A 119,880-nucleotide genomic window follows, 5' to 3' on the forward strand; every position below is an offset into this window, starting at 1 on the left:
CAAGCGCCAGGACCGTATCTTAAAACGGTTTCAGCTGCTGGATCTTACTACCAGCAGTGCCGAGCTTGCTCAGCAATGGCAGCAGGCTGGTGTGAGTGCTTCTGCACGCACTGTGAGGCGGAGACTCTTTGAGCAAGGGCTGGTTTCAAGGAGGGCAGCAAAGAAGCCACTTCTCTCCAGAAAAAAACATCAGGGACCGACTGATATTCTGCAAAAGGTACAGGGAGTGGACTGCTGAGGACTGGGGCAAAGTCATTTTCTCTGATGAATCCCCTTTTCGATTGTTTGGGACATCTGGAAAACAGCTTATTCGGAGAAGAAGAGGTGAGCGCTACCACCAGTCTTGTCTCATGCCAACTGTAAAGCATCCTGAAACCATTCATGTGTGGGGTTGCTTCTCAGCCAAGGGAATCGGCTCACTCACAGTCTTGCCTAAAAACACAGCCATGAATAAAGAATGGTACCAGAATGTCCTCCAAGAGCAACTTCTCCCAACCGTCCAAGAGCAGTTTGGCGCCCAACAATGCCTTTTCCAGCATGATGGAGCACCTTGCCATAAAGCAAAGGTGATAACTAAATGGCTCATGGAACAAAACATAGAGATTTTGGGTCCATGGCCTGGAAACTCCCCACATCTTAATCCCATTGAGAACTTGTGGTCAATCATCAAGAGACGGGTGGACAAACAAAAACCAACAAATTCTGGCAAAATGCAAGCATTGAGTATGCAAGAATGGACTGCTATCAGTCAGGATTTGGTCCAAAAGTTGATTGAGAGCATGCCAGGGAGAATTACAGAGGTCTTGAAGAAGAAGGGGCAACACTGCAAATATTGACTAGCTGCATTAACTCATTCTAACTGTCAATATAACCTATTGGTACTCATAATATGATTGCAATTATATTTCTGTATGTGATATAAACATCAGACAAATACTAATAAAAACCAGAGGCCAGCAGATCATGTGAAAATATAATTTTGGTGTCATTCTCAAAACTTTTGGCCATGACTGTAGTGGGCAACCTCTTTAAGGCTATGTGCCCACGTTGCAGAAATGAAGCAGAAAATTTCTGCTTCATTTCTGCAAGTCCTCTCCCGGAAAAACGCATGCGGAATTCCGCACGCGTTTATCGCGCGTTTTCCACATGCGGAATTGCCTTGCGTTTTTTATGCATTGGACAAAGGCAATTCCGCTTGCGGAAACGCAAAATTAATTGACATGCTGCAGATTTTTGAGCGCAGCATAAACGCTGCGGAAAAATCCGCAGCATGGGTATAGAACTTGCGGAATCCCATTGGGGACCATGGGGTGCGGATTACCAAGCGTTTTACGCTGCGGAAATTCCGCATCAAAAACGCTTGTAATCCGCAACGTGGGCACCCAGCCTTACTAAAACAAAATAAACGCAAGTTTGGTGATGACGTAATTGTCCCGGCCAGAACAATCAGATTTCCAGGTCATTTTTACTGCAGATTGGACGCGGAGAAAACAAAATCCACAAAATCCACATTCTCCTGTACACCATGTGATAAAATGAACGGTCTCATTCAAAGGTACACCTAAGTCCCTCAGAAACCCAAGCCCTCCCATGGCTGTCAGCCAGAAAATAAAAAAAATGATGGCTCTTGGAAAAAGGGAGGGGATAAGGATGGAAATGCAAAAACTGCAAAACTGCTTGCTACTTAAGGGGTTAAGCAAATTTTTTTAAAAAACTTTTCCTGAAGTTTGTGAATATGGGGCACTTGCACACAGAGTCACGGAGCGGACACGCAGCACGCTCATTCATCCGTATAGTAATCTACAGCCTGAGGTCACCGGATATAAATATCCTTTCGCGCCTTGTTATCTGCGTGCAAATAATCCCACGTCCGGAGCGTGCGCGGCGCCGCACTCAGCAGCTGTCACTTCACGTAAACCTGCGCCCGCTTCCAGCCCGCACTTTCCACACAGCAGACAGGTCTCCGCCTCGTCAAAATAAAATAAGTGAAACAGGAAAAAATAGCTGATTATTTTCTATCCCAACCGGTATTGTGACGACCACCGCCATGTACGCGAAGAGGGCTCGTGTCTATGCCACCATCCGAGTGGAATATGCGGCTGTAGGCGGGATGACCAAGATGGCGTGTGTGCTGGAGCCTCCGCTCCGGATGAGCGTGCTGTCTGTGAGTATGTCAGCGGGGTCAGGCCGCACCCAGCCGGGCAGCGCCTCTGTGCGGGGGATGGCACCCACCGGGGAGGGTGGGCTTGTGGCATGTGGGCGGAAGGCCTCTGTGCCCCGGGCTCCTACAAGTGCACAGGCTGCCATCAGTAGTGGGCAGGGACTGAGCTGTGACAGGAGGGCGTCAGTGTATTGGCCCTACATAGAGCACTACAACTCCCAGGGAGGATGCACCATGGCCTCTACTGTTGGGGCACCTTCTCCTTCTGTGTCAGGCCACCATACTGCAGGGTGGGCCATGGGAAAGTTCCTGTGAGTGTTGGGGCGCACTGCCCACATTGCTAGGTGACAGACCTGCACCACATTGCTCCTGTGATCATATAAAGTTGGTGATGTAGAGAGCAAGGTGTCGTGCGGGGTCTTTCTGTGTATAGATGTATATTGTAGTGCCAGGGGCCTGTGTATATACTGCACATGTAGTGACGGGGGTCATTGCGTATGCGTGACGTACGTGCAGTGATGGGGGTCTTTGCATGCATGCGCGCTGATTTGTTAAAGGGGTTGTCCACTACTAGGACAACCCCTTTTCAATCTGAATGTTTTTTCCCCTTAAAAAAAAAAAACAAAAAAACACCTATACTCACCTCCTGTGCTGGCATTGTTCCAACAGCATCAGCACTCGTGTTCTTGGGGCTCACGTGCAATTGTTTCATCACTTGAACCCTGTGCCCAATGAGCGCTGGCGTCACTTGCCCCGCTTTTGGACATATAAGTAACCAAGAGAAAGTAAGACCTGCTGCTGCTCCTTCCTTCCTCTTGATTACGTATATGTAAAACCCCCAAAAAACGTGGAATTGAACTTTTTTTTGCAATTTCACCCCACTTGGATTATTTTCCCATTTTCCAGTACATTCTATGGTAAAATCAATGGTGTTGTTCAAAAGTACAACTCCCAAAGTTGTGTGCAAAAAATCAAGCCCTCACACGGCTATATTGACAGAAATATAAAAAAGTTATGGTTCTGGGAAGGAGGGGAGCAAAAAAAGGAAAACAAACTGAAAAACCCAAGGCGGTGAAGGGGTTAGTGCATCAGGTGCATTTCACAAGTGTTGTGCACCTCACCAAAAGTAAGCTCTCTGGTGTAAGGTACATCACGAATTAGCCACTCCTTCATCCTGCCCATTCTTCACCCACTTTGTCAGGGACTGGCATGAAAACGCCAAAAATAACAAATTTGCGCATCTTTGCGTTGCACAAAAGTTTTGCGTCTTTTCAAAGTATGTTACATTCGTTTTCTGCCATAAACACTTTTGATGAATTGGGGCCATTGTGCATTAGTTATAACATGGTGCATTGTTCGTTGCCTTATTGCACAGTTTTGGTTTTTAAATACATATTTATTTTTAGAACATCAATGAAAATGGCAACTTTTTTTTTCCACAACTTGTATAAAAAAGAACTTATACATTTTTGGTATCTATGAACTGACAGTGACCTGGAGAATCAAAGTTGCTGGTCAGTTTTAGCATTTAGTGAACATGGTAGAAAAAAACCATTGTGGAATTGCACTTTTTTTGCAATTTCACCGCACTTGGAATTTTTTTCCCATTTTCAAGTACACAATATGGTAAAACCAATGGTGTCGTTCAAAAATACAACTTGTCCAGCAAATAAGCTCTTACATGGTCACATTGACCGAAAAATAAAAAAGTTATGGCTCTGGGAAGTAGAGGAGCAAAAAATGGAAAATGGCCCGGGTGTGAAGGGGTTAGCCTAAAATTACTACTAGCATAAAGCACATTGTGTCACGAAAAATCATTTGGATATGTAAAGGCATTTCAAAGTTATTACCACGTAAAGTGACGCATGTCAGATTTGAAGAAATGGGGCTGCGTCATTAAGGGGATAAATCTCCAAAACCAGTGGAACCAGTTTGGTTAGCGTAAAATTTATTGCAATTGTAGGAATTTCTAAATTGTTTCTGTTCCATCTTGCAGTTCATTTTTATGCTAGTAACAGTAGTCTGTCAGAGGGACTAAAGAAATTTCACTCTGTGCGTGTATGTACAGTGAAGGAAATAATTATTTGATCCCTTGCTGTTTTTGTAGGTTTGCCCACTGACAAAGACCTGAACAGTCTATAATTTTAAGGGTAGATTAATTTTAACATTGAAAAGCTAGAATATCGGGGAAAAAAAAATCAAGAAAATCACATTGTATAAATTGATAATTTTTTTTGCATTTTGCTGTGAAAAATAAGTATTTGATCCCTTCCAAACCATTATGAGTTCTGGCTCCTACAGACTAGTTAGGTGCTCCTAATCAACTCGTTACCTGCATTAAGGACAGCTGTCTTACATAGTCGCCTTTATAAAAGACGCCTGTCCATAGACTCAATTAATCAGACAGACTCTAACCTCTACAACATGGGCAAGACCAAAGAGCTTTCTAAGGATGTCAGGGACAAGATCATAGACCTGCACAAAGCTGGAATGGGCTACAAACCATAAGTAAGACGCTGGGTGAGAAGGAGACAACGCAATGAAAAAAGAAAAAAAGGTAGCACTCACCGGTCTTCTTGTTAAAAAGCCATAAATGTATTATTCCATTAAAAATGGTACAGGGGGAGAATGGAAGGAAACCTCCGGACGACGGTCGTTTCGTACCTTAGGACCCGTTGAAGCACAAGAAGGAGCGAAACGGCCGTCGTCCGGAGGTTTCCTTCCATTCTCCCCCTGTACCATTTTTAATGGAATACCTTTATGGCTTTTTAACAAGAAGACCGGTGAGTGCTACCTTTTTTTTCTTTTTTCATTGCTTTGGACATTTACTCTTCTATTGGTAAGCTCCTGGTCTTGTTGGAAGTTGTGGACTCTTTGTCTCTCATTTGGATTGCGGTCCAGGGTATTTGCTCACCAGTTGCACAGGTGCGGACTTTCTCTCTTTGTACAGAGAAGGAGACAACTGTTGGTGCAATAGTAAGAAAATGGTAGAAATATAAAATGACTTTCAATCGACATCAATCTGGGGCACCATGCAAAATTTCACCTCGTGGGGTATCCTTGATCATGAGGAAGGTGAGAGATCAGCCTAAAACTACACGGGGGGGAACTTGTTAATAATATGACGGCTGCTGGGACCACAGTCACCAAGAAAACCATTGGTAACACATTACGCCTTTTAAAGGTTTAAAATCTTGCAGTGCCCGCAAGGTCCCCCTGCTCAAGAAGGCACATGTGCAGGCCCATCTGAAGTGTGTCAGTGAACACCTGGATGGTTCTGTGAGTTATTGGGAGAAGGTGCTGTGGTCAGATGAGACAAAAATTGAGCTCTTTGGCATTAACTCAACTTGCCGTGTTTGGAGGAAGAAGGATGAGTACAACCCTAAGAACATCGTCCCAACCGTGAAGCATCGTGGGTGAAACATTATACTTTGGGGGTACTTTTCTGCAAAGGGGACCTGACGCCTGCACCGTACTGAAGGGAAGATGGCTGGGGTCATGTATCGTGAGATTTTGGCCAACAACCTCCTTCCCTCAGTAAGAGCTTTGAAGATGGGCCGTCGCTGGGTCTTCCAGCAAGACAATGACCCAAAACATACAGCCAAGGCAACAAAGGAGTGGCTCAAAAAGAAGCACATCAAGGTCATGGAGTGACCTAGCCAGTCTCCAGACCTTAATCCCATAGAAAACCTATGGACGGAATTGAAGCTCCGAGTTGCCAAGCGGCAGCCTCAAAATCTTATTGATTTAGAGATGATCTGCAAAGAGGAGTGGACCAAAATTCCTCCTGACATGGGCGCAACCCTCATCAATTACAAAACAATGTCTGACTGCTGTGCTTTCCACCAAGTATTAAGTGTTGTTTGCCGGAGGGATCAAATACTTATTTCTCACTGCAAAATGCAAATACATTTTTCTAATTTATACAATGTGATTTTCTTGAATTTTTTTGGGATATTCTAACTCTCAATGTTAAAATTAACCTACCCTTAAAATTATGGACTGTTCATGTCTTTCAGTGGGCAAACTTACAAAAACAGCAAGGGATCAAATAATTATTTCCTTCACTGTGTGTGCAAGTACTGTGCTAAAGATGTAGGCAGGTGTAGAAGTAAAATAGAAAAATTTGGATATATAGATCCATAAATTATATGCAAGGAGTTTCCCAAGTAAGTCAAGAATGTCTATTAAATCTCCCTTCGTTATGTCTATAGAAATCACATGGAGTAGTCATATAGATTAATTTAGATGCTTTTTATAAAATATCATCTCTGCCCATAAAAACACCAATAGAAAATTCCCTGGCAGTGCGGTTTAGATATATCCTTAAGGCATATGGGTAGTAGTGGATGCCAATGCAAAAGTAACAAATATACTAGTATATCCCTTTTAAAAGTATAGAGAGTGAATACAATTTTCTCCAATCAGATATCAAAAGATATTTTTGCATGATTAGTACCCCAATTATAACATTATGTGCAAGATGGATAGCAACATATTGTTTCAAATATGAGAGATAGATACAGATCTCTCAGTATAGAGTATTTCACATTATATACATAATTAATTATCTTTCAAAGAGAGGTTTGTATAAAAGATTAATGTAGGTTACACTTAATCAGCATTAGGATATTCTAAATATTCCAAGGTAAATAGCAACAAATTCTCACAGGAGTACAAAAAATAGGTATACATCTCTTAAATCAAATATTAGTAAAGCATTATACTGATGTATACCACAATCAAGTATCCACCATTAGTCCTGTCTATAGAAAGGGATTACTGTAATCAAATATCCAAATACAGACCATTGGCCATTATAGAAGGTTCCACACTGCCCAGCACCCCAAAGTAGAAGTAATGCTGAAGTGTTACCAGTTTCTTTTTTATCAATTAGCAAAATGAATGATCAAAAGAGAAATAAATTGAATCAATATTCTGGTGTGACCTTTGCCTTCAAAGCAGCATCAATTTTTCTACATACACTTGCACACAATTTTTGAAGGACATCAGCAGGGAGATTGTTCCAAACATCGCGGAGAACTAACCACAGATCTATGGATGCAGACTTGCGCAAATCCATCTGTCAATTCATGGACAGCACGGTGGCTCAGTGGTTAGCAGTGCACTGCTGTGGTCCTGGGTTCAAAACCCACCAAAGACAACTTCTGTAAGGAGTTTGTATGTTCTCCCCGTGTTTGTGTGAGTTTCCTCTCGCACTCCAAAGACATACTGATAGGGAGTCTAGATTGTGAGCTCTGATTTGGAGCCAATGGGACGCCTTCCTGGTGGTATTGCATGCTAGATGTCTGCCTGTGTTGCTTAACATTGAGGACACCAGAAATGGCAACATTGAAGACCGCAGATGCATTGGTTGGCCAAGGGAATTGAAAGTGCATTTATACTGCAAGAGTATCATGAATGAGCCTGCCCTGGAACACTCATGCACAATAATCCTACAGTATAAACAGTCTGCCGAGCACCCGATGAACGAGCAAAAAGTGGTCACAGCAAATATTGATTTCAATTTCTCTCTTCATTCACTTTGCATTTTGGTAATTGATAGAAATAAATTATTACTTCCATTTTTTTAAAACATTTCCACTTGTCTTTCCTTTTTGTCTGTCTTAGAGTTGCAAGAGTATTTAAACCTCTTCCACCCTCCCATTGAAAATTAAGTTTATTAGGTACATGTTCTCAACCCAAAATGCCGCTTTAAATGACTACTGCAGAATTATTCAACCCCTTCATGATAATATTTAGTACATAGCAGCAGGTCATAATTGCCAAAGCTACTCTAACGTGATTCATCTCCAGGCAGCAGTTCTGCTAGTGTTTCTAAAGAATCTGACCCACCTCTCGTGAGCTGTGGCCTCCGGTTCTCGAATAATTTTGGGTTATCAGGAGCGTGGTCTAAAAAAAGTTAAAAGGGTTTGTCCCTTTTCAGAAAACTCCTGGCTGCAGTTAATTATGAAAAAAACAAACCTGGCTATAGTTGCTGTCCTCAGGTCCAGCACTAAATCTCCACCGCTTCTCACAGCGTCTGTTATTGGCAGCAGTGCTGACATCATGTCGACAGCATGGCAGTCCATCACTGAGCTCAGGGGCTGTGTAGATGGCATGCCCCCCTGCTTTCACTGATTGGCTGCTGCGCTATTGATGTGACGTCAACTCTGTGGCCAATATCAGATACCAAGAGCAGCAGTGGACCCCGGAGGGTCAGTAAAGCATTTTGTCATGTCCATGTATGTATGTATGCATGCATGCATGGGGGGTGGGTATTCTTTGTAAGGGGACAACCCCTTTAAGAGATCATTGTACTTTCTATAAACTTTTCCTTGGCAACACCAAGGCATTGACTGTTCCTCGAGATATAATTGGAAGCATAGTTTTCAAAGTTAAAGGAACACTGTCTACAATACCTGGAGGTGGCAGGAATAAGGCTGCGTGCCCACGATGCGGATTTAAGGCGTTTCCGCGGCTGCATTTCCGCTGCGAAAACGCATTAAAACCGCTTGTTAAGTTGTCTGCCCTGTTTCCCAATGATGATCTGCATGTGCTATTTCCACAGCACTACCATTAATTTTGTGGAATTGCGGCAAAATCGCCGCCATTGACTTGCATTGAACCGCATGCATATAAGTATGCATGCGGATTTTATGCGATTCAATGCGCGGATGGTACCCGGGTTTGGAGAAGAGGAGTCTCTGCTCCATGCCCGGGTACCATAGTACATGTAGTTAAGAATAAAATAAAAAAACAAAAACATATACTTACCTTCTGATGGCCCCCTGTCTGCTCTCTGCGGCGCTGCTGGCTCTTCGGCTGCTCGCGGTGGTGTCAAAGGACCTTCCATGACGTGCCATCAGAAGGTGAGTATAATGAGTTTTTTTTTTTTTTTTTTTTAACCCCCAACATTTTTATTCTTTTTTTTTTTACTATTTGCAGCATCGTAATTTGGTCACACAACATAAATCACTGCCGGTTGCATGGATTTATATAGTGTGAACAAGTTGTCAAACACTTTTCCAAGTGATGCTAAAATTGCTTTGAAAACTGCTTGACAACCCGCTTGCGAGATCGCATGTTCAAAATGTTTCACAAACGCTTCTGCCTGTCAGAAAATCCGCACGCGTTTTTATCTGCCAGGTAGATGCCGAAATGCTCTGCAGTATTTCTGCATCGTGGGCACTTAGCCTAAGAAACTATCACCAGTTGCAACCAGACTTGAGAGGAGGCAAATAGTCAAAAAATCTGGAGTGACTGCAAAGGACCTGTTTCAAGATTTGGAGGCAGTAGACACTGAGATTTCAGTGTGCACAGTAAGTAGCCTACTAAACGCTGACAGACTGTGCCTGAACTACAAGATGTCACCTCTACTGACCCAAAAGCACCAGAAAACTATACTCTCACAGCCAGGGTTGTGGAGTCTTGAGTCTGTGTCCATTTTAGTGGAGCCAGTATAAAATGGACCGACTGACTACTAAAATATATAATACATTGGATATAGTAGTACAATGCAGGAGGTGCTGTAAATTTTTTCAGAAGAATTTGGGAAAGTTCTGAAATGTCCTATAAATGTCTGTTCTGTTCCTGATCTAAGGATCTCAGCTTTTAGTTGAGATGAATCTGTGCTGCACTTTATGTACATGCTCAGTAGTGAGGCTGGGCTGTTGAGTTGGGAGTTGGCGGTTTGGCTTACCAACTCCACAGCCCTGCTCAAAACCATATAATTATGCCACAGAAGTTTGGGAATTTTGTTCTTTTGCGGGATAGAATACCAGGCCTACAGTGAAGCATGGTTCGGGGCTCAGTGATGCTTACCGTGAAGCACAATGATTCCAAGCATATAAGCATATTGCAACGTCCACCAATACTTTGTTTTAGGCTATGTCCCCACTATCAGTATTTAGTCAGTATTTTTTTCTCAGCAGTGGGAGCCAAAACCAGGTGAGGAACAATCAGAGAAAAGGTATAATAGAAACAAGTCACCAATTCTGCATTTATCACCCACTCCTGGTTTTGACTCCCACTCCTGAGAAAATATACTGACCGAATACGGATAGTGGGGCCGTGGCCTTAGAAGAAGTCCTGGAAGATTCTTAAGTGGCTGTCACAGCCACCTGATTTGACCCCAATAGATAACATTTTGGATTAGTCATAACAGCCAAATGTGCTCTGCTAGGTACTAAAGACACTTATCAATAAGGGTTATGCACACATGTTGTGTTTTTGCTGCGTATTTGCTGCAGATTTTTATGTAAATTTTTCAGCTGTGTCTTGCAGTACCAGCAAAGTCTGAGAAACCAGAATTCACTGTTCCCACATGTTGCTTTTTGCTTGCTGCGTATTTTCAGTGATTAGAAAAATGCTGAAAGCGACGTCACTTCTTTCAGCGTTTTTTCATCCATAGGAAGTAATGGAGGGGATGAAATACGCAGCAAAAACGCACCAAAAAATGCACCTTTTGCTGCTTATTTGCAGTGTTTTTGGGTCAAAAATGACAAAACATTTTTTTTTCTCTGTAGTCACTAAACTTTATTACCATGAACATGAGAGAGAATTCAACAAAAAAACAAAAACGCAGCTAATCACCTGCCAGAGAAAATATATCAGCAGATTTTGGGGCAGAAAAAACCTAACGTGTGTGCACTTACCCTAAGGGGTTGAATTACTCTGTAACTGCAGTAGTCAGTAAAAGTGGTATTTTGTGTTGAATTTGGAGAAGCTTTTTTATAGTAGCTATGTTTAGATATTAAAGGGATTGGCCATTTTGTCTTAGTGCAGCGTCCCCCATACACCTCTGTCCATATAATGTCTACGCATGGAGGGTCATCTGACCAGTCCACCAGTCTCCGGCAGTAGAAAAGCAGCTTTCCCATGTGAGGGTCACATAACAGAAGGAGGCTGATGGTCTGGTCACAAGCTCCTCCACTAGCTGCCATTGTATGGACAGAAGTGCTGGTCAGTATGGTATGTATGTATGTATGGTCAGTGTATGATGAAAGCTGCAATAACCAGAGAAAGTGGCCGACGCCTTTAAATTATTTGGTTTATTCCAAATAGCAGAAAGTTTGTAAATTTTCCTAATAAGCCTAATTTGTAATGGAGGATTGAATGATTGTGAGTGTGAATGTATGTGCTGCGTATAGCCGATATCGAAGTGGTCGTTGCAGTAGTGTCCTTGGCATGTGCCATTGGCAACCAAAGTTCTACTGTCAGTTCCCCTCTTGTAATGAAAGTTGCAGGGATTGGTCTGATATTACATATCAGTTGGGATTAATAAATTACAGCTACAATATATTCTGTATGACGAGATGATAGTTTTCTAACTCGGGGTGGATGATTTAAACTTTGGGAAGCTGATAGAAGATGTCAGTAGTCAGTCACATACGTATTAGTAAGATCTGATCTGAAGGGCAGGTTCACACGAGAGTATAAAACGTCATTCAGAGTTTCATCCAGAAAAGTGGGAGGATTTTTTTTTTTCTCTTACCTGTCTTCTGTGTACAATCCTTTTTTTTTTTTACAGCAGCTGTTAATAACTTAGCAAACTGTAAATGGTCTTGTATGTCATAGAATTGCAATGCAACTGTAAAAATCCGATGCTATACTGTGGCTCCGTAAGGCTTTGTTTTTTTATTTGCTCTCGTAGACTTGAATGGCAGTCTCATCTAATTTACGGAAGAAACTAGTGCATGCTGCAAATTTTTTTTTATTTCTCCACGCAGATTCAGTGGAAAAAAAGTGCATTGAATAACATTTGTCCATGGGCTGTCGTGTATGTATGTATGATTATAAAACATATATAATTATGAAATAAATATATATATATATATATATATATATATATATATATATATATATATATATATATATATATATATATATATATATATATATATATATATATATATATATATATATATATATAATATATATAATTTTTTTTAGGGAAAGTACTGAAAATAAAAGGGTTTTCCATCTGGAACATTAAAGCACCACCACTCCAGTGGTTTTTGTTTTTACGTCGGTTCTGGAGTGGTACCAATAATGTAATGTCCTTGCCCGTAGTATTATACTCACCAGCTGCTGTCTTCAGCTCTCCCCAGCGCTGCCATCTTGTGACCACAACTTCTGACTGACCAGAAGTCAGCAGTTACAGTCACAAGCTCTCAATGCAAGTCTGAGACCCTCTTTCTGTCTCTTATAGACTTACATTGAGTTGTGACTTCCGTCTAGTCCAGCAAACACTGGAGCCATCTGGCAGGTCACAACCTGCAGAAGACGATTGGAGTGGCGCCGAAAACAGATGAAGACGGCGGCTGGTATTTATGATTCTAGGGGACGAGAACTTGAATAGAAACACCACCAAAAAAAATGCTGCAGCGGTGCTTAGATCGATGGCTGCAGTTCTTTCTGTAGATTCCAATAGGAGCCCCAAATATTGCTGAGGAAGTGGTGGAACCGGCATCGATCACACATTTATAGCATAAGCTGGCGTTGAGAAACCCCGTTAAATTTTGTAGCACTGATCTTAAATTTTTTTTCTTTTAAAATGGAGGGGATAAGCCACTTTCAGAGATCTTTAGCAGCTTGATCTTTTTCTGGGGTTGTCAGCTAGTGTCTACAAACTTTTCTGATGTCAGTCCTTTTAATGGCCTTACATCTCCAATGTGGCTGATCACCTCGCTGAAGCATTCACCTTGCTCTGCAGTCACGTAAATTTCCATAGCAGATCGCTCTGTTCTTGGCTGTTAGAGATGGGTGCTGGCACTGTGAATGCTGTTCCTGGCATAAAATGGGCTGATCACAATGCTCAAAGGGAGTGCGTGCTGCAACATCATTCCTGCCTTCAGTAATGTGAGCGCTCAGTGATGTCAGACTGCAAGCAGCATGCGGGGAAGACCTCATCTGTCTCCACCCAGCAATCCTCTGAGCAAATGATTGCCAGTACTGATCTAGCGGACAGTAGATCACCGCTATCTGTGTGCTGCATATAGAGGCTTTCTGGGATTACAAAGATTCTGTTATCTTGGCACGCAAAAAAAAAAAAAATGACAGATAAAAAAAATATTAGAAAAATACCATTTTCTAATACTTTCCCATTCCACCTGGATAGTCAGTGACTGTCTTTTGTGACATGGGTGCATTTTATATGGATGCATATAATCATTTCTTAATATCACAAAATGTGTTCTGGCAAATATACCAAATTATTACTTAACTCTTATTTTTGCCCCACATTCCCTGTCCCTATCAATTCTTAGACTATGTTCACATTCAGCGTTTTTTTTTTCTTTAATGTAAATGAGAATATGCTTTTTCTAGTACCAGCAAAAGCTAGAGATTTCAGAAATCTCATTTCCACGCTTGTTTTTTTTTTTTTTTTCCTGACTGAATTTCACTTTTGGCTCCATTCTATTTATTTTTTTTACAGCGTTTACTGTAGGGGTTAAATGGTGTTTTATATCTCAGGTCATTTCAGATGCTGGGCTACGAAGTGTGTGTAATTTTATTTGTTTCTGGATTTAAAAAACAGTGCTTTTATTCGTGGAAGATTTTTCCGTTCTTGATTTTGTCATAAAAAAAAAAACAAACAAATATATATATATATATATATATATATATATATATATATATATATATATATATATATATATATATATATATATATATATATATATATAATAAAATATATATATAATATATTTTTTTTCTTCTTACTTGGTCAATGTATGGGACTTGAACACTGAATAATCTGATCGCTGGTCTTTCACCTTGCACCCTGTGATCTTGTGTGAGAGGAGCGCATGTGATGAGAGGGAGCCCGATACCGCTCACAACCTTTAAAATGTCACTGTAGACTGTAACATCTGGGGGTTAACCTGCCAGGGACTGTGCCTTTTTACCTTAAATGAGAGGCCTGTTGATCGAACACCTATCTGTTTTGTTTTGTGGGTAAATACAACAGACACTACTGGTGCCACTTTCTTCAAGGGGAGTGAAGGAGCGGTCCTGTTTAATCCAGCATGCCCAGTCATTCAATATGTGAAAACATGTGCAAGCCAACTTACCCTAGATGAGACTTCAGTGATCCTCAGTACCAAAGAGACCACTACTGATCTGAAGTGAAAAACTTTCCAGCTTTATTCCTAAAAAATGACAGTCCCAGGTACATCCAAAAATATATGAACCTCCCTACGCATTTCAAACTATAATGAAGTCCTTATTCATGGATTATTATTAGTGATGAGTGCAAGTGCTCGTTACTCTAATTTGCGTCCGGTGCTTGAGTGAGCTGTTCATGTCATCGCCCCGCATGTTTTCTTCTGTTAGATAGCCACATAATATGCAGGGATTGCCCGTGTTTGTCAGGCTATCCCCCTCATGTTTTGAGGCTGTCTTAACAGAAGTGAAATGTGCGGGACAGGGACGCGAATGTCACTCAAGCACCCGCAATACTCTGTCCATACCCGAGCACCCTAGGCAAATTCGAGTAATGAGCACTTGCGCTCATCACTTATAATAATCCATGAAGTTTCATATATTTTTGGATGTACCTGGAGAAGTTATTTTTAATTCTGCTGGAATAAAGCTTTGAGAATTTTTTATATTTTGGAATTTGACTGTAATGTTTAAGACCAGTCGTTCATTGCCTTGTGATTAGACATTGTGCTGCTCTCATTGATCTCTGCTGATGCTGAGAATTATCACCCTATTGACTGTAATGGGATATGGTGGCGATGCACGGAGACATGCTTACAGGTGGATTTTCACTTTTTTATGCAGTCAGCTTACAAAGACCCATATGTTCCCCTAGAAATGCAGCGTCAGTAGTAATCTAGTGGGCAATAGATGGCTAGAAATCTCCTGTGTTTTTGTCCTTCATCTGCTTACATCACTACTTTTCTATTACAGCTCTCTTTCATTATTCAGATAGAGGTTTAGTCACTAGAATAAAGAATACTCTTAGTGTTCTAGAACGCAGCGCACTGGATTCCCCACTACCGAATACTAAAGCATGTGACGGTACATACAAGCTTATCTTGCACTACTCGTCAGGATTTGCTCACCCTTGCAATTTTTTGTTTGTGGCTATAGATTATTTTTTATTTTTTTTCCTTTTTACACCTGATTCCAGTTAAAACTATCCCCCCTCCAAAAAAAAATAAATCAAAATTCACGAAAAAAACTGCATGGTAGTATTGGATCATTTGCAATGACAAACAGCAGCAGTGCCCTATGGACCTCATTGACTATAACCGGGTCTGTCCTAGCCTTTCTTGGGCAATCTAGAGCAGCATGGACTGAAATTTTGGCAGGATCTGCTTCAGTCGGCGCTTCCATTGCTGATGTGAAGACAATCCACACCTGACCGTTACTTATTTCTTTCAGATATTAGTCAGTGATGAGCAGATTCCTGGAGACTGGCGGCCACATTGCCCTCTGGTGACTAAATATTTGCCAAACTTTGTATTTAAAGATGTTCTGTTATTCCATAAATCACAATTATTAGAAAGTTTATCAATTATTTATTTGTGCGGTTACTGTGTTTTCTGGCATATAAGATGACTTTTTAACCCCTGAAAATCTTCTCAAAAGTCAGGAGTCGTCTTATACGCCGGGTGTCATCTTATAGGGCGTATATTTATGGTAATTTATAAGCCATCCCTGTCTCCAAGACTATCAGAGCGGTAGCACATCCCTCTGGCCCGCCCTTGTATCCTATTACCGGTACCTCCTTCTCTGCCTCTCTGATCTCGCTCCTGAGGACTGCAGTGAAGCGGCGCAGGCGCGCATGAGGCAGAGGAGGTGGTAATATAAGGGTGGGCCAGACGAGTGAAAGAGGCGTGTTTTTCTGGGCACAGCACCGCTCTTTCTCTTTTTTCCATACCCCGGGCGTCCCGGACGCCTGCAGCTCACTTCACTTACACCTTCCCGATGAGGCGCCCCCTCACCTCGTCACTGCAGTCCTCAGGAGCGAGATCAGAGAGGCAGAGAAGGAGGTACCGGTAATAGGATACAAGGGCGGGCCAGAGGGATGTGCTACCGCTCTGATAGTCTTGGAGACAGGGAGAGCTGGGCAGGCTGGGAGAGCTGACCAATCCAAGCAGGATTTGTATACAACAACCAGCTAATCGCCGGTAAGGTTCATCACTTTAAAATTACCATATTGAAATCAAATAGTTTTTTTTTTTTGTTTGTTTTATAATTTTTATCGTATGTGCGTTACAAGAGGGGTAGTCTTATACGGCGAGTATATCCCAAACTCTCTATATTTTAACTGGAAAAGTTGGGAGGTCGTCTTATACTCCGGAAAATATTGTATTTTTTTATTCATTTATTCCAATGGCTATAAGGTATTTTCTAAAGCCCAATTCTACATAAGAATTGATTTCACTGCAGTTGGCACAATTACTCCACATGTCCAGGGTCCAGGAAGCTATAGTATTGGGCAGGGGTGGGCAATTTTCCCGAGGGGCCACATGAGACTGTGACTGTTTATGGAGGGTTGCACCAATAAGCTCAAATTAATTCTGCTCAATATTAATATTCACACAATTTAATATATCACTTAATATTGAGCAGAATTAAGTATGCTGACATCCCCCTATTTGCAGTGAGTCCCCTACGTAGCCCCCTATATGCAGCGTGAGTCCCCCATGTTGCCTCTTATATACATACAAATATCCCATACACATGGAAAAAAAACACATACTCTCCTCACTCCCATTCCCCTGGCGCTCGGCCTCTTCTCTAACCGATGCACTGACTCTCCGCAGTGCACAGCTGACAATGATGTCATCACGTCTGCTGTCTCACACGCTGAGTGGTGGACGATGGAGCGGGTGGACCCTCCTCTACCAATGTAATCACAGCTGTATGCATCCCGAGGATGCCGGTAAGAGCATGATGCAGCTCGTGGGACACTGGAACAGCCAGAGGGCTGTCTAAAAAATATTTTTTGTTATTCTGCATTTTCCAAGGACCATCACTCTTTTATTTCTCCGTTGATGGAGCTTTGTGGAAGCTTGGTTTTGTTTTTGAGAGCTGGAATTGTCTCCCTGATGGGATCATGCTACTTGAATACTGCTGTTGGTCGACGCCTGCTCTGTATGGAGTGGACTCTGCTCCTTATGTTGCTCCCTCCCTAGGATGTATATTACGTGTTGGTGAGGCAAGGGGTTAAAAAACATTACATTATAGAACAGAAGTAGAATCTCATCACCACAACTGATTATGTGCTCTGATGGTAATGGCTAAGCTCTGTTCACACTTGTGTTCGGAATCTTTTGTGTTACTTTTTCGGAACAGGCTAATTAATTAAATTTTTGTCCAAAACGGATCTGTTGCATAACTGATGCAAGCAAAAGCAAAGGGGCAGATTGATTACTGTGGGATCTGTCTGGGTCTGTTATATGTCCAAGTTTAGAATGGAAAAAAAGTATTGCATGGGTTTTTTTTTCCAGCTGGAAACTCTAAAAGCTGATCCCGTTGTGTTCAAAAGTTTACATACCCCGGCAGAATTTTTCTTTTCTTGGCCTTGTTTCAGAGAATATGAATGATAACAAAAAAACTTTCTTCATTCATGGTTATTGGTTGGGTGAAGCCATTTATTGTCAAACTACTGTGTTTTCTCTTTTTAAATCTTAATGACAGCCAAAAACATCCAGCTGACCCTGATCAAAAGTTCACATACCCCGGTGATTTTAGCCTGATAACATTCACAGAATTTGACACAAATGGGTTTGAATGGCTACTAAAGGTAACATCCTCACCTGTGACCTGTTTGCTTGTAATCAGTGTGTGTGCATAAAAGCTGAGTGGGTTTCTGGGATCCAGAGAGCCTCTTGCATCTTTCATCCAGCCCCTCACGTTTCTGGATTGTGAGTCATGGGGAAAGCAAAAGAATTGTCAACGGATCTACGGCAAAAGGTAGTTGATCTGTGTAACACAGGAAAGGGATACAAAAAAATATCCAAGGAATTGATAATGCCAGTCAGCAGCATTCAAACTGTGATTAACAACTGGCAAATCAGGGGCTCCGTAAAAACCAAACCATGGACAGGAAGACCAACAGAAGTTTCAGCCACAACTGCCAGGAAAATTTGTTCGGGATGCAAAGAAAAACACACAAATAACATCAGCTTAAATTCGGGACTCTCTGAAAACTAGTGGTGTGGTTGTTTCAAGATGCACAATAAGGAGGCAGTTGAAGAAAATGGGCTGCATAGTCTAGTTTCCAGAAGAAAGCCATTACTGCGCAAATGCCACAAAGTATCTCGCCTACAATATGCCAAACAGCACAGAGACAAGCCTCAAAACCTCTGGAACAAGGTAATTTGGAGCGATGAGACCAAAATGTAACTTTTTGGCCACAACCATAAACGTTACATTTGGAGAGAGGTCACCAAGGCCTATAATGAAAGGAACACCATTCCTACGGTAAAGTACGGAGGTGGATCGCTGATGTTCTGGGGATCTGTGAGCTACAAAGGCACAGGAAACTTGGTAAAAGATGAATGCAGCACGTTATCAGCAAATACTGGAGGAAAATTTGCACTCATCAGCCTGGAAGCTGCGCATGGGATGAACTTGGACGCTTCAACATGACAACGATTCAAAACACAAGGTCAAGTCGACCTGTCATTGGCTACAGCAGAACAAAGCAAAGCTACTGGAGTGGCCATCTCAGTCTCCTGACCTCAATATCATTGAGCCACTCTGAGGAGATCTCAAGCGCGCAGTTCATGCTAGACAGCCCAGGAATTTACAGGAACTGGAGGCTTTTTGCCAAGAAGAATGGGCAGCTTTATCATCTGAGAAAATAAAGAACCTCATCCACAACTACCACAAAAGACTTCAAGCTGTCATTGATGTTAGAGGGGGCAATACACGGTATTAAGAACTGGGGTATGTGAACTTTTGATCAGGGTCATTTGGATGTTTTTGGTTGTCATTAAGATTTAAAAAGAGAAAACAGAGTAGTTTGACAATAAATGGCTTCACCCAACTAATAACCATAAGTGGAGAAAAAAAAATTTTTTGTTATCATTCATATTCTCTGAAACAAGGCCAAGAAAGCAAAAATTCTGCCGGGGTATGTAAACTTTTGAGCACAACTGTAAATAACCAAACCTATAGTGCAAAATTCCACAATACTCTCTTAAACATGCAATTAAAAGTTTTATGCTGACTTACCAATATGCATATGGAAGGGATGGCCAATGTTTTGTTAATCACGGCCAATGTTGTATGAATCTGCTATGAACCACAGGACAGGCCGTGATCAAGGTCTGGGACAGACTGAAACATTGGCCATCTTTGTTTCCATATGCTGATTTATCAATAAAACTTTTACTTGCATATTTGAGTGCCATGTTTTTTTTCACTATTGTTTGGAGGGACGCTCTCTACTATAGAGCACTGCTGTCTTCTAGCTACAAGTGCTGACCAGACATTTGATTCATCATAAAATGGAATCCAGATGGATCCCACTGATTATTATGGAGTCCATCGGCTTCAGTTGTGCAACGGATCCAGTACAGACAAACTGAATTCCCGAAGGCAGGACTTGGCCGATGGTCTCCCAACCTAAGCGTGACAGTCTCCTAAAAATATATAAAGCTTTCATGCTCCGGCCAGGAGACCCATGTGATCGAACAATCATTACACAGATGTTTGTGTATACCCTATTAACATGGTATAAAAGATGGGACCCTAAAGTTTGCTTTTTATATTACTTGTGTAGAAAGAACACAGAGTTTTATAAATGGAGAAATTAGTTTTGTATTTCTTCTGGTAATTTCCGAAGGGGCAAAGTAAAGTTTCAAGAAAGTCAGTTTAGGACATTGTAGTATTTCACAGCCTAATATGATTACACTCTATCCATTGCATGGAAAGGAAATTATCTGCATTCATCCATCAGTAAATTCTTGAATATAATTTGTTCGTTGTCTTGGTAGATTTTTATTTGCAAAAAAAACAGGTCTGCACTCAACATTATTAATTCAAGGTTCTCCTGTTTCCCAGCCGCTATGTGTGGTTTCTTCTGTTGGTTCCCTTTCCATATTTGATTCCATATTTTGTAACCACAGGACTGCAGAGCTTCCTATACATACAGCTTCAACAGGAAGATCTGCGCCTCTCTGCTTACGGACAAGTAGTAAAATGATTGATGGGGGCAGATGCCGTAAATTACTGATCTACATCCTGTGGCTTTTTTCTGTTGAGAGACCCCCAACTCCCAGCCTGCCCATATCGCTGCTCGAGTGCCATTAGAGAGCACTGCTGAACACTTTAGGGGCCAGTTATATCATAAGCAGGAGCATTGTTGACTTTTAGACTGGTCATTCAGTGGGAACTGCAGTGGAAATTAATAGAAAATAACCTGATAGCGTAAAATCATTACCTACCTGGCTCCTGGGGATAGCCTTGGTTTGATGGACTGGAGAGGATAACCCTAAACTCTAGTTTTCATGTGAGAAAATATTATGAATGGAGCTAATAAAACATACAAGAGCCTTTTGTTATCCGTAAGTTTCAGTCACTATCTGAAGGTTAAAGGAAAATGTTAAAGAACTAAAGCTGCCCATCCACTAACATCTGAAGCTTGCTGCTCTCTTTGCCTAAGGCAGGGGTCCCCAACCTGTAGCTCAGGAGCCACATGTGGCTCTCGCGGTCCCATGAATTGTGGCTCGCGGATGTCTGCCAGCTTGGTGCATTAGCTCCAGATCTAGCAAACAGGTGTGAAGAGCACATCTGAAAATGTTGAATTTTGTGAGTAGGCCTGCACAGAAGAGCAGATCTGGATGCACATATACTGGTCTAAGGGGTTTGGAGATAATTTAAGTCTGGTAAACTGGAGACAAGATTATACGATCTGTCAAAGGAGGTACTTGAAGCTGGATGCGACTGTGTGGTTGGGGTGATTGATGGGAGAGTACTGAATGGGGGTATTGTGGGGAAACCCTGCTTCTTGGATACCATGTTTTGAGGTGATTTCTGTGGAAAAGCTCTGGTTATCATTATTCCCATAATGGGGGCTTTGGTTGCCTCTATTGTGAGGGAGTCGGGAGCTGGATGTGGCTCGCGACCCTCTCTGAGCTGAATGTTGCTCCCAAGGTCAGAAATATGGTGAACCACTGGCCTACGGGCTCGTGCACATGACCGATTTTCTCGGACAAGTGCTAGCTGTGGTTTCATGGGTAGCACTCTTATGATATTCTATGGGGCTGTGCACATGTCCGATCTTTTACTTGGACTGAGTGGTCTGCAGAAAAAAAATCAGCGACATGTCCAATTTAGATCTGAGCGTTGGATCGCACTAGGCCATGCAAGTCTATGGATCTAAAAAAAACAATGGACCGCAATCAGATGACATCAGAGTGCGGTCCAATTTTCAGACCTGACCAAATGGAGATGGTGGAGAAAGTGTTTTTTTGTTTGTTTTTTTTTCTCTCATGTCAGAAAAAAACTGAACTGGTCCCACCCATCCTCGAAACCGTCCGTCTACATCACACATGTCATACTCTCTGGCCCGTGGGCCAAATCTGGCCTGCAGTGTGGTCTTATTTGGCCTGCGACACCAGAACCACCACCCCATATGTGGGGCCATTATGTAAGGAGTACTATGTGGAGCCAATTATACTGTATACTGGTTGGCCCGCGACTTTGTACAAGTTTTTCATTTTGTCCCTCTGTGTGTTTGTGTTTGACATCCCTGGCCTACATAGGATTTGGCAGTTGTTACTGATAGAATTTTATCTCGGTAATGGGAAACTGTCTTCACTGAATACTCATTTGAGACTGATCAGTACTGGAAGAGAGAAACGGGTTTATATAAGATACAGTTGTTCTCAAAAGTTTACATACCCCGGCAAAATTTTTCCTTTCTTGGCCTTATTTCAGAGAATATGAATGATACCAAAAAAACTTTTTCTTCATTCATGGTTATTGGCTGGGTGAAGCCATTTATTGTCAAACTACTGTGTTTTCTCTTTTTAAATCTTAATGACAACCAAAAACATCCAAATGACCCTGATCAAAAGTTCACATACCCTGGTGATTTTAGCCTGATAACATGCACAGAATTTGACACAAATGGGTTTGAATTGCTACTAAAGGTAACAACCTCACCTGTGACCTGTTTGCTTGTAATCAGTGTGTGTGCATAAAAGCTGAGTGAGTTTCTGGGATCCAGACAGATGCAAGAGTCTTTCATCCAGCCACTGACGTTTCTGGATTGTGAGTCATGGGGAAAGCAAAAGAATTGTCAACGGATCTACAGGAAAAGGTAGTTGATCTGTATAACACAGGAAAGGGATACAAAAAAATATCCAAGGAATTGATAATGCCGGTCAGCAGCATTCAAACTGTGATTAACAACTGGAAAATCGGGGGCTCTGTAAAAACCAAACCACGGTCAGGTAGACCAACAAGGATTTTGGCCACAACTGCCAGGAAAATTGTTCGGGATGCAAAGAAAAACCCACAAATAACATTTAGCTGAAATTCAGGACTCTCTGAAAACTAGCGGTGTGGCTGTTTCAAGATGCACAATAAGGAGTCACTTGAAGAAAAATGGGCTGCATGGTCGAGTCGCCAGAAGAAAGCCATTACTGTGCAAATGCCACAAAGTATCTCTCCTAATATAAGCCAAACAGCACAGAGACCAGCATCAAAACTTCTGGAACAAGGTAATTTGGAGTGATAAGCCCAAAATTTAACTTTTTGGCCACAACCATAAACATTACATTTGGAGAGAAATCAAAAAGGCCTATGGTGAAGGAACACCATTCCTACAGTAATGCACTGAGGTGCATCGCTGATGTTTTGGGGATGTTTGAGCTACAAAGGCACAGGAAACTTGGTAAAAGTTGAAGGAAAGATGAATGCAGCACGTTATCAGCAAATACTGGAGGAAAATTTGCACTCATCAGCCCGGAAGCTGCTCATGGGAAGTACTTGGACGTTCCAACATGACAACGATCCAAAACACAAGGACAAGTCGACCTGTCATTGGCTACAGCAGTACAAAGTGAAGGTTCTGGAGTGGCCATCTCAGTCTCCTGACCTCAATGTCATTGAGCCACTCTGGGGAGATCTCAAGTGCGCAGTTCATGCTAGACAACCCAGGAATTTACAGGAACTGGAGGCTTTTTGCCAAGAAGAATGGGCAGCTTTACCATCTGAGAAAATAAAGAACCTCATCCACAACTACCACAAAAGACTTCAAGCTGTCATTGATGTTAGAGGGGGCAATACACGGTATTAAGAACTGGGGTGTGTGAACTTTTGATCAGGGTCGTTTGGTTGTGTTTGGTTGTCATTAAGATTTAAAAAGAGAAAACAGAGTAGTTTGACAATAAATGACTTCACCCAACCAATAACCATGAGTGGAGAAAAAAATTTTTTTTGTTATCATTCATATTCTCTGAAACTAGGCCAAGAAAGCAAAAATTCTGCCGGGGTATGTAAACTTTTGAGCACAACTGTATAATACAAAGTTCCTTATTTTCAAGTGTACAATTTATTTATGAAATATAAACTAAATATATGTTTACTTTTTTTATATTTTTTTTCTAAAGTTTTGGGTTTATTTATTTTTAATACTTATATTTTTTTAGTCCCCTTAGGGGACCTTGAACCTGCAATCATCTGATCCCTTATACTACGTACATTAGAACCTCAGTATTGCCGTATATAGGGAAAATGAAGATCTCCTATAAAGCTTAGCCTGTGGCTGAACTTCGCAGGTGTGCGAAGATTGTATTGACAGAAGCCTTCGGCTGCCATGATTACCCATTGGTGGGTCGCAATCACATCACAACGGGCCAATAGGAGTGCATCGGCAATCGCACCATTTAAATCCTGCTGTTAGAGAGTTAGTGGCATCTAAATGGTTAGGAGCAGCAATCAGAGCTCCATGCCAGAATCTGCTGAACACGAGGACAATTGCCAAAAATTTTGACAAGACGGAGTTTCATAGAACATGTTTTTTTAACCCTTAACATGAAAGTAAGGTTAATATAACTTTCAATACAAAGTCTTTACTTTTACTCAAATTAGGTGATTGAAAAATGAATGCACCCCACATTAAAAACTACTACATCTAGTATTTTGTATGAGCTCCATGATTTTTAAGGTCAGCACCAAGTCTTCTAGGCACGAAATGAACAAGTTAGCAACATATTACAACATCTATCTTATCTATCTTATTCCATTTTTCAAGATAGACTTTTTTTTTTTTTTTTAGAGCCAGGAAGCTGGATGGAGGGTGATGCTCAACTTGTCTCTTCAGTATTCCCTATAGGTGGTTGATTGGTTTCAGATCAGGAGACATTTGGCCACTGAATCTTTCACTCTGTTTTGTCAGAAATGCTACAGATGTGTGTTTTGGATCAGTCATGTTTGAAAAGTGCACGTCTGCCAGGGCACGGAGTGATGGCAGCATCTTCTCTTTCAGTATAGGAAAGTACATCAGTGAAGTCATGATACCATCAATAAAATGTAGCTCCCTGACACCAACAGCACTTATGCATCCCCACATAAGGACACTGACACCGCCAGCTTTCACTGTAGGCACCATGCATCTTTTCTTTGTACTCCTCACCTTTGTGGCTCCGTACAGATTTTCAAGCCATCAGTTCCAAAAACCTTTATCTTGTTCTCATCACTCCAAAGAATGGTGTCCCTATAGTCTTCATATTTTTCAGCATGGGCCCTGGCAAATAGTAGGTGGGCTATTTTGTGCAGAGCTTTAGGAGAGACTTCCTTCGTGGATGACACCCATGCATGCCATTCCTCTGCAGTCCATATTGTGTCACGGCAAACACTTCAATTTGGTTTTCTACTTCTTTAGCTAATAGTGGTGAACTTGCTTGTCAGTTTTCTCATCGGAAGACTCCTATTTTAGGTGTTGAAATCCGTGGTCGGCCTGGACGTCTCTGAAATGGTTGCAGTTCCATCTTTGTTAAAATATTTTTTTATCACTTTTACTACAGTATTTTGACTTTTATGTAAAGCTTTGCTGATCTTGTAGGCTTCACCTTTCTTGTGTAAAGAAATTAATTCCTTTCTCAGGTCTTCTGTCATTTCTCTTCCATGTGGTGCCATTGCTGACAGCATAAAGCGGGAATGGGCTTTCTATTAACACCCATTTCTAGTCAACTTTCTGCTATGCATTTGTTTCATGAATAATTTAACTGATTTGTGGTTGAATTCTTGGTAATTAGAATGTATAGTCTAAACTTTAAATGTTACCAGAGTGAGTTTTTTTTTTTTTAAGATACATATAATGTTAAAGCTGTAATGTATTGAATATATATCCATATTGGTGTCAGTCTGTGCTGTGAGAAACTGATTTCTATCTTTCGTTACTTTTAGGAGGTTACAGCCAGCAGTCGCCATTATGTGGACAGACTTTTTGATCCCGATCCACAAAAAGTTCTACAGGGTGTTGTGTAAGTATATATTTTGATTATTGGGAATATTACTGGTAATTGATTTTTGGAAACTACATTTTGGTTTCAATATATTTTAACCCGCTTCCCACAGCATGCCATACTATTATGGCACAGGGATGGTGCAAGCTTACATGGCATGCTGGTGCCATCCACAGTGGCTTTCAGCTTCAGTGGCCAGGATCAAAGTTAAAGGGGTTGTCCAGTACTTTTAAAATTATGCCAATATGTTTTAATGATAAATAGAAGCTTCTTTCTAATTACCTCCTGGTGCTGTTTCTGCCTGTGAGCGGCGCTATCGCTGGCCGCTCACAAGCAGCACGTGACCCCCGGCTGCAGCCGGCTCTGACATCCGCTGACGTCACGACAAGTCCAGGATGCAGCCGGGGGTCTCTCTCTTCCGTGTTCCACTGGTGGCTGCTGAGTTGGGGGCGAGGTTACCCCGCACGTCATACCCAGCATCCACCGCGTGCTCTCCCTGTCCCCATCCATTGGGAAAGCGCGCGGTGGATGCTGGGGGTAACCCTGCCCACAACCCAGCAGCCACCGCGGGGACCCCAGTGCTGAGTCACGCCTCACTTGTCACGTGATGCCTGTGAGCGGCCAGCGATAGCGCCACTCACAGGCAGAAACAGCACCAGGAGGTAATTAGAAAGAAGCTTCTATTTATCATTAAAACACATTGGCATATTTTTAAAAGTACTGGGCAAGCCTTTTAACCCCGCAAATCGCATATATAGACATGTAGGACTTTGAGAGCTAAATCTTTATTCTTCTGTCACTGTCTCTGTGCTCAACTGTAAAAGTCTACTCCTCTGTCTAGGGCTGGGCGATTAATCCTATTAATTCGCCTTTTGGAGGTCGGCACGATTTTTATTTTTAACAAAATCAAAAATTCCATTTTTGCTCCATCCCATCTGCAGTCATTGGTGGAGCGGGCAGCGTAGGAGGGAGAGCGGAGATGCTGAGCACCATGATTGGCTGTAACAGCTCAAACCTCAGCGAGTGCTGCAGGAGCTGAGCGGTGCTGGGGCTATGATTTTGGGTCCAGGTCACAGTCGCTGTCTCCATTAACCCCCCCCCCCCCCCAACAGCCAGGGGTGCAGATTCAACATAATCTTCTCTGCACCCCCTTCCTCTGATCTTCAGTGGCTCCATATTGTCAGAGGGTTAACTTTCCTCCAATTCCATACAGGGCTGGGACCCCCATCCATGACATGAATCCGGTTCTGTGTCCCTCATTTGGCCTAGTGGTTATACATTTCATTCATTGTCTATGAGGATCATAAAGATGACAAGGGCTGTGCTTGGCTTTTCCACCATTCTTGTAATTAGCAGTGGAGGGACCCCCAGAAATCAAATACCACTAGAGATGAGCAGATCGCTTGGTGAAACCCCCGGCCCACAGTTCAGGTCAGTGCTTTCTGGTCGTGAATTTCCTGAACATCCTAGATCCGTCTCCTCTTATGATTTGCTGTGCTGGCGTGTCATGTCCTGTGCGCCACATGGTGCACAGATATTATGCCAGGCCAGCAAATCGAACACCGCATCATGGAACCCGGAAGCTCAGGAAATTCTGTTCTCTGCCAGAGGACAATGACCTGGACCGTGAACTGTAGTTGTGCAAAGCGACCTGCTCGTCTCTAGTTATCACCCATCGGGTGGACAAGTGATTATTGCCAATCTTAATGCAATTCCTTCGAGTTATGCTGAGTTTTTTATAGCGATTTACAGTTTTGTTTTGTTTTTATGGTGGCGTTCTTTTACGGCCTATAATTACAGCATATGCTATGTATGATGTTATTTTCCACCTTCTGTCTTGTAGACTTAATGTTGTAATTTTTTTTTCTTTTTTTGCATTCCTTCTCTCCATGCATGTATTAACGTGCAATGTGTTTTTGAAGCTTTATGTGCTTTCTTGACTTCAAAAAATATGATTGTATTAGGAATCTTGGATTCACAAAATCTATAAATCACATGGCTCGTTATGGTCAAACTGCAACAATAATAGCAGCCAGAAAAGGCAGGGATACAAATGCATTAATAATGAAAAACGCTGCCAAAAAGTGTCTGGAGGGGTTAAAATAAGGTGGGGTTGCTATATATTTTGATCTTGCCTGTTTTCAGATACATTCAGCTGTGCTGTGCTCTGTTCTCAGGAGCAGCTTTTTCGCACTTTTCTCCCATTATTGCTAATCCTGTATTTATATTTACAGAGATATGAAGAATGCCGTTATTGGAAACAACAAGCAAAAAGCCAACTTGATAGTTTTGGGTGCAGTGCCAAGGTATAGTCTTGTGCTTTTGTGTTTTTTTTTTTTTTTTTTTTGTACCCTACCCTACCTGGCAGAAAGTTAGCGCTGACTGGCAACTTCTGAGGGTAATTTTTTATTTGATAAGATGATGTTCCTTTTCGGAGTGAGATGTGTGAGCTTACATGAGGATATAAGAAAACTTCAGTATTTTCTTTTGTTTTTTTTAAAAAGGAAACCTTGCTGTGGAGTCCTCGGCTTTAGTTCATAATTTGGAGTTTTTAAGTGACTTGCTTGATGCTATTTTTACATTAAATTCTGCAAAATGACACGCGGGTTAATGACTTTTATTTACTTTTTTTGCTTCCTTTTTTAGCATAAAAAGTCGTACAATCCTTTACAACGTTGCATACAACACTAAGGTTTGCAAAAAATAATTCCAGGAAGGGACTGGAATACATTAAAAAGTTGCAAACAGTCGCAAATGATGAATCCGCCGCAAACCTCTGGATAACAAAAACCAAACCTCCAAACAAAACAAAAAAAAAAAGTGAACAGGTAGAAAATGGACTTCATAATAGACACAACTTAAAAGAATATGGTGCAAATCAATTAACAGCTTAAATGAAAAACTACAAAAAATAGGCACAATTGCAGTAATGAACTGGGCCCCTAGACTTAAAGGGAATCTGTCAGCAGATTTTTGCTACTTCATCTGCGAGCAGCGTAATGTAGACAAAGAGAAGCTGAATCCATCGATATATCACTTAGTTCACTGGGTGCAGAAGTTTTGACACCAGCTAAAAACTGATTTAGAATGAAGCAGAGCTGAGGAAGTTAATCCCTCCCACACCAGGCTCTGTATATACAATGTCCATAGACAGTGAGGTGCTTGGTTGCTGGACTAGTCAATGTTAATCACTTAGTGATGAATCCTTCACAGTTAGTAAACAGCAGCACTCACTGTGACAAGTGACACATCCCTGAATTCTGTGTTTCAGCCTTTATCTTCTCCTGTCTTCAGATTACATACCAAAAACCTGATGACAGATTCCTTTTAAGGGAACGTCATCACAAAATACCTTGATTTAAAGTCTATACAAGTGCTTGTAGTAAGGCTGTGTACCCACGATGCGCTTTTTAAGCGTTTCTGCAGCAGCAATTCCGCTGCAGAAACGCTTAAAAAATGCTTGGTAGAAGGCCTGCCATGTTCCCCAATGATAATCCGCATGTGCTGTGCATATGGTGCTGAAATTTCCGCTGCGGATTATCATTGCGGAAAAATACGCAGCACTACCAATTATTTTGCGGAAGCGCTGCGTTTTCGCCGTCATTGACTTGCATTGGAACGCATGGATTACGCATCACTGCATCTATACATGCGGAATCCATGCGTTTCAATGTGCGGATGGTACCCGGGTGTGGAGGACAGGAGACTCTCCTCCAGACCCGGGTACCATAGTACCTGTAAAAAAAATAAAAAATACAATAAAAAATAAATATTATACTTGCCTTCTGATGGCCCCCGGTGTGCTTGTCTTCGCTTACCGGCAGATCGCGGTGGACTGAAGGACCTGCGCTGACATCCTAGTCATGTGACGGCAGGTCCTTCAGTGTACCGCGATCTGCCGGCAAGCTAGGACGGATCGAATAAAGACTCCAGGGGCCATCAGAAGGTAAGTATAGATTTATTTTTTTATTTTTTACCATTCTTTACGGTTACACTATATAAATCCATGCCGGTTGCATGGATTTATATAGTGTGACCAAGTTGTCAAGCACTTTCCAAGTGATGCTAAAATCACTTGGAAAGCGCTTGTCAACGCGCATGCGGAAATGCATGTGAAGAACGCTTCACTTCCGCATGTCCCTGGCAGGAAAAACGCATGTACAATCCGCATGCTTTTTTTTCTGCCAGGGAGATGCAGAAACGCTCAGGAAAAAATCCGGAGCATTTTTGCATCATGGGCACATAGCCTGATTGTGTGTGGGGGTATATACACTCCTCAGCTTTGAAATTGCAACACGAAGAAGGAAAAGAAGTGGATTTATGCAAATCACAGGATCGATAGATATGTTAATTATGTGCAGATAATGTAAACTACATTTTGGAAACCTTTTCAGTATAGAGTATGAGCACCAGGCTCTTGCACGCTTTGGTTGCTGTCAATAAGGTTATAAATTGTTGTTTGAATTTTTTGGCCCCAAAAATTATCAAGATCGCTGCTGACGGCTCTTTTCTGTTGCCAGCTTGGTGGAGCCACTGCAGTCCATCATAGCATGTTTAGGCCACGCAGGCTGCTCATAGTAGCACAAGAACATGCAGCTTGGCGTTTGCTGGTTGAAAAATGGCTCTTGAAAACGTTGGAAAATTGCCATACCACTGATTCCACCAGCAAATCAATGTAATGCTGAACAGTTGTACCTGGAAGCAACAAAGGTCCGGCTACCATACATTTTGTCATCACACACCATAATGCCAGAAGTAGGACCAGTGTTGCATTCCCTCATGAAGGCCTCTTTGTGTTGTTGCCCACGTGGTCTCCAGACTAGTGTTGAGCATTCCGATACAGCGAATATCGGTCGATACCCGATATTTCAGTATCTGAGTTCCGATACTTTTACAATATCGAATACCGGAATCGGAAGTTCACATAATGCCTGCGCTCTGCAGTGTCTCTGAAGGATGACAAGCTGGATGGCAGCGCTCAGCTGCGATCCAGCCTGTCATCAGAATGCCATCCCAGCGTGGGAGAATTCTCCTGCTCAAGCGCTGACATTACATTATCTCCCTTACATTACAATTAAATGGAATAGCAGGAATTAATATTTTTTTAAGACGTTAATGCCACAGCCATGGTGGTTGTGGCATTACAGTGGTTGCCCAAATCGATGGGAACTGTGCTCACAGTGAAACATGAAAAGCCGGCAATTCATCAGCGGCATATACCGGTATCCGACAATTTAGAACAGAAAGAATAGAGCTTCACACATAGATTAGATAGAAACATGTCAGTCACATATATTTGAAGTACAGTGACAGTGTTGGTTACTGTACTTGTCATTTAGTGTTAAAGTAAAGGATTTATTAAAAAAAAAAATTGGCGTGGGGGTTTCCCGTAATTTTAGTCTCTAGCGGAGGTTAAGCAGACGGCTGGGGCAGATGTTTGAAGCCTGGGAAGGGGGTAATACCCACGGAGCTTCCCAGGCTACTAATATCAGCCTCCAGCTGAATATCTAGCCTTTACTAGCTATTAAAATGGGGGACCCCCCAAAAAAATGACGTGGGGTCCCCCCTATTTTAATAGCTAGCAAAGGCTAGGCAGACAGCTGGGGGCTGATATTAATAGCCCAGGAAGGGTGCCATGAATATTGGCCCCCTCCCAGGCTAGAAACACCAGCCGTCAGCCGCCCCAGAAATGGCGCATCCATAGGATGCGCCAATTCTGGCACTTAGTCTCGCTCTTCCCACTGCCCTGTAGTGGTGGCAGTGGGGTAATAGGGCTGGGGTTGATGTCAGCTTATAATGCCAGCTGACATCAAGCCCAGGTTAGTAATGGAGAGGCGTCTATAAGACACACCCCATTACTAACCCCATAGTCAAAGTTAAAAAAAAGCACAAACACCCAGAATAAAGTCCTTTAATTGAAATAAACACACAATTCTTTATTGTTCTAAATTAAACCATACCTACTGTCACGCCCATTCCTGCTGAAGCCCACGATCTACTGCAATAAAAGTAAAATAATAATGCAACATCATCCTTACCTTTCCATGGTTCCCAGGACCGCTCCAGCTCTGCTACATTCACGTGACAGGCTGGATCGTAGCAGAAAGCTGCCATCCAGCCTGTCATGCCGCAGGCAGACACTGAAGCGCAGGCATGCTTGCGCTCCTCAGTGTCAGGCTGTGACGGCATCCAGATGAGCCGAGTCTCTCACGCTCACCGCATGCGCAGGAGAATTCTCCCACTCTGTCAGTGACGTGCATGAGGTGAGCTGAGTTCATTGTCGGCTCATCTGGATGGGGTTAGTAATGGGGGTGTCTTATAGACGCCTCTCCATTACTAACCTGGGCTTGATGTCAGCTGGCATTATAAGCTGACATCAACCCCAGCCCTATTACCCCACTGCCACCGCTACAGGGCAGTGGGAAGAGCGAGGCTAAGTGCCAGAATTGGCGCATCCTATGGATGCGCCATTTCTGGGGCGGCTGACTGCTGGTGTTTCTAGCCTGGGAGGGGGCCAATATTCATGGCACCCTTCCTGGGCTATTAATATCAGCCCCCAGCTGTCTGCCTAGCCTTTGCTAGCTATTAAAATAGGGGGGACCCCACGTCATTTTTTTTGGGGGGGGGTCCCCCATTTTAATAGCTAGTAAAGGCTAGGTATTCAGCTGGGGGCTCATATTAGTAGCCTGGGAAGCTCCGTGGGTATTACCCCCTTCCCAGGCTTCAAACATCTGTCCCAGCCGTCTGCTTAACCTCCGCTAGAGACTAAAATTACGGGGAACCTCACGCCATTTTTTTTTTTTTAATAAATCCTTTATTTTAACACTAAATGACAAGTACAGTAAGCAACACTGTCACTGTACTTCATATATATGTGACTGACTTGTTTCTATCTATCTAATCTATGTGTGAAGCTCTATTCTTTCTGTTCTAAATTGTCGGGTACCGGTGTATGCCGCTGCTGAATTGCCGGCTTTTCATGTTTCACTTTGAGCACTGTTCCCATCGATTTGGGAAACCACCTCCCCCAATACATTCTACATTATTGTTAGTTGTTTTCCTTCATGTAGAATTAACCTACAAGGAAAGAAAGAGTTTATTTTCATTCCGATATTTGTGTCCCATTGACTTGCATTGGTTTCCGGTATCGGAATCGGCGATATCCGATACTTTTTGGGTATCGGCCCGATCCAATCCGATCCGATATTTCCTGATATCGGAAGGTATCGCTCAACACTACTCCAAACTAATCTCCAGCTATCATTCTAAGACCAAAGTGGAGCTTGTCACTGAAGAGGATAGGCCTCCATTGCCATCTTGCGCTGCACCATTATAGCCTTTGAGAGCAGTGGTGTGAGGTTATTGGAAATCCTTTAGCTGTATTCCCGACTCGTAGCCTAATGCCCTTTTAACGCCATTCGATGGTTTGTGTACACACTTATCCCTTAGGTATGACCTATGATATCCAATTTCACTTGCCATATAGAATGGATTAATCATGGAACCATTGATATGGCCACTTCTTCAAAGTGGGCTAGTAGTCACTCTTCAATACGACAACTCCAGGTTGCATATTGCATTGTTCTACTTTAACCGGTTCCCGACCGCCCACTGTAGATAAACGTCGGCGCTTGCTGGGCTCTGCAGCGCCAACGTTTAAAAACGGTGGGTGGTCTCGCAGCGCTCAGGACCCCCAGCGTCCTGCAAGCGCTGTGATTCCGGTGCAGAGCGTTAGCTCTGACAGGGGACATCATCGGGACCTTATTGGATCAGGTCCCAGTGATGTTAACCCTTTGCTATGTTCTATATGCCGCGATCTATGGTGATCGCGGCATATAGAAGATAGAATGAGGAGAGGGGGTCGTCTTACTTACCTCTCCGACGACCCCTGATAGCTTCCAGGACCTGAGGTTGCTATGGCAGCTGGAGGTCACATGACCGCCTCCAGCTCTGCCATATATGGTGTCCTGCCTGGCTCAGCCTGCAGCTGAAGCCAGGCAGGAGACTGACTGTGAAACATTTAGCGAAGATCTCATGTAGTGTAATACATGTCTATTACATTACATGAAATCAGTGATCAGAAAAATAAAAATTAATGTCCCATACAGGGACTAAGTGAAAATGTAAAAAAAAAAAAGTTTTCAAACTGTTAAAAAAAAATAAATAAAATTAAAATAAATAAAATATTAAACCAATAATTCCGCATATTTTTACAAAACCAAAAAAAGTACACATATTTGGTATCGCCGCGTCCGAAACAACCCGAGCTATAAAACTGTCACACTAAGTAACTCCTTCTGTGCACACCGTAATAAAAATAAATAAAAAACGGAGCAAAAAAATATGCTTTTTCATCATATCGCCAAACAAAGTGGAAAAAAATGCGATCAAAAAACAAAATAGAAAAAAAAATGGTACCGCTGAAAACGTCATCTTGTTCCGCAAAAAAACAAGCAGTCACATGACTGTCGGCCGAAATATGGAAAAATTATAGCTCTCAAAATATGGTGATGCAAAAACTAGATTTTGCAAAAAAAAGCGTCTTAGTGTGTGACAGCTGTCAATCATAAAAACCCGATATAAATCTGGTATCTCTGTAATCGCACCGACCCGAAGAATAAAGTAATCTAATCCGTGATATCACACGAGGAACGACGTAAAAAATAAATAAAACCAATTCTTCACCTGCTACTGATTTGTTTATTATGTCTCCCAAAGATCGCAGTAAGGCTCTGCTCACATTTATCCTGCGCTCTGCGCTGAGCACTTACACCAGAGTTTCCGTGTAAATCTCTGAGATACGTGATTCAGCCAGAAACCCCTGACGGAAGATTCCCTGTAATGAGACAGATATAGGCCACTGTGGATGCCATCTGGCTTGTGATCCCACGGTGTCAGTTTTTTTTAGGCGTGCATAAAAGTGTGGTTGGCCACAGTTTTGTGCACTTCTGAAAAAAAGGACACCGCTAAACAGAGGCCAGACGGAGTCCAGAGTAACTCTGCTGCCTTATTACAGTGAATGGATCCCGCAGGGGTTTCATCTGAATTACATCACTTGGAAATTTAGATGGAAACCCCGATGTAAGTGCTCAGCCTAGAGCGCCGGATAAATATTACGTAAAATGTTCCCAATAAAAGCTTCAACTCAGTCCTCAAAAAAAGCTAGTCCCCATTCAGGTCCGTCATCTGTCAAAAATATTCCAAGTTGCTGGTAGCAGAAAGGCTCTGGAAAAGCGAAATGGCCCTTGCCCCCCAAAAGAAATTCAGAAAGTTTTGTGCTCCCAAATCCAAATGCCTATTCTACAATAATTTGTTCTCCAATTGTCAAATAGCACTCCGTCCCCCCCAGATCTCGCCGTATGGCTGAGCGGTACGATACAGCCACATATGGGGTATTGCCACTTTTAGAAGAAATTGTGTGACACATTTCGGCACCATTTTTACCCATTGCCCTGTGTGAAAATGTAAAATCTGAGGGTAAAACATTTTTTGTGGTAAAATATAATTGTTTTCTTCACTGCCTAATGGCATACATTAAAAAATACTCCCTACTTCCCTAGATGAATTCCTTGAGAGGTGTAGTTTACAAAATGGGGTCACTTGTGGGGGTTTCTGCTGTTTTGGCATGTCAGCGACTCTTCAAATGTGACATGGTGTCTGCTGCCTATCCCAGCCAACATAGCGCTCCTTTCTCTTCCGAACCCTGCTGTACACCAAAGCAGTGGTTTTCCCCCACATATGAGGTATCGGCGTACTCAGGAGAAATTGCACAACAAATTTCATGGTGCAATTTCTCCTGTTACCCTTATGATAATGCAAAATTAAGGGATGAAAAACGTTTTTGTGGGAAAAATGTGAAAATTGTATTTTTACAGCTCAATATTATAAACTTCTGTGAAGCACCTGGGGGTGAAAGGTGCTCACCACACATCTAGATAAGTTCCCTAAGGGGTCTAGTTTCCAAAATGGTGTCACTTGTAGGGGGTTTCCACTGTTTAGGCACATCAGGAGCTCTCCAAACGCAACATGGCGTCTGCTAATTATTCAGACAAATTTTACATTCAAAAAGTCTAATGGCGCTCCTTCCCTTCCGAACCCTGCAGTGTGCCCAAACAGTGGTTTTCCCTCACATATGGGGTATCAGCACGCTCAAGAGAAATTGCACAAAAAAATTTGGGGTCCATTTTTTCCTGTTACCCCTGTGAAAATAAAAAAAAATTGGGTCTAAAGTAACATTATTGTGAAAAAAGTTAATGTTCATTTTTTTTCTTCCACATTCCAAAAATTCCTGTGAAGCACCTGAAGGGTTAATAAAGTTCTTGAATGTGGTTTTGAGCACCTTGAGGGGTGCAGTTTTTAGAATGGTGTCACTTTTGGGTATTTTCTGTCATAAAGACCCCTCAAAGTGACTTCAAATATGATGTGGTCCCTAAAAAAAAAAAAAAAAAAAAAAAAAGTTTTTGTAAATTTTTAACCCTTATAGCTCCCTAACAAAAAAAAATTTTGGTTCCAAAATTGTGCTGATGTAAAGTAGACATGTGGGAAATGTTATTAACTATTTTGTGTGACATATCTCTCTGATTTAAGGGCATGAAAATTCAAAGTTTGAAAATTGCAAAATTTTCAAAATTTTCACCAAATTTCCGATTTTTTTTCGCAAGTAAACGCAAGTGATATCGAAGAAATTTTACCACTATCATGAAGTACAATATGTCACGAAAAAACAATCTCAGAATCAGGGGAATCCGTTGAAGCTTTCCAGAGTAATTACTTCATAAAGTGACAGTGGTCAGAATTGAAAAAATTGGCCTGGATACGAAGGCAAAAACAGGCTCTGGTGCGACGTGGTTAAGCAGCCTGTGAGGCCTAAACGTACCACCTTGACCTGCAGTGGCTCCTGACTTGTCTCCCATCGAGCACATCTGGGACATCATTGGTCAGCAGTTACAAAGGGAGCTGCTAGCAGCGGATCTTGATGAGTTTTTAGATTTAGGAATGCAGCAAAACTAAGAAGGCTTACCCTGCACCCACCAAGCTCTGTATTTACATTGTCTGTAGACAGTGAGCTGCTTCTCACAGGAGGAGGCGGCGTTGGACTTGGCATGTATGTTCTGCTGTAGTCCAGGCAATGATTATCACCAAGTGATATAACTTTCAGCGTAAGAAAAAATAACCGCAAACAGCCTGACATATGACAAATCTGTGTTGTTGTGTTTTTTTTTTTTTTTTTAACCCCTACCGCATGCTGTCCTCAGATTATATAGCATAAACCTGCTGACAGATTCCCTTTAATAACCTCGTTGATAGCAGCCAAGTGGCGTAAATACAGGGATTTCTGTGCGTGGCGCTCATACTCCATACTCCAAAATTGAAAATGAAAATTTACTTAGTGATAAAAACAAACGTGTCTATCCATCCTATGATTTCCATAACCCCTTGAATTTTTCTTCTTGGTGTTGCAATTTTAATGTAGTGGACTGTATATACAGTCATGAGAAATTAAATACACCATTTTTAATTTTTTTAATTCTCTGGTTTTGCACTTCACAACATAATAAAAAAATCTGGTCTTAGAAACTCTTACTATTGGGGAAATGCAACCTCACAGGAACAACAACACAGGAGAAATTACATTGTGGTTTTATTCATTTAACAAAAACTAGGCTAAAATGCAGATGTTATATGTGAAAAATGAAGTGCACCCCTATTGCTTCTATAGGAATCAAGAGCAAGAGAGTTGCAGCCAGCTGCTGTTAATCAAATGCCTTTGATTAATTGTTAATAAGCAAATGTCCCCATCTCTCTAAAAGCAGAAATTTGGGCAGTTTGCTGGTCTGGAGCAGTCATGCTTTGAGTGGGCAAAAATTCCTCTCTAATGATTTGCGAGACTGATAGTTATACAGAAAACATTTACCGTATTTTCTGGACCATAAGACGCACACTCCCCCCCATATTTGGGAGGAAAATGGTGGGTGTGTCTTGTGGTCCGAAGGGCTCTTCCACACTTCCATGTGTCCAGTACTTGTTTCCACACGTGCCGGAGACACTGACACACGCAGTCCCATTCAAATGAATCTCCTTGTGTGTCCGCGTGCTCCACATGCTGACATGTCCGTTTTTGGACAACAGCACGAATCACACGGACTCATTCAAGTGAATGTGCCCGTGTAAAGACGTGCTGCACATGGATACCATCCGTGTGACACGTACTGGCGCTTTGAAATCAGTGTACAGTTAACATGGGAGCAGACACTACTACCCTCATCATTGTCCCTGCTGGTGCTGATTGCAGCGCCGTCAGGGAACTATGATGAGGGCAGCGTTCAGCACCCAGCGCTTGGGAACACCGCTACCTGTACACTGATTCCCAAGCACCAATACGTGTGATCCTAATGCGGCACACAGTTGCCACACGTGTGACACACACGGACACACTTGACACAGAAATCTCCAGTACCGGAAATATACGGACGTGTGAAACCGGGGAGTTGCTGTGGTGGTAGAGCGGGATCACAAAGAAGCAGGGTCCCTCCGTCTGGAAGCCGAATGCGGCAGAAGCTGTGCGATGCTATGGGCCCAGTATCGGTTGTCAGGCAGAGCTTTCCTGGCAGCCGCATGCGCAGACTGGGATATCGACCCAGCTGAGATCTCAACTGCGCATGCGCTGCCTCCAGCGGCCATCTTCCTGAAGCCGTGGGCCTCATGGAAATGGCTGCCGAGATCCGATACTGCGCATGTGTCGGCTCGGGCGACCATTTTACTGTAGGCATACGGCTTCTGGAAGAAGGCCGCCGGAAAAGCAGTGCACTGCGCTCTGCTTCACTGCCGACACCGGGCCCACAGAATCTAACCCTCCTGCCGCCGCGTTCCTGAGGGAGGGACCTTGCTTCCTGCTAGGCCGCTCCACCACCACCGCAACCCCCTGCTGCTGGGGCACTGCCTTCTCCCACCCAGGGCCCTTTTGCAATGCTACACTTCTGCTGGCTTCCTGGGGGACCCTGCCTCCTGTGACCCCCATTCCACAGCCCCCCAGGTAAGAGACCTATTCGGACTATAAGTTGGACCCCCATCTTATACATTTTTTTCCCATTTTCCACCCCAAAATTTGGGGTGCGTCTTATGGTTCGAAAATACGGTACTTCAAGTTATTGCTTCTAAAGCTGGTTCTACACGCAATTGATTCATGGGATGTACTTAATTTTTCACACTTTCTGCATTTTTTGCTTATTTATTTTTTGTAAATAAACCCTGACAGTGTGTAATTTTGTTCCCGGTGAATTGTTTTCATCTGAAGTTATATTCACCTTATTTTAAGATCTTCTAAGGACCTTATGGTTTTTATGTCTTTATGCATAAACCCCTAGAATTCAAAGCGTGTGTACACAGACTCCTGAAATGGTTAATACCATCCCCAAAGCTGTGTATAGAAGAGCAGTTTTATTCTTTTGTGTAATTTTTGAGCATTCTTTACCAGTCAGTTGGGAATGCTGAGCTCGTGTCATCATTTATCTCACTCTGTCCAGATATTTCAGTAAGCTCTTAATATTTACACCCATATTAAGGTATGTGCACATCAAGGTTGTTTTTTTTGTTGTCAAAAACGACAAGTTGTCTCATAGAAACCGTTTTAGGAAATTCTCCTTGGGGCGCAGACAGACGGCTGTAGTTCTCGTGCGAGGATCACATTGCAGTGCACGGACTGGCCCAACACCTCTCCTGACCTTAGTGTGATGTGTTTCTATGCAGCTGTCACGCTCGGGTCAGGAGAGGTATCGGGCCAGTCCGAGGATTGTGATGCGATCCTCGCGCGAGAAATACTGTCTGCCCTTTTATTTGAGAAGTTTTTTGGAGAGCCTCTTTTGCAGCCGTCTGATTGAACAGTGTCTAGTCTGGAGTGTTGTTTATTACATCACATTGACCATGCTGATACCACTAACTTATCTCGACTTGTCACGAGCCGCTGAGCTCAGATTGGCTACAGCACTGACGATGTGACACCAGGAGCAGCAGAGATTCAATACTGGACCTGGGGAGGATGAGTAAACAACATCTTATCTACAAACTGCAGCTGGTAGAGTGGGGTCTCTCAAACATGGAAACAAACTCTTACTGTGGGAGATCCTGTTTTTCTTTGCTCATTTATTTTTTTTTTTTTTTTGCAATCTAACATTATCATCTACTTTGACAGATTGTTATATTTACTCCAGCAAGAGACATCAAGCACAGAATTGAAGAGCGAGTGTGCTGTGGTCCTGGGCAGCCTGTCTATGGGCACAGAAAACAACGTGAAATCCCTTCTAGACTGCCACATAATCCCAGCCCTTCTGCAAGGTAGTGGTGACCTACTCTGCCGCTCGCTCATGTTGTACTGACCTGCCTGCCATTTCTCATTCTGACATACACATTACTCTGCCTTTTTCAGGCTTACTGTCAGCAGACATCCGATTCATTGAAGCTTGTTTGCGATGTCTCCGTACGGTTTTCACCAGCCCTGTCACTCCAGTGGAGCTCCTGTACACAGTAAGCGCTTCCCTTCTATCCAGCACAGTACGAGCATGGCCGCAATGGCCTTGTACAAATCAGATGAGAAAATGTTAGTGTTCCAGTTAATTCTATAAAAATAATCTCCAAGGTTAGGCAGGAATGTTTTAAAAATTGTTAATTTTTTTTTTTATTGTTGCAGGGTTGTTAAATGGTTGCTGAAAAGTAATCACATATAATACAAATTAACATTGACCATCTATTGCCACTGAATTTAGACCATCATGGAAGGCACATTTGGTCTCCTTTTTTTTTATCTTTTGGGGCCCAGTGCCTTTATGATTCTTTGCCCATAATTACAGCAGCACAAACACTGTTCATAAAAATGAATTCTTAGAGAAAAAAGAACCAAAAAGTCTCCTGACAACCATGTACCATGTCCCACCACTGCTGCTATTCCTCCAACTAGGCCATGTTATAAAATGACTTAGTAGAGGAAACAAATACATATTGTTGAAGGGTTTCAAGTAAGTGTCTGCACTAATCACAAGAGAATCCTACTTATTTTATGTAAAATGGTCCATAACATTTACTTGGAAAGCTTTGCTGCCATACTATAAACAGGGTGTTTTTATTTCAATTACACGTGTTTTTTTGTGTTTTTTGGGTTAGATTAGTTTTACGGTTTTTAGAGGGGAAGTCTAATATAGAATTTTTTTTTTTTTAAGGCATGGATGTATTTATAAAATATTTAAAACCGTAGCATACTCTCCTTTTAGCTCCAGAAAGATTGCCTGCTCCATTGGGAAGTCAGAGGACCGCTGTAGGCTGTGATAGGCTGCAGCGGTCAGGTGATTTGAAGAGCGGATCATCAGAGAAACTTCTGATGACGTTGGCTTAAAGTAAAGCCATTCTCAGTGTAAAGGTGTTGTCGGGGACTTTTAGTAGGGTGTCTTTCTCTGGGTAGGAATGTACATAAACGTGAGTATGCTTCTGGTATTCTATGGGCCTAAAAACTAGCAGGCAGAGCAGGTAGTTAGCAACTATCAGTCTCAGAGCAGTCACTGACCGGTCCTACTGGCGATTCTGCTGCTCCATATCAACAGAACAGCTCTTCCTCTTTGCTCTGTTGATGGGGTATGACTGCCAACGTCATGCTGGTTGACAGCTGGCTCCCCGCAGTTAGGCAGCAGGGAACCGGCTGTCAATCAGCTTGACGTCTGTATTCACTCCCTATCAGCAGAAGAGAAGCTGCTGCTCTTGCTGGTGTGACATAACTGGAAGCCGCTGAATCGCCGGCAGGAGCGCTCTGTGACTGCTCCGATGGTGGAGATCAGCATTGGGCGCAGCTACCTACCTATTAGTTCTTAGGCCCGTAGTAAAACAAAATAAATGGTCCTGGATAACACCGTTAATTCATTCAAATAGGGTGGAGCGGCAACAACCAGACTTGTATGAGTGCCATGCCACGTTCCTTTACTGAACAGATCGTTAGCTTTCACACATTGGTAGCCACTTCTAAAACTAGACCATCAGGTAAAAGGTTGTGACAACACCTTTAGCAATAATTGCTGCAGCCATACAAACTACCGCTGGTCATGGCTTTATTGTTCTGCTGTGTAATGCAGTGTGTTTATATTGTGTTACTCACTGGTGCATCTTCATATTGTGTCCTCCTCTCCTAGGACGCTACTGTAATCCCACACCTTATGTTGTTGCTCAGCAGATCTTTGCACTCACAGGAATACATCTGCCAGATCTTCGCTCACTGCTGCAAAGTAATGTTCTCCTTCATTCTTCATTTTTGGCCTTGTCATTGAAAGCTGTACTATGTTGCAATGCGTTGCTCAGGCATTACATTGGCTGAACGCCTCTTTTGTTTGTTACAGGCTCCAGATCATCAGACAATTTTGTTTAATCATGGGGTGGTCCAAAATATTGCACATCTGCTTACATCAGTGTCATATAAAGTAAGTTAGTGGCTTTTAATCACAGAAGTTTCCAGACGTAAAGTACTACTTCTATTAGGTGATGATGGATTGTGTGCAGAAAAATGTTTGTAATGTCTTACTGGACCTGATGCCAATATAAATCTGACCTAGCTCATTGTCCGACACATGAGATTAAACAGAAGACTAAACCATTGTCTCATCCTCAATTCTTTAATTCTAGATTAGAAACTTCAATTAAAACCCAGAAGAATTTATCCAAAAAAAAGGTTTTTAAGTGCATGGAGTGTATAGCCAATAAGGAATAGAATTTTCCTGTTGAAAATAAATCATTTTTCACATTTACCCCTAAATATTCACTTTTAACTAATTTGTTTCCTCCTAGGTCCGCATGCAAGCATTAAAGTGCTTTTCAGTTTTAGCATTTGACAATCCCCAGGTATCGATGACCCTTGTAAATGGTAAGTGATTGTGTCATTGCATACAATCAAGCCTTCATTTACTTAGATTTCCATAGTGTTTTCATTTCTCTAGATATTTATATTTTTGTGTGCATTATTCTATGTGGACGTATTTCTCACAATCATTGAAGTGAAGGGGGCAATAATGCAGTCCCTATCACAGCCACTACTAAAATGTTGGCCATGAAGAAGCCATGTGTCCAAGTGCCCTTTCATACAGCTGATTGACAGGCGGTCAGACCCCCAACAGTCTAATATTCATGGATGTCTATTGTAGTTCATATCAGATGCCCAACTAAGCAAGTGTTCACAGACTTTAAGCTGGCCGCATACTTCTTAGGCATGGTATTTCTTGCACGTGGCTACTAACTAAAAATGATATTGCAGTTAACCCCTTCTCAACCTAGAACGGAATAGTATGTCCTACATCTGGTCACCTTATATAGAGCGGGCTCAGGAGCTGGGCCTGCACTATACCTGGCAGTGTCACACAGCCAGCATCTGTCTGTTATAGCAGTGACCTGAGCTCAGGCTGAATGCTGCTGTTTAACCATTTAATTGCTGCTGTTAATCACTAACAAACTTATTTAAATGACGCATCAGCCCACCATGACGTGATAACAGGGTGCCGATAGGTTGTCACGAATGCCCCCATGACTTCCGTCCTACTCCTCCTGTGAAGCCCAGCAGGGGAACGTCGTTTTCACTGTATACTGCAATACATTAGTATTAAATGATGAAATAATCACATGTTCATGACCCCTAATGGGACTAAAAAAACTAAAGAAGAAAAAAAAAAAAAAAAAAAAGTTAATTAAAAAATATATTTTTAATCACCCCCTCTTTTCCCTAATAAAACTAAAGGAATAAAAAAAATATTTGGTATAACCCCATTCTTAATAGTCCGGTCTATCAAACTATAAAATGAATTAACCCTTATGTAAATGCTATGAAGAGAAAGTAAATCAAAGCTGCAGAATTCAAGTTTTTCAGTCGCCACACCTCCCTAAAAAATGAAATGTAAAGCTATCAAAACATTGTACGTAACCCCAAATTAAAAAAAATTAGCTCCATGTGGGGAAAAAATGTTATTACTGTAATCCTACTGATTGGTAAAATCAAATGAATGGTGTCATTCAAGAATTCAACTTTTCTAGCAAAATACAAACCCTCATACGGCTATGCTTACAGAAATATAAAAAAAAGTTGGAAGAAGAGAAAAAAATTAAAGGGAATCTGTCAGTAGGATCAGCCCTCCTAAGCCGTCTAAATGGACATGGAGGTCATAGGAAGCTGAATAAAATGATGCCTTGATATCTGCGATCCGATGTCTTATGTAAATGCCTCCTTTCATTTAAAATAATCTCTGGAGGCAGATTCTCGGGGAGATCTATGTCTCACCCATAGATCTTAACAGCTCATTTACATGTTAAGAAACGTGGATTTCTCTGGAATAAGACATCGGATCACAGATATGAAGGTATCATTTTATTCAGCTTCCTATGACCTACTTATGAAGGTTGAGCCTACTTACAGATTCACTTTTTAAAGTGCTAAAATGAAAATTTGTTACAGAAAAAAGGGGTTAAAGCATAAAACATAGCCACTTTTTAATCAACAGAAATAGTTACTTAACCCCTTAAGGACAGAGCCAATTTTCACCTTAGTGACTAAGCCAAATTTTACTATTCTGACCACTGTCACTATGAGGTAATTACTCTGGAACGCTTCAACGGATCCCCCTGATTCTGAGATTGTTTTTATTTTCTCGTGACATATTGTACTTCACGATGGTGGTAAAATTTATTCGATATGACTTGTGTTTATTAATGAAAAAATCGTAAATTTAATGAAAACCTGGAAAATGTCACAATTTTCAACTTTTAGTTTCTATGCCCTTAAATCAGAGAGATATGTCACACAAAATAGTTAACAAATAACATTTCCCACATGTCTACTTTATATCAGCAGTTTTTGAAACTTTTGTTTTTTTCTTAGGAAGTTATTAGGGTTAAAAGTTCACCACCGATTTCTCATTTTTCCAACAAAATTTACAAAACCATTTTTTTTTTTTTTTTTATGGACCACATCACATTTGAAGTCACTTTTAGGGGCCTTTATGGCAGAAAATACCCAGAAGTGACACCATTCTAAAAACCGCACCCCTCAAGGTGCTCAAAACCACATTCAAGAAGTTTATTTAACCCTTCATGTGCTTCACAGGAACTGAAGCAATGTAGAAGGAAAAAATGAACATTTTACTTTTTTTCACTAAAATGTTACCTTAGACCCAATTTTTTTTATTTTATAAGGGTAACAAGAGAAAATGGCCCAAAAAAATTGTTGTGTGGGGGAAATGTACTGTTTGGGCACACAGCAGGGCTCGGAAGGGAAGGAGCATTGTTTGACTTTTTGAACGCAAAATTGGCTGGAATCTAGAGCGGACACCATGTTGCGTTTGGTGAGCCGCTGATGTGCCTTAACAGTGGAAAACATCCACAAGTGACCCCATTTTGGAAACTACACCCCTGAAGGATTTTATCCAGGTGTATAGTGAACATTTTGAACCCACAGGTACGATACACAATTTGATAACCTTAGGTTGTCCTATTGAAAAAGTTCATTTTTTTTCACACAAATCTTGCTTTCGTCCAAAAAGGTTTCACTTTTGCAAGAGGTAACACCAAAAAGTGGACCCCACGGTTTGTTACCCACTTTCTTATGAATGTGGTGACACCCCACGTGTAGTCAAAAAGTTCTGTTTGGACAAATAGCAGGACTCTGAGCTGAAGGAGCAAAGCAAATTAGAATTTTGGAACGCAAATTGGCTGAAATAAATTGCGGGCACCATGCCGCATTTTCCGGGCCCCTAAGGTACAGCAGAAACCCCCCACAACTAACCGCATTTTGGAAACTACACCCCTCCCATCGTATTGAATACATCGTCATTAGTGTTGGGCGCAAGTTCTTATTACTTGAGTTTGCATCTGGTGCTCGGGTATGCACCGAATATCGCGGGTCCTCGAGTGACATGTTAGAGTCCCCGCCCCACATTTTTTGCGGCTGTTAGACACCCCCAAAATAAACATTAGGGGTTTTCCAGTGTTTTTTTGGCTGTATAACGGCTGCGAAACATGCGGGGCAGGGACTAGAGAATGTAATTTGAGGACCGGCGATACTTGGTGCATACCCGAGCACACGATGCAAACTCAAGTAATGAGCACTTGCGCTCAACGCTAGTTGTCATATTGTCCTTTGTTTTTTTTGTTATTTTCAAAAGAAAAGCGAAAAAAATCCCAACACAACCCCATCCCTAACTGCAAAGAATGAGAAAAATTATTTATTTATTTTTTTTCTTTTTATATCTTTTTTTATCTAAGGGGATGATAAAGGGGGATTTGATTTACTGTCTACCACAGTGATCAAAAGGAACCAACAGGAAAAATTCCCCATTGTTGCCGGGTACCGGCCTGCAGATCTCTGCGGACGCACTACGCATGCGCCCACCGTTTTTTTTTTCTTTTTTTTTAGGAAGGCGACGCGGAGGGATGGAGCAGGAGGGACCAGGGGATGGCGATGGTACCAAGGAGGCACGGGGAACATAATTTCTGTCTCCTCTGACATGTATATAATGTCAGAAGAGAGAAATGATTTTAACAGTGGGAACAATTATTATTTTTTTTTTTATAGTCGTCATTCACTGAATAACAGCAATCACATGATCGGGGGCCGGAAAATCCGGCCCTGATCATGTTTTCCAGGGTCTCAGCTACCCCAGGTAGCTGAGACCCCGGAGATTTTCCGACTCAGGGGGCTACAGCCTTATTCCTGATTGCCGCTTTACAACGGCAATGAGGGAATAAGGCCCCTTTAATACATGTCGGCGATCGTTATGGGGTTAAAGTGAGCATTATTGCATATCACTGTCATATTGTGTCGTTCTAGAAAACTCGAGCCATCTATGAATTCCATAGCCATCTGAATGGCTGTTGTGTAAAACTACGGCCGCTGTGAGACGAATCCTTGCTCAGCTGTAGCATCTACTGACGCTTGAGCGGGGGAGGGCCAGTACTATCGGTCTTACATTTCAGGAACCATTTGGTCCATTTTTGTAAAAGTGGAAAACGCCTTTAATAACTATGCACAATTGTTTTGATCACTGACAATCGCCCTTGTAATTTGTGTATTTTTTCTTGTTTGTCTTTTTTGTAGTATTGGTCGATGGGGAGCTCTTACCACAGATTTTTGTGAAGATGTTACAGCGGGACAAACCAATTGAGATGCAACTAACAGCCGCAAAATGGTAATAATGGCTGACATGCAGAATTATCTTTTTATCATGCAATGTAAATTAAGAAAATTGAAGACTAATGAGCACTGAAATACATAATCTCAGTCTTATTCAGCTTCTCTTGAGGTCCTTCACACAAACCAACCAGCAGCGCTCATTGACCGCCGATGGGTAAATGTTTACCGATCATTAGTGGTTTAATAGTCTGTTTACACAGGCAGACTGCACTGAATGATGCACATCCAGCGATCTGTAGTAAATCACTCCATGCTCACAGACTGCCATAGTTCTCCACAGCACGAGTCCTGTGTACACAGAACGATGCACCGCCGAGAACTATTATCTTTTGTGCAGCACAAAAGATCATTTTGCTGGATGAATGAGCGTTTAGCTCGTTTATTGAATGAACGCAGCCGGATGGCCCTGCAAGATTATTGTTAAGCAGGCATTTCTAGGGACACTTGGTCCTTAAAGGTCCCCCATGCACATTATACTGTTGGCCGATCTCGCCAATATCTGTGGCTTCAGATGATAGTCTAGTATGTATAGGGGAGCTGGCCGGCCAATGGATCACACATGTCCGATTTTTGGACTGCCATTCACATTGTTGTCCAAAAGATAAGCTGCTGGCCAACAGTTCAGTTGGCGGCTTTCTGATAGAGAACACAGGAGCGCTCGGCGCAGTCGGCTAATCTACCTGTCAGCAAGCAGCCATCTAATGTGTATGGCCGGGTTTAAGCCTGATGTCGCTGACAACATGATCCCGTACAAATCTGCATAGTATGCTCTTGCCAAAAATTACATGTACCAATTTGGTGCATTTTTCCTACTGTTAATGTGCAACAATATACAGTACAGTGCAAATGAAAAAATATATTTTCCGATTTTAAGAGCATGTACAGAACTTTTAGCTCCTGTCACAATTTCTTTTACCTGTCAATTTATTACGGGACAACCTTTGTAAAACTTTACATTTGTGTGTCAAACGGGTATTTACAATATCCAAAGTGATCCCCCATTGTGTAGAATTGGGGATAAATTACTGATTGCTGGGAGTCTGATGACTGGGACCTTCAGGGATCGTGAGAATGTGACTCTGTATCTGGAGGTGTGTATGTTACTCTGTCGCCTCATTCTGGGACACAGGACCATGGGTGTTATGCTGCTGGCCACTAGGAGGCGACACTATGCATAATCTGAAAAAGATTAACCGTGGCTCCTCCTCTTCAGTATACACCCCTGGATGGCGTCAGCCTTCTCCAGTTTTTGCTTAGTGTCGCATGGGAGGCACACCTAAAACTTTTACTCCGTTTTCTCCAGACGGGATTACAGATGAAGAAAAGTGGGTCTCCTGCGAGACTCCCGGCATGGCTCCTTCCTCTGCCCCCTATTACGGGGTGCACAGTTGAAGTCGAGATGGCTATTCCCCATGTCGCTCCTTCCCCAGCCCCTCGGGTCCTGGTTCGAAGTCGAGACCCCCCTCCTTCCCAATTCCTTTGGGTTTCTGGGTTGAGGTTGAGGCGAGGCTAAAGCCCCCTGATGGTGACAGCAGCACCCTCCCTAATCCCCCCCTGGGGGCATTAGGCTGAAACGCCTCAGGTAGGGCCTGTAGAGGCAGAACTCTGCAGCTCCCAGTAGCTAGCACACTGCAGCTGAATCCAGGGACCCCAGCCCTGCTGCGGGCTCCTGTCGGGGCCGGTGGGAGTGCAGGCTAGCATGGCACAACACAGGCACAGGCCTCCCTGCGCCCTGTCTCTGCGGCAGCACCAGCTCTATGGTACCTCAGGGGGACTCTTCTCAGGGCCCCCCTTCCGCTTATACCCCCACCACTATCCTGCCTTTAAATCCGGGGGGGGGTCCGGTTCAGATCTGGCCCCCTCCCGGACTTCCGCACCTACCTGGTGCCCCTTTGGGCATCAGGCATCTAATTTAACCACCTTCTCTCCGCCCCCCGGATGACAAATATGACACTCTACAGTGTCATAGAGGGAGCGGATCCAGGCTGAAAGGGCACGATTTCACACAGCAACTGACGCCCTTTTCAGCTCTCCGCCCCCCCTTCTTCCTTAAACTTCACTCCGGCGGCCATTATCTGCTGCAGGATAAAGAATTAACCCTGCAGCTACCGGTCAGCAGATACAGACCAGGCCTGCCAATCTCCGTGGAGGCACAGGATTGTAGATCTTCGGCGCTGGACCTAGGGGCACACTGGTGGGGTAAGATCACAGCTGGAGTTCCTCCTCTGCTATGAATCCATTATTTCTTATAATCTCCTCTGCATAGAGGGCCCTCTGCACAATGGACTCGAGGTCCAAGAGAACCAGGCAGGACTGCTATTATGCACTCTGTACTGCCTGCAGTAATACTCTCCCCAGTGGCAGCACGTACCTGCACTACCAGGACTGTATCCAGACTACTGTGCCAGAGCCCCAAGAAGCCCCTGCCAATGCTTCGGTTCTAATGCCACACAGGAATGGGTCACTCAGATGTCACAATCTATGGCGCCCCCTTGGAAGAAGCACTTGCGAAACGGCGTCGTCGGGGCAGGTTCCCTACCAGTCATACCAGTCCTTCTCATGTAAGTATATATGCATAGCCCTCATTAACTCATTGCTTACCATAGTGTATCTTATTGTCCCTATATAAAACAGAGATTTCGTTCATGTATGCACTTTGCACTTTACATATTCATTTGGGGGACAATTAGATCCAGCATTTTGAAATAGTCCATAATTTGGGCATAGTAGCAAGAGCTATTCTTCTTCTTTCTGTTTTGGAGATCTCTTTGCTGGCACACCTTTTTTAATTGATGAAGTAAATTATGGGGCTCTGTAATATACTTGTGCTACTTTGGGAACCTCACTCAGGTCTGTGACCGAGTTGTGTTCTTTGTTTATATTTCATGTAATATTCGATGGATGGAACCCGAAGGTCTCTGCTTTTTAATTTTCGTTATTGTTGGTTTTAAGACTTGAAATAAAAATTAATTTTTAGCCATAGTTTTATGCATCTTCCTTAAAAGCTGAGCCGATACAGCTTGAGCTTGTGTGTATAGTATCAGGGACAGACTATGCAGATCTCCGCAGCGATCCTCGACCAGAGAAGGCCTCCACTCCGGTTCACCCAGCAGGAGATGCCTTAGCGATATACAGGATTCGGAAGACATCTATGATTCCGTCTCTGACAAGGAAACTGAAGGGTCCCTGATCCCAATCCCCCCCCCCCCCTAGCAATACAGTGCTAGTTGAGGACGTAATCTCGTCCATCCATCGGGTGCTAGACATTTCTGATCCGCCCCTGGAGACACGCAAATATCTGGAGGCGCGGTACCCCTTCCCACAGGAGGTCACCAAGGAATGGACAGATCCACCCAAAGTGGATCCCCCAGTCTCTAGGCTAGCACCACAGTCACTCCTTTCACTGCCAGATAGCTCAACCCTCAGGGATGCAGCAGACCGGCAGGTGGAACGCAGGGCTCGTTCAATTTTCGAGGCCGCAGGGGCCTCCCTGGTTCCCGCGTTCGTTTCAGTTTGGGCTGTCAAGGCCATCCTGGCTTGGCCCCAAAAATTTTACAAGCTGGCCTCCAAGCATCTCCTCCTGAGCTGTCGGACCGAGCAGTTCAAATTGCAGCTGTAGCAGATTACATGCTTCATGCAGCTCTGGATTCAGCAAGGGGTGCAGCGGGGATAGCATCAAATGCCTCACGATTCGGCGTATCCTCTGGCTGTGGGAATGGAAAGCAAGACGCAGCCTCAAGGAAGTTCCTCACGCACCTCCCGTACCTCAGTGGTCGACTTTTTGGCGAACAGTTGGACATGATGATATCCAATGCCACCGGGGGTATGAGTACCTCTCTCTCCCAACTGAAACCCAAACACACTTACAGAAAGCGTAACCAAACTCGATTCCGATCCTTTCGGACCGGTCCGTCTCGCGTCCAGCACAAAATAGCAACCGCTCCCCACGCAGGGACAACTCGCGGTCGACTCAAAAGTTGGACAAGACCTGGCTGTCAAAAGCAGGCCTGTCAAAGTCCAAAGGAGGAAAATCTCAGATTTCCTCCTCATCATGACTCACGGACTCATTAAGACACCCCACCCGTAGGCGGCCGACTTTTACTCTTTCATCAAGTCTGGCTGCCTATTACAGAAGACAGGTGGGTCAGGGAACTAGTGTCTTCGGGATACAAGATAGAGTTCACTTCCAACCAAACAGACTTTCTTCTGTTCCCCAAAAAGCCGCCAGCCAAGCGGTCTCCTCGCTTCTTCAAGCAGGAGTCATAGTACCGGTCCCCACGGCCGCCGAGGGTTCTACTCCAATTTATTTGTAGTCCCCAAGAAAGGAGGCGGCGTACGACCCATACTGGACCTAAAACAGCTCAACAAATATGTATGGGTACGGCACTTCCGCATGGAGTCCCTTCAGTCCATCATTGCGTCCATGGAGAAGGGAGAATTTCTCGCCTCCATAGACGTACAAGACGCATACCTGCATATACCAATTGCGCCCGCCCACCAGAGATTTCTCAGGTTCGCAATCGACCAGGACCACTTCCAGTTCGTGGCTCTCCCGTTCGGACTCGCCACGGCTCCCAGAGTGTTTACCAAAGTCATGGCAGCCACCATGGTCGTCCTGCACTCCAGAGGCATAGTAGTCGTTCCATACCTGGACGATCTCCTTATCAAGGCTCCCACCTCCAAGGACTGCGAGCTCAGCGTCTCAATCGCAATCGACACTGAGTCGCCTGGGCTGGTTAGTCAACCTACTCAAAGTCATCACCAACCCCGAGTCAGTCTCTGACCTTCCTGGGAATGCTATTCAACACCTTCAGGGGTCTAGTGCTCCTTCCCAAGGACAAGGCACTGCCTCTCTATCTAGGAGTTCGCACCCTCCTCTGCAAACCCCCTCGATCTCTCCGGTTTGCCATGAGAGTCCTTGGCAGGATGGAGGCGGCAATAGAAGCGGTCCTATTTGCCCAACTTCACCTCAGGCCTCTCCAACTAGCCATCCTCAAGTCATGGGACAGGAACCCCTTTACTCTCGACAGGGAGTTCGAGCTGACATAGTCAGCCAGGAGGTCCCTGCACTGGTGGCTCAAGCCAACCTCACTAACAAAGGGGAAATCCTTTCTCACGGGCCAATGGAAGGTTCTGACCACGGACGCGAGCCTGACGGGTTGGGGGGCGGTGCACCTACACCACAGGGCAAGTGGTCTCCAGCGGAAGCAGCCATGCCCATCAACATCTTGGAAATTCGTGCCATCGTCCTGGCATTGAGAGCCTTCCATCACTTACTGGCAGCCTCACATTAGAGTACAGTCGGACAATGCCACGGCTGTGGCATATGTGAATCACCAAGGGGGGACTCGCAGTGCTGAGGCGAGAAGTGACACACACATTCTTCACTGGGCGGAAGACACAGGTTCGGTTCTCTCTGCGGTCCACATTCCGGGTGTGGACAACTGGGAAGCAGACTTCTTCAGCTGGCAAGGAATGGACTCGGGAGAGTGGTCTCCCCAACCTGAAGTTTTTCGACAGATCTGCCTCAATGCCAAGGTCTCCAACTTCAAGGCCAGAACACACGACACGTGGGCTCTAGGAGCGGACGCCCTGGTTCAGGACTGGACCCAGTTCCAGCTCCTGTACATTTTTCCACCTCTCCCCCTGATATCCAGAGTGGTGAGGAAGATCAAGCAAGAGGGAGTTCCAACCATCCTAATCGCACCGGACTGGCCCAGATGTACATGGTACGCCGACATCGTACAGCTCACAGCAGATGTCCCCTGGCGTCTCCCCGACCGCCCGGATCTTCTGTCACAAGGCCCGTTCTACCTCCAGAACTCAGGGGCCCTCAAGTGATGGCGTGGCCATTGAGACCTGGGTTCTAACCCAGTCAGGGTTCTCGCCGGACGTCATTGGAACCATGATCAGGTCACGGAAGCCAACCTCTGCTAAAATTTATTACCGTACCTGGAAAGCCTTCTTTACCTGGTGCGAATCTCGTGGCCAGACCCCATTCCCTTATTCCCTCCCCAGGGTACTTGGGTTTCTCCAATCAGGTCTGGAGGCCAGACTGTCCCTGGCCTCCCTTACGAGCCAGGTGTCAGCTCTCTGTGCTCTTTCAGAGGTGCATTGCTAACAAGCCGCAAGTAAAGACATTTCTTCAGGGGGTTTCCCGATTGGTTCCCCCCTACAGACGACCACTAGAAACGTGGGACCTCAACCTGGTGCTGACAGCATTGCAGGAAATACCCTTTGAACCCCTTAGGGAAGTCCCACTCCGCCTTCTATCCCAAAAAGTGGTTTTCCTGGTGACAATCACCTCGCTACGCAGGGTGTCTGAACTGACAGCACTCTCCTGCAGACAGCCCTTCCTGGCTTTTTACCAGGACAAGGAAGTTCTCCATATGGTCCCATCCTTCCTTCCAAAGGTTGTGTCCAACTTCCACCTCAATGAAGAAATTTCACTGCCATCCCTCTGTCCGCTCCCGGTTCATAGAGTGGAGAAGGCTCTGCATACGCTTGACCTTGTCAGGGCATTGCATATCTGTGTCTAGGACTGCGCCCTTCCGGAAGTCTGATTCTCTTTTCCTTCTTCTGGAAGGCAGCCGCAAGGGTCTGCCAACTTCCAAAGCTACTCTTGCCAGGTGGATCAAATACACCATACAAGAGGCCTACCCCCTCAAAAATTCTCCTCTTCCAGCAGGTATTACGGCACACTCTACACGTGCGGTAGGGGCCTCCTGGGCCATTCGGCACCAGGCTTCGGCACAACAAGTGTGTAAGGCAGCCACCTGGACTAGCCTACACACGTTTACCAAACACTACATGGTTCATACCCAGTCCTCAGAAAACGCGAGCCTGGGTAGACGTGTTCTGCAGGCGGTGGTACCCCAATTGTAGGGGCCTCTCTACACAATATTCGTCCATTGCTTCCCACCCAGGGACTGCTTTGGGACGTCCCATGGTCCTGTGTCCCTCAATGAGGCGACAGAGTAAAGGAGATTTTTGTGTACTCACCGTAAAATCTTTCTCTTAGCCTCTAATTGGGGGACATAGCTCCCACCCTGTTGCCCGTTCCGGGCCATTGTTATGTTGAGTTCTCATGTTTTTTCTTGAGCTCGTACATAGTTGCCTTCTTATAGGCATGGTATGTTATCCATGTTGGGTTCCTCCTATTGCTTTTGCACAAAACTGGAGAAGGCTGACGCCATCCAGGGGTGTGTATACTGCAGAGGAGGAGCCGCGGTTAATCTTTTTCAGATTATGCATAGTGTCGCCTCCTAGTGGATAGCAGCATAACACCCATGGTCCTGTGTCCCCCAATTAGAGGCTAAGAGAAAGATTTTACCGTGAGTACACAAAAATCTCCTTTTTATTGTCCAAGGGACTACTAGAGAATGTGGAGGTTTTTATTTTTTTCAAATTTGTTTCCTGATAAAAAAATATCGACGTAAAAATACTTCTGATAGTTTGACAAAAGAACACCACAGAAAAAAAATGACTTGAAGACTAGTAAGCATTTTAGGACCTAACAGAAAAGCAAAATACAGATGTAGCAAACTCCATCTTTCCAGATAGTTAATTACTCTGTGTAAATAATGCAGCGATTGCAACAAAATTTTTAAACAAAGTAAATGACTGTGTCAGATGGGCAATGTGGTCCTGCTACAATCTCAGCGCAGCGTGCCATGTCGCTTCTTTAGGCTTTTACCGCATCCGTACTATACTGTATTCTTTTAATTACGAATCAGTTAACGTAACTGCAATGTGTTTTTTTGTTTTTTTTGTTTATATGAGCAATTGTAAGTCATGGAGGATATTATAAGGTACATCTTTACATCAAAGACCCTTTTCTTTCAGCTTAACGTATATGTGCAGAGCGGGCTCGATAAGAACAGACGACAACTGCATTGTGTTAAAAGTAAGTTAAGTAATCTGCAGGGTATTTTGGTTGTTGCTTGTCCGATTGATGAGAATACAACTAATTTTTATTTATTTTTTTCTATATTTTTAAAAGGGAAAAACTATTTAACTGCAGGGAAATACAGTTTTAAACATGCACAGCAAACTAACTGCGAAAGCTCAGCTGCAGGGAGAAAAAGTTGTATTACCCCTGCAGCCGCTCGCTGCCAGTCATCGGGCGCTCTCTACACTGCAAGCGTGCTGTAATCACTCTCACTGCTCCTTTACTGACATCTTACTTGGTACCAACCCTCTAGAGCAGGATGTCAGTCAGAGAACAGGGGTCTTGATTACACTGCACTTGCTGTCTAGTGAGCACTGACTGTTCACTGTCCTCAGCAGCACCCCAATTATTCTGAGCGACCATCTGCAGGAAAAATATAAACTCCTTTTCTCCTTACAGCCAAAATACTAATTAGACTGCTGGACATGTTTTAATGATATTTAACTGCAGATTACCATTATGGCTACAGCTAAATGCTGTTTGTTGGGGGAGGTGGGGATTAGAGTATGTGATCGTAAAGTAAATGCACATCCCTGCCTTGCATGTGATCTTTAAATTAGTCACCCAATTTCACTCTATAATTGGTATACATTATTAAATAGATCTCTTGACATATGACTGATATCCTTACTTTAAAAATCCACATCAGAATGGCTGGGGGATGTATTTAGAAAGTTTGAGTCAGACGATTCATAAACTAGGCTGATTGACAGCTTGTCTGTGTCCCTCCTCCTCTGCTGCTGAAATCTCACCTCCTCAGTACAAGCGGAGATCCTTTTCAAATGGGAGAAAAACAGATTACTATTTAACGGATCTGTTTTCCATAGACTTCAGTGTTTTTTAAAAAAAAAAAAAAGTGGTGTGAGGAGGCCGGGGTATGTCTTCAATTTTACTTTTATTGTGTTTAAGGTCTCTCATTGTTGCCATGCTATTAATGTATGTCCCCTGTTTTGGGGTTTAGGCATGAATTTGCCCTCTTCAGTTAAACCTCTCTGGGTAATTAATTAGTATATACATACATATATACTGATTATTTGTAACACACTTATTTGAAATAAGTTGTAAATAGAGGTGATCATATGTATTTGAAAAACATTAGTAATTAAAATTTGGTTGGCAAAATTTATATTTTTCAGAGAAGACCCATTTGTAATATCTATTGTGGACATCCCCCTCCCCCCCTCCTGAGCTTTTTTTTTTTTTTTTTTTTTTTAAATATATTTTTAATTATCAAGTGTAATTCATGTATTTTATTCCATAAAGAAAAATAAAAGCAGACGACAAGACAGTGTTGAAGTCCCTTGTTATACCTTTCTTTTGTGGTTTGTTATTTTGGGACTAAAAAGTTATGTCTGCACAACTTATTTTGTCAACTGATATTGCTTTATCAGTTCTAAGGGATCATTACTGGACATGTGAACTTGGCCATAGTGACACATCCCTGAAATCAGTGTCTCAGCCTTTACCTCTTGCTGCCCTCATATTACATGGCAAAAACCTGCTTACAGATTCCCTTTTAATGTAAACTTTAAGTTTTATAAAATTACTGAAATAGATGGTTTGCTAAAAAAAAAAAAAAAAAAAAATTCTTACAAAATCTTTCAGACTCTTCCCTGTTTGGTACGAATGTGCAGCAAAGAACGCCTTCTGGAGGAGAGGGTGGACGGAGCAGAAACGCTAGCTTATCTCATTGAGCCTGATGTGGAGCTGCAGCGAATCGCAAGCATTACCGACCATCTCATCGCCATGCTGGCTGACTACTTTAAGTACCCAAGCTCAGTTAGTGCCATCACTGATATAAAGAGGGTGTGTATAGTCCTAGTTTTCAGGTGAACTGTCTGCACAATACAGACACATGTATTAATTGTTTACATCAACAGTATTTTGAGGCCTCATGCACAAAACACAACTGCAACCCATGGCAAAAATTATGGAATCACCGGGCTCAGAGGATGTTCATTCAGTTGTTTAATGTTGTTGGAAAAAAGCAGATCACACACATGGCACAAAACTAAAGTCATTTCAAATGGCAACTTTAGGGCTTTAAGAAACACTAAAAGAAATCAAGATTAAAAATGTGGTACTCGGTAAGGGTAATTCGTTTTCAGACCAAGCAGAGGGAAAAATTATTATTTTCCCGACCGCCCACTGTACATAAACGTCGGCGCTGCCTGGGCTCTGTGCAGCGCCGACGTTTATGAACGGTTGGTGGTCCCGCAGCCCTCAGGACCCCCAGGGTCCTGCAATTGTTGCGGTTCAGAGCGACAGCTCTGACAGGGGGCACCATCGGGACCTGATTGGATCAGGTCCCAATGATGTTTAACCCTTTGCTATCTTCTATATGCCGAGATCTATAGTGATCGCGGCATATAGAAGATAGTGAGAGGAGAGGGGGTCGTCCACTTACCTCTCCGACTGCCCCCTGATGTCTTCCAGGACCTGCCGTTGTTATGGAAGCTGGAGGTCACATGACCGCCTCCAGATCTGCCATATATGGTGTCCTGCTGAGCTCAGCCTGCAGCTGAGTCCAGCAGGAGACAGTGTGAAACTGTCAGCAAAGATCTCATGCAATGTAATACATGTCTATTGCATTGCATGAGATCAGTGATTAAAAAAATAAAAATTAATGTCCCATACAGGTACTAAGTAAAAATGTAAAAAAAAAGTCAAAAAAATGTTTTCAAACTGTTAAAAAAAAAATCACAAAATAAATAAAAATAAATAAAATATTAAACCAATAAATCCGTATATTTATGTAAAAACAAAAAAAAGTGCACACATTTGGTATCGCCGCGTCCGAAACAACCCGATCTATAAAACGGTCACACTAATTAACTCCTTCTGTGCACACCTTAATAAAAATAAATAAGAAACAGAGCAAAAAACTATGCTTTTTCATCATATCTCCGAACAAAAAGTGGAAAAAAATACGATCAAAAGGCAAAATGGAAATAAAAATGGTACCGCTGAAAACGTCATCTTGTTCCGCAAAAAAAAAGCCGCCATACAGCTCCATCAGCCGAAAAATAAAAAAGTTATAGCTCTCAGAATAAAGTGATGCAAAAAAATATTTTTTCTATAAAATTGTTTTATTGTGTAAAAGCGCCAAAACATAAAAATATATACAGTAAGTGTAGTATCGCTGTAAACGTACTGACCCGAAGAATAATGCTGCCTTATCACTTTTACCACACGCAGAACGGCATAAAAAAAACCCTCAAAAAACAATTCCTGAATTGTTGGTTTTTGTTAATTTTACCTCCCAAAAAACGGAATAGAAAGCGATCAAAAAATGTCACGTACCCAAAAATGGTACCAATAAAAATGTCAACTCGTCCCGCAAAAAACACATGACTGTCGGCCGAAATATGGAAAAATTATAGCTCTCAAAATATAGCGATGCAAAAACTAGATTTTGCAAAAAAAGGCGTCTTTTTAGTGTGTGACAGCTGTCAGTCATTAAAAACCCGATATAAATCCGGTATCTCTGTAATCGCACCGACCCAAAGAATAAAGTAATCTCATCACTTATACCGCACAAGGAACGGCGTAAAAAATAAATAAAACCAATTCTTCACCTGCTACTGATTTGTTTATTATGTCTCCCAAAGATCGCAGTATGGCTCTGCTCACATTTATCCTGCGCTCTGCGCTGAGCACTTACACCAGAGTTTCCGTGTAAATCTCTGAAATACATGATTCAGAGAGGAACCCATGACTGAAGATTCCCTGTAATGAGGCAGATATAGGCCACTGTGGATGCAGTCTGGCCTGTGATCCCACGGTGTCATTTGTTTTAGGCGTGCATAAAAGTGCGGTTGGCCACAGTTTTGTGCACTTCTGAAGAAAAGGACACCGCTAAACAGAAGCCAGACGGAGTCCAGAGTAACTCTGCTGCCTCATTACAGTGAATGGATCCCGCAGGGGTTTCATCTGAATTTCATCACTTGGAAATTTAGATGGAAACCCCGATGTAAGTGCTCAGCCTCGAGCGCCGGATAAATGTTACGTAAAATGTTCCCAATAAAAGCTTCAACTCGGTCCTCAAAAAAAGCTAGTCCCCACTCAGGTCCATCATCTGTTAAAAATATAAGGGACTTCCAAGTTACTGGTAGCAGAAAGGCTCTGGAAAAGCGAAATGGCCCTTGTCCCCCAAAAGAAATTCAGAAAATTTTGTGCTCCCAAATACAAATGCCTATTCTACAATAATTTGTTCTCCAATTGTCAAATAGCACTCCGTCCCCCCCAGATCTCGCCATATGGCTGAGCGGTACGATACAGCCACATATGGGGTATTGCCACTTTTAGAAGAAATTGTGTGACACATTTCGGCACCATTTTTACCCATTGCCCTGTGTGAAAATGTAAAATCTGAGGGTAAAACATTTTTTGTGGTAAAATGTAATTGTTTTCTTCACTGCCTAATGGCATACATTAAAAAATACTCCCTACTTCCCTAGATGAATTCCTTGAGAGGTGTAGTTTACAAAATGGGGTCACTTGTGGGGGTTTCTGCTGTTTCGGCATGTCAACGACTCTTCAAATGTGACATGGTGTCTGCAACTTATCCCAGCCAACATAGCGCTCTTTTCTCTTCCGAACCCTGCCGTACACCAAAGCAGTGGTTTTCCCCCACATATGAGGTATCGGCGTACTCAGGAGAAATTGCACAACAAATTTCATGGTGCAATTTCTCCTGTTACCCTTATGATAATGCAAAATTAGGGGATGAAAAACATTTTTTGTGGGAAAAATGTGAACATTTTATTTTTACGGCTCAATATTATAAACTTCTGTGAAGCACCTGGGGGTGCAAGGTGCTCACCACACATCTAGATAAGTTCCCTAAGGGGTTTAGTTTCCAAAATGGTGTCACTTGTGGGGGGTTTCCACTGTTTAGGCACATCAGGGGCTCCCCAAATGCAACATGGCGTCTGCTAATTATTCAAACAAATTTTACATTCAAAAGTCTAATGGCGCTCCTTCACTTCCGAACCCTGCAGTGCGTCCAAACAGTGGTTTTCCCTCACATATGGGGTATTGGCGTGCTCATGAGAAATTGCACTACAAATTGTGTATTCCATTTTTTCCTGTTACCCTTGTGAAAATAAAAAAATTGGGTCTAAAGTAACATTTCTGTGAAAATAAGTTAAATGTTCATTGTTTTCTTCCACATTCCAAAAATTCCCGTGAAACACCTGAAGGGTTAATAAACTTCTTGAATGTGGTTTTGAGCACCTTGAGGGGTGCAGTTTTTAGAATGTTGTCACTTTTGGGTATTTTCTGTCATAAAGGCCCCTCAAAGTCACTTCAAATAAGATGTGGTCCCTAAAAAAATGTTTTTGTAAATTTTGTTGGAAAAATGAGAAATTGCTGGTCAACTTTTAACCCTTATAGCTTCCTAACAAAAAAAAATTTTGGTTCCAAAATTGTGCTGATGTAAAGTAGACATGTGGGAAATGTTATTAACTATTTTGTGTGACATGTCTCTCTGATTTAAGGGCATGAAAATTCAAAGTTTGAAAATTGCAAAATTTTCGCCAAATTTCCTATTTTTTTTCGCAAGTAAACGCAAGTGATATCGAAGAAATTTTACCACTATCATGAAGTACAATATGTAACGAAAAAACATTCTCAGAATCAGGGGAATCCGTTGAAGCGTTCCAGAGTAATTACCTCATAAAGTGACAGTGGTCAGATTTTAAAAAATTGGCCTGGATACGAAGGCAAAAACAGGCTCTGGCGCGAAGTGGTTAAAGCCCTAAAGTTGCCATTTGAAATGACATTAGTTTTGTACCATGTCTGTGATCTGCTTTTTTTAAACAACTGAATGAACATCCTCCGTGCCCGGTGATGCCATAATTTTTGCCAGGGGTTGTAGAACAGTCCCTGTCCATATCCCCTATGGAAATCACTGGGAAACTATGTATTACCCTTATTACAATGGTCCCCATGTTATACAACATTTCTTCTGGAATCAGCTGCTCTGGTATAAATGTGCAGCCACCTAAAACATCCCGCATTGGTAACTGCTGATCACCAGGGATTTCATTTGCTAGACTTGAAGCAATCAGCTGATCACCAATGGAGCACCTGTTAGATAAGTGGTGGTCTGCATAAGACCACCCTTATGCCCTTCTGTATATTTGCAACTAATCTTGCTCCAGTGCATCTACTATAAAAATAAACCACCTTTTGCAAACAGTATTGATAAATGTGTGGTTACACAAACTGTCTAACTCTTTGACAGTGTGTGCCAGATTTATCACAGTGGTTCATGCTGTTTGATTAAAACTGGTGTACTTTTTTTTTTAGACTATGAAGTGTAAGTTTGCACCACATGTTTAGTTGACTTATTTTTTGCCAACAATTTTGGCTTAATTTTTGGTGGATAGTGCTGCAAGTTAGGCCAAACTCCTTTCATTGTTAACAATGCCATATTTTCAGCAAGTCCACTCCCTCTTCTCCACTAAGACCCAGAAAGTATCTAAAAACATTATAAATACAATACAAGGAAGAAAGTTAATTTATTTTTTGGTGCAGACTACGAACAGGGTTCCCCCACCCGTTATCTAACTATGGAGACAGTTCTACGGACTACACACAGTTGTTTTTTTTATCAAAACTATTTACAAAGTAAGTGCATTTGTACTATTCATTGGAGCAATACAAGAATTAAAGGGCTTGTCCACTATTCTGACAAGACCTTCTCAATCACCATGTACCCCTCTTATAAAATAATAGCAGCTATTCTCCCCTCTGGTGCGAGCGCCATTCCAACGTTGTCAGTACTGGCTGTCCTGAGGCTCCCCTTCACTTGCCCTCCTTCGGTCTAATTAGACCCCCAGAGCAAGTGAGAGAGCAGCTCTCACTTCAGATGTCTTATTTGTCCGAAGGAGAGGAGAGTGAAGCGGGTGCTGATCAGCTGCCGGGATCCCGTGAGATGCGCTGCAAACAATAACAGACACTAGGAGCAGCAGCAGAGACTAAGCGCTGGACGCCGAGGAGGGGAGAAAAGCACAAGTTTAGGATAGAACATTGTAAGAATCCTTTCTGTAAGGCCATGGGCTGCACAAGCCTACAGGAGTTACCCCTACCTCCAGTATATAAAAGGTGTGAGCTGCAGAGCGGTTCACAGGTAGTGTACAGTTTGCAGAGGTTTTTGCTTATTTGTGCTTGTATGTTTAGACTGCAGTGCATAGAGGGTACTCTTTAGTCCCCTGGGTTTCTGCTCAGTAGTCAGCACAAACCTGTCCTCTTTCCTCCCTCTTCTTTCCCTGGTGTTTTACAGCACCATGAAACAGAGCAATCTGACACTGAGGACGCAGACTCCAGAGGGGCTATAGAGGAATCCCAGTGCACTGCAGCTTTTCTAACCTTCCCACTGTCACAAATGACCCAGCAAACACCACTTGTCTCAGCACCGACTTCAGATGAAAAGGTAAGTATATGTTACTTGTACAGTGTGATAGGTAGGTGCTTGAGTGTATGTGGTATTACTGCAGCGTGAACTATGCAGAAAAAGCATCTAAAGTTAAAATCCATTAAAATATATTATGCTTATCTATGGTTACCAGTCGGTGATGGAAAGGCATTTCTCTATGGCACGCTGTGCACTGCAGGTACCGGGCAATGCCTTATGGTAAATTGTAATCCGACTTTTCCCTTAGTTTATTATATATTGAATAATGAGTGTTTTTATGAAGTCTTCCCCTGCAGCCTGTCTGCTTTAGGGTCACTTTAAAGTAAAACTCTACTTATCAACCACTTTTTGGTATAAATAATGAAACAAGCAATTTAATATAGTAACAATTTAGGCTTCATTCACTGCACATCACGACTTGCATTTCCTTTTGCTTATAGGCTTTAGTAGGCAGGCACGTACAAATAGCTGCCTATATTGGGGTCCCCCACCCCTAAAGTTATTCAAACATGCAGAACACAGTTTCTTGATACAACTGCATATAAAATATGCCATGCATATAGCCATACATCTGCAGAAGTCAGTCCATATGTTGGACATGGGTTTTGTTGATGCACTTGACCAGTTTTGCAGCCAAGTTTTGGTGGCAAAAGAAAGTGTTTCTTCTATTGTGCAAGGCATGTGACACTTTTCCTTCATGCTCAGCCTGGCCATATTTGGGGTCATTAAAGTGAGTTGAGCAGAGCACTTTGGGATTTGTAGTTTGATGACAGATTAAAGTGCTATATTACAAGGAAAGAAGGTAAGTTAATGACATTAAATATTCAACACTTACTCTTTTATTATTTTGCATTAGAGAAAAAATGGAGCTGCTCTTTAAAGAGGATTTTTTAACAAATTTTTCATCATGTTTACATTTATCATACGTTCAGCTGTAATGGACACACACACTATAATAGGCGCTGCTAAACAGAATAAAGCTTGTTTTTTTTTTTGTTTTTTACAAATTTTGCCACTGTTGCAGAAATATTAGCATTCCAATTATTTGATATCTAAACAGTTAATTTTTTTTTTTAAATCCATATGGGCATTACCAGAGAGATTTCCCTGGGGGCGTGTACATCTACAATGACCAATCATAAGCAGGCAGTAACACACTGGGGAAAGAAGAATATGCCCCCACTTGAGCATTGACAAACAGTCTGCAGAGTAATGACATGCAAGAGAAAGCTGGATGTGATTATCTGCTTTCCACTTTCATCTCCAGCAGTCAGTGTGGGGGGAAGGGCAGTGCTGCCGAAGTTGAGTCCCATTACAAACACTTCTAGTAGCTCTCCTCTCAAATTCAAATGAGCTTCATTGACAGGACCAAATACACATTAGCATTGCCAAAGCAAGTGTAGTGCTGCCAACTCTGCTGTACTGCTGCTCCCCCTTCCACCCCAAACTAGCTGCTGGAAATGAAAGCTGTTAATCACACTCACGTCTACTCTTCTCCAGCACATGTAATCACTGCAGTGAAGAGAACAGACTGTGACATTAAGTTTCACACAAAGCCTTGTCTAAGCTATTGTGTTGATGTATTTTTCCCCTTCTGTGTGGTTGCCTGCTTATAATTGGCGGAGCTGGCAGAACCATGAGAAGAAAGATTCTAGAAGTGTTTGTAATGAGACTCGCCTCTGTAGCACTGCCCCTCCAACCACACTGTCTGCCAGAGATGAGAGCTGAAAGCAGTTAGTTAATCACACTCTGCTCTGCTGCACTCCAGCACATCATCACTGTAACATAGTCTTCCTTCACCCTTAAAAACTAAGTCCATCTAGTTCAACCCATAGCCTAACATGTTGATCCACATGAAGGCAAAAAAAAAAACCATGTGGCAAACACTAAGCTCCACATTGGGGGATAAAATTCCTTCCTGACTCCATACTACAATCAGACTAGTTCCCTGGATCAACGCCCTATCTAGGAATCTAGTATATATAACCTGTAATATTATACTTTTCAAGAAAGGCGTCCAGGCCCTTCTTAAATTTTAGTAGTGAATCACTCATTACAACATCCTGCGGCAGAGAGTTCCATAGTCTCACTGCTCTTACAGTAAAGAATCCCCATCTGTGATTATGATTAAACCTTCTTTCCTCCAGACATAGAAGATGCCCCCTTGTCCCCGTCTCAGGCCTCAGAGTAAAAAGATCAGTAGAAAGGTCTTTGTACTTGTACGTAGTAATAAGATCAACCCTAAGCCTTCGTTTTTCCACAGTAAATAACTCCAAGTGTAATAACCTGTCTTGGTGTGGCAGACCCCCCAGTCCTCTAATAACCTTGGTCGCTCTTCTCTGCGCCCGCTCTAGTTCAGCTATGTCTTTCTTATACACCGGAGACCAGAACTGTACACAGTATTCTAAGTGTGGTCGCACTAGTGACTTGTATAGAGGTAAAATTATGTTCTCCTCATGAGCATCTATGCCTCTTTTAATGCATCCCATTATTTTATTTGCCTTTGCAGCAGCTGCCTGACACGGGCCACCAAACGTGAGCTTGTCGTCCACCAATACACCCAGGTCTTTTTCAGTGACAGTTTTGCCCAGTGTTTTACAATTAAGCATATAATTATACATTTTATTTCCTCTGCCCAAGTGCATTACCTTACATTTATCCCTATTAAAGGGGTATTCCCATCTCCAAGATGATAGGAAACAAAGGGTGATTATTAATGGAACACACTCAGACTGGATTTCAGTTAACTGTGGGGTACTACAGGGGTCAGTATTGGGCTCGCTTCTTTTTAACATTTATTAATGACCTTGTAGGGGGCATACAGAGTAATATTTCAATATTTGCAGATGACACTAAACTCTGCAGGGTAATCAATACAGAGGAGGACAATTTTATATTACAGGAGGATCTATGTAAACTAGAAGCTTGGGCTGATAAATGGCAAATGAGCTTTGAAGTGGTATTCCCATCTCCAAAATCCTATCCCAATATGTAGTAGGTGTAATAATAATATTAGCAAATACCTCCAATTAGAAATGTAGTATAGTATTTTTGATCCGCTATGTCTTTCCTCATGTGCAGGGCATTGCAGGACCTTAGGTATCCACAGTTACGACCACTAGCAGCTAGATAACTAACTGTGACTTTATCAGTGGATGTAACCATGGATACCTAAGGTCCTGCAATGCCTGCACATGAGGAAAGAGACATAGCGAATTAAAAATACTATACTACTGTACATTTCTAATTGTAGGTATTTGCTAATATTATTACACCTACTATATATTGGGATAGGATTTTGGAGATGGGAATACCACTTCAAAGCTCATTTGCCATTTATCAGCCCAAGCTTCTAGTTTACATAGATCCTCCTGTAATATAAAATTGTTCCATTAATAATCACCCTTTGTTTCCTATCATTGAGCCAGTTCTTAACCCACATACATATGTTTTCCCCTATCCCCATTGTTCTCATTTTATGTATCAACCTTTTGATTGTCAATGCTATTGTGGGGGCATGTTGTTCTTCCTCTTTCTGACGCTGACCAATTACAAGCAGGAGAAACACACTGAGGAAAGAAGTCCACATTGAAATCTCTCTAGTAATGTCTACTTGGGGAAAAAAAAAAAATCAAGATAAAAAAAACTGTGCTGAATATTTTGATCGCTAATACCTCCGCAGCGGAGAGGCAAAATTTAAAACACCGCTCCAGCATTTTTTTTAATTTTTACCACTGTAGTGTCATTGATCTAAGTTCCCTGCCCCTAGAATTGTACTCCCTAGCCGCTGTCTTAATCTGATATCGGTGCCACGCCATTTGGTCTTCTGCTGCTTTTGACCTACCAGATCACTCCAGTGTTTGCTCTGCGATCCGGAAGTCTCCTCTTTAAAGAATTTCTTTTCATAAGTTACAAGTCTACAGTCACTCCATCACTGCTTACTGTGAGGATTCTCTTGTGTCAGGAGAGGGCAGTCATGTGACCGCAGATATGCTATATGTATACTCCTGGCCACATTCTGACTAGACTCTTTCCATCTAGTCAATTGTGGTTTGGAGTATGCATATCGCATACTTGCGGTCACATTTAATGTTCGCAATGTGAGGATTCATATAGTGTGACTCCTGACCTGTAGCCTATGGCCGGACAAGTCTTTTAACGTAAGTTTTCGAAAGCCAGAACAAGGCTCTCATAGACTTACATTGAGAACTTATGATAGTTGCCTCTGACTTCTAATCAGCCAGATGTTGCAGTCACAAGATGGCAGCACGAGACCAGAGCTGTGACTGGAAGAGCCAAAGACAGCGGCTGCCGAGTATAATACAAGGGGCAGGGAACTTGCATTACTAGCACCACTCCAGCACTGAAATAACAAAAAAAAACACTGGAGTGGTGCTTTAAGGAAAACTAAAACGTATTCTGCTGCTGTACAGCACCTTTTACATTGTGAGTCCAGTTCCATATGAAAAAATTGGTGAAATTGGTCCTCTTTAAATGTAAATGAACTCAAGATGTCAGTGAATCGCACATCTTTTTCAAAGTTGAGCAAAGTTTGGTTCTTTTCATGCTAGGGTGTATGGTTCAGAGTAAAGGAGAGACATACAGTGCTGCTCACCATTATTGACACCCCTTCATTTTTTTTTCATACTGTACAATATTTTCAGAAATAAAGGGAAATGTGCCAGAGTTATATCCTCAGGATTTTTTAGCTAGTGGTTCAAAGTAATACAAAAATAAAACATTGTTTTTCAACTTCCATGTTGCAATTTTAAAGAATAAGCAGAATAAACAGCATGTGCAGCAATAAAGGCACCCCTAATTAATACTTGGTTGCACACCCTTTGGCATTGTTGACAGCCTCCAAAGGTTTGTTGTAGCCATCTATAAGCTTCTTGCACTTCTCAGCTGGATTTTTCTCCCACTTTTCCTTTGCAGTTTGTTCAAGCTCTTGAATGTTTGCAGGGTTCTTTTTCCCAATGGCAGATTTCAGCTCACCCCAAAGATTTTCAATGGGATTGGAGTCGGGACTCATTGCTGGCCATCTTAAAACAGTCCATTTTTCTTCTTCAACCATTCCTGTGTACTTTTGGATGTGTGCTTTGGGTCATTGTCTTGTTAGAGGATCCATGATCTTCGACTCAAACCAAGTTTTCTTAAACTGGGTAGGACATTTCGCTCTAAAATCTCTTGATAATTCTCTGATTTCATGATTCCTGTGATACGGTCAAGGCCTCCAGTACCGGATGCAGCAAAGCAACCCCACAGCATTATGGATCCTCCACCATGCTTAACTGTTAATAAAGTGTTTACAGACGGCGCAATGAAGCTTATAAGGAAAAGAACAAACTCTTGCTTTGCATTACCAAAAAGCTCTATTTTTGTTTCATCTGTCCACAGAACATTTTCCCAGAAGGATTGTAGTTTGTCAAGGTACTCTTGGCAAAGATCAGTCGTTTCTTTTTTATATCTTTTCTTCAGCAATGGTTTCTTCCTTGGCCTTTGCCCATAAAGCTCTGCTTGGTTTAGCATGTGGCATATGGTACTTGTTGAAACCATGACCCCAGACTGTTCCAGGTTGGCCTTCAGGTCTTTGCATGTTTGACGTGGTGTTTTTTTCCACAATTCGCACCAACCTTTGAAGACCTCTCTAGTCAATTTTTTTTTGTTTACCCCACGTCCAGGGAGGTTCTTGACAGTTCCATGCTTGGCAAACTTCTTAATAACATTGCTCACTGTTGAAACTGGGATACCAAGGTCTTTGGAGATGGCCTTATACCTTTTGGGAGTCTTGTATTTGCTAATAATAGCAGTTCTGATGTCCTCAGAGAGCTCCTTTGTCTTCACCATTGTGACAAAGGAACAGGACCTAACATGTGGCTTTTTAAAACACTGAAGTCATCATTCATTGGCTAATTCATGTCATGTGGGCACCGACAATTAATCACAGGTGAATCTCTTTTGTGATTTACCACAGGCGAGTCAAAATGTGTTTCCATATTAAATTAATGTAAAGGGCTCCAATACCAGTGACACAGCAAGCTTTAGGTTTTTCTATTTTTCCCTCCCATTGTTTTTGGTTTTAAATTATTGTTTATCATTTGCTCTTTTGCATTTAACACGAGTGCTCTGTACAAAAAAACTGTTTCACTTGATTCATTTTTTTTCAGGAGATATTCCACATTATGTACTTAAACTTCATGGGTGCCAATAACAGTGAGCAGGACTGTACCTTAGCCCAGGCATGAAAATTATTAAAAAATGTACTATAGAGGATCTTTCACTTATCAATTTTTTTATCTGATTGCTCAGTTTATACTGGATTGCTCACAGACCCATTACAATTAAATGTGCCTTTTCACATTTAGTTTTTTTTTTTCTATTTCTTGTGATCTCACTATCCTCAAAAAAATGGAGACATATCCTACTTTGATCCATGTTTGTAGCTGAAAGTTGACACTGCTCCAGACTATCAGGACACTACACATCAGGCTTCCGACTCGGTGTGTTATTCGCTCACTATGTTGTACTCAGTAACTCAGTGTTTAAAAAAAATAAAAGTAAAACAACCCCCCCCCCCCATTAGCGACTGAAAGTGCTTCTTTCTTTTACGGTCTGACAGAATGTCCAAATATCTCTTGCGCTTCTTGTGCATGCGTGTGCAGTATCTTTTTATTGCAAGCGTGATCTTTGCTTTAGCTGATGCCCATGCAAACATTTTTCTCCTTTGATTGGGTACTACAGAATCTCATCGTGTTTTTCACACCTCGACAATGGCAGTGACCTTTCTAGTATGCATACATGTATGTGCAGCAGCTTTTATAAGCAATCGTCTCTTTAAATGTAAAGGGACAAGAATTGAGGATTTAAGTCCTAATGATACGGAGCTGTAGCCAAAGACCCCACATTACCGACCTATCGGCTTAAAATTGTTTGTGTGGATGTCTTATCAGATTTGTGAGTGCTCGGTTAGATTGGAGTTCAGAAGACTGTCTTACTGTATTCTTTGTTATCCTTCTTTTTTTTTTTTTTTTTTTTTTTCTAATATCAGCTTGACCATGATTTAAAACATGCCCACGAGCTGCGCCAGGCGGCCTTCAAGCTATATGCATCCCTGGGAGCCAATGATGAAGACATCCGGAAGAAGGTGAGTCTGGGAGAGGGACGGCCTCCAGGTCTGTCTGCCAGCAGACTAAGTGTGACACTCACCTGAGAACTGTCTCCAGGAAGAGAATGAACAGTGGCTGACTGTCATGTGTAAAGCCAAAATCCGTGACCAAGAGGGTAGCAGAAAAATGAATTATTGGTAGACAGGTAGAATAGTGTGACAGCAGAGAATAACGAATGCCTTCCGTGCCCTCTTTTCGACTTTAACTCTGTACGTGTCACATGAGTCCATTCAAGTGCACCTTTTACTCGAGAGGTTACGGCATCTAGTACCTCCGAGTGCTGACTGTCCAAACCTGCTGCTGCCAGGACAACACTTCATTTTTCGATACAATATGAACTTCTAAGTTGATCTACCCGGCTGACATTATTTCATGCCTTCTCAATGGTGGTTAGATGAATTTGCCATGACTGCTGTGTCTTGGTGATGTCACTGATTTATAGTAAATTGCTTCAATGTTTATTTTGCACAATAAAAATCTGCAGAAATACAATATCAGCATTTCAGAAATGATCAGTGTTCCTTCAAAAAGTCAGTTGTTCGATACATTCATGAAAACGTCTTGAAGCTGAGCTGTACTCAAAAATAGTCACCACTTGGTATATGGGGATGTGGTGTTCTGGCTACACTGTGAACTTCGGGATCTTGTAATAGCGTTTTTTTGGGGCTGTCGGGTATCGGACACCAATCAATCTGATATTTTTTACCTACCTTAAGCAGCACCCGACCTTGCGTGCATTGTGCTGGTTGTCATCCCATGGTGGATTCTGATAACGTTAAAGCTAATAGTTTTTTTGTAGATCAAATTTTACATAATGATCTTTATGGCTTCAATCCTAATACGATAATGTGCAAGCCTCAGGTAAATACTGGCTGTAAAGTTTACAAAATGGTGCTTAAAACTGAGACAGGTTTGATTAGTATTGCGGTACATAGTGCAAACAAAGTGCTGCAGCACATGGTGAAAAGAATGGTTTATTATGAAGTCCAGCCACAGGCTAGGCTTCAAAGGAGGACCAAGATGGTGACAACAGGAGCCTTCAGAAGGTGCCCAACTGCTTTTGCAACCCACCAATCACTCCAGAATGGGACCTTTCCCCTTCTGAATGCTGAAGTTACAGTACATGCTGCCATTTCATGTGGCTGCGAAATTTAAGTGGTCAAAGAGCGATTGGAGCTAGCTCCAGTTGCTGCTTGTAGAGGCAGGTGCCAGCTGTATAACACTGTCGGAACTTACCACATAGTTTGTGAGCACGCTCTAAACATGTGTGTCCTCTAACTCCTTTCCATCAGGTACAGTGCAAGTTGTAAAGGGGGGTTAAATAGGGTTTTCTGGATATACAAGCTTGGTTGGCAGAGGGGGCATTGATGCTCAACTGCTCCTTTACTATGAATATCCCAAACTTTCCTATAACACAGTATGTTCCTGTATGTTAGACTAGTAAGTTCAGTCCCCTAACATACAAATATAGGTTTCCCAAAGGGAGATGGAAATGTTTAATCTCCGGCTTATATGTGGCTGCCCAGATACAGAGATTGCCCACAAGGTTTTATTCAGGACCACAAAACACTAACTACAATGAAAGAGTTAAGAGTTTGGCAATTAAAGACTCATGAAGTCCCTGTTAGAACATTTGCGGGTTAAAGTGTTAGTCCTACTTCCGCACCAGAAGGCGAGTAGGTCGGGTTACATCGCACGTACTGATACCTGCCAGGAGCGTGTGTGATCGGCCTGTGCCATTCTGATAGATTGGTGGCCCCACCACGTATTAGGACAGCAGATTGCAACTCTGAAAGCATAGGACATAAAGCGTTCACTGATTTTAGTCTGGTCAATCTAATATCGGGTTATCCAAGCCAAGTTATCGCTTTATTTTGTTATGTGATCTCACTCTTCTGCCATCTATACCGATGTTTCGTAACGGAAAACAGTCTTTCCTTTTGTAAGCAGAACATAATATTTTTTTATTCTTTAATTTTCTTATGCTTGGATACATGATTGTAGTGTTAGTTTACTAACCAACGATGTTTATTTGCTGACAAATGAAGTATGACTTCCATAGTCTGTTCCAGGTGATTTTACAGGAACTTATTCTGAATTATTTTTTACCACTTGGTGTTATGATTTTATATATAGTTTTCAGTATCCTATATAAAAGACCTGCTTTTTATTGTTTGTGTTATGACAATAGAAACCTTTTATTGTAAGAAGTATAGAAATGTGTACATCTGGTCTTTCCTGGATTTTTGCTTTGTTTGTGCGCAATTTTTATATTTTTTTCGTTAATATTTCACGTGCAATTAAAAGTTGTTGTTTATGATCTTATAATGGAAAGGGTCTGTATCCCGATTTTGTCGCAACACATAAAATGTGCATGATTGGTTTATTTATCTTTTTTTTCTTTCACTTTTCTATTATGAAAATCTGTTCGCTTTTTTTTTTGCATAGTTAATGTTGCCACTTATATTTTCAATTACCATAAAGTGCTCTACAGACCTATTATCAACTGTCTGAGTAGGGACTTCTACAGACTTTGACTCCCAAGATGCAAGGCTGGTGGAGCATAAGAGCCTTGTGTAAGATTACGCTGTCTACTTGGAAGTAGCTGTGTAAACATCCCTTTATTTTACATGAGCGGACAGCGCTGTACATGGAGGAGAAAGGTTGTTAAGCCAACACTAAAATTGGCCCACTATTACATTACCCCACTTTGTTACCCAGAGCAAAACAGTCTGTGGTTTATTTTTCAAAACCTTTCAAAAATTCCACCTTTTCATTATTTTGCTAAAATACAAAAATTAAATATTTATACAAAGTCTTACAAAAGTTTTCACATCCCAATAACCTAAAGAATGTAAAAAACAAAGCAGGATAACTGTCCCTATTTTCAAGAACTCCATTTATTCACTGCATGTCTGCCTCTGTTGTACGCACACATGTATAATGGTATATTTAATGGCTAAGGAGTTTTAGTGACGAGTGTCTGATCAATGTGAGTCCCGTCTCTGGATGTGCTATAAATGTACGAGATGAGACAACCTGCCTAGCACAACAAGGAGACCACTAACAACATTTGCCATTTATATCCTTGAATCTGTTCTGTATTGCAATCCAAAGGTAAACGGTAAAACCAAATTCGACTCCAATTCTGTGCTATGGCGCTACGCCATGACCGTGATGAAAATGTACATTGTAGAGCCTCTAGATAAGACCGTACATGACTGACCTTTGTCATGATGCAATAATGGGTTAAAGGGTTTGCGTCCCCAGAAAATCACATGGTTATTGGCCACCTGTAATAGGTGCTGAATCCAAGGATGCTAATAAAAGATCTGATTGTTCTTTACCATCACATACATAAAGGACAGCTCCATGCTTCTCCTTACTAAGGCCTATTTAGTTTAGTATAGTTTTCTCACTGGTAGGTTAGTCTTGTAGTCTATAATCCATTATATTCTCTTTGTAAATGAAATTGTCAGCATGCGCTGACTTTCTGGTGAGCTCCTGCTCATACTCTGCAGCCAATCTTCATACACAGATCTGCAGGTATAAAGCATGAGGGAGCGAGCACAAATACATGAGCTTGAGAAGGCTTTAGGTTTGTTTCAGAATACCTCATACTTGGCATCTTGTAGCCATTTTGCACAGACATACTTCAGTAAAGGCCTAGAAAGCAGCCAACACCAATGAAGAAAATGATATGTTTCTGAAATGCTTCGATAAATAAACCCAAATTTAAGGTGTTCCTGAAGAGCTATATCACCATATATCCAGCAAAAGTAGAAGAAAGTATGTGACATTCACCATTGAAGGTAAAATATTTTTTATTTGGGTATATCTGACAGATTACTGAACCTAGGCAACTGTTTCGCATGTCTTCATCAACACCTCAACCAGACCTAGTTAAAGCATTAATACATGCGAAACACCTGTTGCCTTCTTTATTTATACTGCGTCTGACATGCCTAAATAAAAGGACCTTTTATTATTGATGGTGAGTACTGCATACTCTTTTTTTTCAGGATTAGTCAAGCTCTTAATAAATTTGTGGAGCACCCCTACTAAGATATATAAGCAGCTAGGTATTTAGATCGTAAACTAACGCTGCTATACATTACATTAATCTGTGGCTAACGGAAAAGCAAAACCATCTTTTTACATAATTAGAAAAATGTAATTAGCATTTAACAGCCTAACCTATTTACACTTGATGATATATATCTTCACTCTCTGTGCAGATGATATTGTAATTTCTTATTCAAATCAAAATTATTAGTCTGTGATAAAACTAGGGATTATTAGGCAAAGGCCATTATATTAGATGTGACATACTTTCAATTTCCATATAAATGTAACCTCCCATCATATAAATGGGCTCAATAAGGTAATGCCCTACCTTGGTTTACTAATACCGGCTAATCCAAGGGAGATGGTCATATTGTACTAGTCTATCCTTCTATGTGCAGTCAGAGAGGCTTCTTATAAAATCTCCAAAGTATATTGGGTAGATATAATCAATACATTTATAATATATACTCTGCCCAAAATCCTGTTTTGTTTCAAACAGATTTGCCATTTTCCTTTAATGATTAATGTCACATTTGATAGGATTGGACAGATACTCAGGCTTACCACTATGTGGTGGTGAGATAGGGCTGTAGGATACAGTGTGTTATTTAATAGTCTCATAGGTAGAGAATGATTATAGAAAACCTTAGTTTTTCAACTGGACTAATATCTGATTTTTTTTTTTCTTCATCTTTGAAATTATAATACATGTTAAAATTCCTAAGCCAAATTAGCTACTAATTTTTAATGAAAACCACTAGCTTGTCTTCCATACACCGTTTCCAGTGTGACAATCCTTTAAAATACCCAGAGACTAAAGATGGTACAGTTTAATTGTAGGATGGCTATTCAATTCAGACAGTTATGAAAATCCACTTGGAAATTACTTTTACGTTTGTTTTATAATGGATTTGAAGATGCGAAATAAATTGATTCACACACACTGGCTAAATGGAATAATACAGAACTGAAATAATGAATATTGCATGTAAGAGAATATATACATAAATAGAAAAAGATGTATACTAGACAATACAAAATATACAGGATATCCAAAGAAGCATGACCTCAAACAAACAAACTTATATTATACTCAGCCTGCACATCCGGGGCAGCCACTCCTTGCCTGGACCCAGATAGACACAAGAGTAGACTTTCCATTTTGCAGTCTTCCATTTAGCATAGTTTTATACCCTTCATCCCTTATGACTTCCCTTTCGCCTTGCGTTACATCCTCTGTCGAAACAGTGACTGGTCTGATCAGTATACCCTGAGATCAACACTTTGGAATGTCATTGTCCAAGGTGTACCTAGTACCATGCACTCCTTGGTATCAAAAGGCTAAATCAGTGCTGAAAATATTAACGTGGTAGAATCTAATTGCGCCGTTAACCCTATACTATACAACATGGCATCAATTCAGTCTAACAAACAAGGACTCTCAAAAAGAAAGTGAGAACAGGTCTTAGTATTGATATGTCAAAATGCTTGTTGTCTTCCCCATGTTTCCTTTATAAGAAAAGAATAATGCTGCTATATATTTTCCCCTTCAGCACATTTAGCTGTAAGAGCGCCCCGGTGGAGGGGCTGTAAGAGCGCCCCGGTGGAGGGGCTGTGGGATGCCTAGGGATCTGCTTCATCCTCTATGGGTAATGCACATTATTCCTACAACTCTGGGTGAAATATTCGCTTTGTCAAAAGTGAGGCAGCACCAATTCTGGAGATTTAGTTGTGGGGTGTTTTTTTGGTTTTTTTTTTTTATATAAATCCTAAGAATAAAATAGATTTATAGGGAAGGTGGTGGGTTAAATTCTAGCTGGTGGGAAGCAGCTTAATCCTGACACACTGGAAATTAAACCAGTGTCCAGACATATCTGATGTGCTGCATTATGTGAATACTTTTGTCCAATATGAATTTTGGGTAGGAATACAACATTCTGTAATGACCGAGTATCAAACTCTGTGGAAAACTTGTATCGGAGGCCATTCTCTGGTTGGGAGGTTTGCATTCAGTTTTCTCTTTCCCTGCTTTTCCTCTAGGGCTGTGTGAGTATTTTATTCTTGCTATGAGATGTATATTCATCTTTGTAATAGAGAATTTTGCGCAAATAAAAGTCAGTAATTGAAAATGCATAAGAAAATTGAGTATGTATATATGCATCTCCGTGGCACAAGACTAAACCAGTGTGAAGTGCTAGTCTCTCTTGAGATGTATGTTCTGTTTTACTGTACTACCAGTAATATACAGGTGTCTAAATGGCATTTTTCCCAGTTACATCAATGTAAACTGTGTAGTGCTGCATGGAGCTAGCATTACAGAGAAGTAGACATCTGGTGCATTACCTGAAATATATAAATTCATTGTGGAAATCCCGAAGCATAAAAATAAGCGTCTTGCTTTTAGAGGCAGAAATCGGAATCTTCCATCTTGAATAATTACACCACATTAATTATTCAGTCTTCTAAAACAACATGGACAACATCGGCAGTGAAGCTTCATTGGGATTTGTGACATCACATCTTAATTTTTGTGCCGAAACAGTTTGTTGTGTAGCAGAGAGAATACAGCCAGATATATAATACATACATAATACTGTATATGCTGACCTATTTTAGTCCCATTTCTTGATTTGGTGGTGCTTGCTCACTCCTATCTGAGGACATCAGTGTGGCTTCTCAGAAGGAAGTAAACATTTTCTGGGGAAATTTTTGAAATGGAAAGGGGTTGTCCCACAAAAAGTATTCTTTAAAAGACTCTCCAGCTTATTAAGAGTATTTCTAATATAGATCCATTAAAAATAGTGTGCAGTTCTGTAAATTATTAAATTATATTCATATCTGTAGTTATCACCTCTAGTGTTGGTCCTCCTAGTGGTGGACGCACATGCTCAGTAGCTTCCCTGCACATGCTCAGTAGCTTCCCTGCACATGCTCAGTAGCTTCCCCGCAAATGCTGCCTGGTGAACAGACAGTGAAGAAGCTGATACTAAGTGGTAATGAGAGGAAAAATGGAGCATTTGCAGTAGTAGGAAAGTGAAAAGATGGATGGTTAGAAAGTAGATGAGATATGAGTTAAATGATAGATGGGATATTGGCTATTTATTAGTGGAATTGCTGAGGCTGTGTGGGAGGGACAATTTTCTCTACAGGTGTATCTGACAAGGGTATAAATAGTGTGTCCTTTAAATGTATCCAGTTGCACATGTGTTGTTTAGATAGAGCAGATGGACAAATACAAAAAACACCTTCAAACCACATGTAAAAAAATAGATTATTATTCATTTTGAAAACAAATAAGATGACATAGAAAAGTGGAGCAAGTTTTTCAGAAAAATAGATCCAATTTATTTGGGAAGAAATTGGACAAATCTGTTTCAGTTCCTCGTATTTGTCATAACAAATCACTTGAGCCCCTGGTAAACCATTTGCAATGAATGCAATTAAAGCTTCTAATAATGGCAGTTCACTTAAGGACTCTGACAGCAGTGGGTCCAGTGGGAGATTTATCAAAAGAATGAAAGAAGGAAATAAAGTAAATGTTGTAGATAAATCCCACACTTTTAACGGATGTCTGGATACATCCATTCTATTCAATGAGTCTGTCTGAAGTCAGATAAAAGATCATGCCGCACTCGGACATGTAACACGGATGTGGGAATGCAGCCTTAGTGATCACATGGGCAAGAGCTGAAACTACAACTTGCGTGATATTTGCCATTCAGGGATCTGCTTGTTATTGTTCTAAGATCCTCTAATATCTGTAGCTTGTTGTAGTAATAAGAGGGATAAAAGGGGAGACAAGGAGCGCAGAGTCTAAGTGTAGATGAATATGTGCATTTGTTTTCATTCAAATGATCCGTATAGTGGATCAGCTCTTTGCAATCCTCTGGTCTGCAGCACAAATGCCAGCCATGGTATAAGGCTTGCATGTTGGATAGTGTAGTGAAAAGGTTTCCATTTTTCGGCGCTTCCGGAGGATAAGGATGGTTAAAGATGAATTATTTTTCTCCATCAGATTTGTTCGAACATTTTTCTAAGAACAAACAACGCGTTTCTGCCAGCAACGGCCTTAATCAGGTATAATATGCACTTGTAAGGACTTTAAAAGGAAGACCATCTTTATAAACTGGTTACTCTATAAAACCAGTCTATAAAGATAGTCTTCCTTTGAAGTCCTTACAAGTGCATATTATACCTGATGAACGTGTTTGTTCTTACAAAAATGTTCGAATAAATCTGATATTGAGAAAAATAATTAATCTTTAACCATCCTTATCCTCCGGAAGCGCCGAAAAAGGGAAACCTTCTTTCCACTACACATCTGTAGCTTGTGCAAATAGCAGACTGCCAGAAAACTGCCTTTGATTGGTGGGGACCACGTGAGAATAATTTCACAGCTGGGTTGGGCTCATTCACTACAGTCAGGGGAGTCTTTCTTGGGAAAATGTAGCTTGGACTTTGTTTGCAGAGACAGATGTGACACAGACAGTTCGTTATATATTCACATTTACTAGATGAAAATTGTTGCTTTTTCTGGGTCTCATGCACAAGCTCCAGGCTGTATGGAGCTGTACTATGACTCCAGTAGATGTGTGTGGGGGCCATACTGTCCTCCTGTATAAGTTCTTGCCCTAGTTAACAACATATATTTCAGGTCATTCATTATGATGTACTATCCAGGAATCTAAAGTACATAATATACATTACCTTTTGCCAAAGCTGTGCTTGTAATATTTAGCTATTAGTGATACTTAAAGAGGTTGTCCACTACTTTTAGATTGACGACCTATCCTTAGGATAGTTCATCAATGTCTGATCGGCCGGGGTCCAACACCTGGCACCCCCACTGACTAGCTGTCATCTGTGCCAGTGGCGGTGGCCGGAAGTGCTTGCTTGTGGAGCTGGCTGTCTTCTGGTACTGGCCAAGGCAAGGTACTAGACATCTGCCTCTTATTCAAATCAATAGGAGGTGGACGTGCAGTACCCTGCCTTGGCCACTATCAGAAGATGGAGCAGCTCCGCAAGTGAGTACTTCCGGCCGCCAATAACAGCTGATTAGTGGGGGTGCTGGTTGTCGGACCCCGGCCGATCAGACATTGATGACCTATCCAGAGGATAGGTCATCATTGCTGAAGTAGTGGACAACCTCTTTTTAAGATTTTTGAATCTCCAAGTTACATTATTTTAGATCTTGGCAAACTGGAGATTGAGAGATTTCCAAAAAATACACCTGCTCTGGATTTCATTTTTCTTTAAAACTCTCGTGTGGCTGTACATTTGTGCTTGCTGGAAAGCCGGTACCTCTGCTATAATTACAAGACAACCCTACTTTATACTGTGACAAAAGGGCCGAGCGAGCAGAAACTTCATGACATAATGTTGTGAACTGGGAACAAAGTGTACTGTGCAGCGTCCAGTTACATGTCCTATTAACTTGCTTCTTTGTTCTTAATTTTGTTTAATAATGCCATTTGCTAAATAATACCATTTATTAATGCTTGCCTTGCACATTGTCATTTTTTTATGGATTTTACTATTTTGTAAATTGCAAAACTTATCTTTGTTGATTGATTAAAATGTGCTCAATGTATGTCTGAGGAGAATGAAATAAAGAGTGATCTCCACTGAATAACTCGCTGGACGTCTTGTGCTTTCTCAGTATTTTCCCCAGACATTTTCAGACTGTTGAGGTATATTATGGATAAGACCACGCGAGTAGCAAACTGACACTGTGTATAAGTGCAATTCAACATGCTATTGCCAATGTACCATTGCTTCCCATAAATAAGGGTCTAGTATTTCATTGCCTTGGAGTTCAAAGGCCGTAGTGAATTGGGACACATCTAGAGCTCTCTTATACAAATCTACGATACATTTTCACCCATGTTTTTGGAAGAAGTCATCTCCAATGCATTTTATATTTCCAGATCAGCCAAGTTAATTGCAACATTAAATAAAGGGCAATTTTCATCTTATAAAACATGATGGCACATTGCTAGGAAATGCCATCACCTTAAGATGGGTTATTGTCCGATACCTGAGAAAAGAGACGGCACTGCTGATTCAGAGCTGTAGCCCCTTCATTCTTAAAATATTTGAGGGTCCCAGAGGTTATTTTCTCAATTATCATAAAGTGATGGTATATTCTAGCATGATGTCAGAGAAAACTACATCATCCAGAAATCAATTGTTTTTATTCGTACAAAATTCTGTTAGAAGTTCAGAAACATACACCTGAAACTAGAAACCCGAATTCAGAGGGTTAAAGTGTATTTAACATTTCGGGTAATGTTTTGAAATAAGTTGGCGTGGGTATGAGGAATAACACACTCTCTGGCCATTATGACTTGCATCCTTAATCTTTCACCAGTCTCCTCCTCTGTTAGTTCTATCTCTATTTTTCAGTTCTCTCTGAACTAGTGGAGGGAGACTGCAGCTATGATGTCTCTATACACTGCACACACAGACATGAGGCATTCCTGCTCTTCTTTTCCTATATAGCACATGCTCAGAAGCAGCCAACCGCTTTTGAAGACATTAGACTGCAGAACTAAGCAGTGTACCTGTGAATACAGTTCTGGAAAAAGCTAAACCACTGGCTAGAAAGCTGTTTGATATGTGTGCATGCATCCCTGCCTGTGTAACACTCCTGCTCCTCACTCCTACTCTTTCTCCTTCCACTTGTCATAGTTTAATAGTAGGTGTAACCTGATCCCTCAATGAGCTAGCGCAGTTTGTCTTATTTTGACCAAGACTGACTTGACCTGTTTGTTGAAGGCTAGGGTCACACGACTGTTTTTCTCTCCATCTGAGAGAAATTTTCTGATTATGCTATTCCTCGTTTGATCAGAGTGGGATCCGATTTTCTCCGAGGAGGAGAGATAAAAAATGTCTTCGCCTTCTCCATTATGTCAGTCAATGAAAATCAAACCACACTTAAATGTCATCTGATTTCTGTCACAGACTGAATCGCAAAGTGCCATCAAATTCGTGGAGGCAAATCGTGCATGCCGCAGTTTTTTTTTTTTTTTTTTTTTATTATATGCACACGCACACACACACACACACACACACACACACACACACACACACACACACACACACACACACACACACCACCCCCTCCCCCTACGGAGGGTAAAATTGGACATTAACCGGTTTCACACATCCAGATATTTCCAGTACCGGAGATATCCATGCCCTGTGTGTGTGTGTTTTACATGTTGCATCCATGTGCCGCATCTGGATCACACAGACGGGCGCCTGGGAATCAGCGCAGGTAGCGCTGTTCCCAGGCGCCAGTGCTGAATGCTGCCCTCATCATGGTTCCTTTGCGGCACTGTGATCAGCACCAGCAGGGACCATGATGAGGGTAGTAGTAGTGTACTATCAATGTCCCCACCTTGTCACCTTGTAAAATTAAGAATAAAATAATAAAATCCTTATGCTCACCTTTCCTAGGTGTCCCCCGCTGTCATCCATGAGACCGCTGCTGCAGAGAAGCCGGGGAGAATGAGCCGGAGCTGCGCTCGGTGAGTGACGGGACACCACTCCTGAGCTGCAGCACCGGAGCGGCTCATTCTCCCCGGCTTCTCTGCAGCAGCGGTCGCATGGATGACAGCGGGGGACACCTAGGAGAGGGGAGTATAAGGATTTTATTATTTTATTCTTAAAGAAGTTGTCCTCTACTTTTACATTGATGCCCTATCCATGGGATTGGGCATCAATGTATGATCGGCCGGGGTCCCACACGCGTCACCCCCGCCGATCAGCTGTTATCGGTGGAGGCGGCTGCCGGCCGGAAGTGCTCACCTGTGGGGCTCCACCGTCAAGTGTTAGTGGCCACTGCTTTTGTTTGTGTATTACTTCTAAGAATGTGCTTATGGTAAAAACGTGTGAAGAACCTCGACACCAAAAGTACCTTCCTTACCGATTCAGAATGTATAAATGGATGAAATCTGCTAAGCAGATAGGAATGTATATAGGATGCGTCCATGATGTTATTGATGCTGCATTGACATCTCCCCCCTAGATCATTGAGGCCGAGCATATGATGGACCGGATTGTGAATGGCTTGTCTGAGACTAGTGTCAAGGTGCGATTAGCTGCAGTAAGGTATGGTTCACACAGTACATGCTCTTTACTTTGCTCATTTCTCTTTTGAATTCGTGTAGCATGTTTCAGAGGTAAGCAGATCCTATAATAAGAAGGCTGCAAATTCATTGGGTGCATTTTTTCATTAAAAATGTTCTGACAAATAGCATTAGACACTATTCTGTGTTTGTGCCCTCATACAGGAATCATTGTGGACCTTCTGAATGGGATCTTAGGATAAATTCCCATGATGAGTTGTTGACTATGTATTTTCACTGCAGAAAAAAATGGATGGGATTTATAGGAATCTCATGCCCCCACTGTTTGTTTTTCTTTTAACCCACAGTAAATTGACCTGTCGTACGTGATTTAAATTTGCAGCATGTTAATTTCTCTTATTGGTACTCTACGTTATGTGCCAATTTTTTCCCCATAGAATTGAATTAGATGCGGAAGACCCACAAGTTAAAAAAAAAAAAAAAAAAATGCATGTGTTTTTTGTGCACTTCCGCTGAAGATGACTGTATCAATAAAGGTTTTGTCAAAGCCTTACAGTAGGAAGTACAAAAAACAAAACAAAACCACAACGTCAAAATTGCAAAAAAGCACTGAAACACAATGAAAAAATGTAAGTAACCTAATTTATCTAATAGGTGCAGAAAATCTGCAACATCAAAACCTCATAACATAACCTAAAACATAAAATCCACAGCTAAATAAAGCAGTAACAGTGGATAAATCTCACCTACTTGGTAAAGTAATTTTCTGAACTGAAATTGACCTGCTGTGTAGATTTGTAAATCCCCGGCATGGCTTTTTTTATTTTTTGCTTTTTTATTTTTTTTTCTATTTCACCCCCCTTCCCCCTCTTCCCATTCAGTAAAAGGTCCAAATCCACAGTTTAAATATCCAGTTGTTGCACACTTTGCTATGGATTAACTGTGGAGCTGAGCGGGACAGTCTTAAAGAGCACCTGTCAGCAGGATTGTGCTTAGTAAACCACATACACTGTCAGGTGGGTGCCGTTACACTGAGTAAAATGATAACTTTGATGATGAAATCAGTCCTGTGGTTCCTTTTATAATCTTTAGTTTCAGTTCTGCCATAATGATATGCTGGTACTCTACTTCTGTATTCATCTATTCCTATCTCTGGCTTCTGACAGGTCACTGTGCTTTCAGTCACCTGCCTACTATTTAAAATACGAAGTGTGTAATTTCTCTGCCCATGTGAAATTTACATATCCCAAAATGGCCGCCCACGCATGCGCAGTAGCATCTTTCAGTTGCCGAGAGACGCTACTGTACACGCGCGGGCACCATTTTGCTTTTGGAAAAAGAGTGGGCGCAGCAATATGGCTCTGCGCATGCACAGTAGCTTATCGGCAATCGTGAAATGCTGCTGCAGGGGCCATATTGCTGCAGGCAAGTTTCTTTTTGCTCTAGCAAAATTGCGTGTGCGCAACCGAAAGATGTTACTGCGCGGGCGTTGGGCGGCCATTTTTGGATATGTAAATTTCACATGGGCAGAGAAATTACACATTCAGTATTTTAAATAGTAGGCAGGTGACTGAAAGCACAGTGACCTGTCAGAAGCCAGAGATATGAATACAGAAGCAGCACCATAGCACATGCATATCATTATGGCAGAACTGAAACTAAAGATTATAAAAGAACCCCTGGATGGATTTAATCAACAAAGGCATCATTTTACTCAGTGTAACGGCGCCCACCTGACAGTCTGTGGTTTACTAAGCACAATCTTGCTGATATGTGCACTTTAAATGGCTTCAAAAACTTCTGCAGCTCCCATGGTGATGCTGGCCTGGTGCGCTACCAGTTTCTATAACCTGGCTTTTAGCAAGCACATATTTTGTAGACACGTGACCGCTGCAGCCAGTCACAGTCTTCAGTGGTCACTAATAATCGCCGTCGGATCAGGCTACCATTACTATGTGAGTAGCATAGAATTGGGAAATGGAGAATATAGATTTTGTTTTTTGTTTTCCCACTATTATTTTAGGCCAGTCACCGCTGCAAAACCCAAACAAATCTGCACCCGACATTTAATGTAGATTTCCCTCCACTTTCTCCAGATGCCAGCTGAAATTCTCTGCAGCAAATCTAGTGCATGGGATTTTATCCTAAGAACACAATAGCTTCAATATTAAATATTCAATAATAGCTGCAAATATTAAATGGGAATTTTAAATTAACTTGGAGTGCAGTTATTAGGCGACTTTAACAAACAAAATGTGGGTGTTTCTCTTCTGGGAAGATCCCTTTTCCTTTTCTTCAGGCTGTATTCTCCTTGAGATCCTAGTGCAGCCCAGTTCATGAAATGCCTTCACCATATGGCACAGTGCACACTGTGAGACCATCTAATTGTAGATTTCTCTCTAGATGTTTACATAGTTTATCCAGATCAGTCCAACAACTTCGTACCAGTTTTCAAGATCATGCAGTTTGGAAGCCGCTAATGAAGGTAATTTAACAAAATTGTGTTGTTTTTTTCCCCTTGTCATAGTCATATAGCAATTAATAGGGCATTTATTTGGATATAAATAGGATACCAGGTTGTATGCAAAATAGTTTGATTTACAAATTTCCTCATTCTGTAAATTTTGTCTCCAGTAAATAATAATTTTATTTTTGTTCCCTTAACACCAAACATTAATAAAGTCAAAGATTCTTTTTCTTTTTGTTATGTAGGTCTTACAGAATGCTCCTGATGATATTCTAGTGGTGGCTTCATCAACATTATGCAACCTTCTACTTGAGTTCTCGCCTAGTAAAGAGGTTTGTGATACTTTTCCCTCATTGTAAGGCTACGGTTAGACTATTAGTATTTGGTCAGTATTTTCCCTCAGTATTTGTAAGCCGAAACCAGGAGTGTGTGATAAATACAGAAGTGGTGACGTGTTTCTATTATACTTTTCCTCTGATTGTTCCACTCCTGGTTTTGGCTTACAGATACTGACCAAATACTGATAGTTTTAGCCACGCTCACATTGACTGTGTTTTAAAGTGGTGATGTCACCAGATTTCATAATCCAGTCTGCATACATTATTAAATAGATTTCTTGGACCCAGTGAGGCCGCTGTAACTACTTTGAAAGTCCATGTCAAAGTGACTGTTTAATCCTTTGTTAAAGTATTCCTGCACAGTATTAAAATTAGCATTTTGAGTCTAATCTTAATTACTGAATTATAAAGCCATTCTGGCTAAAATTTTCCATGTAAGTATGCCAGTCTTATCAGGCCTAATTCAACCTCCAAGTGTCCAGACCGGCAATATTTTTCATTTTCACCTCCTATTTTTGGCCAGTATGTAATGAGCTATCCATGTGCAGTCATTGTCACAAATTAATGCAAACATCCATATGAACCTCTAAGCAGCCACAACTACTTTATTTTTTACTGATGCGGATGTATGAGCCTTTGCTTTGTACAGGACAAATTGTATAATTTTTTTAGCACTGTTTTGAGTATTACTCCCATAATTTATATAATTTTTTTTATGATACAAGCATAGAAAAATTTTTTTTTTTTTCTCATGTTTTTGATTGTTCACATTTCACACTAGATAACCCGATGAATGAATTCTCCTGAAGGTTTTTATGTTAGCATGGATAGTTAATGTGTAGGGTTTTTATTTTTCTTATATGTATATAATAAAATGTATCTTATTTTCTTTTTGCTCCGGGGACTTTCATTTTTTTATTTCTTTTGCAGATATTTTATATATTTTTATTTCTTACATAATTTTGTGCCCCTGACACACAGGGATTTTGTAATATTAAGTGATCATAAAAGATCAGAGGGAACATATATTTTTCCTTTAACCCTTTCACAATCTTTGACGTATATTTACGTCAAAGGTTATGTTCCTGCCTTTGATGTGGGTTCCCATGCCAAGCTCACATCTTCCCCTCCACCCCCCCCCCCCCACTTGATAGCTGATTTAATAATCCATCAAGTGCCTGCAGCTGTTAACCTGTGAAATCCCGCAGTCAGCCCGATCGATAAATGACTTAACGAGAAAAAAAAAATCAAAACACCAGAATCACTTTTTTTTTTAGCCACCGCAACATTTCAACAGAATGCAATAACAAGTGGTCAAAACATTTTCCAGCCAAGAAAATTATAGAAAAGCGGCACTCACCAGGTATGCGATTCAAGAGTCCTTTATTTCCTGTACATTGGACCAGATTCTAACTGAGCCGAGGGCAGGGAGTGTGTCATTCTCCTTCTTTCCCCTGCACACTCCCTGCCCTCCACTCAGATAGATCCTCGTCTAATGTTCAGGAAATAAAGGACTCTTGAATTGCATACCTGGTGAGTGCTGCTTTTCTACAATTTTTTCTTGGATGCATTATTTGGAGCTCTAATGTGAGTACCATCAATATATGTGATATACTGCGTATTGCTCTGCAAGTGAGGGTTTTAAAGGTATACACACTGCTGAAAGTTGGGACTGGGGCCTTAAGCTTCTTCACATTGATCAAAACATTATAGCTACCCAAAATAATATCAATAAAAACATCTGTATCGGGCGCAAAAAATAAGCCCTCACCCAGCCCCAGATCCTGAAAAAAGAAAACTCTACGGGTCTCAGAAAATGGTGACGTAAGAGAACTTTTATTTTTTTATTTTTATTTTTTTACAAATTTCAGATTTTTTTTTTACCGCTTAAATAAATGTAAAAGATCCTATACAGTACAGACCAAAAGTTTGGACACACCACCTCATTTAAAGATTTTTCTGGATTTTCATGACTATGAAAATTGTACATTCACACTGAAGGCATCAAAACTATGAATTAACACATGTGGAATTATATACTTAACAAAAAAGTGTGAAACAATTGAAAATATGTCTTATATTCTAGGTTCTTCAAAGTAGCCACCTTTTGCCTTGATGACTGCTTTGCACACTCTTGGCATTCTCTTGATGAGCTTCAAGAGGTAGTCACTGGAAATGGTCTTCCAACAATCTTGAAGGAGTTCCCAGAGATGCTTAGCACTTGTTGGCCCTTTTGCCTTCACTCTGCGGTCCAGCTCACCCCAAACCATCTCGATTGGGTTCAGGTCTGGTGACTGTGGAGGCCAGGTCATCTGGCGTAGCACCCCATCACTCTCCTTCTTGGTCAAATAGCCCTTACACAGCCTGGAGGTGTGTTTGGGGTCATTGTCCTGTTGAAAAATAAATGATGGTCCAACTAAACGCAAACCGGATGGAATAGCATGCCGCTGCAAGATGCTGTGGTAGCCATGCTGGTTCAGTATGCCTTCAATTTTGAATAAATCCCCAACAGTGTCACCAGCAAAGCACCCTCACACCATCACACCTCCTCCTCCATGCTTCACGGTGGGAACCAGGCATGTAGAGTCCATCCGTTCACCTTTTCTGCGTCGCACAGAGACACGGTGGTTGGAACCAAAGATCTCAAATTTGGACTCATCAGACCAAAGCACAGATTTCCACTGGTCTAATGTCCATTTCCTTTTGTTCTTTAGCCCAAACAAGTCTCTTCTGCTTGTTGCCTGTCCTTAGCCGTGGTTTCCTAGCAGCTATTTTACCATGAAGGCCTGCTGCACAAAGTCTCCTCTTAACAGTTGTTACGGAGATGTGTCTGCTGCTAGAACTCTGTGTGGCATTGACCTGGTCTTTAATCTGAGCTGCTGTTAACCTGCAATTTCTGAGGCTGGTGACTCGGATAAACTTATCCTCAGAAGCAGAGGTTACTCTTGGTCTTCCTTTCCTGGGGCGGTCCTCATGTGAGCCAGTTTCTTTGTAGCGCTTGATGGTTTTTGCAACTGCACTTGGAGACACTTTCAAAGTTTGCCCAATTTTTCGGACTGACTGACCTTCATTTCTTAAAGTAATGATGGCCACTCGTTTTTCTTTACATGGCTGCTTTTTTCCTTCCATAATACAAATTCTAACAGTCTATTCAGTAGGACTATCAGCTGTGTATCCACCAGACCTCTGCACAACACAACTGATGGTCCCAACCTCATTTATAAGGCAAGAAATCCCACTTATTAAACCTGACAGGGCACACCTGTGAAGTGAAAACCATTTCCGGTGACTACCTCTTGAAGCTCATCAAGAGAATGCCAAGAGTGTGCAAAGCAGTCATCAAAGCAAAAGGTGGCTACTTTGAAGAACCTAGAATATAAGACATATTTTCAGTTGTTTCACACTTTTTTGTTAAGTATATAATTCCACATGTGTTAATTCATAGTTTTGATGCCTTCAGTGTGAATGTACAATTTTCATGGTCATGAAAATCCAGAAAAATCTTTAAATGAGAAGGTGTGTCCAAACTTTTGGTCTGTACTGTACGTTTGGTATCTGTGTACTCGAACCGACCTGGAGAATCATATTGCCATGTCACTTTTACCATATAGTGCACATGATAAATAAAAAAAAAAAACAATTGTGGTATTGCTCCTTTTTTTTTTTTTTTTTTTTTTTGCAATTTCACCGCACTTGGAAGCTTTTTCCTGTTGTTCAGTACACTATATGGTATTATCAATGGTGTCGTTCGAAAGTACAACTCGTCCCACAAAGAACAAGCCCTCACATGGCCATATTGACTAAAAAAAAAAAAAATGATTGCTCTTGGAAAAAGGTCTATCTATTATCGCTGGAAGCTGCTGGTTACACATGCTCAGTCATTCTCTAAAAAATCCTTCTCGCAGTAAATGGCTTGCAAGGCCGAAAGCCATTTCTGTTTTTTTTCCCTGTAGTGAATGCTGTTCGCAGCCCCGGCATAAAAAAGCCACCCCAGAAAATAGAGTAAAAAAATTACAATCAGTGAAACATTTTCTAATTTCCCTATCAGTTTTTATTTTCTACCTCTGTTTAATTAGGAAAAGCGTGTAGGTGATACATTAGCTCTAAGTTCACATTTACCGTATCAGACTTTCCTAGACATGTAGTTATCATGCCAAAAAGACTTGTGTATTGTTACGTGCCCCTGACACACAGGGATTTTGTAATATTAATGTGCCTACTCTGATGTACTGTGGGTTGGATTCTTATGGAAAGATTATTTTTTCTTGCCCTCTAATGTTTCCTTTGGAAACCAAATTAACGTTTAGCTGCTTATCTGTATGAGAAATGAAGACCACATAATTGCATGGCAAGTAAATGAGGCCGCACTACCTGAAGCTTGCCCTGATCGCTGCTGTCGTTACGATATATTACGTGGAGATTGTAGAAATACTCAGTTTCCCTGCAGCTGCTCCAAAGGGAAACATTTAAGTGTTGCTGCATTCAATGTTTTCATTAGACCATTACACACCTACCCCCTTTTTTAGTTTAACATGTCCCTACGAAAACCCACCCCATTAACATACTAATTACATTTGCTAATATAATGCTTTAATTTATATCAGCTTCCTATACAGCATCATAAGGCTTGCAAATGAGATGATTTCTGATAACATTTGCTATGATTGCTAATAGAATCATCCTAAAGGTGTATAATATTCTGCAGAAGACGACAATATGTCATTGCAGGCGCCTACTGAGATCCTATGGGGTAGCCCAAAAACCCTACATTTTAGAATCATAGAATGTTAGAGTTGGAAGAGACCTCCAGGGTCATGGTGTCCAACCCCCTGCTCAATGCAGAATTCACTAAACCATCTCAGACAGATGTCTGTCCAACCTCTGTCTGAAGACTTCTATTGAAGGAGAACTCTCCACCTCTCATGGCAGCCTGTTCCACTCATTGATCGCCCTCACTGTCAAAAATAATATCTAATCTGTATCTTCTCCTTTTCAGTTTCATTCCATTGCTTCTCGTGTTTCCATGTGTAAATGAGAATAAGGATGATTCCTCTACACTGTGACATCCCTTCAGATATTTGTAGACAGCTATTAAGTCTCCTCCTAGTCTTCTGTTTTGCAAGCTAAACATTCCCAGATCCTTTAACCGTTCCTCATAGGACATAGTTCGCAGTCCGCTCACCATCCTGGTAGCTCTTCTCTGAATTTGCTCCAGTTTTTCGATATTTTTTTATTTATTTAAGTGTGGTGCCCAGAACTGGACACAGTATGGGGTCTGACCAAGGAGGAGTAGAGGGGATAATTACTGCACGTGATCTAGACTCTCTGCTTCTCTTAATACATCCGTGAACTGTTTGCCTTTTTTGCTGTGGCATTACACTGTTGACTCATGTTCAGTCTGTGATCTATTAGTATACCCAAGTCTTTTTCACACTTGCTGTTGCTTGGTTCTATTCCTCCCATTTTGTACATGTCAATTTCATTTTTCTTGTCCAGATGTAGTATCTTGCATTTTTCCCTTTTAAATATCATTCTATTAGTTGCTGCCCATTGGTCAAGCTTATCGTCAGCTATCTTGCCCAACTCTTCCAAGTGAGCTCTCCTAAGTTCTCTAAGACAGAGCCATTACAGACCTCTCTGATGGAGACTTATATCTTGGAGAACAAAAAGGATCAGCGGTCCAAAATCAGGCATACTGGATCCTTATCTCCCCACCACAAATCTGTCAAGGGCCCCCATGCACATTAGACTGGTGATCAAACCAATCAATATTGGTGGGTTTGGGCGTAGTTGATCTAATGTGTATGGGATCCTCAAGACAAAATTTCCCTGTCAAACTAAAGTGATCAGTCATTTCATTATTTAACAGAAAATATTTAATAGCATAGAGACCGTATTGTACTTTGAGAGGCCCAGATAACATGTTGGCTTCCTTTTATACACGCAGATAAAGCTCTTTACTTCTCTTCCTGGACATTGTATTAAATAGGTTTTCTTCTTAAATTTACGGGTGGAAGCCATGTTTCTAAAAAATAAAAAGCCATACTTCCTCCTGGAATATAACCTCCCCTTGCTGCTCTAGACCAGAAGAGATGACAACCTGACCACTAATGACTAGTGTTGAGCGATACCTTCCGATATCGGGAAAGATCTGATCGGATTGGATTGGACCGATACCGAAAAAGTATCGGATATCGCCGATTCCGATACCGGAAACCAATGCAAGTCAATGGGACAGAAATATCGGAATGAAAATAAACCCTTTCTTTCCTTGTAGGTTAATTCTACATGAAGGAAAACAACTAAGAATAATGTAGAATGTATTGGGGGAGGTGGGGGAGACAATAAAGGCATAGAGGTTTAGCCCAATCAAATGGAATAGCAGGAATTAATATTTTTTTAAGACGTTCTGAGTTACGGAAATATTGACTATGTTAAGTATTTTTATATTTTGTCAGATATTTGTTTCACTACTTCCATGCTCTTCACCTTCTTTTTTACTTCTCCCACACTTTCTCCTTCATCATCCTCAGCATCTTTTTCATCCTCTTCTTCTTCACCTTCTTCGTATTCTTTTTTTTTTACATTCTTCTTATTCTACTTCTTCATCTTCTTCATATTATTCTTCTTCATCATATTCTTATTTGTGACAGACATTCCTGTAGTTATCTATAAAAGGTTGGACATTACACCTTTCATTCTGCCCGTCACAAAAGATTTACAACAGGATTTGTCCGCGTTCAGTTTGGCCTGCAGCAGCAGGTCTTTTCCAGGGGCACCACGAGGAGGAACGGACTCACCCCCATACACTGCTTAGTCATCTTCTGCTTATAATTTAGATATTATCTTTTGCTCTGATTTTTAGTCTTATGCTTAATGTTCTTCCGCTTTTTGTTCTGCAGCTTCTTGTATTTCTCCTTCTTGGTTTTCTGTCTCTTGTTCTTCTGTATCTTGGTGCTTGTCTTCTCTTCTTTGTCCTCTTGGTCAACTTCTTCAGGGTCATCTTCTTGGTCTTCTTCGGGGTGGTCTTCAGGGTCGTCGTCTTCGGGGGTCCTCGTCTTCGGGGTCCTCGTCTTCTTCGGGTTGGTCTTCTGGGTCCTCGTCTTCGGGGTCCTCGTCTTCTTCGGGGTGGTCTTCAGGGTCCTCGTCTTCTTCGGGGTGGTCTTCAGGGTCCTCGTCTTCTTCGGGGTGGTCTTCAGGGTCCTCGTCTTCTTTGGGGTGGTCTTCAGGGTCCTCGTCTTCTTTGGGGTGGTCTTCAGGGTCCTCGTCTTCTTCGGGGTGGTCTTCAGGGTCCTCGTCTTCTTCGGGGTGGTCTTCAGGGTCCTCGTCTTCTTCGGGGTGGTCTTCAGGGTCCTCGTCTTCAGGGTCCTCGTCAGGGAGATCCAGAGTGATTACCAAGAACCATTTCAAAAAGCTTGAACTTGGAAATGTAGCAGAAGGTACAAGAAAGCTGAGGAACTAACGAGAACCAGCTGACGGTACTGGAACCCAGATGGGTAGCAGAAGGTACAAGAGCCAATGGAACTGCCGAAGACCAGCTGACGGTACTGGAACTCGGTTACTAAGCAGTAGGTACCTGTGCCAGAAAGCACTACCAAGGACCAGCAGACGTTGGTGGAACTTGGATACCGAGAAGGAGGCACCTAATCCAAAGGCACTGCCGAGAACCAGCTGACGGTACTGGAATCCGGATGGGTAGCAGAAGGTACCCATGTAAAAAAAAGTTCAAGGCCGCGAGCCGGCCGCAGTTACCAAAACCCACAGTCCTACAGGGGGTGCTTGTCCTATTGGCACTATGGAACCAGCCTTCATTGCCTGATCCCGCAGCCCACATAGGAGTCACCTAAACTGCAGGCACCATAGAGTCGGCTAACCCGACCGCAACACGACAGGACAACGCATTGGAGGCAAAGTGACGTTAACACTACCCGGAAACAGCTGGCGTGCTGGAACCAGGCTGGGCAGGAGGGAGTACCCGTGCCAAAGACACTGCCGAGAACCAGCTGACGGTACTGGAACCCGGATGGGTAGTAGAAGGTACAAGAGCAAATTGAACTACCGAGGACCAGCTGACTGTACTGGAACCCGGATGGGTAGCAGAAGGTACAAGAGCCAATGGAACTGCCGAAGACCAGCTGACTGTACTGGAACTCGGTTACTAAGCAGGAGATACCTGTGCCAGAAAGCACTACCAAGAACCAGCAGACGTTGGTGGAACTTGGATACCGAGAAGGAGGCACCTAATCCAAAGGCACTGCCGAGAACCAGCTGACGGTACTGGAACCCGGATGGGTAGTAGAAGGTACAAGAGCAAATGGAACTACCGAGAACCAGCTGGCGGTGCTGGAACCCAGGGTAAATACTAAAAACAGAGTGGAGCCAGTGGTGTAATTGGAGCAAGTTTTAAATCAGTAGTACAGTGGATGTGGACAAAGCAGGAGAATTTGCCGGACACACAGCAGGGGAACAGCTGACGTTACTGAACCCCAATGACACGGCAACAAGTATTGACTGTGCAGACGGCACTTCCGAGCGCCAACTGGCGGTGTTGGCGCTCAGGGATAATACTGAAAACAGAGGAGCCAGAGGTGTAATTGGAGCAACTTTAAAATCTGTAGTAGTGAGAATGTGGACAGAGCAGGAGAAATTGCCGTCCGCACAGCAGGGGAACAGCTGACGTTACTGAACCCCAATAACATGGCAGCAAGTGTTGACTGTGCAGACTTCACTTCCGAGCGCCAACTGGCGATGTTGGAGCTCAGGGATAATACTGAAAACAGAGGAGCCAGAGGTGTATTTGGAGGAGGTTTTAAATCCGTAGTACAGTGGATGTGGACAGAGCAGGAGAAATTGCCATCCGCACAGCAGGGGAACAGCTGACGTTACTGAACCCCAATGACACGGCAGCAAGTGTTGACTGTGCAGACGGCACTTCCGAGCGCCAACTGGCGGTGTTGGAGCTCAGGGATTACAGTTCAGGTGGTAGAAACATGAACAGAACAGGAGACCTGGATACTTTTGCCAACAATTATTTATTCTGGAAGAGGACTGGCAAATTCATGAGAGATCCAGGCCTTGTTCATTTTGAGAAAAGTAAGCCGGTCAACGTTATTGGAGGATAGTCGCATGCGACGGTCTGTTAGTACACCACCTGCGGCACTAAAGACTCGTTCCGATAATACACTAGCTGCAGGGCAAGCTAGCACCTCCAATGCATACTGACTTAGCTCTGGCCATGTATCTAGCTTACAGACCCAAAACTTGAAGGGAGAAGAGCCGTCTGGGAGTACACTAAGAGGGCAAGACATGTAGTCTGTCACCATCTGACGGAAACGTTGCCTCCTGCTGACTGGAGCTGTCTGTGATGGTGTAGACATTTGTGGCGGCGGGGACACAAAACTTTGCCACATTTCGGCCATACTGGTCTTGCCTTGTGCTGAGGCGCTGCTTCTGCTCCCTCTTTGTGCAGAGCTTCCTCCACTGCCTCGACGCACTGAGCTGCTTTGTAAAGCACTAGCAGCACTGCTCTCGGTTGGAATGGAGAACATGATGGAATGCACCAGTGCGTCTTGGTACTCCCGCATTTTACGCTCCCGGTTCAACGGTGTTACGAGGCTTTGTAAGTTGTCCCGGTAGCGAGGATCTAGGAGGGTGGACACCCAATAATCAGCCGTGTTGAGAATGTGGGTGATGCGGCAGTCGTTTCTCAGGCACTGCAGCATGAAATCAACCATGTGCTGCAGACTGCCAACTGGCCAAGAAACGCTGTCCCCTGCTTGAGGCGTGATCTCTGCCTGCTCTGCATCACCCCACACTCGCTCTAGATACTGACTACTAGAGCATTGTGTACCTCCCTCCTCTGGACAGATGTCTTCCTCATCCATTGACTCCTCCTCATCCTCCTTACAAAGTGTCCCCTGCCTAGGCCTTTGTGAGGAACTACGTTGCGCAGACTGTAGAGAAGCAGATGGCATTTGTGACTCCTCATCCTCCACCTCTTCCAAAACCTCGTCCCTTAGTGCTTGCAGTGTTTTTTCAAGCAGGCAGATAAGGGGGATAGTCATGCTGACTAGTGCATCATCTGCACTCGCCATCCGCGTGGAATAATCGAAGGCACGCAAAACGTGGCAAATGTCCTTCATAGAGGCCCACTCAGTGGTGGTGAAGTGTGAACGGCGCGCACTGCGACTTGTTTGCGCCTGCTGCAGCTGGTACTCCATTACTGCTGCCTGCTGCTCACACAACCTCTCCAACATATGTAACGTTGAATTCCACCTGGTGGGTAGGTCACATATGATGCGATGTTCCGGAAGACGTAATCGGCGCTGCAGAGCTGCAATGCGTGATCTTGCATTGCTGGAACGCCGCAAGTGAGCGCACTCTATGCGGACCTTGTGAAGCAGTGCATCAAGATCCGGATAGTCCCTCAAAAAACTCTGCACGACCAAGTTGAGCACATGTGCCAGACATGGGATGTGAGTGAGGTTGCCTAGGCCCAGAGCTGCCACCAGATTTCGGCCATTGTCACACACTACCATGCCTGGCTGGAGATTCGCTGGCACAAACCACACGTCGCTCTGCTGCTTGATGGCATTCCAGAGCTCCTGCGCTGTGTGGCTTCGATTCCCCAAAGAAATTAATTTTAATACGGCCTGTTGACGTTTGGCCACGGCTGTGCTCATATTGGTCACCATAACAGGTAACCGTTCACGGGTCGATGTGGAGGTAGACCGTGACAGCTCCTGCAGCACTGATTCAGAGGAACTGGAGTATGAGGAGGAGTCAATGTGTACAGACTGGATTCCTGCAATCCTTGGAGTTGTCAGAACACATACAGCGCCACTCTCAAGATCTGTACCCGGCTCCACAACATTTACCCAATGGGCAGTGAGGGAAAGGTATCGTCCCTGTCCATGCTTACTGGTCCACGCATCGGTGGTCAGGTGGACCTTGCTACTGACGGCGTTTTGTAGCGCATGTTTAATTTTTCCCTCCACATGATGTTGCAGGGCAGGGACGGCTTGCCTGCTGAAATAAAATCGGCTGGGCACGTTGTATTGTGGGACTGCCAATGCCATAAAGTTACGGAATGTGTCAGTCTCCACCAGCCTGAATGATAGCATTTCAAGGGCCAGTAGTTTAGCAATGCCAGCATTCAGAGCCTGTGCTCGGGGGTGGTTTGCCGAGTATGGGCGCCTTTTCTCCCATGCCTGTGCTAACGATGGCTGTAGACTGGCCTGGGAGTGTGAGGATGACTGGGAAAGTGGTGCTGTGGGTGGAATTACACTGTGTCTCTGTACAACAGTGCCAGAGATTCTTCCATGGCGATCCTGTGAGGAAGCCGAACCAGCTGTGTGTGAGCTGGAGGAAGAGGCTACAACACGAGCTGAAGAGGTGGTAGGTGGCGCTGTAGGTTGGCCTAGGTCTTCAGTGTGTTTTTGTAACTCCACCACGTGCTTGGTCCGCACATGTTTCCACATATTTGTGGTATTGAGGTTGCTGACACTTTTCCCTCTTTTCACCTTCTGATTACACAGCTTGCATTTGACAAAGCAAATGTCATCTGCAACTGTGTCAAAAAAGGACCAGGCACTGCAAGTCTTGGGAGCGCCCGCTTTGGATTTTGGAAGAGCCATGCTCCTAATGGGTGCCGAAGTGGAGGCTACAGGCAACCAAGTCTGCCCCCTCCCTCTCCCTCCTTTTTGGGCCATTTGGGGAATCTCTTCCTCAGAGCTGCTCCCACCACCTTCCTGTCCCTCACGCCATGATGGGTCAAGGACCTCATCATCTACACCACCCTCTTCAAACAACTGCTTCTCCTGGGTAGTCTCGACAGCACAGTACGCACCAGAAAGTGGCACCTGAGTCTCATCATCAGATGCGTACTGAGGTGTGCTGCTGACCATAGGCACTGGCCCACCCGCCTCTTCAGATTCAGAGAGACAAAACGGTTGCGCATCACTGCATACTACCTCTTCTTCAAATTCTCGAATTCTGCTTGGCTGGCCCCCTCTTTCCAAGCCAAGAGATTCAGAGAACAGAAGTAGAGATGGCTCCTGTCCAGGGCTCTCTGACTGCCTGGGCAATTTGGCAGGTGGTGAAGAGACAGATGGGTGCTCTTCAGTGCTCAGGACCTGAGAGGATCTGGAACTAATTGAAGTCGATGCGTTAGCTGCCATCCATCCGACAACGGCTTCAATTTGGTCCTCCCGCAGCAGTGGGGTACGGCTAGCTCCTACAAAGCTGCGCATAAAGGACTGTTCCCTGGTAAAACTGGGGGATGCTGAGTCACTGGTGCACGCAGCAGGCACAGAATCCCCACGTCCTCTCCCTGCAGGCACAGAATCCTCACGTCCTCTCCCTGCAGAAACTCCACGCCCACGACCACATGCCTTACTCCCTGCCTTTTTCATCTTGGTAGACTGATAAAGATAGGCAGAAAAGTACTAAGGGCTTAGTGTGCTTATTCCTGAACAGCTGCTAACAGGTATAAGAAACACTAATTTTATAAAGTGTGGACTAGACTTTAATATGAGCTAATGTGGCCTACACAACTGTAAAGTGGAGTGTTTGGTGAACTTTATTTAGGTTTTTTTTGTCACAAAAAGACACTGGATGTGCCTAAAGATGTAATAACGATAGTATCACAAACTTTTTGTAGCTATTACAATGTAGGAAGGTAACCTACAATGCAATAGATGAGGCTGCAAAAAATAGGCTAATACTAATCTGGCTGGGGCTGCAAGGCCCAATGCTGCAGAAAGGCTCCTCTAACTACTCCTATATAGTGTGTTTGGAACCAATTTAGCTGAATACGGATGGAACCACCACACTATTAGGAGAAATCAGGAAAAATTATGAATTGGCAAAAAAGGACAATGTATGAGGCAGTGACACACACTGAGTACACTACAACCAGACGTGGTTGAAGCACACACTACAGGGTGAGCTGCACTCACACACACAGACCTTGCAGAAAGCGGTGAACAGCACAGAGAACTGTGCACTAGCGCTGCAAGGCACAGTGATTTATAAAGTAGCTTGGGTAAAGCAGAATAGACCAAATAGGTAGCTAAAACTGTCCCTCAGAACAACAGCATCCTATCCCTAACTGAATTCACAGCAGAGTGAGCTCAAAATGGCGGCGGCGGCTTTTATAGTGCATCATGACATCATTTCAGCAGCCAATCACAGCCATGCCATTAGTTAAGATGCCTACATGCCTAACAGGATGTGCCCACACTTCTTAGGATCCTCATTGGCTGAATAAAATGAAAATGGCTCATTGCATTATGGGAACTTCCGATTCCGGTATACGATATTGCAAAAGTATCGGAATTCCGATACCGCGAATATCGGCCGATACCCAATATTTCAGTATCGGAATGCTCAGCACTACTAATGAACTGACCGATAAGGCCACTTATTGGCTGCAATGTTGTTTGACTGGTGGTCTGGAAGTCCGACACTGGTGGTCTGCAAGTCGACCCTTCCGGTCCAGTGGAGACTGTTGGACCGGCATCTCTGGAGTAAGTATAGTTTGTTTTGTTTTTTTGTTGTTTTTTTTAAAACATGGCTTTCGTCTGTGAACTTATACAGAAGATCAGAAAACCCCTTTATCTCAGACAATGATCAGTCTGTATGTGGCTCCATCATGGCTAGAAAAGTAACCAACCTCCTGCTGCTTCAATACTGCCTGGTTCACAGACATTCTGTACTTTCTGCTGTTGCAGTGATGTCCTGACACTGAAATATGACCACTGCAGCTAATCGCTGCCTTGACAGACCATTGATCTGTTACAGGCAGTAACTGGTTGTGGTGGACACGTGTGTCAGGACATCATGGCTGCAGCAGTAAGTAAAGATTGGTAGTGGAGAGGTAGTGTTGAGACTGGAGTGATGGGATTGGTGAGTAATTGCTTTGTTTTTTTTATTTACCCAACAGACAAACCCCTTTTAATTAAACTAGAATTAAATGTATAATACATTTTGTTTAAAAGAAAAGCAGCTCTTGGTATAATCCCTCTCTTCCAGCACGGTGTGTGGCTGTATACATGTGTATATGCACACATACCTCTGTTGGGTTTGTTAGTAGCATATATATTTATTGTACTTGGGTTTTTGAGTAGTAAGTTTTGCTTCCTGCCGGTATGCGAGAGCCGTGGAGATGAGTTTTCTGCCCCCTTTTTTTTTTCTTTAAATCATTGTACAAAACAAAAAGTAATTTTGTTTGATAAAACTCCTATGAATTCCAGCTCTTATTTTCTGAATATTACAAAAGCATCTGGAAGAAAATGGATTTGACAGTATAAAAAATTCACGACCAAGGTGAACCACATATCCCTATGCTTTTTGGGAAGGAGCTGCAGGAATGACGCGTGTAGAGACCTCTAATGACTCCCCAGTGAGCACTATGACTACATCACCATCTTGTTTTCCATTATTACGAGTAGCATTCATCATGAAACATCCTGTACTTTTGTTTTTATCAGAAATTAAATTAGTGAATTGGGTAGGGAAAATTAATGGAAGCCATCTGCGTGAGTCAGCCGTTTCCCGTTTAACCCTTTTGTTGGTGTGTGTTCACTTCCTATAGTCTCTGCTAGCATCCATCTGTGGGATATGTGTTGGCAGACGATTATATGGACCAGTCCGGGCTGCTTTTATAAATACCTGCTGCATACAAACCGGGACGTTACAGGGTGCATTATGTATCATATTCACTTTACAATAAACTCCATATTTCCTTACTTTATTGATGATGGATGGCAACTTTTTACATCTGACATAGACACATATTTAAAGACCGACAATGTTACAGTGCAACGTTCTCACACATTGGAGAATGCTTATGGTGGTCATTCCAGCACAATTTCTCTATCCTACATGTGGTATGAAAGCGTAGCTTCATTTTGAACATCAGTTTACAGGTTACTTATGGATATCTATTGAGATCTACTTTAAACATGTCCTATCTAAATAAATGAAGGATGGATGCCAATAAAAATTCCAATATTTGTTTAAATTCAGTCAAGACAATGCATATTAAAAACCAATTTAAAAAAATAAGTAAGTAGAAGGATCCCACAGAAGGTTGGTTGAAAAAATATATCACAGAGGGTATAAGCAAAGATAATAAACAAGTAACAGCACGTGTAATGGATGTATTCAGGCTCAAAAAACGGCCTATTGACTGAGTCAGCAGAGGCCACTAAAGTGTCGCATGCAATAAATTAGAAGGCAAGAAAAAGTTTAGTGGTTACTGTGTAAAGACTCAAAATATAGTCAAGTCAGTTTTCGCCCCTTCCTGATATGTATTGGTATGTCATATGTTGGGTTCCCTTCTTTGATGTAGGCTCAGGAGCTGAACCTGCATGTTTTCTTGCAGATGATGGCTGTGTTTTGTAACCATTATCTGCTTTTAACAACGGTGAGAGGAGCGTGGGGGCGTGCTGTTTTGACCGCCCAACGACACTGATGGGTTGCCATAAGTCAGGGGTCTACTGAAGACTCATGACTGTAGTACTCCTAAGAAAGCCAGTGGGTGTTCAAAAGACATCGTGATTTATAATTCAATTGTATTGCTGTATAGTACAAGCAATCACCGGTTCAAATCCCCTTAGAGGATACAATAAAGTAAAAACTAAAAAGAAATGTTTTGTTTTTAAGAATATGGAAAAAATGTATAAAAATTCACATCACTCTTTTGTTTTTCCACTTTTGAAGATAAAAGAAATATATATATAAAAAAAAAAATACACACATGGTATAGCTACGTCCAATCTATCAAAATATAAAATTAATTAACCTGATCGGCGAACGCCGTAATGAGAAAAAAAAAATCTAGCGTTGTGGCTGTTTTGGTCACTGCAATACCCCCCCAAAAATCAGTTCAAAGCAATCAAAACGATGGATTTACCCCACTATGAAAAAAATAAGTCCGCTTGGAATGCAAAAAAACAGGTCATTCTACCGAAAAATGAAAATGTTATGGGTCTCTGAAAATGACGACAACACCATTTATTTATTTTTTTTACGAACTTGCTTGTTTGGTTTGTGTCCTGCTGTCTTAAGTTGACACATAATGAGAGCTGTGTGTAATAGGGTTGGCTTACTGCTCATTTCAATAACAAAACCATCCCCCTTTTGTGTCAGTCAGCAGTACAGAAAATAGGGCTGGTTTAGCTAAGGAGATGAGCAGTCAGCCAGCCCCCTTCACACAGCGCACACCCATTTAACAGTGCTGAATAGTGGGGATTTGCATAATGTCTGCACACTGAATTATTCCTGTATTTTCTGCCTGCAGCCGATTCTGGAATCTGGAGCTATAGAACTGCTGTGTAGTCTGACTCTTAGTGAGAATCCAGCTCTGCGGGTCAATGGTATCTGGGCTTTAATGGTAAGTGCTTCTTCTTCTAAGTGTTTGACAAATTATTGCATTTTGCCAACAATATGTTGTGTCTTCTAGAACATGGCGTTTCAAGCCGACCAGAAGATTAAATCAGACATTTTAAGAGGTTTGAGCACAGAACAGTTGTTTCGATTACTCTCTGACTCTGATGTCAATGTGTTGATGAAAACATTAGGACTTCTCAGAAACTTGTTATCTACACGTCCAGTAAGTGTACCACTAAGATCTGTGTAATACACCGCCACCTTGTTTAACCGCTAAAATGTCACTCAGAGTGACTTTACTCAGGATCTAAGCACTTAGATCCTGCGGTTAATCGGTAAGTTGTACATGACTTAATGATGGGGAGCTGATGTATGACGTCTCCTCACTTCCACCCACTCCCTCCCCAAAATATCACAAATAATACCTCCACAGAGACAGAAAATGAAAAATAAAAAAAAAACAAGTATGGAACTCAGGAATCCAATTTTTACTTTTTTTTTTTAAACATTTTATGTAAAAAAAAAAAAACACTGAAAATGTTTATGTACAGTATATGTTTGAAATGGTTACACGTGTGTGTAGTATTTCACTGAAAATAAGACCCACCCCAAAAATGACCACTAGCATAATTTTACAGGATTTTTTGAGTGTGCTTGAAATATAAGCCCTAGTTAGTTAGGACTGGCGGGTCGGGCGTCACCAAAGACACTTTAACTGCAGACATCTAGAGGAACTGAAGAGGAGACAGGCTGGTATATGCAGTGTGTGTATATACATGTGTATGTTTGTGCAGTGTGTGCGTGTCTGTGTAAGATGGCATGATGATATTTGAATAAATGTTGAATTTTTGATGATAAATGTGGATTGTTCATGGGGGAAAAAAAAAATTACATTCCCTGAAAATAAGCCCTAACCCATCTTTTGGAGCAAAAAATAGAAGACCCTGCCTTATTTTCTGGGAAACACAGTATATATGTAAATATTTAAAAACTATACAGATTTGGTATTGCTGTAATTGTACTGACCCGAAGAATCATGCTACCAGCTTATTTTTACCACATATTGGATACCTTAAAAACAAAACCCCAAAATTTACCCTGGAGAGAATGGGGTAACCACGTATTATTATTTTATTTGATTTTTTCTTGTATGGAGCCTCACTGATTTTTTTTTCCTTTCAACTTATAATTAAATGTCTTGTAAATATTAATACATTGAAAAAACAAAATTACTTACCGGCAATGGTATTTTCCAGAACCCATGACATCACCACCTGAGAGCGGGGATCCGCACATCAAAGACTGGAAACCTATAGAATAAAAGGGCAAAATCTCTGCACCCACATTAGAGCATGATGGGACCTCCATCAACAATTAAACATCAACCTAACTACCATCACCAACCTTTTCTTTTTTTTTTTTACTCTGTGAACTATGTATACATTTCAATTAGTGTATAACCGTTATCTGGGAGTAGGAGGCATATTAGGGTACTGACATGGGTTCTGGAAAATCCTATTACCGGTAAGTAATTTCATCTTTTCCTTGCACCCATGACAGCACCACCTGAGAGATTTACAGAGAATTGATTCACTTTAGGGAGGGACCACCACCTGCAGAACCCTGCTCAGAAAAGATAAATCGGTGGTGGAGGATAAATCAAGTCTATAGTGCTTATTGAATGTAGAAGACCACGTTGTGGCCTTGCATATCTAGTCGATAGAAACATTTACTTTCTCCGTCCAGGAAGCTGCAATGGCCTGAGAAGAGTGAGCCTTCAGATCCTCTGGCACTGCAATATCACTTAAGGAATAGTCTAAATGGCCGCTCGGATCCACCTAGCTAAAGTACTCTTTGAAGCTTTCATACCCTTCCTAGGTCCCTGAAAGGAGATGAACAATGACTGATTCTTTCTAATTTTACCAGGCACCTTCTAACATCTAAAGTAGGAAACTTTTCATTCTTGGGATTAGTGCAAAAAGAAGGGAGGACAACCTCCTGATTCCTATGTAATCTAGTGGCAACTTTGGGAAGTTAAGCAGTGTCTGATTTTAAGACCACCCTGTCATCCCAGATTTGCATAAAGGGAGCGCTAACCGACAAGACCTGAATGTCACTAACCCAGCGAGCAGATGTTGGGACTACCAAGGGAATTGTTTTCAACATAAAGGATTTTGACAGACACAGAATCTATTGAATTGAAAGGAGCGGGTGAGTGCCTCCAGCATCAGGTTCAAATCCCAAGGTGGAATTTTTTGGGGAAAAACTGGTTTTGATCTGTCACACGCTCTGAAGAATCTCGTTATCCATCTATTACTTGGCAAGTCATAATTATATATTGCTCCTAAAGCCGTTATCTGTACTTTAAGGGTGGTAATGGATAGACCCTTATTCAGGCCCTTCTGGAGATATTCTAAGAAAGGCCCAAGTGAAATTCCATCTTGTAGTCTTACACCGGAGCTGCTGAGTAACTTCTTCCAGGTCCTACCATAGACCTTAGTAGTTACTGGTTTCCTAATTTTGAGCAGTGTGGAGACCAATTTAGGTGAAAAACATTGCTGCCCTAATGGTGACTTGTCAAATTCTAAGCTGGTAAGTGAAGCTCAACAAACTGGACCCTGGATAAGTAGATCCGGGACCTCCGGCAGCACCCAAGGGTCATTCATTCACAGACATCAACCGAGAGCCATGGTCTTTTGGGCCAGAATGGTTCTATTAAAATTACTCTTGCCTAATCTTCCTTAGTATTGCTGGAATCTGCATTCATGGCGGAAAAATGTAAGCCAGATCGAAGTCACGTCTGATCTGAAATGCGTTAACTATATGTGGATGTTCCTTGGGATTTAGTGAGCAAAACTTCTTTACTTTTCTGTTGCATTTGCTTGCAAATAGGTCTATATCTGGGAGACCCCATAACTCTACAATCTGCTGAAAAACTGCTGGATTCAGGCCCTATTCTCCTTGCCTCAACCGATTACGGCTCAGTCTTTCTTGCTTTTTTATTTTCCTCTTATGTGTAACGCTATTAGTGAAGAGAGATGGTCTTCCACTACCTAAAGATCTGCTCCGTTACTGACGTCAGTAGGTTGTATCGAGTTCCTCCCTGATAGTTAATATATGCCACTGTCACTCTGTTGATAGACACGAACATGTCTGCCTTGTGTTGATGATAGTAGGCTCTCCACTGCATATTTTATTGCCATTAGATCTTTTAGATTGGAGGATCCAAACTATTCTGCTACTGTCCAACTGCCCTGAACTAGCCCATCCTCTGAATGCACCCTCCATCCTCTTGGACTTGCATTTGTGGTTAGAATACTCTGAACTGGGTTTTCCCAAGGGAATGCCCATGATATATTTCCTGTATTTAACCACCCATGGAGAGACTTGACTGTGACCGAGGAAAGGGTTACTCTACCTTTTTAGATGTCCTCTTTGCACTTTTTTGCTTACTAATATGTATTTTTGTGGTTTTCTGGTGTGCAACTGTGCCCTCCGACCTACTGGAATACCGGATGTCAGAGACCCCAGTAATGACATGGCCTTCTTGAGGGTCATGGTGGGATTTTTTTTATCGCCTTTTAGCACCTGATCGGACACCTTCCCTATTTTTTTCCTTGGAAGGTAACCGTTTTCATTTACTGAGTCTAACAGAAGCCCTAAAAAAATTTGGAATTTTAAAGGATGTAGTCTCGACTTATTCAGGTTCAGAAGCCAACCCTGATTATTTAAGGTTGTTCTGACATACTCTAATTGGAAATTGCAGTGATCAGCCTTCTTGCCTATGATTAAGAAATCGTCCAAGTATGGAATTAGACAGGTGTTCTGTTCCCATAGATGACCTGTCATTTCTGCTATCACTTTTATAAAACTTTGTGGAGTAATCCGTAACCCAAAGGCAAGAGCCCTGAACTGGAAATTCCTGATACTCTCATCCATGGCTAAGGCTACTCTGAGGAACTTCTGATGTTCTATATGGATTTGGACGTGATAATATGCTTCTTTTTAGGTCTAGGACGACCATATAACAGCCTGACAATAGTAGCTTTATGGACTATTTTATAGACTCCATCTTGAAAGGTCGGATTTTCTGGAACTCGTTTAGCTTTTGCAGGTTGATGATAGTCCTGAAGAAGGAGTCTGTTTCTTATTAAAAGGGGAGAATGGAAGCTATCTTCTACTGCAACCTCTGTAAGGACATACATACATACATACATACCCTGCAGACCTTTGTGGTAACAGCCAAGAACTTAAGTCTCAGGCCAGATTCTACTAATTTGAGAATCCACCCACTTGCTGAGGTTCTTGCCCATTCAGAGAAGAAGTGGAAAAGCCTTTCCCCCACCTGGGGAATGACGCCATTTGGAAGATTTCTTAATCTCCGAAGAGGAACCCCCGAACATGAATCCTCTTTCCTTCGACGGGTCTCCCATTTCCCTAATGGTCTAAATAAATACTCCTTTGCACGGAATGGAACATAGTTTGGATTTTGATTGTATATCGCCAGGCCAACGTTTAAGCCACAGGGCTCTTCGAGCTGCATTAGAGCGAACTGCCGATCTCGTTGTCAATCTCACAGAATCTGCTGATGCATTTGCCAAAAATGCTGCTGCTCCCTACATTAACAGGATGTTGGCCAAGATGTCTTTCCTTCTGGCTTTATACCTCAGCTGACTTTCCAATTGATAAAGCCAGACCATCATGGACCGGTCTGTAGATGTTGCAGATATAGCTGGTTTTAGGGTTCCTGCTGAGGATTCCCAGTTTTTTATAGGTAGACATCTGACTTCTCATATAAGGTATCTTTAAGCACCCTCATGTCTTCAAAGGGCATGGAAAATTTCTTAGACGACTTGGCTACTGCTCCGTCAATTTTTGATGCTTTATCCCAGAGGTCCCCAACCGCCGGTCCGCGGACCAGGACCAGGCCGTTGGGGTTTTTCAGCCGGTCCGCGGCACCGCCACAGACAATGACTAAACATTGACAGTGTGCTCTGGTCTACGGTGGCTCAGAGAACACTGTGTGGGGTGGATGCTGCCCGCTGTTCTAGACTCCCGCAGGGTAGACCTGTAGAGGACCTGTGATGACATCAAGGTACATAACTGTGATGTCACCACAGGTCCTGAAGCAGGATGAAGCAGGGGCGGAACTACCGCCCGTGCAGCCGGTTCATTGAACGGGGGCCCCTCCAGCCTCCAGCAGGGCCGCCATCAGGGCATGACTGCCCTGACTCCAGTATGGGGCCCGGCCGGTAGGAGCCCCCTCGGAGCCCCCCTCTTGTGCGTCTCTCTCCTCATGGGGCCCCCGGCCCCATGCAAAGCGCCGGGTCCAGGACATCTCATAATTCCTCTGACTTCCAGTCATGTGACGGCGCCGTCACATGACCGGAAGGCAGGAGAACCTGGTGTCAGCGATTTGGACGAGCGCCAGGATTCTGCAGGGATCGCATGGGGGTAAGTATAACAAGTTTTATTTTTTTTTAAATACAATTAACTAGGAGTGGGGGGAATGGGAGATGCACATGGGGGGAGGGGAGAGATGAGAGATGCACATGGGGGAGGGGAGAGATGAGAGATCCACATGGGGGGAGAGGAGAGATGCACATGGGGGAGGGGAGAGATGAGAGATGCATATGGGGGAGGGGAGAGATGCATGGGGGGTGAGCTGCACATGGGGGGGGGGTTATGTTTACATAACTTTGTTGCCTTATGAAGGGCGGGGGGGCCCCCAAAAATTTCTTGCACAGGGGCCCACTACAGTCTGTGTCCGCCCCTGGGATGAAGTAAATGCAGCTGAACAGCAGCTGTCAGGACAGCTGCCCTGTCCTGCTGCAGGGCGTGATGGGGCCTCAGTGATGCGGCTCCTGGCACAGCACATTATGTGGGGCTCCTGGCATAGCTCCTGGCGGGGACCTGGTCTACACTATATAATAAGTATGCACTAAACTCCAAATCCCTCCATTGCCCCGCCCACCCCACCCCCTCCTTGCTGGGCCATGGAAAAATGATCTTGCTTCAAGCCGGTCCCTGGTGCAAAAAAGGTTGGGGACCACTGCTTTATCCCATAGGGATCTTTCCTGCTCCGCAAAGGGATATTTTCAAAGATGAGGGTAGCTAACACTTCCTTTTCAGGTCTTGTCCATTCCCCCTTAATAAGGGCCTGTATTTTCTCAAGGTTCTTTGTTTGTTTTTTGCACCTGACCTCCAAATATAACTTACACTAATTTGGGCGTTTTCGCTACTTTTATGCTCATGGTGGACCTTACTGGCTTGACTAATCTGTCCGTAATTTCCACCAGGTAACACGGCCTACCCTTTCACCCCCATCTGAGAAAGAAGCGGAATCCGAGGACATACATTCTCCCTCTGATCTCTGATTCTTCAGAATCTGGCGACGATATTGTTAACTTTCACTTTCTTACTTTTTCCCCTTTTTTGAACGGCTAAGGACTTAATATAATTTTTCACCTCTGATTATATTAGCCTTTCTGAGCTCCGTAGCAAAATTAGAGGTTTCTTCACATACTGTTTTTTTCTATACATGCCTGGCAGAGCTTTTTCTGCTACAAGCTTGACCACTCTCCACACAGCGCACACTTTGTTTTTGTTTAGCTATGCATTTCTTAGGCCTCTCCTTACAAATAAGCCAACAAGAGAATGACTGACTTGTTACAAAAGTGAACTTTCTCAAAGATCACTAACCAAACAGTTACTAGTGAAGGTATCGGATCACCCAAGTGATCTACCCTGGAGGCTGTACTGCGGCTCTGCTGTCTGGACCTACTCACACTTCTGGTGCTTTTCCCATTGTCAGTACGAACCCTACTGCTGCGTCGTCGTTGTTGCTGCTTCGGTCTGCTGGACCTGCAGCTGCGTTTACTGCTCCTGTTGCTCCATGCCAAACCTGGGAGGAAGTGCCGGAGTCACCACTTTTCCGACGGTCTTAAACTGCAGTTAAATGCGGGACTAGCCTGGACAGCACCCCGTTTGCCCCAGTGGCCACCTCATCCGGACCTCCCCTGGAAATGCTTCAACACTTCTGGGTCCCTTATTACCGACGCGCTCCTCATCAGGGCACGCCTTTACAGCGCGCCCCGCCCATGAGCAGACCCAGAATGATGCGGCTGCCAGCAGACACGCAGATGCTGCCGCCACCTGCCCCAGTACGCCAGCTAAGTCCCCAATGGACCACCTGCATCGCCTCCAGGACCTGCACATCAGCTCAGCCGACCTCTCGCCCTCCTAAGTGATTGGGCAGGAGTCTTCTCTTCTTCATTCCGCACTGGACACTGCATATAGGTTCTCCAACAAGGACAGGAAACCAGCTGATGCAGGGGAGAGACTCCGCCCTTTTATTCTGCAGGTTTCCTGTACTTGATGAGCGGATCCCCTCTCTCAGGAGGTGCTGTCATGGGTGAAGGGAAAACAAGAGTTCTAAGGAGACTGCATCTGTCTAAATGTGTGTATGTATGTATGTATGTATGTATGTATAATAAATATATATACATGTGTATGTATGTATAATAAATATATATACATGTGTATGTATAATAAATATATATACATGTGTATGTATGTATAATAAATATATATACATGTGTGTGTATGTATGTATGTATAATAAATATATATACATGTGTGTGTATGTATAATAAATATATATACATGTGTATGTATGTATAATAAATATATATACATGTGTGTGTATGTATGTATAATAAATATATATACATGTGTGTGTATGTATGTATGTATAATAAATATATATACATGTGTATGTATGTATAATATATATACATGTGTGTGTATGTATAATATATATACATGTGTGTGTATGTATAATATATATACATGTGTATGTATGTAAAATATATATACATGTGTGTATTTTTTTTTTTTATTATTATTTCAGTCATTATGGTTATTTCTGGTAGGCTATGCATACAATGTAACCTTAGCACCTACAGGCTTTTTTTTTATTTGTAACATTCTAATTTTTTATTTTTTTTATCCTTTTCCCCCTTGTGAACTTTAAGCATATAGACCAGATAATGAGCACGCATGGGAAGCAGATAATGCAAGCAGTGACCTTCATTCTAGAAGGGGAGCATAATATAGAAGTCAAGGAACAGGTATGTCATCTGTTTGACCCCAACAAAGCCCATGCTAAACTATGAAGACCTTTTTAGATCATGAAATGTAATCTAAAGTAATAAATCACAGAGGGGACATAATTTTACTGGAAAGGGTTAATAACTTTGTGGTACAGTAGTAGTGGCTCTTGATTACTTGCTAGGATTTTGCAGTTATTTTGTGTATAGCTCGTTGCATAAGGTATCCTAAGCAAGAAGCGCCTTTGCAAGCGCTTTGCTACAGAGCTTGAAGTGCTGCTCGAAGCTTTCCAGATTCCTGGGTCTGGCCAACAACCGTGTCCCTGTGCTGCAGAGGTAAAACTGCCTCTGCTAGCGGCAGTGGGTGGTGAGTGCACAGTATTAATAATGCAATTGCTCTGAACGATCAATCATTATGGAGCACACTGCCCCTGGGAAGCAGTGAGGCAGGGCAGCAGTACGCTCTCAAGCATAAGATCACAAGAACAAAACTGGCAAAACCTTTACCTGTATTGTTTGTGTTTCAGACCTTATGCATCCTTGCAAACATAGCTGATGGAACAACGGCTAAGGACCTAATCATGACAAATGATGATATCCTGCAGAAAATCAAGTATTACGTGGTAAGTAACACACTTTGGTAATCTCCCTACAAAACACTCCATTAATTTACCAGTAATGCTCTGTTCACATTTACAATGTAGCTTCCTATTATAGCACAGTCGTACCAGTTGCGTTCTATGCAGACCATCTGTGCCCGACAAATCCCATTGATGTACGGGTAAATAGGTTTCACAAGATAAAAAGTTATCCTATATCCGGTGCACAGAAAATAACTTGCTGATCAATGGGGTCAGACCACTGGGAACTTGGATCCCCAACAATTGTCCTACAGCGCTCGATTTTTTTATTTTTATTTTTTTCCAGCGGTTCCATAGATCATGTATGGTTGCAGAGTTGTGCGTGCTTGACCTCTGCTTCATTCATATCCTATGGATAGGGTAACTTTTAATCTGGGGAAAGCCAACAATACATGTACTGCTATTTTTCTCAGTCTTTCTCTTCAGTCAGATATTTAAAACCTTAAAGTAGTGTTCAAGTCCTCTATGAATATATATATTACCTGCTATTTACTTTCCTCAAATTTTGCCTTTTAGCTGTTTTTTAGCTAACCTCTCTTTCCACATGGAGATGACTACAGATTAGTTTCTTGGTCTACCGGCATCCAATGTAGTCTGAGACGCACTTCCTGTCTCATCACTGGTTTAGGCTCTTACTCTCTACTTCCCCCTGCTGCTCAGACTCCTCTGACTGCTGTGTATAAACAGAAGTCTATTACAGGCTCGCCAGGTTATCCATGCATGAGAGCTGATTTCCTTTAAGGTCCATGTAGACATACCGATCACCAGGAACAAGCATTTTTGGGAGCACTCATTCCCAATAATTTGCCTGTCAAGAAAGGACAGCAATCGCCCAACTAACAAGCAAAACAATTGCTCATTGGATGAGATGATTTTTAAGCTTGATAAAAAAAAATCATCATTCTCAGCAGCAGATCATTTTGTGTAAACAGGTCGTGCTGCCAAGAACAATTATATTTTATTATTCTATGCACACAGAACAATTAAACTAACGCTCATTCTGTGCATAGAAGCGATGTCTGCCTGTCTAAATAGCACTGTACTTGATTTGTGTTCTTAACATTGGCTTTCTGTGCAATTCTCTGTACCCCCTAAGTAGGAGTCTATTTAAAAAAGTGAAGGTTTTGAGTTTGATCACAACATACATTCTAATATTCTGTCCCCTCCTCTCAGGGTCATTCCAACCTGAAGCTTCAGCTGGCTGCAATGTTCTGCATAGCAAACCTCACATGGAATGAAGACGAAGGTAACGAAGACCACCATGATCCTTCTCACAGTCTTGGATGCCTGTTACATGTCCGTGTTTGCAGTATCTGTAGCATCCGTTTTTCTCACAGATGGCACACATATCCATTATACCCTATGCTGCTCTGCACAGATCACTATTTTTACATGAACCATGTGTCCGTGTGACCCACCACATTTTTTTGGCAGTACGGATCACAAGGGCCAATACAAGTCTAAGGGTACGGTACATGGATGGGATCCATGTGTTTAACATTGCAAAGTGGAGGAGAAGCTTTGTAATTTCTTCGTTTTTTTTTTTTTCCGGTACTGGTTTTATACGGACTTGTGAAGGGGGTCTTACAGAAGGCTTTAGCAAATTAAAACCGAATACGATTATATAGCGGCCTTATATTTGCACACCTCATCACTGCAGTCACCATGGAGGGTGACAGAAAAGGTCACCGGTGCAACCCAAAAATATTATTCGGTTCATGGGAGCCAAAGTCATGCAAATGATATAAAATATATATGTATGTGTGTGTGTGTATGCATATGTGTGTGTGTGTGTGTGTGTGTATATATATATATATATATATATATATATATATATATATATATATATATATATATATATATATATATATATATATATATATATATATATATATATATATATATATATATATATGTGTGTATATACAGTACAGGCCAAAAGTTTGGACACACCTTCTCATTTAAAGATTTTTCTGTATTTTCATGACTTTGAAAATTGTAAATTCACACTGAAGGCATCAAAACTATGAATTAACACATGTGGAATTATATACTTAACAAAAAAGTGTGAAACAACTGAAAATATGTCTTATATTCTAGGTTCTTCAAAGTAGCCACCTTTTGCTTTGATGACTGCTTTGCACACTCTTGGCATTCTCTTGATGAGCTTCAAGAGGTAGTCACCGGAAATGGTTTTCACTTCACAGGTGTGCCCTGTCAGGTTTAATAAGTGGGATTTCTTGCCTTATAAATGTGGTTGGGACCATCAGTTGTGTTGTGCAGGAGTCTGGTGGATACCCAGCTGATAGTCCTACTGAATAGACTGTTAGAATTTGTATTATGGCAAGAAAAAAGCAGCCAAGTAAAGAAAAACGAGTGGCCATCATTACTTTAAGAAATGAAGGTCAGTCAGTCCGAAAAATTGGGAAAACTTTGAAAGTGTCCCCAAGTGCAGTTGCAAAAACCATCAAGCGCTACAAAGAAACTGGCTCACATGAGCACCGCCCCAGGAAAGGAAGACCAAGAGTCACCTCTGCTTCTGAGGATAAGTTTATCCGAGTCACCAGCCTCAGAAATCGCAGGTTAACAGCAGCTCAGATTAGAGACCAGGTCAATGCCACACAGAGTTCTAGCAGCAGACACATCTCTACAACAACTGTTAAGAGGAGACTTTGTGCAGCAGGCCTTCATGGTAAAATAGCTGCTAGGAAACCACTGCTAAGGACAGGCAACAAGCAGAAGAGACTTGTTTGGGCTAACGAACACAAGGAAATGGACATTAGACCAGTGGAAATCTGTGCTTTGGTCTGATGAGTACAAATTTGAGATCTTTGGTTCCAAACACAGTGTCTTTGTGCGACGCAGAAAAGGTGAACGGATGGACTCTACATGCCTGGTTCCCACCGTGAAGCATGGAGGAGGAGGAGGTGTGATGTTGTGGGGGTGCTTTGCTGGTGACACTGTTGGGGATTTATTCAAAATTGAAGGTATACTGAACCAGCATGGCTACCACAGCATCTTGCAGCGGCATGCTATTCCATCCGGTTTGCGTTTAGTTGGACCATCATTTATTTTTCAACAGGACAATGACCCCAAACACACCTCCAGGCTGTGTAAGGGCTATTTAAACAAGAAGGAGAGTGATGGGGTGCTACGCCAGATGACCTGGCCTCCACAGTCACCAGACCTGAACCCAATCGAGATGGTTTGGGGTGAGCTGGACCACAGAGTGAAGGCAAAAGGGCAAACAAGTGCTAAGCATCTCTGGGAACTCCTTCAAGATTGTTGGAAGACCATTTCCAGTGACTACCTCTTGAAGGTCATCAAGAGAATGCCAAGAGTGTGCAAAGCAGTCATCAAAGCAAAAGGTGGCTACTTTGCAGAACCTAGAATATAAGACATATTTTCAGTTGTTTCACACTTTTTTGTTAAGTATATAATTCCACATGTGTTAATTCATAGTTTTGATGCCTTCAGTGTGAATGTACAATTTTCATAGTCATGAAAATACAGAAAAATCTTTAAATGAGAAGGCGTGTCCAAACTTTTGGTCTGTACTGTGTGTGTGTGTGTGTGTGTGTGTGTGTATATATATGTGTATATATATATATATATATATATATATATATATATATATATATATATATATATATATATATATATATATATATATATATATATATATATATATATATATATATATATATATATATATATATATATATATATGTATGTGTATATATATGTGTATATATATATGTGTGTGTGTGTATTATTATAAAATATATAGCGCCTAAAGTATTCCTTTATTGACCTGTATCAGAAGCCTAGTATTGTATCTGCAACTAGAAGGTGCATAGGAGGTCTCTGTATACTTTGGTATCATTCACATTCATGTAATACAGTATACAATGAGCTCCTACACTCCCTTTAATATTGGCTGCAGTTTGACCAAATTGTTGTCCGTAAACTATGTGCTGTAAATTCTGGCAGGCAGTCCACAGACAGTCTAGTTTAATGCTGAGGTTTCTCACTCCACAGTCTTGTATAATTTATTACTTTTTACCTTTGGGCTCATTCAGACATCTGTGCAGATCAGTCCGAGGCCAGACTGCTAATGCATGGACTGTCCATGGCTCTCTCGACCCGGGCCTGACGCCCCCATAGAAATACATGCAGCTGTTATGCTTGGGAGAGCTGCAGCCAGTCCGTGCGTTGCACTCCAATCTCTGATCGATTTGCATGGGCGTCTGAGCCCTCTTCTGCAAGATTGTGCACCCACATCAGAATGGGTCCAAAAGTGTCTAAAACTCATCAGAAACCTGGTGCAAGACATGAAAGACAGTTTTCATTTTTGGTGCAAATTATGCCATAATTCTGTCACATCTAGCTTGATAAATCTCCCCTAGCGTGTGCTGATAAGACAGTACTGGAACTACACAGACCGCATGGGATATCCTGTCATGTGTCTGTAGATCTGAAATGTATGGAGATTTACTAATATTTTTGAAAACCTCTTAGTGACTCTGCGATGAGAAAATACCAATAACAGCTGAAAGTTCACCACTTCCCTCAACGGCATAAACTTTTCACCTGTTCCATGAACATGTCAGACGTTTCTTAAAGTGATGCTATCATTTCATTTTACCCCCATAAGTGTGCAAAATATCTGCTAATCTCATTTATAACTGCGTTTTTGTTTTCTTTCACTCGAAGGTTCACAAGAACGACAAGACAAGCTCCGTGAAATCGGAATTGTTGAAATCCTCCATAAGTTGAGTCAGTCAACAGATCCAAACCTATGTGACAAGTAAGTAGCTCTGGCATAGTCAAGCTGTGTGTGTATATGGGAGTATGTATGTATGGCAATGGCTGCGGCGCTGAGATCACTTCGACAGCACATCAGCTAATCGGTGAGCTCAGCAGCTCTGACCATAGTAACACACTAAGCTCACTAATTAGCTGATACACTTTCAAGGTGACGTCAGCACCACAGCCAGTGCTAGACACCAGGAACACCGTCAGAGACTTGCTGATGGACCTGGGGATGGTGAGTACAGCACATTTTTGTTTTTGATTATTATTTTTTTAATAGCAAGCTGCAGCCAAGGGAGAAATGTAATAGAAAGGGAACAATCCCTTTTAATGACTGCCATGTAATGCTAGATGCACAGAAAGATACTTTTTTTTTTTTTTACAGCTGTAAATCATCATTGCTTCTCAGTAAATATATCAGAAAGTGGCACCATATCCTGACTGCTGCGTTTGAAGCATGATTTTATGAATCCCTTTAAAAACATCCACCATATATGTACGATGAGTAAGTGCACTGCATGTATGGAGCAGGCTCTGGAGCTGCGCACATTCCATAGAGCACAGGTGCCAGCTGTGTTATACAGACAACCAATACCTGTGAGCAACTGCAATGTGTAACCTTTTGGTTTAGCTGAGTTGTGGCAGCTAATGGTCTACTGAAGTCCACTGTGTCTTCCATGTTAGTGCACCCATGAAGGACATTGTCAATTTTACAATACACTGCAATATACAGTACACAGTCAATCAAGCGATTGCAGGTTTTAGCTAAAAATATAAAAAAAATATAAAAAAAGATATAAAAAGACCAACAAATTTCAATTCCCCCCCTTTTCTCCAAAACATAAATTGCAAAGTATAAAAAAATACCATATTTTGTATCGCTGCATACGTAATTGACCAAACTAATAAAATATTTAGATCATGTGGTGAATGCTGAAAAAGAAAATCTACATTTTTCAAAATATTGTTGAAATTTCAGTTTGTTCTTTAAATTTCATCCCACTTTGATTTTTTTTGCCCTATTTCAGTACATTATATGGTAAAGTAAATGTATCCTTCAAATTTACTACTCCTCCTGCAAAAAAATAGAACCTCATACAGCTATGTCCATGGAAAAATATAAAAAGCTATGGCTCTTCAAAGAAAGGGGAAAGCAAAAACAACTATAAATGATTGCATCTGCAAGGTGTTAAAATTTAGGATTCATAGACCGCAGTGTACACCAAAATTTCACTTAGAGGACCAGTCACTTACTCAAAAATAGCGAGTCAAATACCTTCTAAAAATTGTTGCGCTCCCCTGATTCTGTCGCTCTTTTCCTTTTTGTGCTGAGTCACTCCATTGCAGAGCTATTCACATTTGTTTCTTCTGGAGCGCAGTATGTGAAATCTCTGCTGTGCAGTCCAACTTGGTGTTTCTTCTCTGGGGTTGTGCACTTTCACTCCTCCCTCTCACATGTTGTCTAATAGCTGATCTGAAAGTCTAACAGTCTCAGATGCTGTTAAACTGTGATTAGCAGCATCTGGGAGAGAGTGCATGCCCCCCCAGAGAAGAAACACCCAGTTGGACTGCACAGCAGAGATTTCACATACTGCGCTCCAGAAGATACAAATGTGAATATCTCTGCAACAGAGTGATTCAGCGCAAAACGGAAAAGAGCAGCAGAAGCAGGGAGGCTAGGGATTTTTGAGCAAGTGACAGGTCTTCTTTAGCGATCACCCATTAGGATTTCAAAGGGTGGTAACAATCCTTCCATTAGAGCTTGTGTATCAGCATACCTAATATTCATAAGTTTTGTGTGATTTTATGTGAAATTCATTTATAAATTGTAATTTTTCCTTCTTCTAGGGCAAAAACTGCACTACAGCAATATTTTGCATGATCTTGGACAAGAATCGTCTCCGTTTGACTTCTTTCTTACATCGCCTCCGTTTCACATTTTCACCTATGGATGAGCAAGAAACTAGTCTGTCTCTTTAGTGCACACAGTCACCTTGGACTGCTCTATAGAGCATGTAAAGTGGATATAAGCTGCCTCAGCAGAATGGACTACTTCATATATAACCACCCTGCCCCGAGTGGGTTATTAGTATTAATTTCTTTTTCTTTCTCATTTTGGGATTTTCTGAGCTATGGATTTTTAATGCTGTTGCTGCAAACTTTTGGCGTGGCTAAATACCTCAACCCTTTCATTTTCTTAGATTCTTGCACACTTCTTGAGACCTGACACACAGGAAACATGGACCTTCTCATCATTTTTGTTTTCCACTTTAATTTACAAGGGCAAAGAATTTGCTGTAAAAAGACCTTTTAAGTTTGTAAAATGTTATTTAATAAAAAAAAAAGTGTAAAAATATAAATATATATATAAATATATACATGCACAGACGTGCAGGACAATAAGTGCCCCTAAAATTTATGTTAAATTTTTGAGCGTACAGATATTTGTAAGTAAACTATATGCATTTCTGAAGTGAGTCTTTGTATATATTTTTGGTTTTCTACAGATAAATGGGTGACTGTTTGCCTGTTGAATTCATTAAAAAAAATTCTTTAAGGTCTTTTTTTAATGATTTTCTTTTTAAGCTTGTAAAGATGATTAATATGCCTGGTTCTAATTATTGATTATATAGTCACGATTACTCAACCCAAAAGCAGTATTTTATAACCACTTGCGCACCAATGTGAATGTATTGCTATAGAATAAATATCCAAATCCCCGATCCACCTCAACCGAGAACAGATGCCATAAGATTTATCCCACAATGCTTATTTCTGCAGATTGAAGGAGGACAGCTGAACACAGTGTGATCCCATAAAAAAAAAATTCTCTAATACTCTAGAAGAAGCAGAGATTAGCGAAACCCTAAATCAAGACTGATGCTTGTTGTTGCACTGGACATTTTAATTTCAATGTGGTGCTAATTTATCTTTTATTCTCGTGCACATTATTTAAACTCTCATAACAAAATGTTTTTTGTATTTTTTTATTGGATCACATTATGTTCAGCTGTTCTCCTTAGACTTTTAGGAATAAGCATAGTGGGATGAATCTTATGGTTTCTGTTCTGAAATTATGTGGGCTGCAACCGTCAGGGATTAGCATATCCATCCTGAAGTCACACTTTCACATACACTGAACATTTGTGATGTGGTACATAAATGAAATTGTTTGCACTTTGACGTGGTTTTGTTTTACAGACTTTCAACCCTGAAGTCTTTGGTCCACTAGAGTAATCCAAATTTAGGACTTATGCAATTACTTAATCGTTATAATGCTGAGTAATATTTTGGGTTTAATGAACAAAACAATTTGCCAGTGTAGAATGTCTCATTGCCGTAAATTTTGTGCTTTTATTCTTTCTTACAGTACTGGTAACAGAAATGTAACCAAGAAAATCCAGCTGCACTCTGAAATGCTATAATATGCAAACATTGAATATATTAAATTGGAACTGCATTACTGCTATAGAAAATATGTTTAAAGTGAAGGTACTTGGTGCATAAATTGGCCAATTCAATAGAGCCCACCAGCCCCGACAAAGGCGTACCCTTTGATGGGACCCTAACCTTAACACGCCTTCCCCTGTCTGAAAGCCTAAAATTTTAGAGCAGGCAGGATCAAGCTCTAAAAACACCTTAGGATGATGGGAGGAGTGCTCAGTCAGAAGTAGTGTACTAAAAGTATCCAAAAACTGACCAGCACCTCCAAACAGAATAAGGCAAGTGTGAACAGGTGCAAGCCGTCACAACTATTCAATATAACCAAGAAAATATAGCTGCACTCTGAAGGGCTATAATATGCAAACATTGAATATATGAAATTGGAACTGCATTACTGCTGTAGAAAATATCTTAAAAAATTAAGTTACTTGGCGAACAAATTTATAAAAGGAGTGGTTAGTAAATAATCCATGGTCAATCAGTAGATCACAAATACAGAACTTCAATATTTAGTCTCATATTGTAAATGCTCATATTTTGTGTCTTCCCACAATATTGAGCACTGTATCAGTCTTTTGTTTGAGGCATCAATGGCACCTAGTCCTCTTACATTTTATGGCTTTGGAATATAATGGAAGAATTACCTAAACTACTTTAACAGGCAAAGCATTCAGGTGGATGGAAAATGCAGATGCTTGGATCTGACCATGCAGGGTTTGTGTATTACTGAATGGTCTCTCCACTGCCACATTACTAGCCCAAGTGTACATACACTACAATACAAGTGAGTGGGATTTTTAAACAATATAGAAATATATATGTGCAGATTTGGAGGCATGCTGTGGATGATCATAGTCTTATTGCTCTATTCTGCTATGGATTCACTTTTTTATTACAAAATGTGAAATCTATTGGAAATTCTTTGTGCTTCTCCCTGTAGATTGGTCATAATGTGCCATTACATCCTCAAAACACATTCAGACTGTGAATTTTATGATCCAAATTTGCACCATAGAGATCAATAATACGTTCATCTGGATGAGACCTGGATTCTTCACCACAAGGGATTATCTGCTATTTTTTATTTTGTCCACTGCCATTGGTGCTGGGAACAAGCTGATGGCATTATGTTCCCTTTAATAAGCTTTATCACAGAATGCTAAAAAAGTGTCTGCCCCCATAATTGCGGTTATCTCCAAAATCTCAGATTTCCAGGACTTCCAAAAACATTTACATACATATTTGTTCATAATGTTGGCAACTCTTTTTATGCTTTTATCAATATAAGGCCTGTACATCTAACTGGTTCTCCGGTGGCCACAATTATTAATGGTCACCCTTTAAAATCATGAAAATAAGTCAAAACTCCTTGACCGAGAGAATAAGTGTTTCAGACTTTTTTAATCATTTATTTTTAAGGTTGACACATTATATTGGTGCTGAATGACCCTCTCTGCTCTGAACACATTGTGACAGGTATTTATCTGGGCACTGTGTACACTCTTTGGATGCACCATGGTCTGTTTATCTGGGCACGTTTGGAGGCTCAGTAAGTGACAAAGAAATACATTTGTTGCTAATATTCAGTAAAAATCACTGTTACATGTAAAGTTCCACAAGTCCAAGCTCCTGGGTAAATATTTTACAATTGCGTCTGTTTTCTTTTAATATGTTGATTTTGTTTGTAACTTAAAAAAATATATATACAGTACAGACCAAAAGTTTGGACACACCTTATTTAAAGATTTTTCTGTATTTTCAGGACTATGAAAATTGTACATTCACACTGAATGCATCAAAACTACGAATTAACACATGTGGAATTATATACTTAACAAAAAAGTGTGAAACAACTGAAACTATGTCTTATATTCTAGGTTCTTCAAAGTAGCCACCTTTTGCTTTGATGACTGCTTTGCACACTCTTGGCATTCTCTTGATGAGTTTCAAGAGGTAGTCACCGGAAATGGTTTTCACTTCACAGGTGTGCCCTGTCAGGTTTAATAAGTGGGATTTCTTGCCTTATAAATGGGGTTGGGACCATCAGTTGTGTTGTGCAGAAGTCAGGTGCATACACAGCTGATAGTCCTACTAAATAGACTGTTAGCTGCTTTTTTCTTGCCGTAATACAAATTCTAAGTAAAGAAAAACGAGTGGC

At 42.0% G+C, this 119,880-nt stretch overlaps 1 protein-coding gene across 3 annotated transcripts; it reads left to right on the plus strand.

Moving 5' to 3' along the window:
* Window positions 1-1,887: 1,887 nt before the first annotated feature.
* ARMC8 (armadillo repeat containing 8) lies at window positions 1,888-116,751 on the plus strand. Of its 3 annotated transcripts, XM_073646533.1 has the most exons (23): window positions 1,888-2,164; window positions 25,553-25,629; window positions 27,846-27,917; window positions 39,800-39,942; window positions 40,034-40,131; window positions 41,778-41,870; window positions 41,982-42,062; window positions 42,427-42,502; window positions 46,715-46,805; window positions 54,656-54,716; window positions 56,367-56,567; window positions 62,053-62,202; window positions 69,233-69,328; window positions 81,451-81,533; window positions 83,915-83,996; window positions 84,224-84,310; window positions 100,623-100,715; window positions 100,785-100,934; window positions 108,748-108,843; window positions 109,350-109,445; window positions 110,637-110,709; window positions 114,180-114,273; window positions 116,127-116,751. In XM_073646533.1, the coding sequence occupies exons 1-23, from the start codon at window positions 2,048-2,050 to the stop codon at window positions 116,158-116,160; spliced, it is 2,244 nt and encodes a 747-aa protein (XP_073502634.1). In that variant the 5' UTR covers window positions 1,888-2,047; the 3' UTR covers window positions 116,161-116,751. The 3 variants fall into 3 exon arrangements, with proteins under 3 accessions (XP_073502634.1, XP_073502635.1, XP_073502636.1); XM_073646534.1 differs by lacking the exon at window positions 62,053-62,202 and having other exon boundaries at window positions 1,889-2,164; XM_073646535.1 differs by lacking the exons at window positions 62,053-62,202; window positions 69,233-69,328 and having other exon boundaries at window positions 1,889-2,164.
* Window positions 116,752-119,880: the final 3,129 nt, after the last annotated feature.

This window comes from Phyllobates terribilis, unplaced genomic scaffold, assembly GCF_046119375.1.
Source record: "Phyllobates terribilis strain yellow unplaced genomic scaffold, ASM4611937v1 Scaffold_9__5_contigs__length_417890890, whole genome shotgun sequence".
Classification (NCBI taxonomy): Eukaryota; Metazoa; Chordata; class Amphibia; order Anura; family Dendrobatidae; genus Phyllobates; species Phyllobates terribilis.

Coding starts and splice junctions, on each gene's coding strand:
- ARMC8 (XM_073646533.1), top strand. CDS start 2,048: ATGTACGCGAAGAGGGCTCGTGTCTATGCCACCATCCGAGTGGAATAT. Junction 84,311..100,622: donor AGTTCTCGCCTAGTAAAGAG/GTTTGTGATACT, acceptor TTCTGCCTGCAG/CCGATTCTGGAATCTGGAGC. Junction 100,716..100,784: donor ATGGTATCTGGGCTTTAATG/GTAAGTGCTTCT, acceptor TGTGTCTTCTAG/AACATGGCGTTTCAAGCCGA.